Source organism: Molothrus aeneus, chromosome 25 (genome assembly GCF_037042795.1).
Source record: "Molothrus aeneus isolate 106 chromosome 25, BPBGC_Maene_1.0, whole genome shotgun sequence".
In the NCBI taxonomy this organism is placed as follows: domain Eukaryota; kingdom Metazoa; phylum Chordata; class Aves; order Passeriformes; family Icteridae; genus Molothrus; species Molothrus aeneus.
The window spans coordinates 795,908-918,907 of record NC_089670.1 but is presented as its reverse complement, the minus strand read 5'-3'; the positions used below and the strand labels follow the sequence as shown (position 1 = coordinate 918,907).

General features: G+C 54.7%; 2 protein-coding genes across 2 annotated transcripts; one reads left to right on the top strand and one right to left on the bottom strand.

Annotated features, from left to right (window-relative positions):
- Positions 1 to 31,635: 31,635 nt before the first annotated feature.
- Positions 31,636 to 36,656, bottom strand: LOC136566537 (TBC1 domain family member 24-like). The gene is made up of 7 exons (XM_066565718.1): positions 36,554 to 36,656; positions 34,341 to 35,376; positions 33,622 to 33,780; positions 33,216 to 33,279; positions 32,862 to 32,957; positions 32,453 to 32,723; positions 31,636 to 31,781 (listed from the first exon to the last, which is right to left on the bottom strand). Exons 1-7 carry the CDS (start codon positions 36,654 to 36,656, stop codon positions 31,636 to 31,638), a joined length of 1,875 nt encoding a protein of 624 aa, XP_066421815.1.
- A 1,589-nt stretch (positions 36,657 to 38,245) lies between these two features.
- On the top strand, positions 38,246 to 120,930 carry STX8 (syntaxin 8). Its single transcript, XM_066565587.1, has 8 exons — positions 38,246 to 38,316; positions 39,174 to 39,273; positions 44,189 to 44,283; positions 45,184 to 45,294; positions 51,212 to 51,336; positions 52,635 to 52,727; positions 91,164 to 91,265; positions 119,623 to 120,930. Exons 1-8 carry the CDS (start codon positions 38,300 to 38,302, stop codon positions 119,688 to 119,690), a joined length of 711 nt encoding a protein of 236 aa, XP_066421684.1. The 5' UTR covers positions 38,246 to 38,299; the 3' UTR covers positions 119,691 to 120,930.
- The last annotated feature ends 2,070 nt before the right edge of the window (positions 120,931 to 123,000 follow it).

Here is a 123,000-nt window from a genome sequence, read left to right as displayed (position 1 = left end):
GGCACAGGGCTGGGGATCACTGGCTCACCCCAAAGGAGGCAGCCAGGTGAAGGTGGGGTGCCAGGCTCACCCCAGCCCATCACTGCACACAGATCAGCCCTGCACAGCTCCTGGCGCCCGGGTTTCTCTGAAAGCCTCCCTGGTAATTACCATTGCAGTGGGAGGTCTTGCACGTCCTGTTTCTCCGAAAATTCAGGGTGTTGACTCGCAGGCAGATGAAAGCCCAAAGGCTCAACTGGTTCCTCCCCTGGTTAGGCTGTGCAAGGGCTGTGCCACTCCCGGGCAGCCCAGCTCCAGCTCCAGCTCGGTGGCCACTGCCCCGAGCAGCCCCAGGCACCGAGTGAGGCAACCCCACGTGGATTTGGGTTGCCTAAATACGGGCATGTCCCAGGATCTCCACGTTTCCCTGGCTCAGCCATCAGGTCTCCGTGAGATGAGGCACTCAGGCAGTGCTCACAGAGCAACAGCCGCTCCCTGGCAGTGCCAGAACTTGCCAATGGAGAAGCCTGATGAGTTCTGTGCTCCTTTTGGAAAGATCACGGGCACCAGGAGCAGCACCTGGAGCAGCACCATCACCTGTGCTCACCCCTCAAGGCAGCTAAGGCCTGGGCATGGAGCAGCATCCAAACCCCGACACCCTCACCGCCCAGGGCAGCACCTCCACATCTCCCTGCTTCCAGAAAACTTCCATTTTTACACATTCAGCACCATTTAAAAGAGAAATAGAAACACGACCCAGAAAACATTAATCTAGGCACAAGCTGTTTGAGGAGTTTAGTTTCTTCTAGGAAATTATTTCCATGGAAAATCCTTGAGGATCCTGTAGATGCCATGTGGAGCGTGTCAGTGTATAGCATTGGGTTATTATTTTTATCACACAATTATTTTTATCCAAGCTCCTGTTAGGAAGGAATTCTCCAAATCCACTCAATGCCTTTAACCCATGGAGGGAAAGATAATATTTCTGTCCAACCCAGGAGATTGGAAAGAGGAGAGGCTGGAGAAAGCAGAGAGAAACATCTTCCATACAGGATTTTTATTTAAATAGAAACTCAGCTGGTCATTAATCCTAAAATTGGCCCTGTACCTTTACACAGAAGTCTCTTGCTACTGTGGCTACCAGGGCAAGCTTGAGGCCAAGCCTGTCCCAGGGGTGTTCCAGAGCTGGGACCAGGTGGGTCAATAAGAACCACGTGAGCCTGAAGCAGCACCTGGTATGTTTGAAACAACACAGAGAATTTGAGCAAAAAATGCTCCATTTGTTCCTAATGTGGAGCTCTTGCTGCTGGTGGCATGTCCTGTGCAGCTCCTTTCCTCACTGGGTGATGTTCCCCTCCCTCCCCAGGCCCCCTGGGACAGCACCAGGCAGGACAAACCTCTGCAAGGGACAGACACCCCGGCACCCCAGCGCTGCTTGTGCTGCCCCATGTCCCTGCAGCGTCCACAAATAAGCCAAAAACTCTCCTTCCTTGGCTGCTTGGCACTTTTGGTGCCTCCCTTTCTGTCTGTGGGAGATTTCGGGTGTATCTCCAAGAGTTACAGACCTGGGTCTGGCCCCCAGGAGCCCCTGCAGAGCAGAACTCCTCAGGATTTCTGGGTCACATTTGTCCCCCATAACTCCAAGCCCTGAGCAATTCTGAGCCAGGGTTTAGATTATTTAAATGCAGGGGTCTCATGCACAGAATGAGGTTCGAGCCTAGTGGTGACAAGTGGACACCTAGATAAAATCCATTTGAATTCATTTCCCAGTTCAAATCCTGAGCTGCTGTGACTTTGGGTGGCCACAGGGAAGAGATGTCACCGTGCCCATGGCAGAGCTGAGGTCACACCTGAGGCACACAGCGCTGAGATCCTTCAAAGGAAGGTGGAGGAAAAGGCAGAACTGCTCCTGTACAAACTGCCTGCTTTGTTGTGTGGGATCAAAACAGAGAGGCGTAGGGATAAAAGATAAATTATTCCACAAGAAAATTGCTTTATAATAAACGTTTCTATGTGAGAGGCATGAAAGGAATGGGAAATTCAAGCCTCATGCTTGATGCTTGAGTTTCAAAGCTTTCTGAGCTGTACTAAATGGCAGTCAGATGAGGTTAACATCTATTTCTTGCAGCAGACTGTCCTCCAGGGCCACACCACTTATTTCACCTCGTGTGTCAATAGGAAACGTTCCCAAACAGGAGGGATCAGCACCAAACACCAGCTCCATTGTCTCACCCAGCATATATTTCAGTCCTGGAGAGTTTTAAAAGTTCTCTAAATCAGGAATGGAAAGTGTGCTCCTTGCTCTCCAGAGGGGATTGCACAAGGGCTGGCTGGCCAGGCTGCAGTGCCCCTGATGTCACAGCAGCAGAAATAGCCCCTCTGCAGGCTGAGAGGGGTGGATTTGGGGTTTGCATTGCTCCCAGCACACCTGGCAGCCAAGGCATTCCATGGAGTACCCTGAGCCTCCTGGAGCTGGAAGGGCTGGAGCTGAGGACAGGCTGAGACCCATCCCACACACACAGTCACACAACCACAGAATCACAGAATCACAGAATTCACAGAATCACAGAATCACAGTATTCACAGGATCACAGAATCACTGGGTTGGAATAGACCTTCAAGACCATCAAGTCCAGCCCAGCCCCAACACCTGAACTTAACCCTGGCCCCCAGTGCCACATCCAGGCTTTGTTAAACACACCCAGGCATGGGGACTCCACCACCTCCCCGGGCAGCCATTCCAGAACTTTATCACCCTTTCTGTAAAACACTTTTCCCTGCTATCCAACCTGTATTTCCCTTGGTGCAGCTCGAGGCTGTGTGCTCTGGTTGTGTCAGTGCTGCTGGAGAAAGAGCCCAGCCCCAGCTGAGCACAGGCACCTTTCAGGAGCTGTGAGAGTGATGGGGGCAGCCCTGAGTCTCCTTTGCTCCAGGCTGAGCACCCCCAGCTCCCTCAGTGGCTCCTCACAGGGTTTGTGCCCCCAGCCCCTCTCCAGCCTCGTTGCCTCCTCTGGATGTGCTCCAGCCCCTCCATCCCAAACTGAGGGCCCAGAGCTGGGCACAGCACTCGGGCTGTGCCCTCACCAGTGCCGAGCACAGGGGAGGAATCCCTGCCCTGCTCCTGCTGCCACAGCAGCCCTGACCCAGGCCAGCAGCACCAGGATCCCAGACCATGCTGGATCAACCTCTGGGTGTGCAGGGGGACCTGTGCTCAGCTGCTCCTGGCTTCCTCCTCTCCACCCATCACTGGCAAGGAGTGGAAGCTGGGAAGGCAGAGCAGGATTTTCACAGCCTGCCTTCCACTCTCAGCATGAGGGTTTGGCATGCAGGGCTCTTCCCTCAAGGAAAAGGAGGGATCACTCTCAAATCTCAGCTTAAACCCTTGCAGAAATCTGAACCTCCCTTCTCCCCTCGGAGCAGGAATTTGTCAGATCTGCCCTCCCTGCCCTGCTCACCACGCCCTGGGATGGGAAATGTCCCGGGAAAACCACGTGTGCAGGTTTGGGAAGCTGTCCTGGTACCTGTGTCTGACTGAGGGCCTTCAATTCTCACCCCAAGTACACCAGCCTGCGCTGCTGAAGCACTCCTCCCTTGCAATGCTGTTTTTAAGGGAAATTATTTACTTATGACACAGTGGAAAGGCCAGAAGGAAGGTTCATTTGGCATCTTAGAATCAGAGGGTGAATCAAGCTGGAATGAACATCACAAGATCACCTAGTTCAAGCTAGCTAGAGTTTTGCAGACTTAGATAAAGAAAATGGTGGAAGTGTCCCATGGACCCACTTGCAAAGGGCACATTTCCCCAGGGATCCCAGCCTTGCCCAGAGCTGGCCTTTACTCAGCACAACTGCAGGATTAGGTGTGTGGATGCCAGCAGCACGAGCCTGTCATGCAGAATTCTCCAATGGGAAAGATTCCCTTCCTCACATTGTGCCTGTGGGGTTTGTTTGTATTTTCATTTGCCACAGACAGGGCTCAGTCCTGGTCCAGCACCCCCCACCCTGGCTGGGAGCCCCATCTATCCCCTGTCCCTCTGCCCACACTGCTGGGGGAGCTAAATGCTCCATGAAATGGGGAAATAGTGCCCCATCCAATGGGGAAATAATGCCCCATCCAATGGGGAAATAGTGCCCCATCCAATGGGGAAATAATGCTCCATGAAATGGGGAAATAGTGCCCCATCCAATGGGGAAATAGTGCCCCATCCAATGGGGAAATAATGCTCCATGAAATGGGGAAATAGTGCCCCATCCAATGGGGAAATAATGCCCCATCCAATGGGGAAATAATGCCCCATCCAATGGGGAAATAATGCCCCATTTGTACCCAAGCAATCCCAGCAGGATTCTCTGACATTTGTCACACAAAAACACCAAAGTGGTGCCAAGGCACACGAGCCCCCTGCACGGCCCTTGGGCTGCCCTGGTGGAACAGGATGGGACCTCTCTGCCAACCAAGCCTCTCCTGTACATCCCAGCTGCTCTTCCAGTGCCCACCTGTGCCAAAAAGGAGAAAAAGCCTTCAGAGCCCCCTCTGAGGAGCAGACAGCCAAGAACTGATGAGGACAGCATCCAAAAGAGGAGAACCTTCCAGCAGGAGTAGAGATCTGATGGCTGCTGGGTTGCCTTGGGAGCCTGGGCCCCATTCCTAAAGACAAATAATGCATTTGGGATGTCTCCTGGCCTCGTGAGAAGGTGTGAGCTCCTCAGGGCCCCCCTGAGAAGGCAAGGACATTGCCCAGAGCACCAGCAGCAGTGTCCAGGGCCAGCAGCAACCTCAGCTCCTCCTGACCTGAGACCTGACCACAAGAGCTTGTGTCTGCCTAAAAATCCCCAGAGGAGCATTCCCAAGCCCTGCCTCGTGTTTGGGCAGGGGCACAGGTGCTGCCAGCTGCCCTGACCCTGCACAACCCTCTCACACTTCAAAGTGTGTGTTTGCCCTGCCAGGCTCCAGCCCCGCACCCCTGGCCAGCCCCAGTGCCCTGCAAGGGGCAAGTGATGGCGTGCAGGGTTTGCCCAGGCAATTCCAGTGTGCTGGGGGTTTTCCCAGCTCCCGTTAGGCTCTGCACTCTTTAATTGGAGCTGATTTACGGCATTTTTATTGCTGCAGACAGCCAGCAGTTGGCACAGCAGGCAGCTTTAATATTACTTCTGCATTTTGTTATTGAATCGCCAGCTTGGAAGGCAACAGTGGGGCTTTTTATAGCTGCAGCCTGGCAGCACAGCTCCTGCCTGGCTCTGGAGAGCTCAGGGTGCCCCTGGGGGCCAGCAGGAGCACAGCCAGCTGACCACAGCACACCCGCGCCCCAGTTTGTGCGAGCAGCTCAGGGACACAGCCCTGCTCCAGCTCCTGCTCCTGCTCCACGGCACTGCCCAGCCCCTCCCTGGGGCTCATCGTGCCTTTACTGGCCCGCAGGGCTGGCCTCGAGGTTCTTACCTGGAGATTTGCTCCCTCCCAGAGTGCAAAACACAGCCTCTGCTGTGGAACACGGGGTACGGGCCAGGCTGCACCTCGAGCAGCTCAGGACAGGAGGCAGAGCAGCTGCTGCCACCCTCCTGTGTGCAGCAGAGGCTGTGACAGGCACGGTGGCCTTGGAGTGTGGCTTTTGCTGCAGCTCACGCTCTCCATCCAGGGAATCACTGCCTTTCAGTCTCACAGGTGTGCAGGATCTGTGTCCTGGTCCAGCTCCCCTCTGTGAGGCGTGTGATAAAGTGTGCCTGGAAGGGATCAAGGTGGTCTCTGTTATCAATCCATCACACACAGTTTGTTTCAGCATGTTCTGGAGGAGCCCATTCACTTTCACAAGTCTCCTCTGTGGTTATTCATCTTGGGCTTGAAAGCAGCAGGGTCCAAGCTGCACACACAGGTTAATGCCAGCTGGGGAAGCCCTGTCCCCCAGAGCCCAGCAGCTGAGGGCAATGCCTGCGAGCTGGAGATCAGTTCTGCCTGGGGAATGTCCCTACAGGGGAGTGTCCCTGCAGTCCCGTTTCTGCTCCCAGCCTGTGGCAGCACCCGGCTCTGTGTGGAGCAGGGAGCTCCCTTGGCAGCCCGCAGGCACCGTCTCATTCAGTCTCACTCAATGGGATTTAATGATTGACTGAACCCTGCCGGTTAATTACCCAGCCAATACTCAGCTATCAGCCTCGGTGAGTTTGTAACTCATACACCCAGCCCTGGCCGGGCTGGGCCATCGATCCCAGCAGATCCCAGTTTATCCCAGCAGAGAGATGCCCTGGGGCAGTGAGGATGAGCAGGGTGAGGAGCACTTAACCCTGGCACAGCCCACACAGCCCATGGCCCACAGCTCACAGGGGAAAGGCTCATGGCACTGCACAGCCGGCCCTGTGCCAAGGGGAAGAGGAGCTGGCACATCCCTGTGGGGGTGAGGCCGTGTCCCTGTTGTGCCCTGAGCACTGGGTCCTGCTGGCAGTGTCTGTCCTCTCCACACCCCGGGAATGTGCTCTGCAGCTTTTCCCTGTCCCCAGGCACAGCCCTCAAAGGATCTCAGCATCATCAGGGCTGGAAGGGACCCCTGGAGAGCCCCCAGTCCAGGCCCTGCCAGGCAGGGTCCCCCTGGGCAGGTGGCACAGGAACTCACCCAGGTGAGGCTCCAGTGCCTTTGCTGGTGCAGTGAGCTGTGCCCAGCCGGCAGAAGGGGACCTGCAGCAGCTGCCTGGGCTGGCTGGGCAAAGCCTCAGCCTCCCCTTCACACAGTCCAGCCCTGGCAAAGGGCTGCAGCAGAGCACCCCCTCACCAACCCTAGCAGGGACAGCTCAGCCACAGGAGGACTTCTCGAGTATTTTCAGTGCTTCCTCCCACCCTGAAAATGGCACTGTTGGTGGAAAATGCAGATGCTACCATGGGAGGAGTGGGAGAAAACCACAGCCCAGAGCCCGGAGCTGTTGGGTAGCACAGAGGGGAGTGCAGAAATGCAGAGTGCAGCTCCTGCAGCGTGGCATTGGGGTGAAAGGGCAGAGCACAGGAACCAGAGCACAGCATGGGCATCCCACCCCTCTCACCAGCAGAACCTGATCCCCATGGTCATTCCCCAGCTCCTCTGGGAACATTTTCATGTCCCTGTCCCTGTCCCTGTGAGCATCTCCCCATTCCACGAGCACTGCCCTGCTCCCACGCAGGCAGCATTCCCAAATTCCACCCTGGCATGGGCACAGCCTGTGCCAGCAGCATGGAGAAGCTCACATGCTGCTCAATAACTGCTCCAGACAGAGGAGGGCAGAGCACCACAGAGGCCATGCTCAGCTGAGCTTCAGGATGACAAGACAAAGGTGATTTGCAAATGATTAAATGATCGAGTTTTCAATTGGACTCGTGCCTTTCCTCACCTGTTTAAGATGGATGAGATGGGTCTGAGCCTCTGGAAGGGCTGTTTGTAAAACAAACAACCAGGCTGTGAATTATCCTGGATGTTCGCCTTGGCTGGAGGGCACTGCAGGAGGGTCTGCTGCCCCTCAGGGATGAGCCATGCTGGGTTCAGGTGCTGCTCCTGGCGCTGGGATTTGTGTATCAGCACAGCAGAGGCTGCTCCCAGCTCTGTGCAAGCCCTCCAGAGCCCAGTGGCACCAGTCTGATGAGCCTGTCAGGCACAGGATCTGAAGGGCATCTGCAGATGGAGCCATGGGACCTCCCCTACCTCTGCTGAAGGATCCTGGGGCTGCATTTTTAACAGACTCCCTTCCTGTGCGTGCATTTACACCCCGGGGTTTAAAGAGGCTGAAATGAATGTGTCTTTGGTAGCTCAGCTCTTTGTCATGGTTTATTTATTAATTATTTCTTAGCTGTCATTTTATATGTGTGCTGTTACTCAATCACCAGCAGGGTGGAAGCTAAACCTGACTCTAGAGAGAATAAAATGCCCTTTTCCTGTGTTGTTTTCTACTGGAACAGCCTCTGCAGGTGCTGCTGTGCCTGAAGGGCAGAGAGTCAAGGGATTTTTCAGTGTTAAATCATGTGGAAATCAGCATAGAGGGGGAGTGTTCATACAGGGGCTGTGCTTGAGTAGTGCTGAGCAATGATGGGTTTGCTTGGTGCAAAGAACACCAAAGGAGATGAAACAGCACAGGAGGAACCAGCAGAGCTTTGAGGTGAAGGAATCCCTAATTCCAGCCCTGCAGCAAAGCAGGGAGGAACCACTGACAGAAACCACTGGGCCACTGCACCCAGGGGCCACTCTCAGCTCTGGGGGCATGGAAATACCCGGGGGGAGCAAAGCCACTGGTTCAGGGTGTGTAAAGGGGTAACTGTGGCACATCCAGGCAACTCCTGAGCATTTCAAAGGAGGGCAGCCCATGCTGGGGGAGCAGAGCTCGTGACTCACAGCAGGACACGCAGCCAGTGGGGGTTTCATATACACATCCTTGTCAGGAATTTCATTTTCCATAGGGCTCTTTCCCCTCCATCCTCCCGTTTCAATTTAAATTCCCTGTCAGGGTCCCAAAAGAGGCCAATCTTCACCCCCAGCTGAACGTCTGCAGGACCTGTAATGAGTTAGGGCTGAACTGCTGCCAGCCCTTCTGGTAACGTTTAGAGAGGCCCTGGCTCCCGGCCAGACCCAGCGCTGGAGGAGAGAAAGGCAGAGCTTGACAGGAGTGAAGACATTGCAGGATGTCTGGGAGACAATCCCAGCCCCTCAGGATCAGAGCCCCTGCAGCCCCTTTCCCATCCTGGGCAGGATCAGAGCCCCTGCAGCCCCTTTCCCATCCCACCTGGGCAGGATCAGAGCCCCTGCAGCCCCTTTCCCATCCCACCCTGGGTAGGATCAGAGCCCCTGCAGCCCCTTTCCCATCCTGGGCAGGATCAGAGCCCCTGCAGCCCCTTTCCCATCCCACCTGGGTAGGATCAGAGCCCCTGCAGCCCCTTTCCCATCCCACCTGGATAGGATCACAGCCCCTGCAGCCCCTTTCCCATCCCACCTGGATAGGATCAGAGCCCCTGCAGCCCCTTTCCCATCCCGGGCAGGATCAGAGCCCCTGCAGCCCCTTTCCCATCCCAGGCAGGATCAGAGCCCCTGCAGCCCCTTTCCCATCCCGGGCAGGATCAGAGCCCCTGCAGCCCCTTTCCCATCCCACCTGGGTAGGATCAGAGCCCCTGCAGCCCCTTTCCCATCCTGGGCAAGATCAGAGCCCCTGCAGCCCCTTTCCCAGCATCTGCAGCCTGGCCCTGCAGGCACAGCGTGCCTGGGGCTGGTCCAACCCCATCCCTGTGGCTTTTCCTGTGCCCCATCCGAGGTGTTCCCTCGGGACCTGCTCCTCCCGGGCTCTGGGGACAGCAGGAGGTCCTGTGGCAGCACCTGGTGTGTCCCAGCTCCTCCTCAGCCTGTCCTGGCAGGAATGCAGCAGCTGGCAGCTGCCCCAAGCAGTTTTACCCTGCTGTAGTGCCCGCTCTCACTCCTCCTTCCCTGCTGGAGAACCTGGCGACAATGTGGGAAGATAAAGGGCCGCTGCCAGAGAGGGGATAAATATTTGTGATTTTCCGTCAGCCTGGAAGAGGCACCCAGAATCACGGGCGGGCCGCAATTAAAGCGGAATGCGATGTGATCAACGCCGGCTCTGCCGAGCTCAGCCACGCGCGGAGCCGCGGCTGCGGAGGGGTTAACGGTGCTGTCACCGGGGATCCCTGCGGCTGCGGAGGGGTTAACGGTGCTGTCACCGCGGTTAACGGTGCCGTCACCGGGGATCCCCGCGGCTGCGGAGGGGTTAACGGTGCTGTCACCGCGGTTAACGGTGCTGTCACCGGGGATCCCTGCGGCTGCGGAGGGGTTAACGGTGCTGTCACCGCGGTTAACGGTGCCGTCACCGGGGATCCCCGCGGCTGCGGAGGGGTTAACGGTGCTGTCACCGGGGTTAACGGTGCTGTCACCGGGGATCCCCGCGGCTGCGGAGGGGTTAACGGTGCTGTCACCGGGGTTAACGGTGCCGTCACCGGGGATCCCCGGGGATCCCCGCGGTCCCCTCCCCAGGCAGGGAGCTGTCCCCGCTGTCACCGCTGTCACCGGGGATCCCCGCGGTCCCCGGGGCTGCTCGCGGTGCTCCGCCGCCGGCAGGGCTGGCTGCAGACCGCGGGTGACACAGGAGGTGGGGACGTGGCTGTCCCCAGCCCCAGGGCTGGGCTCCAGGGAAGTCTGTCCAAGGTTTTCTTCTCCTTCTCGTTATCCTGCTGTGATTTTGCCAGCAATAAATTCATTTGATAGCTGCAGTTTGAGCCTGGTTTGCCCGTGGTGGTATCTGCTGAGGATCTCTCCCGGTCCTTATCTCAAGTCCACCACAGCCCCTCACTTTCCATGCACTCATCCCCCTGGGGAGCTTGTCCCATGTCCCTGGAGCTGCCTGGCTGCAGCTCCCCGTGCCCCTCAGCACCAGGGCTGTGGCTGCAGCTCCCGCTCCCAGGCAGCCCCAGCAGTGTCCCCAACACAGTGCTGTCCCCTGTCCCCACTGCCTGTCCCTGGGCCAGTCCCCGCTCTGCTGCTGTGTCCCTGCAGCACAGACATTTGTCCCCCGGTGGGCACACCCCTGCCTGCCATGGGAAAGGGCACAGACGGAGCCAGGCTGGTCCCTGCAGGGCTCTTCCTTTGGCACTGCAGCAGCCCAGGGCTCAGAGCACCCATCCCTAGCTCTCCAGTTCACACTGCTTGTTCACATTTTCAGCCTTCCCTTCATAGGCACAAAAATTAACTTTTTTCCTCTTTTTCAGTCCCTTGACTGTCTGGTTTCCTAAAACATCCTTGCTGCTGCTCGGGAATAACCAAAAGCTGGATGTGTAGGGGGAGGAACGTGTGCAGGCAGGCTGGACCACACACAGCCCGGGCCAGGAGCTGGGAGAAAATGGATTTGTTCATTCCAAATTGCATCCCCCCCTTTTCCTGGGCTTTGCTGGAGGTGCTGTCCCTGCTCCACAGGGACAGGGGAATGATGTGGCTGGATTAGGTGGAACCCACTTTTACAGGGCTGCCTCATTTCTCCCCTCCCTGGTTCTACTACAGGTGTTTGGTGCCTGATCTCTGCATTCCTGGCACGCCTGGAATTCCCTGATGCTTAACCTCAGATCCGAATTTCCTGGATTTGTAACATTTGGGTTTAATTGAGTAGCAATGACCTTGTACAATTACCCACCCAAACTTCTGCTGTTTGAGCCCCTCCATAACCCCAGCTTGACACCATTTTTGAACGTAACTTCTAAATTTGTTTGATGCCAAATCAGCCTCCAGAGCCTCGGCTCTGTCCTTCTGTTCAAACCCATCTGATATCCCAGATCTGGTGTTGAAAGGAGTGGCTCCAGACAGAAATCTCTCCCTGTCTCACACTCAGGTGTTGTGCAGCTTGGTGGGATGCAGACCCAGAGCACTCCAACCTCCCATCCCACAGGGATTGCTGACAGCTCCAGGGAGCTCTGGCTCGCTCCCAGCCATCAGCTTTTTCTCTCTCAGCCCTGAAAAGGTCCCTTCAGTATTTCCAAGCTGCTGAGCTGTGGTGCAGAGCTCTTTGGCTCCCCAGGAGCCACAGGGTGTGAGGCAGCTCCGGAGGCTGCTCAGGACCTGGCTGCGTTGTGCCTGGTTTTATCTGGCTTCTGATGCTTGTAGAAGTTGTGTTTGTTTGCTGGGAATAACTGCAGGGCAGGTGGGTGAAGGGTGGACACCTGAAAGCCCTTGAAGGCAAATATCCACAGTGGAAATGTGTGCAATTCTTCTCAGGGAGAATTTCTTCACAGAAAGGGTGGCCAAGCATGGGAAGGGCTCCTCAGGGACATGGTGGGGTCCCTGGAGTGTCCGAGAAACACCTGGGGGTGGCAAGGTGGGGATCGGGCTCAGGTTGGACTCCGTGGTGTTGGAAGAGTTTTTATCTTGATGGTTCTGGTGGTCCTGTGTGTTTTACACTGTGTTTTACACCGTGTTTTACACCACGTTTTACACCATGTTTTACACCACGTTTTACACCACGTTTTACACCGTGTTTTACACCGTGTTTTACACCACGTTTTACACCGTGTTTTACACCATGTTTTACACCACGTTTTACACCGTGTTTTACACCGTGTTTTACACCACGTTTTACACCGTGTTTTACACCGTGTTTTACACCGTGTTTTACACCATGTTTTACACCACGTTTTACACCACGTTTTACACCGTGTTTTACACCGTGTTTTACACCACGTTTTACACCACGTTTTACACCGTGTTTTACACCGTGTTTTACACCGTGTTTTACACCACGTTTTACACCACGTTTTACACCGTGTTTTACACCGTGTTTTACACCACGTTTTACACCACGTTTTACACCGTGTTTTACACCGTGTTTTACACCGTGTTTTACACCACGTTTTACACCGTGTTTTACACCGTGTTTTACACCACGTTTTACACCATGTTTTACACCGTGTTTTACACCATGTTTTACACCACGTTTTACACCATGTTTTACACCACATTTTACACCACGTTTTACACCATGTTTTACACCATGTTTTACAGCGTGGATCAGCTCCCACCCCGCTCCGGCAGGGCAAGGCCCTGTGCCCCGGGGATGGAGGATGCTGAGGGCCGCGGGCTGTGCTGGGCTGGACAGGCTGCACAAAACCTGATTTCATCCCTGCCGTGCTCCTGCCCTTCCTCCTCGGCAGCAGGAATTGCCCCTCCGGGCTGCCTGGGTGGAAAATCAGCAGGATCGGGGCCAGGGCTGAGTCACAGCGGCGCGGCCCCGGCCCTGCTCGCTCAGCGCCTTCCTATCGGCCGGAATCGCTTCCCATCGCCTGGAACCGCTCCTCATCGCCCAGAATCGCTTCCTCGGAGGAGCCTCTGCCGGGGAATGGCACCCAGCAAGTCTGAGCAGCCCCCACGCCCTGCTGCAGCTCAGCCTCCCCCGACCTGCTCAGCCGGGGAGGGGCTGCAGAGGAGGAGGAGGAGGAGGAGGAGGAGGTGATGGTGGTGATGGTGGTGTTGATCCAGGACCCATCCCGGGAGCTGCTGCCCCACACCTCACTGTCACTGTAGGACACGAAAGGACACCAGCACACACCGCTGCTCTCAAGGTGAAGGAAAAAGGGAAGTTTATTATCTGACTCCAACATTTACAGTTCTCCAACAGTGACAGTGGATTGGAGGGTGGCAGTGCCACCTCTCCAATGACACTGCACAAATCAACAGCCCATCAGCTCTCTCCTCCTCCATAAAAGAATGCAAAACAATGAGTTATTTACAGAAAGTGTGCGAGAAAGTTCGTTACAAGAATGTCGACATCAGAAGGCTTAGAAAATCTTAAAAACTCAGGGCAACACCTCACCATTGCCACTGTCACCTGTGGGCAGCGCTGCCAGGGGCCCTGCAGTGCCCTTTGGCGAGACCCTGGCAGACGGCTCAGCTCCGATCCCCTCTGAGCCCAGCCCAGGTTCCCTGAGCCCAGCCCAGGTCCCTGCAGTGCCCAGCCCAGGTCCCCTCTGTGCCCAGCCCAGGTTCTCTGTGCCCAGCCCAGGTCCCTGCAGTGCCCAGCCCAGGTCCCCTCTGTGCCCAGCCAGGTTCTCTGTGCCCAGCCCAGGTCCCCTGTCCCCAGCCCAGGTTCTCTGTGCCCAGTCCAGGTCCCCTGTCCCCAGCCCAGGTTCTCTGTGCCCAGCCCAGGTTCTCTGTGCCCAGCCCAGGTCCCCTCTGAGCCCAGCCCAGGTTCTCTGAGCCCAGTCCAAGTTCCCTGTGCCCAGCCCAGGTCCCTGCAGTGCCCAGCCCAGGTTCTCTGAGCCCAGCCCAGGTCCCCTGTGCCCAGCCAGGTTCTCTGAGCCCAGCCCAGGTTCTCTGAGCCCAGCCCAGGTCCCCTGTGCCCAGCCAGGTTCTCTGAGCCCAGCCCAGGTTCTCTGTGCCCAGCCCAGGTCCCCTGTGCCCAGCAGTCCCCCGGTGCTGTCAGTGACTCTCTGTCCCTGGTGCCACCCCCCTGCTCCATCCCGTGGCCCTGCCCTCCCTGCCCTGGTTCACAGCCCCCAGGTCTCCTCTCTGTCCAGCTCCCAGCCAAGGCTGGGGTGTGAATCACTCTCAGGAGAGCCATAGCTGATGCTCAGGGCTGGTTTATCTGAACCAGCTCCCCAGGAGTGGGGCTGTGCAGGGAGGGGATGCAGAGGAGCCTGCTTCCCTCCAGCATCCCCAGCCCAGCTCTGGAGCTGCCCCCGTTTACTGACCTGGGGGACATGGACATGGGAAGATCCCTGGGGGTGAATATTTTCACCTGGATGTGGGTATTTTCACCTTCTCACTTTGCCCTGTTGCTCCCCTCTCCAGTTGTGCCATATCTCCAATTTCCAGAGCAGAGCAGAAGCTTTGCCATTGTAGTTTTGTCCCCAACAAAACTATATTTTTCCTTTGTTAATTTTTTTTTTTAACAGAAAATGTTCTGGGTTTCAGATTTTTGTAAAAAACTCACCAAGAAGTGAAATAACCCCTGAAGCAGAGCCACTGCTGAGCCAGCTGGCTCCCAGCTCATGTCACCCAGTTAAAGTGGTTTGATCTTTTGACTTCTCTCTTTGTCATTCCCCATAATCCCATCATTTTCTCTTTCTGGAAACCACCTTTGGTGGGGAGAGGAAGATTTAATGGCTGATAGAGGGAGGAATGAGAAATCCAATGGGAACAGTGGGCAGAAGTGACCAGGGAAGAGTCAGATTGGTATCACCAGGTACAAGTTGTCCCCTGGATACTTCCCCACCCTCCAGCTTCTTTTGTTGTGCAAGATTTTCCGAGCCTGGTGTGGTTTGTTGGTTTAGCAAATCTCCACAGATCTCCTTCTCAAGCACTTTTTCAGTGCCTCCTGGAATCCTGAACCTCCTGCAGACACAACCCCGGCAGGGAGTTCCCTGACCCACCCCCTTCCCAGCATGAGCACACCTTTCTTTGGGCTGCCTTTGGCTCCTGGGCCCCTCAGCAGTGCAGTGGAGGGGTGATGAGGGGTAACTCATCCCCATTCTTAGGGGTAACTCTGTTCTCAAACAGAGTTGGGCCATCTCCATCCCGGCTGGGCAGCTCCAGGGGCATTGCTGCTATTGCAGAATTCAGCCCTGGGGAGCTGAGGGAGCAACAACCAGAGAAAATCACCATCCCAAATGGTTCCTGTCCATTCCTGGGCGTCACTGGATGGGGAACGAAATGGAAAGAGTCTCCCAGCCCAGTGCAGCAGGAGCAGAGCAGTGAGTGAGGGGCTCTGCTCACCCATCTCCACCCAGGCAGGGCGTGCAGGTGTCCCTCAGTCCTGTCCCACTCACAGGATGCTCCTGCAGTCCCAGTCAGGCTGTGCAGGTGTCCCTCAGTCCTGTCCCACTCACAGGGGTTCTGCTGTCCCATCCCAGCTGTGCAGGTGTCCCTCAGTCCTGTCCCACTCACAGGGGTTCTGCTGTCCCATCCCAGCTGTGCAGGTGTCCCTCAGTCCTGTCCCACTCACAGGATGCTCCTGCAGTCCCAGCCTGGCTGTGCAGGTGTCCCTCAGTCCTGTCCCACTCACAGGATGCTCCTGCAGTCCCATCCCAGCTGTGCAGGTGTCCCTCAGTCCTGTCCCACTCACAGGGGTTCTGCTGTCCCAGCCTGGCTGTGCAGGTGTCCCTCAGTCCTGTCCCACTCACAGGATGCTCCTGCAGTCCCAGCCTGGCTGTGCCCTCTCTCTGAGCCCCTGCAGTGCCCAGGGCAGGCGCAGCTCCCAGGGCACAGGACACTCTCTGTGTCTGCAGGAGCAGGGGCTGGCACTGTCCCCGTGCCCAGGGCTGTGCTCACAGAGCCTGGAGAAGGAGCCTGGTGAGTGTTTCCTAAATCTGCCCTGTGCCTCGCTCCCAGCCCAGCCTAACTGGGCTGAGCAGGGCTGCCTGACTGGTTTCTATCCAGCTGGGCTAGTTTGGTGTTGCCTCGCTGCTTGCTGGCGAGACAAGTGTATTTTCTGGTTCTGCTGGCAGCAGCTTTCATGTGGGATGAGCTGCTCTGCTCCCCTGAGCTGCAGCTGGGACTGGGGCAGCTCCTGAGCGCACACAGCTCTGGGCTGGTGCCACCAGCACCTCCTCACCAGGGACATCCACTGGGATGTCCCAGCCCACACTGTCCCCCTGGGCAGCCCTGGAAGGCCTCGCTGGCTCAGCTCTGCTCTGCTGCCCAGGGCTCACGTGGGATGCTCACCCAAAGGGCTCTGTGCTGGGTGGCCAAACCCTGTCTGTCCCAATCATCCCTGAGGAGGGAGATCTGTCAGCCCTGGAGGTGCTCAGGAAGTGACAGGATGGGCACCCAGGGCCTGCTCTGGGTGTGAGGTGGTGATGGGTCACAGGCTGGACTCGGTGATCTCAGGGGTCTCTTCCATCCTAATGATGATGTGATTCTCTGATCACCCCAAACGTGGAAAAGCTGCTGGAGGGTTTGGGTTGAAGGAGGCTCCTTACTTGACCCAGAGCATGTGCAGCAAAGCCAGGAGCCGGATGCAGATCTCCTAAATCTCCTTGGAATCTCCTCCGCCAGGCCTGGCTTCTTCTGCCAAGTCATGTCCAGGGTCAGTGACAGAGGTGAGAGCAAAGAACCCAACCCAAGTGTCCCAGCTCCTCCTCCCCTCTGTTTGTTTCCACCAGGCTGACTCTCCACAAATAAAGGATTAATTGAGGCTGTTACAGTTAACTTGAAAGGGCCCTGCAGCATGAATTCGGGATCCTAAACACAACCAGTTTCAGGTCAGTAATTAGTGCACTTCACTCGTTGCAGGCGCACCCTGGGAGCTCTGAAACAAGTACAGGATCAGCAAGAAAAATATCTGGAAGCAATGGCAGTGATTTCAGAGAGCTCTCTGCCTTGAACACCAACTGCACTGCTGCCTGCCTCATTAGGGCTGCTCCGTTACTGGAAGGCCTTTGGGCATTGGGGCAAAATCCTGACATTTCATCTCCAGCCTACAGGGAGGGGGCACCCCATAATTGCAGGTCTGCCTGGACCTCACCAGGGTGAGCATGGACAGGTCACTTCAGCCTCCTGGGGCTCATTTTCTTCTTCTCTGAAGGAGTTTGTGTGCATTGGAGGGTGATGGGTGTCTGCACGGAGCTGGAGGAAGGGTGAAGGGATAAAATCCCTCTCAGGGCTCTGGTTCTGCCCCTCAGGGCAGCCACCACGGAGCTCTTGGAGCATTGCTGGGGACCAGCACCCAGCACAGCACAGCAGGAACGGGATAAATCCCAGATCCTGCTGAATCACCCCACAGGCAAACCCTGCTGCTTTGTCCAAGCTTGTTGAGTTTAATTCACTACGAGGGAGCCGACTCCTTTCTTCCCGGAGCTGAGACTGCTCCTGAACAAAGAGCCATTGTGGGATGTGATGGGCCCTCCTGGGCAGTGGGTGGCCTTTGTGCAAAGCTGGGGGCTGGAGGCTGTGCCAGGATGAGATTAGCAACCCTGGGCAGGGAAAGGGAGCTCCTGCAAGTGTTCTTATGGCTGGGCTTTGCACAGTGCTGTCCTTGTCCCTCTGCTCTCACCTCCCCAGCATCCTGCTCATCCAGCCCTGGAGATGGACACTGGGCTTTGGGGGCTTTGCTGTTCCAGCCCAGCATCCTGTGGTGCTGCTGTGCCCGTGGCTCAGGCTGCAGGGCTGGGCAGAATAAATCACCCATGATGGAAATGCTGTGCCTGAGTGGGCAGCTGGTGCAGGGAGGGCTGGAAGGACAGGGTCTGGCAGCAGCCCCTGTGATGCCAGCAGGGCTGGGTGTCCCCACTGTGGCTGCTCAGTGCCACAGCAGCCAGCTCAGCCTGCCCACAAAGGGCACTGGGCATCTCCTCCCAGGAGACAAGATCAGGAGCTCCCAAGGAACAGGGGAGGGGACACCACAGAGGGGCCACAGAGACCTCCTGTGTGCCAGCCTGTGCGAGCTGGGACCCCCTTTCACTCTGCAGTGGGAATTTCCCCATGGACACCTCCCTTGTGTTCTCCTGCACAGGGCAGCAAATGTCCCAGGAGCTGGTGGTCATTGAGAGCCAGGACAGTGATATCCATGGATGAGGAAATGCTCCAGGAGCTGATGGTCAGTGAGAGCCTGGACAGTGATACCCATGGATGAGGAAATGCCCCAGGAGCTGGTGGTCAGTGAGAGCCAGGACAGTGAAATCCATGGATGAGGAAATGCCCCTGGAGCTGGTGGTCAGTGAGAGCTAGGACAGTGATATCCATGGATGAGGAAATGTCCCAGGAGCTGATGGTCAGTGAGAGCCAGGACAGTGATATCCATGGGTGAGGAAATGTCCCAGGAGCTGGTGGTCAGTGAGAGCCAGGACAGTGATATCCATGGATGAGGAAATGTCCCAGGAGCTGATGGTCAGTGAGAGCCAGGACAGTGATACCCATGGCTGAGGAAATGTCCCTGGAGCTGGTGGTCAGTGAAAGCCAGGACAGTGATATCCATGGCTGAGGAAATGCCCCTGGAGCTGGTGGTCAGTGAAAGCCAGGACAGTGATATCCATGGGTGAGGAAATGTCCCAGGAGCTGGTGGTCAGTGAGAGCCAGGACAGTGAAATCCATGGATGAGGAAATGTCCCTGGAGCTGGTGGTCAGTGAGAGCCAGGACAGTGAAATCCATGGCCTGGATGAGGAAATGCTCCTGGGTCTGGTGGTCAGTGAGAGCCAGGACAGTGCCCAAAGGTCCTGCTTGCCACAGCCTGTGCTGGAGCACAGACATCCCCAGGGAAGGAGAATGCAGCAGAATGTTTCATGTCTTTATTCACAGAGAGCCAATATCAGTGAAACCTGCTTGACAAACTGCCCCCTGAGGACTGCAGAAATACCTTTTCCATCTGCAAATGGGCTGTTAATAGGAGAAGATTTAGAGGCTCCAAATGCACTCCTGGAGCATTGGATAAATGTGTGGGAGCGAGGTTCAGAGGCTGAGCTAATGCTGCTCTGCTGGATCAGAAACCCTGTCTGGGCTCGGGCAGGATGCATGGAGTGCAGAGCTACTGCTGGGGAGCCCAGGGAGCACTGCTGCCTCTGCACTGGGGCTCTTGCCACCCTCTGCATAAAGCTTGGTCATTCATAAGACAAAAGCATGGTCTAGAGGAGAGATGGTGTTGCTTCAGCGCTGGAAAATCTAAGATGAAGGCCAGAAATGTTTTAAACTGAACTCCAGCGAGTGCAGAGATAGGGAAGGACATTAGGGCTCCTTGCATGTGCCAAAAATAGAGCACATCAAGGAAAACAGCCTGGAACAATGGAGCAGGAAAAGCTTATCTCCAGGAGCAAAGTAGCACAGGTTTCTTTATAGTGCCTGAAAAACCCCAACAAAACAAAACAACACAAAACAAAGCAAAACAAAGCAAAACAAAAGGATGGCCTTGTTCTAGATGCTGATTCTCAGCTTTCCCGAACTCTCTCCCAGCTCTGAAGTGATGTGGTGTTGCTCTGTATGGGTTGAAGCCCTCTGAAATTGCATGGTGGCACTCTGGGTATTGTGGCTGTCTCAGCTGTGCCATGTGCTGTGACACCCCTGGGCACCAGGGCTGCAGAGACCAGTCAGGATCAGGCTGGGCTGATGCTCCAGGGGCACCTGCTGCAATCAGTTCACCACAAAAACCCTGCTGAGTGCACTATCGTGAGGATTGTGTAAATATTTTGATTAACTTCACCTTGAATCTCCACGAAGGGCAGATTTTTATCACATTTACTGACAAAACAGCTTTTTTTTTTTTTTTTTTTTTTTTTTTTTTTTTTTTTTTCCAGGAGGGAGGAGGAGGATGAGTAAGTGCTAGAGGAGAATTCCTGCAGTGATTTCACAGCAGATGAAAGCAGCCAGATAGGAGCTGCTGCTGCCCGGAGCAAGGGGCCAGCCACCCCCAGAGCACAGAGGAGTCACCATTCCTGGGCATGGGACTCGTTTGGTATTTCTGTCTGTCTGACAGGAGCAGGGGGCAGCACAGGGAGAGTGCCCAGCCCCAGGGGCAGCACGGGGAGTGTGCCCAGCCCCAGGGGCAGCACAGGGAGTGTGCCCAGCCCCATGGAGTGTGCCCAGCCCCATGGGCAGCACGGGGAGTGTGCCCAGCCCCAGGGGCAGCACAGGGAGTGTGCCCAGTCCCAAGGGGCAGCACAGGGAGTGTGCCCAGACCCAGGGCAGCACAGGGAGTGTGCCCAGACCCATGGAGTCTGCCCAGCCCCAGAGGCAGCACAGGGAGTGTGCCCAGCCCCAGGGGCAGCACAGGGAGTGTGCCCAGCCCCAGGGGCAGCTCCAGGCTCTGGCTGCCTCCTCCAGCAGGCAGTGCCCTGTTGGCAGGACCCTGCTGATTGTCACACGTGGGACCCCCCCGCCCTCACCTCAAGGCTCCCTGACCCCACCCTGCACAGGTGATGTGCTCTGGGGGGCACAAACAGCACCCCAGGAGTGCGCAGACAAATCCAGGCCCGGCTGTGCTGCAGCCCTCAGAGCCTGGCTGCTCCCCCAGTTCTGCTGCACAGCAACTCCCAGATCCCTGCCCTGCTCCCAGAGCATCCCTCACTCTGTCCCGTGGCTGCCCCTGCACCCCAAGGAAAGAATGCAAAAGCAAGGCAGGAACAAAGCAGAAAAAGAGCAGTTTGGTATTATTTTCTTTTCTGGGCCATTTTGAATTAATTAAGGAATGTGATCTAAACTATAAATACCCTCCTTCACGTATGATTTATGGCCTGTTTGTTCTGGATTGGTATGTGCTTAATCTCTAATTGTGAGCCCACCATCTGTTTTTATTGATCTGCTTGCCAGGAGAGTTATTGCTCTCCTTGGCCTTATATGGGAAAATTAGGTATGAGCTGAGGGAGCCAGAGCCAGGGCTGTCCTGACGTCAGCCTTGGAGCTGCTCACTCAGGGCTGTGCTTCCCAACTTTGCTCCAGCCTCCTGCTCCTGCCAGGCTCCCTCCCCGTGTGAAACTGCAGCTCAGGGCCCCCAGAGCCCCCTTATCTGCAGCTCAGAGCCCCCTTATCTGCACAGCCCCCCCTGCCCATCCCATGGGCATCCATCCCTTCGCTGCCCACACTGGGTTTGCTCTTCAGGGGGAAAAAATGGTGAGAAGAAGAGGCTGGCGTGGCTTTGGTGTTTTTGGCTGTAAATCAGGGTTCTGCCAGCCCAGCCTGAGTGCTTTCAATGGTGGGAGTGTCTCCATGAGAAAACAGGGATTATTCATGGGACCTGGAGGGCCCGGGTGTGTTATTAAGTGGAGAGATAATAGAGCCTGAGCCCAGCCCGTGTGCTCTGCATGGCCAGGGCAGGGAGGGGAGGACAAGAGCTCCTAGGAAGGTTTTGAGGCTTAAATGAACACTTTGGGGCTTAAATGAACACTTTGGGGCTTAAAGGAACACTTTGGGGCTTAAAGGAACACTTTGGGGCTTAAAGGAAGCCCGTGGATTTGAAGGAAGAGGTGCCATTCATCTGCAAAGCTGGGAAGCAGAGAAAGGCAGTGCCAGTGCCACAGAGAGCTGCCCCAAAGGGAAGGGGTCCCTGTCCCCCACCCACTGTCCCCGCAGGGCCAGGGGATCCCTCTGGCTCCCAGACCTGCCTGGCCTGTGGTGGGAGCCCTGTGAGGGGTGGGATGAGGCTCCCTGGGGCACTGCAGGCACCCAGAGCTGCTGTGGCACGGCTGCTGGGGATGTGGTGATGCCCAGGAGCCCCTGCCCCTGCCTGGGGTCTGTGGGGACATCCAGGAGATTCAGGGACAGAATGGGGACCCTTCCTCCCCATCCCCTGGCTTGTGTGGGTGAGACCCTTCCCTCCTGAGGAACCCCAGGGATGGGGTCACACTGAGCCCCTGGCTCTGCATTTGTGTATCCACCACAAAATGCCTCAAATGCATTTGCAGTCAGGAAGGAGCTGCTGTAATTTGCTCAGTCTCCCACATCCTCCTGTGGTTATTATTTTAAGCCATTTCCCTGATTTCAGGGCCTGGTCTGGAGATCCCCATTCCCAGACTGACTGATGCCTGTGATGACAGCATTTCTGCTCTTGGGCAAATTAATTTCCCATGGGATTGTGGCCTAATATATAAATATAAAACTGACACATTTTTACTGGGTTGAAAGGAAAATAGCTCCAGCTCGCATGAGATAAGGCTTGCAGGAGATAAGGCAGCAGTTGGAGTGTGAATTGCCATGAGGATCCCACTTTTCCCACAGATCCCTGCTGATGTTTGCTGGCCTGGCTGAGCAAGCCCTTGATAAACGTCAGCAGCGTTAATGCAACCTTTGCTTCTGCTCCATCTCACCCTCACCTGCCTTCTGCTGGGCACAGCAAAGGGCTGCAGGGTGGGAAGGGGGAGCTCTGTGGCTCTGGATGATCAGAATTCACCAGGGGATCTGCCTGGAGCTGGGGTGGCGCTGGGGATGAGGGGCAGCCCCAGCCCTGGAAGGGCAGGGAGCCCCTTCCCACAGCCAGGGCATGGACAAACAGCCAAGGTCCAGCTGCAGGGGAGGGATGGGGATCTCCTGTGCCCTCCTCCAGGGCTGGGGCTGCCCCTCATCCCCAGCTGCCCCGTGTGCTGCAGGGAGCCTTGCTGAAAGCACCTGGGCAGTGCAATTCCCGTGGCTCTGGGCAGGTCTGTGCTCCAGGCACTGAGAGCTGCTCTGAGCCAGCTCTGTCTGCCGTGTGCAGGAGCAGCAGGAGCAGAACCCGGGCTGGGGGTGGCTCCTGGGGACCAGGGACCAGGGACCAGGGACCAGGCTGTGGGACCAGGCTGTGGGACCAGGGACCAGGGACCAGGCCGTGGGACCAGGGACCAGGCTGTGGGACCAGGGACCAGGCTGTGGGACCAGGCTGTGGGACCAGGGACCAGGGACCAGGCTGTGGGACCAGGGACCAGGCTGTGGGACCAGGGACCAGGTTGTATGTCCAGGCTGTATGTCCAGGCTGTATGTCCAGGCTGTAGGACCAGGCTGTGGGATCAGGCTGTAGGACCAGGCTGGATGTCCAGGCTGTATTTGGAGGTTGATCTCAGAGCCCTGGAGCCGTTTGCTCACGCAGCAGAGCTGAGGGTGTTTGATCCTGACCTCAGCCCTTATAAATAACCCAACTGGGGCCATGCAGGCACCCAAAACAATTTGTTCCTCTCCTCTCCTCTCCTCTCCTCTCCTCTCCTCTCCTCTCCTCTCCTCTCCTCTCCTCTCCTCTCCTCTCCTCTCCTCTCCTCTCCTCTCCTCTCCTCTCCTCTCCTCTCCTCTCCTCTCCTCTCCTCTCCTCTCCTCTCCTCTCCTCTCCTCTCCTCTCCTCTCCTCTCCTCTCCTCTCCTCTCCTCTCCTCCCTGGCTGCCCTGGGAATGTCCCCTCAGCCCCAGGATGATTAAATCCTGAGGAATGTGCAGGGAGCTCTGCTGGGGCACACACACACACACACACACACACACACACACACACACGGTGTGGGGGGCTGGAATAAGCAGGAGGATTTACCTGCCCTCTGTAATCCAGGCATGGCCAGAGCCCTTGGCCCGTTCCTGTGCCCTGGCAGAGCCATCCCCTCTGTGCCATGGATGGAATGTGCTGGGAAGTGAAGGGCAAGCAGCTCCTGAAGAGCAGATCTGAGCAGAAAATGCCAGACCTGGAAGGATTTGTGCTTTTCCTGCCTGCCAAGCACGAGCAATACTTAGAAAGATCTCTGGGGTGGATTGCAAAACCTACCCCGTTTGGAGGGGGTTTGAGCACTTCAATCCCTCTTTAATGACACTGCCCAGGAAATGACAAAGCTTTGGGAAAACAGCCGGGGTGGGTTCTGGATTTTGCCTTGGGACATTTCAAATCCTTGCACACATTTTTTTTGTGCGGCTCAGCAAAACCCTACAACATCCTGCCCCAGCTTTCCTTGTTTCCCTGACACTTCTGGCACAAAAATTGGACACTGCAGCACATTCCAAGGCCAGTCCCGTCCAGGTTTGCCCTGTGCTGCTTTGGATGAGTCTGCTTTCAGGTTTGTGGGTGACAGCTCCGTGGGGATTTCAGAAAGGAGCTCCCCCTGACATTTGGTGTTTTCTCCCCTGCTGCCCCTGCGGTGGTGCCTGTGGATGGGCACTGCCAGGGATGCTGCAGTGGGAAAAGATTTGCCCAAATCCCACAGCCACGTGCAGGGGCACTGCCCAGGGAATGCCTGGCAGGAATTTCTGTGTGCCCAGTGTTCCACAGGGACCATCCCAGCTGTGAGCAGGGAACTCTCAGAGCTGAGCACACTGCACTGGGAAAAGGAAATAAAATAAAACACTGGTGTTCTTCCAGTGGTTAATGGGTAAATATTAAGCTGTTTTGAGGTTTTGTTGCAGGAGATGTTTATGGGGTTATAGCTCTTAAAACAGAACATTGAGAGCCTTTGTGCTGAGTCCAGGTCATTCACAAGAGGAGGCTACACTTGAAAAAATCCACATTAGATTTAATAGTGTTTGCTTGAGGCCACAGCAAGAAGGGAGACCCAGGGAGAGAATCAGAGGCATCTCTAGAGATCACTTTGGTCCAACCAAAGTGGAACAGTGCAAGCAGCAAAATGCCAGCTTTGGGCTCGGGTAGGGCTTTTGTCACCCACAGTTTGGGGTCATTGGGATGGGGCTGTGGCCCAGCCTCAATGGCAGTGGGCAATGCAGGAACACAGTTCTCTACCACATACATGTGGGTAAAGAACAAGAAGAGCAGACAGCTGCAGCCTTCTGAAGTGATGTAATGTTACTCTGTCTATCTGGAATTGCACGGTGACACTCTGTGTGTTGTGGCCATCTCGACTGTGACATTTCCTGTGGCAATGCAGCTCAGCCTGAGAGCAGCTGGGGAGGGCAGGGTCCTGCTTTGAGCCAGCCCAGCCCAGCCCAGGCCTCACTGCCCTGCCCTGGGCACTTCCCTGGGATGTCACAGCTGGGGCAGGGTTTGGGTGCTGCCCCTCTGCACAGGGAGCTGCTGCACATCCCCACACCTGGCTGCAGCTCCACACAATTCCTTTGCAATTTCCCTGTGGATTTCACCCAAAAATGCTGCCATGCTTTGTCCCCCCCACCACCTGATGGAAAATCACTGTCATTCCTTCTCCCTGGCAATCAGTGGTGCAGCAGCAGAGCTTTGGGCTCAGGAGCCTTGAGTGGGCTTAGAAACCTGTGTGCAGAAAACTGGGGGCACAAATGTGGGAATTCCTCCCTGGGAAGCAGTGGGAAGGGGCTGCCAGTTCCTATCAGCCATCAGCTGTCAGGGCCATGAGCAGCAGATTCTGATTTCCTCCAGGACCTTCAGACATCAGCCTGAGTGAAGCAGCTCATTAAGAGCAGCTAATTGCTGCAGTCATTTGTGAAATGAATTTTTCAAGGTTAATTTAGTTTAGCACTGAGAGGCCTCCATTTAGCTCTGGAGAGGGTGAGCTGCATGTGCCACACATCCCTCCCTCCTCTGTGGACAGGGGACCCAGGCTGGGAGCTCAGATCTGGGGCATGCTCAGGGCAGGATGGGATGGGATGGGATGGGATGGGATGGGATGGGATGGGATGGGATGGGATGGGATGGGATGGGATGGGATGGGATGGGATGGGATGGGATGGGATGGGATGGGATGCAAACACTGGTCCCAGCATGGTGAGGTGAGCAGCAGGGCAGCTTGGCCTGTGCTTGGTGCAGACATCAGCTGTGCTTTGTCAGGAGATGAGCAGCCCCTTCAGAAGCTCTTTTAACCATTGCAGGGGTCCTGGGAGAGCAGAGCCTGAAATGTGATGAGTTCAGTCAAGCTTTGCTATTCACCTCCCTGATCCCATTTCCCCTTTGCCATGGGGTTCCACAAGCAAACCTCCCTGTCTGAGGGGCTCCCAGATGGCTTTAAAGACAGAGGGACAGCCTGTGGGGACAAAAGGGACATTTGCTGCATGGCATGGTGCCTGCTGTGGAATCATTTTCTGCTCCTTGCTGAATGAAAGCAAGTCCATGGAAGAAACAAGAGCAGAGCTTCTTGGGATGCACCATTGCAGGTCCAGGGGCTGTTCCAGCCTTTGCTGTCTCAGTGTGGCCCAAAGCAGCCTGGGCAGGGCTCCCAGTGCTGTGGGACACCAGCCATGGGGTCTCTGCCCACACAGGAGCACTGGGGACCTCTGTCCATCCCTCCACTCCCCTGCATCGTCACCCACAGCCCCGTGGAAGGAAATCAGTGCAGAGCCCAGACTGCCCAGAGCTGCTCCAGAGCTGGTGGGGCTGGGGAGGAGCTGGAGCAGAGCTGGTGAAACTGGAGAGGAGCTGGAGCAACTGGAGTAGAGCTGATAGAGCTGGTGGGGCTGGGGAGGAGCTGATGGAGCTGGAGAGGAGCTGATGGAGCTGGTGGGGCTGGGGAGGAGCTGATGGAGCTGGAGAGGAGCTGATGGAGCTGGTGGGGCTGGGGAGGAGCTGGAGCAGCTGGAGCAGAGCTGATGGAGCTGGTGGGGCTGGGGAGGAGCTGGAGCAGCTGGAGCAGAGCTGATGGAGCTGGTGGGGCTGGGGAGGAGCTGGAGCAGCTGGAGCAGAGCTGATGGAGCTGGTGGGGCTGGGGAGGAGCTGGAGCAGCTGGAGCAGAGCTGATGGAGCTGGTGGGGCTGGGGAGGAGCTGGAGCAGCTGGAGCAGAGCTGATGGAGCTGGTGGGGCTGGGGAGGAGCTGATGGAGCCAGAGAGGAGCTGAAGCAGAGCTGATGGAGTTGGAGCAGTTGGAGAGGAGCTGGAGCAGCTGCAGCAGAGCTGATGAGCTGGAGAAGGACCAGTGCAGCTGGAGCAGAGCTGGTGGGGCTGCACGGCTCCCACCTGAGCACAGCCCCTCTCAGCACCGGCCTGGGGAAATGGGCTGTTTAAGGGACGCATCCTGTGTTTGCAGAGCACCTGCCAGCTGTGACAATACAGATGTTTCCTGTCTCCCTGGAGCTGCTGGGAGCCTTTTCCCAGCTGGGAGCAGTTCCTGCCTTCGGGCAGGGTCTGGGGGATCACACAGCCCTGGCCTCGGGCAGTGGGATGGGCCTGGGCAGTGCCCGTGCCCGCTCAGCCCCGGCTGGAGGCAGCTCCAGGAGCCGAGCCCAGCTCCAAGGGCAGTGCAGAGGCTGCCTCAGCCCTCCTGGAGAGTGTGAGCGGCCCCGAGCAGGACGTGGGGCCTGCGGGTGGGCAGGAAGATCCCCCGTGTGAGCAGCATGGAGGATGTGACTCTGCTGACCGTCCTCCCTTGTTGAGTCTCTGTCTTTTCCTGGTCTGGACCCCCATAGCCGAGTCTCGCCACATCCTGGGGCTCAGGACTGCATTTGGGAAGCAGATGAAGCCAGGTTCACCCCCTTTTCTGCTGATGAAGCCAGGTTCACCCCCTTTTCTGCTGGGGCAGAGCACAACTGGTGCAGCCCTCACAGGCAGCTTCTGCTTTCCAGAGGGGCAGCTGGACCAGCCTCCCTCTGCTCCCTGCACAGCTTTGGGGATGCCTGGAGCCTCCCTCTGCTCCCTGCACAGCTTTTGGGGCTCCATGGCTGTACCAGCCTCCCTCTGCTCCCTGCACAGCTTTGGGGACAGCTGGACCAGCCTCTCTCTGCTCCCTGCACAGCTTTTGGGGCTCCATGGCTGTACCAGCCTGCCTCTGCTCCCTGCACAGCTTTTGGGGCTCCATGGCTGTACCAGCCTGCCTCTGCTCCCTGCACAGCTTTTGGGGCTCCATGGCTGTACCAGCCTGCCTCTGCTCCCTGCACAGCTTTGGGGATGCCTGGAGCCTCCCTCTGCTCCCTGCACAGCTTTTGGGGATGCCTGGAGCCTCCCTCTGCTCCCTGCACAGCTTTTGGGGATGCCTGGAGCCTCCCTCTGCTCCCTGCACAGCTTTTGGGGCTCCACGGCAGGGAATGAGCTGAGCTGAGGGGGTTTAGCCCCGAGTTTTCCCCCGGAGCTGCAGTGAGCCCTGTCCTGACTCCCTGGTTTCCCTCCCGAGCCCTGGAGCCGGCAGTGCCTGGACATGACCCGGCCTCACCCGGGCTGACCTGGGCGCTGTTCCTGCCGCACTGAGGCAGCAGTGAATGTTCCCCGGCTGTCTCATGTCTCAGAGCTGCGGCGGGCCCTGGGTGAGGATGCCACCCTCGGTGAGGATTTCTACCTGCGCTGTTCCCGATGCATTCCCTTCCTCCCCGTCAGCCGCGCATGGAGCAGGGATGCTCCCTGTCGGAGCAGCCAGGCCAGGCTGCCCGGGCACGGGGACAGCCCCATTGGCACCGGTGTCACCTCAGACAGCCCCTCCGCTCCTCTTTGCCCGCTTCCTGCAGCCCCGGGGGAGGCACGGGCGGTGCCTGGGGACGGGTTCGAGCTGTGCCTGAGCTCAGAGGGGCTCCTTGTCCTTGCAGGCACGCAGGACCCTGGACAGGGATGCAGCAGCACGGGCTGCTCGGTGGCCTGCGGTAACCCAGCCCCGGGCTCCTGCCCGCCGGGCGGCTCCGGGACAGCTGCGGAGCATCTGCGGCTGTGCAGCCGCAAACTCTGCCTGGATGCGGTACGGAGGGAGCGGGAATTGTGCCCCAAACCATTCCCTGTCCTGCCGAGCTGTGGGGCAGCCTCGGTGACCTGCAGCCCTCCCTGCCTGCCCCCCATCCTCCGGAGCAGCGCTGGGGGCAGAGCCCCTCACCCTGCCCGGGGCTGGAGGGTTCCCAAATGCCTCCAAACCACAGGAGGTGAAAACCCCGCGGGAATTGCAGCCAAAACGGGACAATTCCACCGCTGTTCCTGGAAATGCCACGTCAGAGGCAGAGCACTCAGCACCCACCTGCATTTCCCAGCCTCGGCGTGCAGTCCATGGGATGTGCAATCCCTCCCACACAATGCAATCCTGGGATGTGCAATCCTGGGATGTGCAGTCCCGGGATGTGCAGTCCATGGGATGTGCAGTCCATGGGATTTGAAATCCCGGGATGTGCAATCTCGGGATTTGCAATCCTGGGATGTGCAGTCCATGGGATGTGCAGTCCATGGGATTTGCAGTCCATGGGATGTGCAATCCCGGGATATGCAGTCCATGGGATTTGAAATCCCGGGATGTGCAACCTCGGGATTTGCAATCCCGGCATGTGCAGTCCATGGGATGTGCAGTCCATGGGATGTGCAATCCTGAGATGTGCAGTCCATGGGATTTGCAATCCCGGCATGTGCAGTCCATGGGATGTGCAGTCCATGGGATTTGCAGTCCATGGGATGTGCAGTCCATGGGATTTGCAATCTCGGGATTTGCAATCCTGGGATGTGCAGTCCATGGGATTTGCAATCCCGGGATTTGCAGTCCATGGGATGTGCAGTCCATGGGATTTGCAATCTCGGGATTTGCAATCCTGGGATGTGCAGTCCATGGGATTTGCAATCCCGGGATTTGCAATCCCGGCGTGTGCAGTCCATCCCGCCCAGGGACAGGAGCCGTGCAGAGCGGGCTCTGCGAGGGCGCTGCTGAGGCACTCCTGACCAAACCGGGCTGAATTCCCGGCGAAGGGAATTCACGGGGAAGCAAAGGGGAGAGGAGGAACGGGACACAAAAGCACAAGAGCAGCGCCTCGGTCTGGCAGCCGCAGTGCCGTGCTGGGGAATTCCTGGGTTTACTGCAAGAGTTCTGGCAGACGAGGAGAGAAGGGAGCAGAGTTTCCAACAAGGGACAGCCCTCTGAGCCTTGGGCAGCGTTTGCCTGCCCAGCCCGGGGCTCCTGCAGCTGCGGTAGCGGCTCCTGGGCACTGAGCGTTTGCCTGCCCATCCCGGCAGCTCTGCCCAGGCTTTTCCACCCGAGCTGTTACTGGATTTCCACCCCAGGAAGCCGTGCTGGGCTGTATGAGAGCAGCCGCCGTGTGTAAATCCCAGCGGGAACTGGTGTCCGGCAGGGAGTTCCCACGAGGATCCGGATGGGAGGCCTGGGGAAGGCGCTGAGTGCCCTCAGCTCCATCCCGTGCCCTGCTGTGGGTGGCACAGCCCTGCCAGGGCAGTGCCCGCCTGCCCTCCGCCCTCTCTGGGCAAACCCGCTGCTGTTTCTCCCGGCGCCTGGGGATGGCATCAGCTCCTCACTGTTCGGGATGCCAGGTGAGGAGCCGCAGGCTTTCCCCATCCCCTGCGCCCTGCAGGGCGTGCGTGAGGCTGGCTTGGGTGGAAAACAGAGAAGATGCCACATTAAAGCCGAGCTCTTCACGCAGTTCCACCCTCAGGTCCCCGGAGCTGCTGTCCCCAGGGCCGTGTCCTGGTGCCACCCGGCTGCCGCAGGGACACGGGCAGGGCTGGCCCGGCCCCGGCTCGTTCCCGGTGGGCAGCGGCAGCTCCCGCCCGAGCCCAGCCATTCCTGCGGGTATTTCTTTGAGCAGGAGCTGGGGATTCCACAAAAAGCTCCCTGATCACCACAGCTTGGCTCTATTTACACATTTTAACAAACGAGGACATCAGCTTCCACTAATTGCCGATCACATCGCTTTATTAATGTTTGCTTTTTATTAATTGGCATCCCAGCCCTGTTTGCTGGGTGTTTCCTGATCAGTCACAGGAGCAGCTCTCCCCTCCTTTGGAGCCAGCTCAGCTCTATTTGAGTGGGTGGTAAATGAGTCAGTGGTCACCCTTCTCATTGCTGGAATTCCCTTCCCCTGGGCATTTCTCATTCCTGCTGATTCCCCTCCTGGTGGCTCTGGCCCAGACACCCCATTCCTGCTGTGCCTGGGTACCCCATGGAGGCTCAGAGCCATTCCTGCTGTGCCTGGGTACCCTGTGGAGGCTCTGAGCCATTCCTGCTGTGCCTGGGTACCCTGTGGAGGCTCAGAGCCATTCCTGCTGTGCCTGGGTACCCCGTGGAGGCTCCCAGCCATTCCTGCTGTGCCTGGGTACCCTGTGGAGGCTCAGAGCCATTCCTGCTGTCCCTGGGTACCCTGTGGAGGCTCAGAGCCATTCCTGCTATGCCTGGGTACCCTGTGGAGGCTCCCAGCCATTCCTGGTGTGCCCCACCCGGCCCCCTGGGAGCTCTGCCATAGCTGCTCCTGCTGTGCCCTCCTGCCAGTGCTGGCACAGCCCCAGGGCAGCCACAGCTCCTGCCCCGAGTGGCTGCAGGGCTGGTATGGGTGGGAGGTGACCCCATCCAGGAAAGTGTGTTTGGGGTGGGAGAGGTTCTCCTGCTGCAGCCAGAGGGTTCCCTGTGGCCTCCAACCCTCCCGTGTCTGACAGAGAACACCAAACCTTCCCATTCCACGTTAAAATGGCCCATCCTGGTGATCCCACTGGGGAATCTCCTCCATGTCCAGCCCTGCAGCCCCATCCCAGCCCTGGGCTGGGGACAGAGCAGAGGGCTCAGCCCCAAACGTGGGGTCCCCCCAGAGCTGTCACTGCACCCACAAACTGTGGCAGGGCTTTGCCATCTGATCCGGTCCAGTCTGATCCACTCTGCTCTGATTTGCTCTGCTCTGACCCAGTCTGTTCTGATCCAGTCTGATCTGGTCCAGTCTGATCCATTCTGCTCTGATCCGGTCTGGCTGATCCGGTCTGGCTGATCCATTCTGCTCTGCTCTGCTCAATTCTGCTCTGCTCTGCTCCATTCTGCTCTGCTCTGCTCCACTCCGTTCTGCTCCGCTCTGCTCCGTTCTGCTCCGCTCCGTTCTGGCCGTGGAGGGGCCCGTGGGTTCCGCAGCAGCCGCCCAGGTGGCCCCAGCCCGGCCGGGGGTGCCAGCGCGGGGAGGGTCCCCGTGCCCGTGCCCGCGGGTGGCGCTCGGGGTGTCCCCAGGGCCCCTAGGCGCTTTGGAAGCCCCACACCTCCAGGAGCTGCACCTGGAAGTTCTCCCGGCAGAGCGGGGGGTTGTCGAAGGTCTCGCAGCGCTCCGTGTGTCCCCGCAGCAGGCTGGCGTCCAGGGACAGCGCTTGGCCTCCCCCTCCGCCTGCGAGGGCAGCGCGGGCTGGGCTCGGGCCGGCCCTGCCGGGCCGGGGCCACCCTCGCAGCGAGGGAAGGGCTGGGCAGGGCCGCTCCGGGCCCGGGCAGCGAACCCCGGCAGGCTCTGGGCTCTGGGGTCCCCCTGGGGCTCTCGGGAGCAGCTCCCGGGCTGGGGAAGGGGAGCTGCCCTCGCCTGCCCGGACTTTAACCCGATATCCCCAACCGGAGCTCCTGGGAGCTGATAGAGATCCCCCTTTATCGATAGGGATCCCCCTTTATTGATAGGGATCCCCCTTTATTGATAGGGATCCTCCCTCACTGATAGGGATCCCCCCTTATCGGTAGGGATCCTCTTTTATTGATAGGGATCCCCCTTTATCGATAGGGATCCCCCTTTATTGATAGGGATCCCCCTTTATTGATAGGGATCCCCCCATATCGATAGGGATCCCCCCTTATCGATAGGGATCCCCCCCAAATGATAGGGATCCCCCCGTACTGATAAGGATCCTCCCCTTATCGATATCAATCCCCCCTTACTGACAGGGATCCTCCCTTATGGATAGGGATCCCCCCTTACCGATATTGACCCCCCTTACCGATACCGACCCCCCCTCACCGATACCGACCCCCCCTTACCGATACCGACCCCCCTTACCGATATCGATCCCCCCTTACCGATGACGATGCCGTCCCGGGAGCCGGCCATGAACATGGAGGCAGTTTTGGAGGGCAGCAGGAAGTGCCTGATGGCCAGGAACGGGGACAGGCGGCCTCTGCCCTGCGCCGAGGGCACGGCCAGGTGCTTGGGGCTGGGGCTGTCCCGGGAGGAGCCGGGCGGGGACTCGGGAGCGGGGGAAGGCGAGCGCTGCCGGGAGCGCGGCACGGCCTTGGCCAGCTCCGGCCTCTGGATGAGCACCCACTCGTACCTCTCTGCCTCGGGGCGCACCTGGGCACGGGACACACCTGCTGAGCCTGGGGGAAGGCACTGCTGCTGCCCCGGCTCTGGGCCTGGCGCAGGGAAGGGACGGCGTGGCCTGGCAGGACAGCAGTGAGGGGACAGAGGCAGACACAAACCGTGACTCACAGTGAACACGAAGCACTCCCCGGTCCCAAAAAAGCCCGATGTGGCTCCGCTCTTCTTCCTTTCGGCCCAGTCCGAGGAGAGAAAGGCCCCACACACCTGGGAGAGAGCACGGGGAGCTCAGGGCGTGGATCAGCCTCACTCGTGGCCTCTCTCCCCTCGCCCTCTCCTCCTGGCTCCCCAGCACCCCGGCTGAGGTGTGTCCTGGTGGCCAAGGTGCAGTTTGTTCTGCCCTGGCAGCTGGGACGGACCCGGGCCGGGGCAGGACAGGGAGCACAGCCCGTGGGTGCTCCAGCAGTGCCAGGGGGGTCACCCAGCCCTGGGTCCCCTTGCCCAGCCCTGCCTGGCAACGCTCACCTCCCCCTCGGTGGTTTTGATGAGCAGCACCGTGGGTTCGTAGCCTTCACAGCACGTGTAGAACCTGCAGGCATGGACAAGGCTGGGCTGGGGAGCTGGAGCCCTGGGCAGGGTGTGCTGGCTGTCCCTGGCCACTCACAGTGTGCTGGCACAGGGTGGCACAGGGGACATCCCTGCCTGGCACAGCCACAGGGCTCCCTGTGCCCCGGGTGGTGCCCAGGTGCCGGTGCCCACCTGGGCCAGGCTCTGCCCTCTGCCCTCAGCCACCCTCAGGACCCCGAGCTGAGCCCAGGAGGGTCCCCAGCAGCCCCAGGGGTGCCCAGGTCACTTGTGCTGCTCCTCCCTCCAGCACCAAGCCCTGCCCAGGTTCCCCCGTGCCCCGGCCCCGGGGCAGGTGAGGCTTCACCTCTGCAGGCTGCAGCCGTCCTGGCAGGTGGAGAAGAGCAGCAGCGGGGGGAAGAGCGAGAAGCGCTCGGGGAGCCAGGACCAGACGAGGCGCATCTCCTGTGCCGTGACCGTGCTGGAGCTGAACTTCTGCATGTCCACGGCCAGGTGGAAGGACGGCCTGGGGGGGACGGACACCAGGACGGGCTGGGGCCCTGTGCTTTATGGGGCACAGCCCCTGCAGCAGGTTCTGCCCTGCCCTGAGCACCGTGAGCTCCCTGCCAACTCCCCCAGCTCTGCTGTGCCGTGTCCCCTGACAGGGTCCCTGACTCTGGCTGTGCCATGTCCCCTGACAGGGTCCCTGACTCTGGCTGTGCCGTGTCCCCTGACAGGGTCCCTGACTGTGGCCGTGCCATGTCCCCTGACAGGATCCCTGACTCTGGCTGTGCCATGTCCCCTGACAGGGTCCCCAGCTCTGTCTGGGCCGTGTCCCCTGACAGGGTCCCCAGCTCTGGCTGTGCCGTGTCCCCTGACAGGGTCCCTGACTGTGGCTGTGCCGTGTCCCCTGACAGGGTCCCCAGCTCTGGCTGTGCCGTGTCCCCTGACAGGGTCCCCCAGGGGCTGCGAGGGCCCAGCACAGCCACAGCTGTGGGAGGTTCCTGCAGCTCCCCCAGAGTTCTCCACAGGAGCTCCCATTTTGCCAGCTCGGCCCCAGAGCTGGGAGCGCAGAACCCTCCTCACCTCCTCTGCACCACGGTGATGCCCCTCTCCACCAAGGCCTTCCTGTTGGCCATGTGCAGCAGCCAGATCTCCTTGCGGGAGAAGAGGCGGATGCCGAAGGCTCTCTCCAGGAGTTTGTCCACGGTGACGTGCTGGGCGATGTTCCTGGCGAAAGCCTGCAGCTCGGCCTTGACGTCGGAGCCCTGCGGCCCGGCCGGGGCCGCCGAGAGCCTGAACTGCTTCAGCAGGGCCAGGGCGATGCGGTACAGGACCTTCTGGCCCTCCAGCAGGAACACGTCCAGCACGCGCACGGCGTAGGCCAAGGGCAGCCCGGGGAAGAGCCACGAGAGCCACTCCGAGTAGACCTCGAGCACGTTGTCGGCGGCGCCGGCGATGAGCTTGTGAGCCGCGGGGCAGTGCTTGCTGGCCAGGTCCCCGAAGGTCATGCAGGAGGCCTGGTGGGCCAGGAAGGACTGGTCGATGTAGGCGGCGTGGGGAGCGTTGCTGGCGATGAGGCGCGAGAGGCTCTCGAAGCACTGGGCCTCGTCCTCGCTGTAGTGCAGCAGCAGCGCCGCCAGCGCCGGCAGCAGCGGGCTGTGCGTGATGTCGGGGAACAGGGCGCCCACGCAGATGAGGATCTTCTTCAGGGCCGCGACGCCGTGCGGGCTGAGGCAGTAGGTGGGCACGGGGCAGCCCTCCAGGAACTCGGGCAGCGGGTGCGAGCTCACGCTGCGCTTCCCGAAGAGCCGGCCGGCCACGTCCCGGTACACGAGCGCGTCGGGGGTGACGAGGCGGCAGGAGACGCGCTGGATGAGGCGGGGGTAGAGCCGGGCCCGGCCCGCGTGGCTCCCGGCCCAGCAGCCTTCCCTCGCCAGCCGCTTCAGCTCCTTCGGGGGCCGGCCCAGCACGTCCCGCGGGATCCGCGCCGGCCCCTGCGCCTCCGGCATCTTGGCCCAGTCCACGAAGGGCCCGCAGCCCCGGCCCGGGGAGGTGTCGATGTCCCAGGTGTCGGCCTCGGACGTGACCACGATGGTGACCGGGGATGAGCCCAGCCCCTCTGCGGGACAAAGAGCTTTTATTGAGCGCCTCTCCCGGCCCCAGCAGCGGCGTTCCACCCCGGCTCAGGGCGCTCTGAAGTCCCACAGCCGCGTCCTGCGTTTCTTTGCTCTCCCCCGCGAAGGGAAGCGTTTCAGGCTTTGCCCTCTCCCGCTCCCATCAGCTCCGGGCCCCGGAGAAGCGTGGGGCCAGGTCCCAGCTGGGTGTCGGGGCTGCTTCTCACACCGTGAGGGGCTTTTCCCCGCTCCCAAAGCTCCCGGCCCCGATCAGGGCTCGGGCAGCCCCCGCCCGGCGCTGGGCAGAGCAGGCTCCGAGCTCCGCCTGGACAGACGGACGGGAGCGGCATTTCCCCGGGGCTCGGGAGAGCTGAGCCGAGCCCCGCCGGGGCTGGGAGCTGTCCCCGCGTGGGTGAGCTCTGCTGGGCGCTCATCGACGGCCGGGGACACCGCAATTAGCGCACTCATTAACCCTCGGGTGTTTGCACTGTGCCTGTGCTCGGCTGCTGGGGGTCAGGGATGGATTCGCACCGAGCCGAGGGGACACGGGGACAGCCCGTGGTGGCACATCGGGAGGCTCCCGGGCCGGGTCCGGCTCTGGCTCTCGCTCTCCAGCTCAGTTTGGCGCCTGCCCAAGGCCAGCGGGAGCAGCGGGTCGGGCTCAGCCTGGTTCAGGGCAGGAGCTGCTGGATCCGGAGCCGCTCGGGCCGGCTCCTGTCCCGGACACAGCCTGACCCCGGCACAGTCCCGGGGGCTCCTGGCCACAGAAACCAGGCCGAGACAACACCGGGGGGCGATCAGGGGCTGCTTGCAGCCCAAATTCACCCCAAATTCCTCTCTCAGGGCGCTGCCCTGCCCGGGTACTGGGAAACATCGGCCCGAGCCCAGCCGACCGCCGGTGCCCCGGGTGCTGAACGGAGGCTGCGGCTGTGCCCGGCCCGGGACGAGCCGGGGGCTCGGGGCAGGACCCGGCTGTGCCCCAGCCCCTGCGCTCCCGCTCGGTCCCGCACTCACCCGGCCCCGTGCCCGGCACGGGCGGGTCCCGCTCGGTCCCGCACTCACCCCCCGGCCCCGGTCCCGCACTCACCCGGCCCCGGTCCCGCACTCACCCCCCGGCCCCGGTCCCGCACTCACCCGGCCCCGGTCCCGGCACGGGCGGGTCCCGCTCGGCCCCGCACTCACCCGGGCCCGGTCCCGGCTCCTCGCCCGCCGCCGGCTCGGCCATGGGGAAGGCGGCGGCCGCGCCCCCGGGGCAGCGGGGCAGGCTGAGCCCCAGCTGCAGCATCTGCCAGCTCGGCCACCCCTGCCGGGTCCCCTCTGCCCCGCACCTGCCCGCGCTTTTAAGGTGCGGGCCGGCCCCGGCCCCGCCGTTTATTTGGGGTAAACACAGCGAGGGGTGGAGCGGCTCCGCGCCCGCATCGCCCCTTCCTGCCCCAATTCCGCGCCGGGCCCGGCCGGGGGCTGTAAACACCCCGTGGGCCGAGATAGCATCAAACAGCAACACGGCCAGTAAATGAAGCCTTGATTTTCCCGAGGATAACCTTCGTGCTCCCGCTCGGGCTGCGGCTGCTGCGGCCCGGCCCTGGGGCTCCGGCGTTCCCGGTGTGCCCCCGGGAAATGCTCGGGACCGATCGGTTCCAGCCTCAGAACGCGCTGCAGAGCTGCAGAATGAGCGCTGTGCTCACCGACAGAAGGGCTGGGCTGGAGGAAAAGCGGCCTCGAGCAGCTGGAGAGGCTCCCGGGGCACCGCCCCGGTCCCACAGCGCTGCTCTCAGCTCGGGCTGCACTTAGCGGGCACTTTTATAGGCATCCTAACCTTTAAAGGATCTTTATTTGCCTTTAAAATCGGATTGTTTCTGCTGTGGTAAGAACGGGGGAGCGGAGCGGGGATCAGCCCCGGGAATGACGAGATGCGCTGGTTCTCGTTATCAATACCGTTATCAGCATTGTTGTGATTGTCATTATCGCTGCCGTCATCGCTGCCGTTATCAGCAGGCCCAGCGGCCCCGTCACGAGGGCTATAAAGCCTCGCTGACAGCGCCCCGAAGCTGCTCCTCAGGTTTGTGCCCGATTTGCGTCACCGATCGCATCCAAAAACACAGGGAGAGGCCAAATGCCGGCGGATCAGGGATGGGAAGGGCTTGGAGCGAGGGGCTGCGCCCACCGCAGCCAAAACAGCGACAGTGCCAGCAGCGCCAGTGTCACCGGGAGCGGGGCGGGGACAGGGAGGGCAGCGATGTCACTGCGGATGGGCAGGGACAGGGTCAGAGCTGGGGGTTTGGAGAAGGGAACCGGTGCCATCGCTCAGTGTTGGGTTTATGGCAGCAGGGAGGAATGGGGACAGCTCTGGTTCTGTTCTGTGCACATCTGCACACATCTGCACCTCGTACTGTGCACCTCTACACCCCGGACACCTGCACCTCTGCCCCTGGTACTGCAAAGCTCCGTGCCCGCCCTCTGGGCACTGAACCTCTGCCCCTCTGTCCCGTAAATCCCGAACATTTCATCTGTCCCTGTAAACCCCGAACATTGCATCTGTCCCTGATCCCCGCACATCTGTCCCTGTAAACCCCGAACATTGTATCTGTCCCTCTGTCCCGAACACCTGATCCTGCCCCTCTGCCCCAAAACACCCGATCCTTCTTCCTCTCTGTCCCGAACACCTGATGCTGCCCCTCTTCCCCCAACACCCGTCTCTCCCCTCTGCCCCGCACAGCAGAGCCCCTAGGGCCGGCTGCGCTCCCCCGGCCCGTACCCCGGTACCTCTCTCCATCTCTATCTCTCCCCTCTCTCCCCTCCATCTCTCCCCTCTCTCCTCTCTCCCCGTTCCCTTTCCCATTTCCCTTTCCGCTCCGTCCCCTCCCGGCGCCTGCGCGCGGCGCGTCCGGGCGGATCCGGCGGAAGCGCCGCGAAGGTTCCGGGGCCGCGATGGCTCCGGACCCCTGGTGAGCGCCGGGCCGGGCCGGGGGGTGCGGGTCGGGACCGGGCCAGCACCGGGCCGGGACCGGCCCTGCCGGGGCCGCGGAGCCTGCGGAGCCTGCGGGGCCCGGCACGAGCGGGAGCGGGGCCGGGCGGGCCGGGCTGTGCGGGGTGTGCCTTCCCAAAGCCGGTGTGCGTGTGTCTGTTCGGGGGTGCTGTGTGTTCGGGGGTGCTGTGTGTTCGAGGTGCTGTGTGTTCGGGGTGCTCTGTGTTCGGGGGTGCTGTGTGTTTGGGGGTGCTGTGTGTTCGGGGTGCTGTGTGTTCGGGGTGCTGTGTGTTTGGGGGTGCTATGTGTTCGAGGTGCTGTGTGTTCGGGGTGCTGTGTGTTCGGGGTGCTCTGTGTTCGGGGGTGCTGTGTGTTTGGGGGTGCTGTGTGTTCGGGGTGCTGTGTGTTCGGGGTGCTGTGTGTTTGGGGGTGCTATGTGTTCGAGGTGCTGTGTGTTCGGGGTGCTGTGTGTTCGGGGTGCTGTGTGTTCGGGGTGCTGTGTGTTTGGGGGTGCTGTGTGTTCGGGGTGCTCTGTGTTCGGGGGTGCTGTGTGTTTGGGGGTGGTGTGCCTTTCCTTCCAGGGTCCTTTCCCAAAACCCATCCCAGGCTTTTTGTGTGTGTTTTGGGGCTATTGTGCCTTGCCCTCCCGAGGCTTACACCGCCGGGTCCCATCGGATCCCATCGGATCCCATCCCACCCCATCACCATCCCCATCCCCATCCCATCCCATCCCATCCCATCCCATCCCATCCCATCCCATCCCATCCCATCCCATCCCATCCCATCCCATCCCATCCCATCCCTCGGCCCCGGGCTCAGCCGCTGGGGTCCCCACAGGCTCCCGCTGCTCGCCGCCGCCCGCCAGCTCGCCCAGGACATCGCCGAGAAGCTGCAGGAGCGGAGCCGCTGCCAGCGGAGCGGGGAGAGCTCGGCCAAGGTGCCCGGCAGGGACGGGCGAGGCGGGGCTGGGGCCGGTGCGGTGTGCCAGGAGGGCGGGATTGCCGGGATATGGGGCGGCATTGCCGGGATATGGGGCGGGATTGCCGGGATATGGGGCGGGATTGCCGGGATATGGGGCGGCATTGCCGGGATATGGGGCCGGATTCCGGGGTGCGGGGCGGGATTCCCGGGATGCGGGACGGAATTCCCGGGGAACGGGGAAGAATTCCCGGTATAGGAAGCGGAATTGCCGGGATGCGGAATTGCCGGGATGCGGGGCAGAGGGAGGAGCGGGTCGGGGCTGGGGCTGTGTCGCTGCCGGCACCCGCAGGGAAGGCTGTGTTCCAGCGCCTCTGTCTGTCCCTGTAAGGGGAACGAGAAGGCAGTTTGGGGATGAACAGCGGCTCCCCGGTGGTTTGGGGTCAGCCCCGGTGAATGTGTGTGCAGCAGCGCTGGTTCAGGGAGGAGCCGTGGCCGTGCTGGGCACGCCCCGCTGCCTGCTCCGGGCTGTTCCCGAGGGATGGAGCCGGTCCAGAGAGTCAGGGATGCTGGGATAGAGCTGGTCCAGAGAGTCAGGGATGCTGGGATGGAGCCGGTCCAGAGAGTCAGGGATGCTGGGAGGGAGCCAGTCCAGAGAGTCAGGGATGCTGGGATGGAGCTGTCCCAGAGGCTGGGATTCTCAGGGGTGCTGGGATGGAGCTGGTCCAGAGAGTCAGGGATGCTGGGAGGGAGCCAGTCCAGAGAGTCAGGGATGCTGGGATGGAGCCAGTCCAGAGAGTCAGGGATGCTGGGATGGAGCTGTCCCAGAGGCTGGGATTCTCAGGGGTGCTGGGATGGAGCTGTTCCAGGGGCTCAGGGGTGCTGGGATGGAGCTGTCCCAGAGGCTGGCATTCTCAGGGGTGCTGGGATGGAGCTGTCCCAGAGGCTGGCATTCTCAGGGGTGCTGGGATGGAGCTGTCCCAGAGGCTGGCATTCTCAGGGGTGCTCAGCAGATGCTCTGTTCCCTCTCTCTCTGAACAGGGATGTTCCTCACCCAGGGCTGGCTCCTGTCTTTTGCAGTGGCTGCAGATCAGAGGGAGTATCAATCTTGCAGCCTTCTTTTAGCTGCATTTCTATCAAAATGCAAGCCCAGAGTTAAACAGGAACGAGAAACAGCAGTTGGAGCTCACCCAGGAATGTTGTGTTCTCCATGTTTTTCCACTTTCTGTGAAATAAAGAAACAGAAAGAAGAAATAAGAAAGAATAAATAAGTAAGAAATAAAATAAGGTTTTCAGGAGGCTGCTTTCCCTGTGGCTCCAAGCCTTGTCCCTTCCTTCAGGAGCAGCTTTGAGTCATTACCTGCTCCCTTGGCTGTGTTCAGATGAAAATTGCTGTAAGCCCTGACTTGGTCATTTATAACAATTGGCATAATTAAAGCCCCAGTGCTTTTTCTCCCCCTCTCTGTATCAGGGCTGTAATGCAGTGCCTGATCACTGGGTCTGCTGGGCCACTCACTTTGATCAGAGCTCTTCAAATCAAATGCCATTTTTGAAATGTTTCATTGGAAGAAGTTCTGAGGAAGGGTGTGTAGGCTGTGCACAATAATCAGTGCTGCTGAATGGCAGCCTCACTCCAGCAGGAGTTGAGAAGGGGTCTCAGAAACCCCAAATAAGTGGGATTTGAGCAGTATTTTCTCTGCCTTTGGAGAGTTTGGAGGTGCAGATTAAATTCCTGCTTTCAGCATGGTGAAGTATCAGAATTGCACAGATACACCTCAACATCAGCAGACCAATAAAAAGGTTGCTGCTCAATGTGTCTGTATTTATAGAGGGCAAAGTTCTCTCCTGCCATCAGGGCCACCCTGAGGAGCCCAAAGCCCAGGGGAACGTGGGGCTGGTGCTGTTTGGAGCCTTTGTGGGGCTGGAACTCTCCGGGCTTGTGTTTTATGGAAACATTGCAGGGGTGGCTGACTTCTCCATAAAATCATTTGTCCCGTGCCCTGTGTTTTCCAGCTTCCTTTAATCCATTAACAGGTAAAGGGGAATATTTGGCAGCGTTTGATTCTACTCTAAACAAGGTTCCCACAAGGAGAGAGGTGTTTCCATAACAGAAATGCCTGTTGAGAAACCCACGGCTGAGCAGTCGCGTGTCCTGTGCCTCCTGAGTGCTGAAATGCAGGGAAATGTCTTTGTACAGCACTGGCCTTTTAGGGAGAATGTAAACAGGGGTTTATTTTTGTAGTACTTTGCAATTAGCACGGCTGACAAACTTCTTGCTTGTTGCTGAGCCAAAAATAGAGCACAAAATCTAAAATGGAAAAATAAACTGTGAGGAAGGATTTTAATACAGCACTTATCTGTGAACTCTGCTCTGTTCAGCTGGTTACAAAACTTCCACTGGTTTATTTGTTTCTACTTTTCTTCTACCTTAGTTTTGTGTACAGGAGAGGAAATCTTTTGTTCTCTCAATGCAGTTCCTGGCCAGGCTGCTGCATTTGCTGACTTTTTTGGCTGTGTCACCTTTGTGCTCTGTTGCTGTTCTGGGTCAGTCAAATGCAGCATTCTCCACCTGGAGCTGAGAACAAACGAAATTAATAACCTTTAATTACCTGACTGCAGAGCTGGAGGCCCCACAGAGGCTTCAGCACTCCCCAGATCTCTGATCCCCTGTGCTGGTTTGGATCTGGTGCTGTGGGGGTGTTGGGTGCTTTGGTCCAGAGGTGCATTTTGGCTGCCCCAGCCTGGCTGCATCTGCTCTCTGCTGTGTCTGGTGGTGTTTGAGGGCAAGCCCCAGCCAGTCAGGCAGGTTCCATCTCCTGAGGCTCTCCTGCTCCATCCCAGGCAGGTTCCATCTCTCAGGCTCTCCTGCTCCATCCCAGGCAGGTTCCATCTCCTGAGGTTCTCCTGCTCCATCCCAGGCAGGTTCAGTCTCTCAGGCTCTCCTGCTCCATCCCTGACAGGTTCCATCTCCTGAGGTTCTCCTGCTCCATCCCAGGCAGGTTCAGTGTCTCAGGCTCTCCTGCTCCATCCCAGGCAGGTTCAGTCTCTCAGGCTCTCCTGCTCCATCCCTGACAGGTTCCATCTCCTGAGGCTCTCCTGCTCCATCCCTGACAGGTTCCATCTCCTGAGGCTCTCCTGCTCCATCCCTGACAGGTTCCATCTCCTGAGGTTCTCCTGCTCCATCCCAGGCAGGTTCAGTGTCTCAGGCTCTCCTGCTCCATCCCAAGCAGGTTCCATCTCTCAGGCTCTCCTGCTCCATCCCAAGCAGGTTCCATCTCTCAGGCTCTCCTGCTCCATCCCAGGCAGGTTCCATCTCCTGAGGCTCTCCTGCTCCATCCCTGACAGGTTCCATCTCTCAGGCTCTCCTGCTCCATCCCAAGCAGGTTCAGTCTCTCAGGCTCTCCTGCTCCATCCCTGAGCACTCAGGCAGGGTCTGGCAGCCCTGCCCTGCTGCTGCTGCTGGCTCTGGGGCTCCAGGAGGGCAGGGCTGAGAGTGAGAGCAGATTTTCCTCTCTCGTCCCAGTTCCCCATGCAGAAGCTGGGGTTGCTGCTCCTTATCAGCCACAGGTTGTAAACAAGAGGCACAGCAAGTCTTAATTAGGACGACCTGCATTGTTAATTGCAGTTTGAGTGGTTTTTTTCTGCATAACTGGAATGAAAAGAAATAGCATCCTAGGAGGAAAAACTCAGGATAATGTGAGTTTGAGTTGGGAAGGGGTGGGGGGAAAGCAGGAGGGCTCCTGCCAGCCTGGGGTTTGCTTGCAGCAGGCAAGAATGGCTGAATTACATTTTACTGAGAGCACACACATCTGGGGCTTGGGCTGCTCAGTGGTGAGAGAGGACTGGGGAGCTGGGTGCTGCTGAGAAGGGAAATGGAACAATCTGGATTTCTTTGGGGTCCTGGGTTTCAAGTCTGGAGGAGTGCAGTGCAGGGAATGTGTGAACCTGTAGCAGCCTCCTCTCTGATCCTGGTAGCTGGGGAAGAAACCCAGTGGCAAAAGAAGCTGGTGCCTGTATTTTTACTGAAGATCAGAGGAAAGAGCTGGAAATTTATCTGGAAAATATTAAAATGTGCTGAAATGTTTTGCCCATATAAAGAAGTGTGTTTGTAAAGATTTGAAAGACAGCTTTCCATATTCATCAGCATTAATGCCTCAGAGTTGTGTTTGTGAAACTGTTCCATTGTTTTGCAAGCAGTGACTCCTGGCTCTGAACAGGCTCTCTGGGCTTGCAGTGGAGCCCTTCACACCTGTGCAGTAAAAGTTAAATATTTATGTCACATCCCAGGACATTGCTCTGGCTGCCCTGGAGGACTCGAGACCCTGACGGGGGCTCAGAGACCTTGGCACAGAGTCAGAAACACCTGTGGGTTTGATTTTAACCCATGGAAACAATTCCCAACTTTGTGTGAAGAGTTACAAGCCACAAGAGTTTGAGCAGAGTGATAGTGAATTTGTCACAGGGTGAAAAAGAATTTTGGGGGTTCAGGAGGCAAGATGGAGGAATCTGGGAGTGTCCTGTCCTTCTTCTTGTCCTCCATTCTCTGCTGGGATGGTGACACTTCAGGATTGGTTTAGAGTAGAGACAGACTGTGTAACATAGGTGATAGGTATTGGGAAATTATTGTAAATAAAGCACAGGTAGCTCTTAGTATAAAAAGCCAACACCACCCCAAGGGTGGTCAGTGTGCCACAACCCAACCTGCTGGACAGACCTCAGCAGGTCAGAGAAAGAATGGAATAGATCAGAAAAAATAAACAACCTTGAAAAGCAGAACTGACAAATCTCGACTCCTTCTTCTGTCACGGGGCTGGGAAAAAAAAACCTTTTTAATACCTTGGGAGCCATTTCAGCAACAAACCCGAGATATGTCTACATGAGATGTGGTGCAGATCTGCCAGAGCAGGCCAGTGACAATGTCTGTGTTCCCCCAGGTCAACGTGGCCATCAGGTCCTCACTGCAGAGCCTCAGGGAGAAGATCGAGCAGCTGAGGGAGCAGCTGCTGCGGGCGGTGTCCACTCGGCAGATGCATCTGTGCCAGCTGCTGCCCACGGGCTGGGGCACCTGCAGAGTGCAGAGTGGGAAAATGTGCTGGGCAAAGGGGGAAAATGTGCCCTGCAAAGTGGAAAAATGTGCCCTGCAAAGTGGGAAAATGTGGTGTGCAAAGTGGGAAAATGTGCCCTGCAAAGTGGGAAAGTGTGGTGTGCAAAGTGGGAAAATGTGCAGTGCAAAGTGTGTGCAGAGTGTGCTGTGCAAAGTGTGGTGTGCAGAACGTGCTGGGCAGAATGTGCTGTGCAGAATGTGCCGTGCAAAATGTGTGCAGAGTGTGTGTGCAGGATGTGCTGTGCAGAATGTGATGTGCAGAATGTGATGTGCAAAATGTGATGTGCAAAATGTGATGTGCAGAGCGTGTGTGCAGGATGTGCTGTGCAGAATGTGATGTGTAAAATGTGATGTGCAAAGTGTGTGTGCAGGATGTGCTGTGCAGAATGCGCAGTGTAAAATGTGATGTGCAGAGTGTGTGTGCAGGATGTGCTGTGCAGAATGTGATGTGTAAAATGTGTGTGCAGGATGTGCTGTGCAGAATGCGCAGTGTAAAATGTGATGTGCAGAGTGTGTGTGCAGGATGTGCTGTGCAGAATGTGCAGTGTAAAATGTGATGTGCAGAGCGTGTGTGCAGGATGTGCTGTCCCCCCTGCCACACGCTCTGGCTTTCCCCTGGTTCCCTCTGCAGGACACCTGGCCACAGAGGGGTCTCTGTGCTGCTGTTGTCACTGTCAGGGCAGGAAGGGCTGGGCACCTCTGGGCTGCTGGGACAGAGCCTGCCTCTGGTCACTCTGTGTCCCCATCCTTGACTGGATGGGCTGAGAGGAGCTTGAGGAGAGCTCTGAGGCCATGTGAGTTTGGTCCTTAACCCAGAGCCACCAGCACCCAGCTGGAGGGGGACAGGAGGCAGAACTTGGTGGACGAGCTCGTGACACGGCACAGGCAGCTGGAGGCATCCTACAGGAATGAAGGCCCCGAGCCAGACATGAGCAGGTATGGCCCTGTCCCCTGAAATCCCAGGGGATCTGAGCTCTGGGGGCACCTGGGTGACAGCTGAGCTCATCTGCCCCTGCAGGTACCAAAGGGAGGCATTTGCTCAGAAATGAGGGGGTTTTGTCAGTGACAGCACATTCCTGGCAGCTCTCCTGATGCCTGGAGAGGCTCCTGGAACAGAGGCTGGACAGTGTTAAAGGAATAAAGTGGGGATTTATTTAAGAAAACCTTCAAAGGATGCACCTTGGGCAGTGCAAGAGCCCAGGCAGGGCTGCACCCAAGGTGGGCCCAGGATGGACTCAGAGTCAGGAGTTTTCACCCTTTGATGAGTTCTGCTCCATTTCCACGCTGGGGTTCAGTGCCCAATCCCAGCTCCAGGTGATGCAGTCCCACCCTCCCAGGTTGCTCTCCTCCATTCCCTGCTGTTTGCACTTTTTGGGGCTGAGGCTGCAGCGGTGTCCTTGGTTCTGGGGCTGGGAAAGGATTGTTCTGTGTGCCTGAGCTGGGAGGAGACCTTGCTGACACTTTCTGTGCAGTTCAGAGTTATTTACCAGTGCAGTGCAGAGCCTGGGAAATAGGAAAGGTAAAACTGAAGGCAAACAGGAGGAAAATGCCAAAATCCCTTGATAATTTCAAGCCCCATTAGAAACGATCAGGGAATCCAGTATTTTCCAGCAGAAGATAACATCAGAGAGTATTTATTTGCTAGTGCTGCAAGGCTTGATGTTTTATAGTTCTCTTTTAATTTCTTTTATTAAAAATGGATAAAACTATGCCAAATATTCCATCTGGTGAATTCCCACCCCTTCCATAGTCTGGTTTTCAGGGGTACAGGCAGAGAGACCTCAGGGCCTGGATCTTGTGCCAGGAAATCCAACTTTGCTCTCTTGCCTGAGCCTGGCTGGGAGTGGGTCTGTAGGGAAGGGGCTTGGAGAGAGCTTGGAAGGAATTTGGAAGGAGCTTGGGGGGATCTCAGGAGGATCTTGGGGGGATCTCAGGAGGATCTTGGAGGGATCTTGGGGGGATCTCAGGAGGATCTTGGAGGGAGCTTGGGGGATCTCAGGAGGATCTTGGAGGGATCTTGGGGGGATCTCAGGAGGATCTTGGAGGGAGCTTGGGGGATCTCAGGAGGATCTTGGAGGGAGCCTGGGGGGATCTCAGGAGGATCCTGGCAGGTCCTGGCAGGAGCTGGTGCCAGGCACGGAGCCCCAGGCTCTGCAGGGCTCAGCTGCCGTTCCCAGCTCGGGGTCCCCCTGCAGTGCTGGCAGATCCTGGCCCAGCTTTGGGAGCCTGGAGGTGGCAGAGCCCCCCTGGAATGTGCCTGGGGCTGACTCTCGGCTTTGCCCTGCATTAGAACAATCAGCACCTGGGCTTTGATGGAGCTGAGCACTGACACTTGCCTGGCTGGTGCTGCTTTTCCAGATCTAATCCAGGCCTGATGTGACAGCCCACGGTGCCCAGGCCCTGCTCTTGCCAGCAGCCCTTCCTTTCATTAACCTTCCTGCACCACTGATCACATGTTTGCTGTCCAGGGCCTGGGGCTGGGAGCTTTGCCCTGGAATTAAGCTGCTTTGCTCTGCTCAGCACTCAGTGAGCTCCACATCCTGTGAAAGCTGCTCTGAAGCTGTTTCTGGGCTGCAGGGCTGGGCTTTAATGCTCCCAGGGCTGATCCCAAGTGACAACTGCTGCAGGACTCTCCCTGGCTGGGGACAGCATTCCTGCCCCTTCCAGCCCTAATTAAGGAGCCCCTGGAATTCCCAGGGCAAGGCTGGGCTGTTTGTGTGCCCCCCTCGAGCAGGGCCAGCTCCATTTCCTTCAGTGGGGATTTCCTGACAATTCCAGTCTCTTCTGGCCCTGTTCCTCCTCGGGAGGATCTGTGCAGGCTGTTGGAGCAGGGGCTGAGCAGGGCAGAATCCCCAGGGTGTCACTGCATTCCCAAGGCAGGAGGGGGGAAAGCAGCCAGGAATGGGGACTCTCTGGGTGCCACAGGTGAGACTTTTAGAACATTTAAACATCTGTGGAGACAGAAGGATGGGAATAGTCCCATTTCTGCCTGGCCAGGTCTCAGGCTGGAGGAGTCCATGTCAGCCACCAGAGGATCAATGAATTCCTGCCCTTCCTTGGTGTCTCTTGGAACTCCTCAGAAATAGAGACAAATTCTGGTGCCTGTGGGACACAAAGCCCCTTCAGCAAGAGGTACCCCAGGTACTTTTTAGAAGAGTCCATAATCCTTTTTCTCCTCAGTCACCATTTTCCTGGTTGAAGCCTTTCCTCACAGATGGAAGGGATTCCAGCCTGGACCCAAACAGGAATTTTACCTGATGCCAAACAGGCTCCAATCCATGAATGCCCAGCTTCAGGTGTCAAACACCTTTGGGAATCTGGCTGCTGTTTGTGGGGGGCAAATAAGAAAAGAAGGAAATAAGGAAATGAGATCAGCAGGAGTTGTTGAGGTGCCTCTGAAAGCCCTTCCTGGTGTCCTCCCTCCCTCCCAGTTGTGCTGGAGCCTCCTGGCTGCAGCATCCAGGGATGGGGATGGCTCAGGTGGATGGTCCTGGAGGGGATTTGGAGCTGCCTGTGCTCGTGTGGCCTCTCATGGGTTTTTGGAGAGATAGAGAGGGTTTCTATTTCATAAAATTTCTATTTCAGAAAATTAACTTTTATTGGAAAATTGTTACATAGAAAATTTGTATGGATTTTTTTTTTTTTTTACAAATTCCTATACTTGTATAGAAATTTGTTTTATTTATTAGCTTGGAGCTTCCTAAAAATACAGAGTGAGCACTGTAAGAGAGAGAATGCCCCAGTCCTGCAGCTCCCCTGTGGAGAGTGACCTGTGAAGCCAGGCTGGGGTGCCCTGGGTGCTTCAAAGAGCCCCTCTGCAGTTCAGGGAATGTTCAAGTGATCATCCACCCAACTGTCAGATGACCCAGGTTTTGTTTAAGACTCAGTCTTGCAAAGCCCTAAGCCTCGATGTGTGGCCTGAAGTAAGTGCTGGTTGAGTAATCTAAGTTACTTGGGAGGTGTTCTCAGAATGACCAGTGAAACAAAAGACAAGCCCTCCCTTGTTAGGCAGTGACAGAGCTCCCTGATTTTAAACCCCATCACCTTTTATGCTCGGGCACATCGCTGAGCCCTGTAATTAGTTAAATCTGCTCCCCTCATCAAAAGCCATCCCCACACTGCCGTGCTCTGTGAGGCTCCCCAGATTTGCCTGATTAACTTGTGGAGGCAGTGGGTGGCTAATTGGATAAGCTTTAATCTTCACACCAGGCAGGGCAGGAGGAAGTGGGGCTGTGTGCAGGGGAAGGCGGTTACCAAACATGTCACACAGATTATTGTGAGCAGCACAGCCTGGCCATGACCCAGCCCCAGCAGTGGGGCAGGCGCTGCTGGGAGGGACAGAGGCACAGCCACAAATTGTTCCAGATTTGCTTGCCTTGGCTGTTTTTGGGGCAGGCAGGAATAGCTGTGCTGGTTTTAGCAAGCAGAGGGTTTCTGTTCCCTTTGCTTTGGTTAAACAGCTCTGGCAGATGTGGTTACCTGGGGTTTGTGTCCCTCTAATTGAGGGGAATTGGGAGAGCTGCAGTGCTGGTTCCACCTTTAGCAGAGCAAGGCTTCTGCCGTGGTCACAAACTGGTGCCACTGGTGGCACTGGGAGATCAAGGAGCCCATTTAATCCCCCAGAGCAGGGAGGGAAGCTGGGCACTGTGGAAAGCTGCCCTCCAGGTGTGTCAGTTTGTCTGATCCAGCCTGACTGCCAGCCCTGAGAAATGCATGGGAATTTAATGGAGGGGCAGGGCTGGGATACAGAACAATCCCAGCTCCTCTCCCTGGACACCCAGCTGGTCATGGCACAGCAGGGCTGGCTCTGCTTTGGGCTTCAGCATCACTGGGTGGTTGAGGGAGATGCTGAGATTTAGAAAAAGTGCTTTTGAGCCTCTTGCATTAAAAGTGAGTTTTCCATATTTTTTCCTATATTTATTTTTTCCTATATTTATTTTTTCCTGTATTTGTTTTTTCTTCTATATTTGTTTTTTCTATATTTTTTTTATATTTGGTTTTTTCCCTATATTTTTTCCCTATTTTTTTTTATGTTTGTTTTTTCTATTTTTTTCTATATTTGGTTTTCTCCCTATATTTTTTTCTCTTTATTTTTTTCTCTTTATTTTTTTCCTATTTTTTCTTCTTCCTTCGCCTGGAGCCGGAGCGCCGTGCCCGCGCTGCCGCGGCCAGGCAGAGGAGCTGCGGGCTCTGCTCGGGGGATTCTCCAGCAGCGCTGCTCCATCCCACGGCCAGGAGATGTCCCCAGCTGCCCGGGATTGCTGCAGGAGCCTGGGCTGGGCTGGGCTGGGCTCGGAGCCTTCAGTGCCAGCAGGGCCCGGAGCCCCCAGTGCCCCCCCCCCCAGTGTCCCCCCCCCCAGTGTCCCCCCCCCCCAGTGTCCCCCCCAGTGCCCCCCCCCAGTGCCCCCCCCAGTGTCCCCCAGTGTCCCCCCCAGTGCCCCCCCAGTGCCCCCCCCAGTGCCCCCCCAGTGTCCCCCAGTGCCCCCCCCAGTGCCCCCCCCAGTGTCCCCCCAGTGCCCCCCCCAGTGTCCCCCCCAGTGCCCCCCCCAGTGTCCCCCAGTGCCCCCCCAGTGCCCCCCTGCCCCGGGCGTGGCCACAGAGGGGTGCCCAGCACCGGGGGGCACTGGGCAGATCAGAGCAGCTCCATAAGAACCCAGTTAAAAACACCAAAACAACGGCAGCGTTCTCGTTTAGGTCTGGGTGTATAACTAAAATAACTAATTATTTTAAGCTAAGCTCCAATAATTGGGAACTTGAGAGATCCTAAAAGCCCTCCCTGTTCTTGGGTTGTTTGTGGAAGTGCTTTGGGAAAGAGCAGGGAGGAGGTACAATGGGGATGAAATACAGAGTTGAAAGGAAGGAAAGCAGAAAGCAAAGCTCCAACTTGTGAATTGCTCCAGCTTCCTCCAGTTTGAGGGAAGCAGCCTCACCATGCCTCCCCCAAAGCTGAGCTGCACTTCTGGGGTCAGGGGACTCCAGTCTGCTCTGAGGTTTGTCCTGTAGGGAAACCCGTGAAGGGCTGGAAGGCAGAAAGCAGAAATCTGGTACTGAGGAAATATTTCAGTGGGGTTTCATTTTACTGCTTGGATTTATGTGCCCTGGACATGGAAATCTTGTTTTCTGTGGTCACCAGGGAGGTGTCTGTAATGTGAACAATCTCAAGTCATAATTCTTTGAAAAGAAAACCCATTATTTAATTACTCCTTCATTTAGGAGTGTGTGCTCCTGGCTTCTCGTTCGGGCTGGTGCCAGACTAGGAAATGCAGGGAGGGAGCTGTGTCCATCTCAGGTCCCAAAACCCAGGAATGTTCCTGCTTGGGTCTGGTCAGCATTGCAGGGAATTAAGTCTCATCTGATTTGCATCTCTGTTAACAAGTGGATCCTTTTGCTGTTTGAGGCTGTAGCAGTATTTTATGTGCTTTGATCAGGTAGCAAACCCAGGAATAATTTGTATTCCCAGGAATGCTGTGTGCTCTACATGCAAACAGCATTTTATATGGATTTATTTTTACATATATATATATATACATACATATATATACACATATATATATATACATACATATATATATACACATACATATATATATACACATACATATATATATACATGTATTTATTTATACAATAAATACATACATACATATTTATTTATTTATACAACCTGTGGATTTCTTATACAGTCTGTTTATCCCTGTAGGATGAATTCTGTCCTTCCTTACCACTTCCAGCCTGTGGGGTGGGTTTGTTCCTGGGGGTTGTTTTGGCTGATCCCTGCTGGGCTGCACAGAGGGCTCAGCCCTGGGTGCTGCTCCCTGCCAGGGGTGGGAATCACTCACTGGGCTCTTTTCAGGTCCAGCCTCATGGCAGGAGGGGCCAAACGAGGCGTCACCAACCCCTGGCTCTTGGAAGAATCGGAGGAGACCAGAGGACTTGGCTTTGACGAGCTCAGGCAGCAGCAGAGAAGGATCATTGAAGGTACAAGAGCCTTTCTGGTTGTTTTGAGCAGCTCTGGGACTCTGAGAGGAGCTTTGGTTTGAACCTCAGTACTCCAGCCTGGGCTGAAGTTTTATTCTTTACAGATGTCAAACACAGCAGCTCCAGGCAGCTGCTTTCTGTGTTTGCAGGGGCAGCATTGTGCTTGCAATGTTCTTATCTGGATGCAGCCTCTTAAATTAAATTTCAGAGGTCCTGATTTTGCCCATATTCATGGTTTTGTGTGCAGTGTGATCACATAACTGCCCTGGCTGTAGGGGCCTTGCTGGGTGCATTCAAGGTCTTGTTGAATTGGGACAAGGTAAGAATTAACTCCAAATTAATTAATCCCAATTAATTAATCCAAAAAGGGTCTTCAGATTTTGGCCCTCTGCACCCATGAGGAGTCTCTGGCTTTGGGAGTGTTGGGAAAGCTCAGCCTGGGGAGGTCAGGTGGCAGATGAGGTCATTCCCAGGCAATTCCAGTCCTGGAAGTGATGCAATGAAATCAGTCTCCAGGAAAAGCCTGCTTCACTCTGCCTGGGAACCACTGCTGTGCAGCTCAGGAGGCTGTCTGATGGGCCAGGAGGGGCTCAGCTGCGTTTTTAATTACATTGTAGGCAATTAAACCGGGGCTGCAGGAGGCTGCTGGAGTGGAGGTGTCCTGGGCAGCCCATTTGGGCATCACTGCTGTGCCCTGGGCACTGCCCCTCTGCAGCTCCTGCTGTGCCACCCTGGCAGCTCTGGGCAGGGGGAGCTGCACATTTGGGCTGAGGGGCTCCCTGCAGGGCCCAGGGGATGTGGTTCTTCCCCCAGCACCTCACACTGTCCCTGCCCTCATCCCCTCAGCTCTCCCCACCCTCTGTGTCCTCTCGCAGCTTTCAAAATCTCTTGGAATTCTTTGGCGTTTGCATCACCTGTTTTCTTTTATTCATGTTAAAAGTTGCTTGGAAAATTTAAAAAGGCTAATCTGGAGCTCACTGTGCGTGCCAGAAAATCCCCTGCATTTATGATTGAGTAACAGCTAAATGTTAAATTCTTGGATTTTTTTTTTTTTTTTTTGGATCCTCAGCAAAATGTCCCAGCCAGAGCAGAGAAATTATTTACCCATCATTCACATTATTTCAAGAGCACTGTTGCCATAAGGATTAATTTTCATGTTGTGTTCATGTGTTTTTCTTAATACATTTTAGCCCTTTAAACACAGAGTCGGTTTTTTTTTTCCTTCACTTCTACCTATTTTATGTAGCCTGGCATTTCAGCAACTCTTGGAAGTAATTTAATATATTTTCCTGGTGCAGAACAAGATGCTGGGCTCGATGCTCTTTCTTCAATCATATCCAGACAGAAACAAATGGGGCAGGAGATTGGCAATGAGCTGGACGAGCAGAACGGTAAGGACAAGGTCTTGCCTCGCTTTTCTGTAAACCTGGGGTTTGGTTTCTTCTCTCCTCACACAAGTGCTCCTCCTGCCCACAGAACAAGCAGCTGGCACTGAAGGTTTGTGTCCAAGCGTTGCAGAGTGTGCCCACTCACACCTGGTTTACCTGTGCCCCTCTCCATCCCCCGTGGGCTGTGCCCATGAAGAGCACTTGGGGTGTTTCCCCCAGCCTGACTTCTGAACAGAGGCATTGCTGGTTGCTGCTCCAGAGCACAGAATGGATCTTGTGCTCCATCCTCTGCCTTTTTCCATTTTATGACAGCTTTTATGTGTGGCAGGGCTTCACTTGAGCATTGTCATTCTGTGTTTCCTGATTAGCTGAAGGGAGAAGTCTTGAGGCAGCGATTGAAGGAGCAGCACTGCACTGTTTGCTGCCAGAGATTGGGCTGGGGAGGGTTTGTGGCAGCGAGATAGCTCAAATGCAGTGTCACATTGAACCAGGAGAGCACCTTGCAGAGGAGCCAGGGCCCAGTGGAGTTGCTCTCCAGGTGTGGGGCAGATCAGTCAATCAGGAGAGGCTGCAGCTGCCCAGAGGATTTAGGAGCAGCCTGGCTCTCCAGGTGTGGGGCAGCTCAGTCAATCAGGAGAGGCTGCAGCTGCCCAGGGGATTTGGGAGCAGATCCCCTGACCCTCCAGGTGTGAAGATCACTCAGCACTTCCTCCATCCCTGCCAGGCCAGTGGAGCTCCCCTGTTTCCTCTGGCTCGATGCAATCCCTTTTTCTGGGTTTTTTTGGCGGATATGGGGGGATAGGGTCTGACATTTTGTTGCCACTGGCACCCTGGAGGAGCTGAAGCCCTTAGCAATATTTTCCAGGGGCTCTTTTCCCTGTGCACATCTCACTTCATGCCCTGTGCTTAACCATGAGCAGACTTTGCTCAGGCTCTGTGCCAAGCCCTGTCAGTGCTGCTGGCCCAGGCTGATGAGGATAACTGCCCTGCAATTTCCCCTTCCCTGGAATCCCTTTCCTTCCTGGTGCTGAGTGATAATGGCATCGTCTGCCTTGTGGGGAGGCAGGGGAAGTTCATCTTCATTAAGTGCTGCTTCAACATTTCTCTTTCCTGCACTCAGACTTTCCATCAGAGCCCCTTTCTGTGGGAAGCTTCACTTCCCCTTCCCTGGCTGCTGGGGATGTTCCCACCTTCTGCAGCTTCTCCTGCTGTTAAAATAAAGCCTGGCTTCATTCAGGAGCAGCTGATAATGTGCATTAATTAATGAATTAGCCTTTGGGGAGCTGGGTACCGATTTTCCAGGCTCCACAACTAGATTTTTAATTTCAATTTCAGCAGCATATTAATGTTGAACTGGAGCTGGGAGAAAGAATTGGCCATGCTGACTGCAATAGTGGCTGTCCTCAGCCTATATCTTCTTTGTTTTCCATGGTTATCCCTGTCACACTGGGCAAGGACAATGTAAGGATCATGTATGTCTGTGGAGCTGAGTAGCTCATGGGGCAGGATAGATACAAGATATTCATTCAGCTAAATTCAATGCATGGGGCTGTGGAGAGTATTGAACCTTGATCACTCTTAGTAGTGACTGACTCATCTGCCATCGTGTGGGGACAGATGAACGACCCCTCTCACCCTAGTGACCACACACACACTGCCATCCCACTGCAAAGAACCTCTTTTGCTGACCCGAAATGAAATATATTCATATTTACATACGAATATATAAATGAAATACTCAGCTCCTCAGCACTGCTTTTCCCATTGCAAGGCAGCCCCGGCTCTCCGGGTGCCCAGAGGCATCTGGGCATTGTCCCCTGGTGCCAGCTGGGGTAGCTGTGCCCTTGCAGATGCCTCAGCACCAGGGATTCGTTATGCAAAGTTTACTCCTCACGTGTGAATTGCCTTGTGTCTGTTAAATGACTGCAGAGTGGTTAAACCCCTTTGGGAAGGAGGTGCCTGGCGGTGCTGAGGGGCAGGGCAGGGCTGGAGCTCTGTCCCGGGGCAGCCCTGGGCTCTGGGGCAGCTGTGCCATGCACAGTCCTGTCCCTGCACCCAGGTGGCAGCAGGTGACACCAGCCTGCCTGAGCCCCACAGCTCTGCAGGCACCTCTGCAGGCAGCAGGGGCTGCTCAGGTGGGATCCCTGCATCACAGAATGTTCTGGAACAGCCCATTCCCCCCGGGGACAGCTGGGGTGGCTGTGGCTGTGCTGAGCCCCATCCTTGGCTCTCACATCCCCATTTTAGTGGGGGCCTCAGTGGTTCTGTGCTCAGGTTTTCACTGCAGCCTGCCCTGCAGGTTTTATGGCTCTGCTCAAAGCTGGTTTTGGGCCTGTGCAAGCCTCCTGAGCCCGGCATTTTGCACTGATGAGCAAAAGAGAAGCAGGGTACCAGGAGACATTGTTTTTCTCCAGCCTCAGGAGTCTGCTAGCAGTGGGGATTAGCAAAAGAATTTTCCCATCATTAGCTCCAAATTTGGCCCCAGAAAACTTTCTGTAATCCTTTCATCTGTTCCATAAAAAAAATAAAAAAGAAAGAAAATAGTGTAAATGGCCTCTGGCCCTGGTGATGAGGCAATCTAATCTAGTGCAATAATTGTGGAAGAATGCTTTCAGAAATTGTGAATGCTGTTTGTTTTACCCTTATAGAGATGTTGTTTTCTCATTGTGACATGCTTGCATGAGAATGGAGTACTCTGGGATGGATGGTAAATATTGGGAGCTTGCAAAACTCGCCCTGTTTGGCATCTTTCCCTGCCAGGGTCATTTCTTTGCTCTGCTCAGGAGGGGCTCTTTTGCTTCCGGCTCCTCTGAACTTCACAGCAGAGCATGAATTAGTTCATGGGTAGATAAGCTGCAAAATCAGACCCTTCATGTCCTTCTCCTGGCCAGGGGAGTGCTGTGCCCAGTCAGGATGTTCCTCCCCAGAAAGGATCATTTTAAGTAACCCATCTCTCATCATAATCCTTTAATTATATGGTTTTGTAACGCTTTCAATTTCTTGTCAAAATCAAGTTTCTGGAACCGACCAGAAATTGTGGCATGATGTTTTTGTTTGCAATAGCTCTGCAGAGCAAGGTTGCAGTGTCACCTCTGGTCACAGTGGGTGGCACAGGATCCTGCAGGGGGACCCAGCTCAGCCTGGGGGAGATTTTGGTTACCCTGATGGAAGTGGGAGCCTGGAGCCTGTTCTGCCTGCTCTGAACACACCTGGAGAGTTGTCCTGGCCCCATCAGTAAAGGATGAAAACATCCCTGGTGCTGCCAGGCCTTACTGGAGGCAGCAGCAGAGCGAGATTCCCTGTGCAGGGCAGTGCTCAGCTCCTGCTGCAGCAGCCCAGGCAGGACATGGGCAGTGAAGGGCTCCTCCTAAAGGGTATTTACGTGGCTAGGGCAAAATGCTGAAGTTGTTCCACATTTCTGTTTATTGGGAACATTTTTGCTGTGATGCAGATTAATCAGCCCTGTGTATGGGTGTGCTGGAGTGCTGAGCCTCAGAGCAGGGGCTGGGGATGCGCTGCATCATTGTTAGGATTAGTTTGTAAATCAGAAATGATTCAAGACTGAAGTTTCAGAAATGTTCATCACCTTGTCTAAACAATATCTGTTTCCATGCTGTGGAGTGGCAGCCCTGGCTGCTGGGACCCTTGGAGGTGTTCAGCATTCCCTGGAAAGGCTGAGCACCAGCAGGTTCAGCTTTGCTGGAAGCCTCCATGGGGGACCATGTGTTTCTAATACTCAGATTTAAAATAACCATCCCTAGCCCCAGTGACCTCAGACCGTGCAGACAGATTTTAATTTTGCTTCCTGAGATTATTGTATGGAGTAGAAACAAGTTCAGTGTTACTGGGGCACGGCTGTCTTTATTGCACATTGTTTAAGTGGATTTAACCCTTCCTAGGGGAAAAGTTAACTTTGCTTTTTGTCTAGAGTGGTCTCAGTGGTGCAATACTTAGGCTGAGAAGCTGGGAGCTGGCAAACCTGGGCTTCCATGGCACTTCTTGGGTGTATTTTTAGTCCTTCAGCCCTTGCCCTCTGTTTTCTGCAGGTCTTGCCTCATTTTCTGCACAGGATTCAATCTCTCCTGGGGCTGAGCTGTGCATCTGTGGTGACAAGAGCTGTCTGTAAGGTCCCTGCCAGGTGTGGGACAGCGTGTAGGGCGTGGGGCCAGGCTTGTGAGGGTTTGTGGCAGCAGCAGCAGCAGATGAATGTGGCCTCAGAGCACAAACCTGTCCGTGCTGCTGCCCAGGGGCTGGGGTTTAGCCCATCCTGAGCTCTCCAGGAGTGCTCCCCTCTGGGTGCCTGGCTTGGCAGGGAATGCCTGGGCTGGGAAGGAGCTCTGGGGATCACCTGGGCCGCCCCCAGCAGGGATTGGGGATGTGGAACCATTTCCTGCTGAAAGACCTTTAACATCACTGGGTGCAGCTGTAAACCCGGCACTGCTGAGTGCACCATGAAATCATGGCCCTGAAACACATCAAAATAGATTAGAAATACAGATTTGGTTTGCTTATGGTTTTAAAAAAGAGAGCTTCAAACTCTCGTTGAGTGAACATCCAGACTAAGCCTTCACTATAGAACAAACCTTCACTTGGTTTTCCTGTTTTCCATCTGACTTGCAGTAGTGGTGTTTCATGTCCCAGGGAAGCTGTGAGAGACAGAGCACACCCAGAGCTGCTGTCAGGAGGGCCATGCAGGGAGGGTCTGTGGGGCAGCTTTAGCTCCAGAGCAGAGCTGGAGTTGTGTGCAGTCCATCAGGAATGCAGCCTCGTGCTGGGTGATGAGGATAAAACAGATTTGCTGTCTGTCAAGGAAGTAACCCTGCCTGTGCTGCCTGCTGGGTGATGGAAACCAAGGTTACACTGAATTTGCATTGCTTTGAGAAAGGTAGCTACACCAAAAAAAAGTATTTACAGTGTTTCCTAACCTTTAAAGTACGAGACTTTGCTGCTTCAGTATTTCCAGTGTTTATTTATCTGTGAAATTTCCTGGTATTCTTAAAAGGAAGGTGGAAAAAGCAAGGAAGGCACTGCAGAATGGATGTGTCTGCAGCCAGATGGGAACTGCACAGGGAGCTCTGGAGCTCAGGCTCAGGGCAATTTCAGCAGTGTTGGATGATTGGAGCAGCAGGAGGAGGTGTGAGGTGTCCTGGCCATGGCTTCACAGAGGGCTGCTGACAGCACGGGGAGGAACAGGGAGCAGTGATCCCTGTGCAGCCTGTCAGGCTCTGCTGGGCTGGGTTTGCATCCCTGTGCAGCCTGTCAGGCTCTGCTGGGCTGGGTTTGTATCCCTGTGCAGCCTGTCAGGCTCTGCTGGGCTGGGTTTGTATCCCTGTGTAGCCTGTCAGGCTCTGCTGGGCTGGGTTTGCATCCCTGTGCAGCCTGTCAGGCTTTGCTAGACTGGGTTTGTATCCCTGTGCAGCCTGTCAGGCTCTGCTGGGCTGGGTTTCCATCCCTTACAGCCTGTCAGGCTCTGCTGGGCTGGGTTTCCATCCCTTACAGCCTGTCAGGCTTTGCTGGGCTGGGTTTCCATCCCTGTGCAGCCTGTCAGGCTCTGCTGGGCTGGGTTTGTATCCCTGTGCAGCCTGTCAGGCTCTGCTGGGCTGGGTTTGCATCCCTTACAGCCTGTCAGGCTTTGCTGGGCTGGGTTTCCACCCCTGTGCAGCCTGTCAGGCTTTGCTGGGCTGGGTTTCCACCCCTGTGCAGCCTGTCAGGCTTTGCTAGGCTGGGTTTGCATCCCTTACAGCCTGTCAGGCTTTGCTGGGCTGGGTTTCCATCCCTTACAGCCTGTCAGGCTCTGCTGGGCTGGGTTAGCCATGCAGTCCCATCCTTTTTGGTTTTCTCTCCTCAATCCACATTTATCTCTTGTGCCTGTCACCTGGCCTTGGTGCCCAGCTGGAGCTGCAATTGTTTTGTCTCCCTGCAGGGCTCACATCCCCTGATAGGAAGCTCAGACCCACACTCTAAAGCAGCACAGAATCTGAAAATAGAAAAGCTAAACCTGAAGGCATCGCTTTAAGTGACTGGAAATAGAGCAGGGGGGGCAGCCAGGGGCTCAGCAGGGCTGGTGCTGCTGGCTGGGTGTTGCTGCTGGGTGCAGGGGAGATGCAGGGATGCTGCTGCTGCTGCTCCCAGGGCTGGTTTTGCTGCTCCCAGGGCTGGTTTTAGTTGCTGCTGCTCCCAGGGGTGTTTATTTGCTGCTGCTCCCAGGGCTGGTTTTAGTTGCTGCTCCCAGGGGTGGTTTTGTTGCTCCCAGGGGAGTTTGCAGAGGATGCTGTTCCCAGGGCTGTTTATTTGTTGTTCCAGGGGTGTTTATTTGCTGCTGCTCCCAGGGGTGTTTGCAGAGGTTATTGCTCCCGGGGGTGTTTATTTGTTTCTCCCAGGGGTGTTTTTAGCTGTTCCCCATGGGGTGTTTATTTGCTGCTGTTCCCCTTGGGGTGTTTATTTATTGCTCCCAGGGGTGTTTGCAGAGGTTATTGCTCCCAGGGGTGTTTTTAGCTGCTCCCAGGGTGTTTATTTGCTCCTCCCAGGGCTGTTTTTGCTGCTCCCAAGGGTGTTTATTTGCTGCTGTTCCCCTTGGGGTGTTTATTTGTTGCTCCCAGGGGTGATTTTGCTGCTCCCAGGGCAGTTTGCAGAGGATGCTGCTCCCAGGGGTGTTTTTTGTTGCTCCCAGGGTAGTTTGCAGAGGTTATTGCTCCCAGGGGTGTTTATTTATTGCTCCCAGGGTGTTTATTTGCTGCTCCCAGGGGTGATTTTGCTGCTCCCAGGGCAGTTTGCAGAGGATGCTGCTCCCAGAGGTGTTTATTTATTGCTCCCAGGGGTGTTTATTTATTGCTCCCAGGGGTGTTTATTTATTGCTCCCAGGGGTGTTTATTTGCTGCTCCCAGGGCAGTTTGCAGCCCTGGGGCTGCACCTGGCAGGGATGAAAGCCCCGCTGCTGCCCGGGGCTGCTCACACACAATGGGCCTGGCTGGCCCCTTGGCACGGGCAGCCTTTTTCCTTCAATAGTTCAGGCTGTAAAATAACTGTTCAACATTTGTCTTCTCAATTATGTGGATTTTTCCACAGTTAGTCAATCCCTACCTCGCCCAGGCCGTGCTGGGGAGGGGGAAGCTGTCTCCCTCCATCTGTCTGTCCAGGGACCAGAGCTGCTGGGGAAATGAGCTTCCAATGCTTTTAAGCCTTTCAGGATTTTTTGATAAGAATTACGATCTCAAACATCTTCTTTGCTAATCCTTGTCTTTTGTCTCCTAATGGAGAGCTCTGGTAGAAGCCTCAACTTTTAGCACATGAGAGTTTCCCATCTGCTTCTTCAGGCATTTGATTTAAACTGTTTGAAAAGAAAACAAAACCTAACTGTAATTGTAGATATTTCAAAACGCTGATGATTTTTTTCCATGTTCGTTTTTCTTTTCCTCCGTTCAAGAAAATCTCAAGTTGGGACTGTGGAAGGGGCTTTATTTTCCCAGGCTGCTTTCTCAGGATGTCTGTCATGTGTCAGAAAGGAGCAGGGAGGGCCAAGCCTGGTCTGTTCTCCTTTCCAGCCCCTTTTTGCTCAATCCCCACCTGTCTGGGAGCAGCTGGAGTTCCATATCCCATCCAGCTATATTCTATTTCCATCCTGCTTGTGGCAAAGAAGGGCAGGGGATGGAGTGCCCTGTGCAGAGCAGCCTTTGCTAGGGGAGCTGGGAAACTGCTGTGTGAGTTATATTGTATAAATAAATTGTATTTATTTTGCCCTTGTGGATACGCCCAGGTGTTGCAGCTGACCCATTCTCCTCTGGTTTTTGGCTGAGTTAGGAAGGTTTGGCTGAATCAGGGAGGGTTTGAAGGTCTGAGCCAGGATCCCAAATGGTTTCTGTGTGCCCTGAGCTCAGTGAGCAGGACAGGGCTGCTTCAGCGTTTCCTCGTGGTGACATTTCCCTGTCTCTGGGCAATGTTTTATTCTCCAGTCCTTAAGCACCACTTAGGCTAAAAATAACGTTTTATTTTTAAATATTTGCTATTTGTGGCAGTGAAATACAGCTTGATGGTTTCTACTTCAGTGTGTACATGGAAGGCTCTGACTCCAGTGCTTCCTCTGTGCCTTGCCCTTCTCAGAGGGTTTTTTGAGGGTTTATGGGGGAGGTTTTAGGGTGTCCCTGGCTGTGGGGCATGCACAGGAGGAGCTGCTGTGGCAGCCCTGCTGGAGGGGAGGTGATCCCCAGCCTCTGGAGGGGCAGCAGATGCTCCTGGGTCGTGGTGATCTCACTCAGGGCTGCTGGGCACTGCATGGGCTCTTAATGGATTTCCCAGAAAGCCTGCAGGGCTGGAGGCTGCACAGTTCCAGCTCAGGAGAGGAGCACAAAACCACGTTCCTGGGCACGCTGTGCTCCTGAGGCATTGCTGGAATCTGAGGAGTGCTTTGAACTGGGCTGCCTCAGCCCGAGCTGCTCAGGGCTCTCCAGCACATCCTCCTGCTTTTCCCATCACCTCCAGGGGCTCATCCCCTCTCCCATCTCCTCTGCCATCTCCTCTCCTCCCCTCCTGAGCACCATTTATTGCTTCTCTGCCTTTGTGTGCAGTCCCTGGCGGTGCTGCCCTGGCTTTTGGGGTGCCTGGGTGGGGCTGTTCCAGCTGGGGCTGCTGCCCAGCCCAGCCCAGCCCAGTCCAGTCCCAGTTTGTCCCTCCCAGGAGCTGGGGCTGAGGCAGCAGAGCCCACCCGTGCTGCAGCTCTGGGGGGGATTTGCCATTCATTTCGAGGTTAAGGAAGTTTGAAGGTTGGTGGGAGCTGATTTTTCACAGAGGGGTTTTGGCCTGTGCTGTGTCAGGTTTTTCTGTTTAATGCCAGGGTAGCTTGATGGAGGCAGAGGGAAAGCTGGGGCAGGTGCTTCCTCAGAGCTGTGTTTCTGTCAGAAACAAAATAATGTAACATAAAGGTGGCATTCTGCTGAAATGGTGAAGTTATTATCTTAGAGCATCCCTCTATCGCTTAAAAACTGATAAAATCACGATGCTGGAACAATTAAAGCTCTAGATTACTATAAAATAACTTCCCTGCCAGCTTGGGTGTAACGTTTTTGTCTGAATTGCTGAGGAATGAAATGTGTTTCATGCCTGTGCATCCCCAAGCAGGTTGGTGTGGGTGTTGCCCTGTTTGTGCCATGTATTGTGAGAAACTCTGTCCTGCTGCCTGAGCCAGGCCTTTGCTGCGAGCCCAGGAGCTCTGACAGGGAGGGGGTCACTGGTTGTTCCCACTGAACTGCTCTTTCCAGCCACCAGTGACTGGAATAATCCTGCAGCACAACGGTGGAGCAGCTCTTGGATGTGGAAGCAGACAAAATTCCACTTTCCTTTCTCCCAGCACTTTTACAAGGAACACTTCAGCATGAGGGGAATAAATCACACACGAGGTACATGAGGTCCCATGCCATGAGGTGTCTGGCATCAGAGTGCAGGGGCACAATCAAATCTGGCTTTTGGCTCCTGGATCACTGTGCTGAAACAGCTCCAGGGCTGTTTGATCTCAGAATTTTGTTGGAAATTCTCTTACAGGACCAAGTTTGCTGAAAAATGCTGGTTTGGGGCCAGTCTTTAGTGTGAAACGTGTGCCTGACAGCCTTTTTCCAGGCTCAGGGTAGGGATTCAAGTGATACCTTTGTGATAAAAAGTGATGGGTGGGGCTCTGAGGCACCGAGGCCACAGGTCCCAGTTTGGGGCCGGACAGAATGCCCAGGAACCTTCTCTGCCCTCCAGGTGCATGCACAGAGTGCCCAGGAACCTTCTCTGCTCTCCAGGCCCATGCACAGAGTGCCCAGGAACCTTCTCTGCCCTCCAGGCCCATGCACAGAGTGCCCAGGAACCTTCTCTGCCCTCCAGGTGCATGCACAGAGTGCCCAGGAACCTTCTCTGCCCTCCAGGCCCATGCACAGAATGCCCAGGAGCTCTCTCTGCTCTCCAGGCCCATGCACAGAGTGCCCAGGAACCTTCTCTGCTCTCCAGGTGCATGCACAGAGTGCCCAGGAGCTCTCTCTGCCCTCCAGGCCCATGCACAGAGTGCCCAGGAACCTTCTCTGCCCTCCAGGCCCATGCACAGAATGCCCAGGAGCTCTCTCTGCCCTCCAGGCCCATGCACAGAGTGCCCAGGAACCTTCTCTGCTCTCCAGGTGCATGCACAGAGTGCCCAGGAGCTCTCTCTGCCCTCCAGGCCCATGCACAGAGTGCCCAGGAACCTTCTCTGCTCTCCAGGCTCATGCACAGAATGCCCAGGAACCTTCTCTGCTCTCCAGGCCCATGCACAGAGTGCCCAGGAGCTTTCTCTGCCCTCCAGGCCCATGCACAGAGTGCCCAGGAGCTTTCTCTGCTCTCCAGGCCCATGCACAGAATGCCCAGGAACCTTCTCTGCCCTCCAGGCCCATGCACAGAATGCCCAGGAGCTCTCTCTGCCCTCCAGGCCCATGCACAGAGTGCCCAGGAGCTCTCTCTGCTCTCCAGGCCCATGCACAGAGTGCCCAGGAACCTTCTCTGCCCTCCAGGCCCATGCACAGAGTGCCCAGGAACCTTCTCTGCCCTCCAGGCCCATGCACAGAGTGCCCAGGAGCTCTCTCTGCTCTCCAGGCCCATGCACAGAGTGCCCAGGAGCTCTCTCTGCTCTCCAGGCCCATGCACAGAGTGCCCAGGAGCTTTCTCTGCCCTCCAGGCGCATGCACAGAGTGCCCAGGAGCTTTCTCTGCTCTCCAGGCCCATGCACAGAGTGCCCAGGAGCTCTCTCTGCCCTCCAGGCCCATGCACAGAGTGCCCAGGAGCTCTCTCTGCTCTCCAGGCCCATGCACAGAGTGCCCAGGAGCTTTCTCTGCCCTCCAGGCCCATGCACAGAGTGCCCAGGAGCTTTCTCTGCTCTCCAGGCCCATGCACAGAGTGCCCAGGAGCTCTCTCTGCCCTCCAGGTCCTGCTGGACCCCTGATACCATCACACTCCTGGTGAGGAGGACCCTAATTAGCAGATCTCCATCAGTGTTTGCTGGAAGGTGCTGGGCTCTCCTGCAGGCCCTGGGGGCTGCAGCTCTGTCAGAGCTCCTCAGGAGGCCCTGTTGGGGTGAGGGCAGAGGGAAATGGGATGGGATTTTGGGGTTTCTGCCGCCTGACTGCCCCTCCAGCTCATTACCATCACCCACACTGTGAGATGGTGGCAGCTGAGCAGTTTATCCCCTGAAGGTAGCAGGAAGATTAAGGAAAACTCTCATTTCAGAGTTGCCAGGAGCCTTTACAAGGGATGTGTTTCAAACAAGCCTCCCAGTAGTGTTTAAAGAAATTGGAAGGGGAAAACCAGTTTTAACAGGGATTAAATAGAGCAGCTGGGCATTAAAGGCAGCAGATGTTGTCTGCCTAAAATCATCCAAAAGTACGGACACTGCCAAGCACAAACACAGCCAAACCCCATCCTTCAGCTCGGGATAAAAACATCTCATAAACGGGCTGGCACTGCTGCCTCAGAGAGAGGTTTGGGTTTTGGAAGGGGGAGGCTCTCCAGAAGTTCTCACTAGCAGGGATTGTGTGAAAATCAGCCACAGGCACAGCTCCATCCTGCCCCGGTGGCCTGGGCTGGCCAGGGCTGCTCCACTGAAGCTCCCTCACATCCTCTGGTGTCTCTGCATCAAAGCAATGGTGATAAACACGGAATTCTCCAAATCGAGCTGTGCTCAGGAGATCCTGGGTAAAATGTGTCATTGCTGGCAGCAGCTCTCCCTGCCCAAAGCTGTGAGTGAGGAGCCAAAGCTGTCCCCAGGGTGCAGGGCCAGTGGCTCTGTGCTCCCTCCTGCAGAGGATGCTCCTCCTCTGTGCCCGTGTGCACTGGGGTCTGAGGGTGAGGGAGGAGATGAGGATCTGACTCCATGCTTCACAAGGCTGATTTATTATTTTATCATATATATTACATTAAAGCTATACTAAAAGAGTAGAAGAAAGGATTTCCTCAGAAGGCTGGCTAAGAATAGAATAGGAAGGAATGATAACAAAGGTTTGTGGCTCAGCTCTCTGTCTGAGCCAGCTGGGCTGTGATTGGCCATTAATTAGAAACAACCACATGAGCCCAATCCCAGCTGCACCTGTTGCATTCCACAGCAGCAGATAACCATTGGGTACATTTTGCTCCTGAGGCCTCTCAGCTTCCTAAGGAAAATCCCAAGGAAAGGATTTTCCATAAAAGATGTCTGTGGCATTCCTGTTGCTGCCCCAAGGCAGAAATGGTTTTAGCACCAGCTGAGGTGGGAGTGGAGCTGGTGGTGGCTGCTGTGAGAGTGAGGTGGCTCCTGTGTGCTGCTCAGAGGGTTTGGTCCATGGTTTGGTGGTGCTGTTCCCATGCACTCTGCTCTTCTGGGCTGTCCTAGGGGTTGGAAAGCTCCCTTCTCTGGGAAAAAAGGGGGAGGAGTGGGGGGATGAGAAATTCAGCAATTTAATCTGTTCCAATGTTCCTGCGTGTCCTTCCCCACATCCTAAACATGAAAAATATCAGTGAGTTTCCCTTTGGCCCTGGGGGAAGAAAAAGGAGGCTCCAGCTGGAATTCATGAAGGGCTGCTGCAGGAGGGAGCTTGGGGTGATCCCACAAGTGCTGAGCTGGAGTGAACAGCCGGCTCATGCACACTTAAACTGTCCTCAGCACCACCTCCCCAGCATTGCTTCATCCCTTCCACGTAGGAGAGAAGCACAGGGGGAAAAAAACCCCACAGAACATTGAAAAAGGAGAGTTAGAAACCCAAAGGTACATTGTGTCCTTTGTAAAGAGAGGGCACTGCTTTTCTTGCTTTAACACTGCCTGAAATAATGGCTGTGTTTTATTTTCAAGGTGCTTTTTAAGCATGGGGTCAGCAGCAAGGCCGGATGATCCTGCAGCCCTGGGCCTGGCAGTGATGCTGTTTCACAGGAATGTGTTTTTCCCCTCTTAGGCTTCTGCAGACAATTGCCCAACTGTTGGAAGACAAGGTAGTGCTGCTGAGGGGAGGAGGAGGAGGAGGAGGAGGAGGAGGAGGAGGAGGAGGAGGAAGAAGTGCTGCTGCCCAGCCCTGGTGCTGCACGCCAGGGGAGCCTCAGCAGCTCCAGCAGCCCCAGCTCCTCAGGGAGGGTCTCTGCTCCTGTCCTGGGGCTGCTGAGCCCTGGCCTGGCTGGAAGTGATGCCTCAAGTCTGAGCTTTCATTTTCCAGCCTCTCTGCTGCCTTAGTGGGTGACTCTGAACTGCACAGAAAGTGTCAGCAAGGTCTCCTCCCAGCTCAGGCACACAGAACAATCCTTTCCCAGCCCCAGAACCAAGGACACCGCTGCAGCCTCAGCCCCAAAAAGTGCAAACAGCAGGGAATGGAGGAGAGCAACCTGGGAGGGTGGGACTGCATCACCTGGAGCTGGGATTGGGCACTGAACCCCAGCGTGGAAATGGAGCAGAACTCATCAAAGGGTGAAAACTCCTGACTCTGAGTCCATCCTGGGCCCACCTTGGGTGCAGCCCTGCCTGGGCTCTTGCACTGCCCAAGGTGCATCCTTTGAGGCCTTTTAATAAATCTCTTCATTGAATTTTATCCCTTTAACACTGTCCAGCCTCTGCTCCAGGAGCCTCTCCAGGCAGCAGCAGCGGTGAACTCCTCTCTGAGGGCTCTGCTGTGCTCAGGAAGGGAGGCTGCCCTGGGCCAGTGCATTCCTGCAGCTGCTCCCCAAGGGCCTGCTGGGATGATGGATATCTCAGCATCTTTGTTCTTTGTTTTCCCTCTAACACTGGCAGAGCTTAAATCAGGCAGAGAGGGCCTGACAGGTCTCCAGTTACACAAACAAGGGCTGCAGGGACAGGAGTGTGCCGGGTGCTGCTCCTCCAGGGTCTCTCTGGGAGTCAGGGCTGTGAGCCCTGCAGAATTGGGGATGTGGCTGCAGGGCTGGGATGCTGTCCAGGAACAGCCTCACCAGGAGCTTGTCACTGTGTGCCTTTGGGATGGATCCTGACACATATACTGTGTGTTGTCAGACACTTCACTCAAAGAAAATAGAAGCTGTTGGCTTCCCTTTGTGCTTCTGCTGCTGCTCTCTCTTAAAATAATAATTCTCAGGGCAATATTAATTTGTTCCAGCTTCCATGGAGCAATCCCCTGTCTCCCCAAACCTCAACAAGAATAAATACGACTGCGTAGGTGCAGCTTCAGCAGAGGAGCAGATCTCAGGTTGCACATTAATGCACATTCATGTCAGTTCTCAGCAGCAGCTTGGGAGTGCACAGGAATCCAGGCTGTGATATCCAAGGTGCTCTCTCCTGTATGTGGGAATCCACAAAATCACAGGGGTTTGGGAAAGCTGCAAAAGGCAGCCTCAGAGACAGCAGAACTGGGATTGGAGCTAAGCAGCAGCCGTGAGATTGGGCAGCAGAAAAATGATGTAAAAAGTAGAAAAGGACAAATAGAACAATGGTCTGTGTATTAATGCTTGTCTAGAATAACTCCCTGAGCTGCAGAAAAGTTTATCCAGTGAGATATTGGGGAGTTCTAAGCTCAATAATGGAGCTCTGTGTGTTGTGTTTGAAGGCTCACAAGCAGGTATTGTATTTGAAATAAGCAGGCATTGTTTAACCAAAGGTACCTGTGCTTACAGTGGTTGGATAGAACTACTGTCAATGTGCTTTTGCTTTGTGGGATTGGTCACAAAACTCATAAAGTGAGTTGTGACATTGAGTTCTGTGTCTGCTGCCTGGGATGTGAGCTGCTGGCATCTTCCCATTGTCATAGCCATGGAATGAGGCTGATGCTGGAAAATCCAACAGCTCCAGGCACGTTCCCAGCAGCCCTGTCCTGTTCATGATTTGTACAGAGACCCCAGACAGACACTGCACACCCAGTGGCAGCTCTGCTCTGCTCTGCTGCCCATTCCTGGCTTGCCCAGGGACTCCTGGGTGGCTTTGGGCAGGGTTTTCACCTTGCCCTTTGTTTCTGGGCCCCCCAAAAAGGGCATTTCCCCTGGATGGTGCTGGTGAGCCTGAGCTGCTCCTCTCTGAAGCTGATTTGCTGGCAGCTGTGGATCCTGGGTGTGCCATGAGGTTCCTCTTGGCAGATCCTTCCTGTTTTCTTCAGGTGGTTCAGGTGATGGTGTGATGAGGGTGGAGGGATGAAATGCTGTGAGGATCAAGCTTTGAGTTTGCTCGTGATCCACTGAGCTGCAGCAATGGCCTGAGCTCATCCCAAACCCAACCTGGCCTTTTCTGGTTTGATGGGGAGAGAAAATGCGGTGGAGCAGGTGGCACACAAACCACTGCACCTGGACACAGCTTTGGGAAAAATGCTCTCTGAGCCTTCTGCTGCTTGTTTGAGAAGGATAAATTGGAGGAGAAGGAGGTGCAGAGGAGAAGTGGGGCTGTGGAGGTCAGTGGGAAAGCACAGAGAGGGCTCTGATGTCTGGGCTGTGCAGTCTGGCCAGCTGGGGATGGCTTGCAGATAATGGTTTGCTTTCTGTTCGTGTTTTGGCAGTAAAATATTGGGGAGGGAAAAAACTAGTGAAGCTGAGGGAGGATATTGGTTCAAGAAAAAATGGGAATGAATCGACCATAAATAGTACAGATGAGAAAATTACTTTTCTTTTTTTCTTCTTTTAACTGAGAGATGAAAAATTCCAAAGGAGCTTCCAGAAAAAAAATGGGCAAAAATGATCAGTTTTTAAAGTGGAGTTCAGATCAGTAAAAAGTTTGTGACTTGATAGGGAGGAAACTGGCCTGGATCTGCAGGTCTTTCTGGGGTTTCTATCTGTGAATATGTGCTGCTATTTCAGAGTAATAAACCCAGCTAAACCATGCTTGAAACTGATTGTTTAATGTATAATACACCAACAATCAAAAACCAGCTGTATTTTGAATCTAGAGAGTGGCAAACCCAAGTACCAATTATTTTCATTCTTTCATTCTATGGAAAGATCCTATTGTCAAAAAATCATCAGAAAATCTCGGTGTATTCTGAGCAAGGGCACAAAGATGCTTGAGGGAAGGAACCTGCAGTCCAGGAGAAGGAAGAAATCTGCCCAGGCTGGTCAGCAGCACTGGGGGAGTGGGGGAGATCACCATTAATAATTTCTAACCTTTGTGAGCATACATTGTGCTGCTAATTTTTTCCTGCTGCTGAATTCCTGTCAATGTTGAAAGTATAAACAATCCCCTGAATAAAATTGTGTTTGGTTTGCCTTGTCCCACGGATTAACAAATCTGATTACTGCATTTAAATTTAATGCCCCAAAAATTCCCTAAATGGATGATTCAATGTGGGGCCATGAGCAGATGTAATTATCTATGAAAACTAATGAATCATGTCGTTAGGAGAGCTCTCCCTGCAGCTGTCTCCAATTAATGTGTCCGTCAGTGCTGGAGTAAGGAGGCTGTAACCAGGGCAAGGTGCTGCCTCTGCCACGCTGGGCAGGAGCAATCTGCCCTCACTTCTGGCTGGATTTTTGGGAAATGCAAAGCCCTGAGCGTGTGTTCTGCCAGTCCTCTGTGGTGGGGTGGATTTAACTGCATCCCTTTCATCGTTCCCTGAACAGGGAGGCGTTGCACAAGTGATTTTTGGGGAGGATTCGAGGCTTTTCCCTGCTGATTTTGTCTGGCAGTGTTGTGAGCTGGGGTCAGGGTGTGCACATGGGGGTTTCTGCTGGGCAGCCCCTTTTTCTGAGTGAGGCAAGTCCCAGTTTGCTCAGGAGCTACAGGAGTGGATCCAGGAGCTTCTCCCCTCTCCAGGTGAGTGGCAGAGGATGTTGAGGTTAACAAAAGCTCAAATGTCCTGGAAACAGCTGAGTGAAAAGAGTTTATATCAAAGGAGGGACTTCCTCCTGCCCAAGTTTCAGTGTTTGGTGCCCTGTGGCAGCTGGTCCGTGCCTCTCCACAGGTCAATATGCTCAGTAATAATGCCTGTGCTCATTATTTTGTCTGTCAATAGCTGAAGTTTTCCCAGGCTGGGGTGACCTAAGGAGAGGGCTCCCTGCCAGCTGTAGGTGTGGAGCAGTGGCCAGTCAGTGTCCCAGGTTCCTGGGCTGGGCACAGCAAACCAAGGGATGCCCAACAATGCTGGAAATGTGTGTGAGTTTAACTGTGTGCCTGCTGGGCACAGCAAACCAAGGGATCCCCACAATGCTGGAAATGTGTGTGAGTTTAACTGTGTGCCTGCTGGGCACCTGAGAACTGCTGGAAATGGTGTGAAAAGAAATCCCTTGGTAGTTTACCCTTGATAGTTTGCAGAATAAGGATTTTGGAGGGAAGAAAGAGCAAATCCCTCACCTGGAAGGAGGGGATGTGGCTCAGCTTTACAGGGTCACTGGGGACAGAGGCCATGGCTGCAAGAAGTCTTTTCCTACAGGGTGTGGGACATGGAGAGCTGGATGGAGGAGTGTGGGGTGAAGATCTGTGCAGGGGGAGAGGGAAGGGGGCTCTGTGGGGGCTGTGCAGGGACACAGCCAGGGCAGGTTTGCTGTGCAGGGACACAGCCAGGGCAGGTTTGCTGTGCAGGGACACAGCCAGGGCAGGTTTGCTGTGCAGGGACACAGCCAGGGCAGGTTTGCTGTGCAGGGACACAGCCAGGGCAGGTTTGCTGTGCAGGGACACAGCCAGGGCAGGTTTGCTGTGCAGGGACACAGCCCGGGCAGGTTTGCTGTGCAGGGACACAGCCAGGGCAGGTTTGCTGTGCAGGGACACAGCCCAGGCAGGTTTGCTGTGCAGGGACACAGCCAGGGCAGGTTTGCTCTGCAGGGACACAGCCAGGGCAGGTTTGCTGTGCAGGGACACAGCCAGGGCAGGTTTGCTGTGCAGGGACACAGCCAGGGCAGGTTTGCTGTGCAGGGACACAGCCAGGGCAGGTTTGCTGTGCAGGGACACAGCCCAGGCAGGTTTGCTGTGCAGGGACACAGCCAGGGCAGGTTTGCTGTGCAGGGAGCCTGGCTCATTGGAAGTGGTTCCCCTGCCTGGGCAGCCCTGGCTGCTCCTTGTACAAACCCAGCAGGAGCTGCTCCACCTCAGGCTCTCCATGACCTTGGGGATGCACTGCTGAGATCTCCTGCGAGCACAGCCTTGCTTAAAAGCAGGATTAGGAGGGAAAGTGAGCAGATTATGGGGTATTGACCTGTTGGCATTGCTGGGGTGGTGGGGAGGGACAGGAGTGGGGCTGCTGTGGTTCCTGGGGAGCAGGGTTTGCTCACAGGGTTTGCTTTGTGCTGCTGTGGTTCCTGGGGAGCAGGGTTTGTTTTTTGCTGTTGTGGTTCCTGGGGAGCAGGGTTTGCCTTGTGCTGCTGTGGTTCCTGGGGAGCAGGGTTTGCCTTGTGCTGCTGTGATTTCTGGGGAGCAGGGTTTGCCTTGTGCTGCTGTGGTTCCTGGGGAGCAGGGTTTGCCTTGTGCTGCTGTGGTTCCTGGGGAGCAGGGTTTGCTCACAGGGTTTGCCTTGTGCTGTTGTGGTTCCTGGGGAGCAGGGTTTGCTTTGTGCTGCTGTGATTTCTGGGGAGCAGGGTTTGCTTTGTGCTGCTGTGATTTCTGGGGAGCAGGGTTTGCCTTGTGCTGCTGTGATTTCTGGGGAGCAGGGTTTGCCTTGTGCTGTTGTGGTTCCTGGGGAGCAGGGTTTGCTTTGTGCTGCTGGGCGCGCACGGTCCCAGCACGGCGCTGCCATTTCAGACATGAGATCTGTCAGCCTTTGGGACACCTGTAATTGCAATTAGCAGCCAGGAAACACAAAGGCACCGTGCTGGAGGAAGGGGGAGAGCTGGAGGGGATGTTCTGGACTGGGGAGGTGGCTGTGAGCAGCGTGGCCTCTCCTCAGCACAGCGGCAGCCTTGTCCAAACAGCCCAGCGCTCTCAGCCTGTCCTGCTGATCAAAGCCAGGCAAAAGGGGATTTTCCTCCTCACTTCGGGGCACTTCCTATCAAAGGGCTGCCTGAGGTTTGTTTGTGAAGGTGCAAACGTGGGCAGCTGCAGGGAGCAGGAGCTGACAGAGGGAAGCAATCCTGGCTTTTCCCAGTGCGAGTGCGCTCGCGGATCCACGCTCGGCGTGACCCCAAACAACTGCAGTGACTGTGCAGGGAGAGGAGCTGCTGTGCTCTACCACCTGTACTGCACCGTGCTCTCCCAGCTATTTTAATAGCTAATTAATCTTGATTTGCTCGGATTTAAGGGGTTTCTTTTCTCTTTTGGCACATATGTGCAACCTATTATGCCATAAATCCCCCACGTTTCAGCAAATGTCATCCTGATTGTTCCCTCCAGCACAGCATCCTACTAGGGAAACATTCAGGGTCAGGAACTCGGATTCTTTAACCACTGTATTCGAGGAAGCCGATTTATTGTTCTTTCCCAGCAGAACAGGGTGATTTCTTTTGGACCTCTATCACACTGGCAGCCAACCTGGAGAGGTCACAATTGCCTTAACGCTGGAGGGTCTGTGGGCACGTTACTCTGTCTTCATAAATTAACTGGCGCACCCCACAGATGCCAGCACAGGGCACCTCTGAGTGTTTAGTGCTTTTCTGTTCCTCTAGAAGCAGGAATTATTTTTGTGCACTCGGTGTTTGACCCGTGTCTCATATCCTAAAATCGATACAAATGCTCCTTGTCCTTTTTCCTTGTGTCTTTTAATGGGTTTGAAGGAGTTTGGTTGGGGCTGGAGGAAGTGACCTTCATATCAAATAATCCTGACGTGGCGAGTTGGGGCTTTGGGTGGCTTTCTTGTGGCTATTTGTGCTGTGAAAGCTGAATAAAAAATTTGCAACTGAAAGTCTTAAAAGTGAATTAGGGAAGTGTTGACTCGGAAGGGCCATTAGCGTGTCCTCAGCGTGGGATGTGCCTTGTTTTTCCTTGCTGCTTAATGTAGAGCTGTGCCTGACCTTTCCCCCGGGTTGTTTTGGTGGGCCTGTGAAGGAGATGTCAGAAGGAAAATGTGAATTAAAACATCTTGTGTAAGGAAATGACTTTCCTGCTCTTCTCCAAAAGGGAAAAACCCCTGAAAATAAAAGAAGAGGGCGAGTCCTCTCTTAGTTTGCCATCTCTAACACTTTTAGTTCCTGTTTCCCCTTGCTCTGGTGGCAGTATTTGAATGTTTTCAGTGTGTCTGTGTGTCCTGCAGGAGCTCTGGGGGTGCTGTCACTGCCCAGCTGCCCTGAGCACCATCACACCAGGGCTGGGTCCTTTGTAAAACTCCTTTGTAAAACTCCTTTGTAAAACTCCTGCAGCTGAATGTTCCCTGAGGTGGGGTTCCCTTCCCAGGTAGAACACAGCTTATTTCACACTTTTGGTAAAGTTTAAGTAGCTAAACCAAACTTTGTAGACATTCCAGCTCTCAAATCTCCCTGTGGCTGGAGCTCAGAAGCATTTTATTTTCTTCTTCAGGAATCTTTGAGTGTTCTTCCTTCCTGCTGCTCTGTATCAGGTTTATTGAGGGCACAGTGCTGCTCAATGGTTTCCTGCCCGGCACTGCTGGGTCTGGGGCTCCTGACAAGCTCCTGGCTTGAGGCTCTCACAGCTCAGCCCTTTCACAACCACACTGGGCTTGTGGTCATGTTGACAGCTTGACACTGCCACGGCAGTGATTTGTTAAAGCTCCCTCCTGTGTTAGAACAGCCCTGTGAGCAGGGCAGACAAAGGGGAGGCATGGGCAGCACCTCCCGGAACGAATTGGGGTCTGAGGGAGGCTGGGCTGGGGGGTCCCTGGGGCTCTGGGGCTGAGGGAGGCGTGTTTGGCACAGCCCCTGGCCTTGTGCAACAGGGACCTGCATTCAGCTCAGTTTGTGCTGCAAAACAAACCTTGGAGCGCTTGGTTTGTGTCCTGGAGCAAGCTGGTTAATGTTCCCCTTGGGGTGAGCTGTGCTCTGCTGGGGCAGTCAGTGCTCTTGGGGCTCTCCCCTGGTTAATGTTCCCTTTGGGGTTCTGTGTTCTGCTGGGGCAGTCAGTGCTCTCGGGGCTCTCCCCTGGTTAATGTTCCCTTTGGGGTGAGCTGTGCTCTGCTGGGGCAGTCAGTGCTCTCGGGGCTCTCCCCTGGTTAATGTTCCCTTTGGGGTTCTGTGTTCTGCTGGGGCAGTCAGTGCTCTCGGGGCTCTCTCCTGGTTAACTGTTCCCCTTGCAGGACAGAAGCTTTGGGGTTCTGTGCTCTGCTGGGGCAGTCAGTGCTCTTGGGGCTCTCCCCTGGTTAATGTTCCCTTTGGGGTTCTGTGCTCTGCTGGGGCAGTCAGTGCTCTCGGGGCTCTCCCCTGGTTAATGTTCCCTTTGGGGGACAGAAGCTTTGGGGTTCTGTGCTCTGCTGGGGCAGTCAGTGCTCTCGGGGCTCTCTCCTGGTTAATGTTCCCTTTGGGGTGAGCTGTGCTCTGCTGGGGCAGTCAGTGCTCTTGGGGCTCTCCCCTGGTTAATTGTTCCCTTTGGGGTTCTGTGTTCTGCTGGGGCAGTCAGTGCTCTCGGGGCTCTCCCCTGGTTAATGTTCCCCTTGCAGGACAGAAGCTTTGGGGTGAGCTGATTGCAGTTTTCCAGTGCCTGAAGGGAGCCCACAGGAAGGATGGGGAGTGGCTGTGCCTGAGAGATGGAGGGACAGGACCAGGGAATGGTTCAGTGACACAGGGCAGGGCTGGATGGGTTATTGGGAATTGGGAATTGTCCCTGGCAGGGTGGGCAGGCCCTGGCACAGCTGGGGCTGCCCCTGGATCCCTGGCAGTGCCCAAGGCCAGGCTGGACACTGGGGCTGGGAGCACCTGGGACAGTGGGAGGTGTCCCTGGGACAGTGGGAGGTGTCCCTGCCATGGCAGGGGTGGCACTGGAAGAGCTTTGAGGTCCCCTTTCCAACCCAAACCATGTTGGGATTCTCCTTCCAATCAAACTGCCCACCCTGTGCTTTCTGCTGCTCCCCAAAGTGAGCACACCAGGATCTCTCCCATCCCTGGTTTCAATCAGGAAGAGAGGCAGAGAGCGCCTGAGGAATAAATTCTACCTCAGATGAAACTTAATCTGTTTTTAAAGAACTCCCTCCCACTGAAATAGAGGGTTTTTTTTCCTTGCTTTTTAACAGTCCTCCCCTGAACAGCCTCTCTTGGGGTGTCTCTCATCCTCACTCAATGATGTTGAGGTTTTTTCCTTTTTTATTCTGAGTTTCTGGAAGCTCTGTGGCTTTCCCTGTTACACGTTTTTAATTCAGAATGCCTCAGTGAGCCTTTCCTGTTCTGAATCTCCAGAGTACTCCATGGGGGAAAATTTAAAAAATAACATGTAAGCTTTACATAATTTACTATGAGAGTAATTGGGTTTATACAGCAGTTCATAAACCTTTAGCTGGTAAAAATCAAAGTACCTTAATCTCAAAAGCAGATGGGGGGATGTCACGGTGAAGGCTTAGAGAGTTTTCAAAGACAAATTGTTTAATTCCATCACTGCTAGGAAAATAAATAGTTCTGCTGCTGGATTGAAAACAGAAACATCCCAGAAATGAGACTTTCCTCGCTTTCAAGCATTGTTAGCTTGACAACAAAGAAATCCAAGGAGCTCGAGAGATGTGCTGGGGTCCCAGTTTATGAGAAATGAAAGGCAAGAGCCTCTAAACCTCATTTTATCATTCTTGGGGAATTCTCAAGTGCCTTTCCTGGCTGCTCCCAGGCCCTGCCCCGTGTCCCAGGCTGTGTTTGGTGGGAATCAGGCAGGCATGTGATGTCTGCAGGTCATTTCCTTCTATCCTGGGAGGTGGCAGGGCTGGCCCTGCTCCGTGCCTGGGCTGGGAGCTGCTCCCAAATCCACTTTTCAATGTGTTTGCAGGGCTGGATTGAAAGCTGGGAGCCATGCCTTGCCTGTGTAATGAAGGCTGCATTTGTAGCCCCACAGAAATGCTGCTCACAGGCCAATCAGGGCTATCTGGCCATCACATCCCCTCCCAAGTGATGGTCTTGCTTTAGTCCTAATGGCCTGATGAGATCACCTCTAATTTGTGTATCAAGCTGGTTTGTATCACATCGTTCAGAAAAAAAAAGAAAGGGGGTAAAAAACCCCACACAAACCCAACAAAACCCTCTTTATTTTATTTTTTTTCTTGCTGGACTTCAAAGGGTTGCATTGTAGCCAGTGTGCAGTGCCCTGTGAAAGCTCAGAGCCATTACCTCAGCCCACAGCCAGCAGAAAATGAGCTCCCTTTTGGTGGGGGCTCTGCCCCAGGATGGTGGCAGCCCAGGAGGAGATGCTGGGGATGCTGCTCTGGTGGCTCCCTGGGCTTGGCTCAGGCTGGCCCTGATTCCAGCAGCATCTCCTCCTGTGGCCAAGGGAATGGAGGAGCCTTGGAGAGAGAAGCACCAGAAGCTGGTGGTGAGAGCAGAAAGACTCAGAAAGAGCAGAGGAAGGTGCAGAGGGGGCTCAGGATGCTGACAGCAGCGTGGGGGATCACAGGGTGCTCCCACACGGAGATTTGGCTGTCCAGGTGCACACACACACCCTGTCAGCCTGAGAAAGCCTTGCTGTGCTTTCCTCCCTGTTCAGGGAGCAGCCAGCAGGGACTGGGTGAGGATGGAGTGACCCTGTGCCTGCAGGCTGGGGCAGGGGTGCCTGTGCCCAGGTGAGGGGGTCTCCTGCAGCAGCAGAGGGTTCTGGTGGTGCTGTTAGCAGAGCTGATTGTGGGGAGTGTTTGTGCAGTTGGATCTCCTGCAGCAGCAGAGGGTTCTGGTTTTGTGCTGTAAGCTCAGCAGAGCTGATTGTGGGGAATGTTTGTGCAGTTGGATCTCCTGCAGCAGCAGAGGGTTCTGGTGGTGCCGTAAGCTCAGCAGAGCTGATTATGAGGAGCGTTGCTGCAGTTGGATCTCCTGCAGCAGCAGAGGGTTCTGGTTTTGTGCTGTTAGCTCAGCAGAGCTGATTATGAGGAGTGTTTGTGCAGTTGGATCTCCTGCAGCAGCAGAGGGTTCTGGTTTTGTGCTGTAAGCTCAGCAGAGCTGATTATGAGGAGTGTTGCTGCAGTTTGGGAAGGGAGGACTCAGCTGTGGTGCTCAGCAGTGATGGATCCATTCCTGGGGGGCTGAGGCACAGGGAGCCAGAGCTGGAGGAACCCAAAAATCCTGAGAGCACAGCACACAGAGCCCTGCATTGTGTGTTTGGGAGGAAGGGAGGTTTCATCAAGTGCTTTGGTATATAAAGTATGAGAAGTAATGGAGTTGGGCTGTGGGATATCTGGGAAGTGAGTGCTGACAGGGCACTGAACCAAGCACAGCCTGGTGCTCAGCATCTTCTGTGCATCAGCCAGGCCTTTCTTCCAGGTTGTTCCAGAGCTGAATTAACCTCAGGTTGTCTTTTTCCAAAACTGCTCACCCTCTAAAGGAAACAAATTATTGGCAGAAATTGATTTCTTCTTAGCAGCTAACTTTTAAGTCTAAAAACTTAACAAATATATGCTGCAATGATCAAAAAATGTTACATTAACACTTTTTTATGGCCTTAGCTGAGACACTTGGTAACATGCTGTTGTCCTGGGTGACTTTGATACTTTTATTTTTTGGTTTTTTTACTGTTCTGCACCTTTTTGTCTCTGAATCAGTTCTGCATATTGCAGCGCTGGCACTTGGATTTCTCTTGAAATCTGGCTGGAGGAATTGAAACCTTTGGAGCTCAACTTGTTGCTTTCTGCCTCCCTGCTCGTGTCCCCACACGGGTACACAGCAGAGTGGAGCCCAGGGGAGCTGACAGCACTGAGCACTCGGCTCTCATGGTTGGAAACTGCATTTTGCTAATGAAATCAGGTGCTGGCTGTAGAAAATGGGGCCAAATTCAGCTGTGTGAGCTGCCCTCAGTGGGCTCTGGGTGTCAGCTTGGGATCAGACCCGGGTGGGTGATGCTGCTCCACTCTGAGGTGTTAGCTGAGGTTGGTTTGCTCTCTCAGGATTCATTTCCAGGCTTGTCTTGGGGCTGCCTGCATTGTTTTGGCTTTTTGTGTTGGCTTTCTCACCGAGCTGGGCCCAAGCGAATGCTGAGGTTCGATTTCCATGACAAGGTCTCTGCTGGGAGATTTACAGCTCAGCTGCTTTGGTTTGCCAGGCTAATGCTCTGGAATGCAGGTTGACAGTCCAGATGTGAAACCTTTCTCCTCGGAAAGAAAACAAAGGATTAAATGCGTTTTAAGAGGGTTTGAAAAAAATAATTTAAGGCTGAGGCCCCGAACCCAACATCTGAAATACTTGAAATACTGCTGGGGATGTGAAACTTCAAAATCAGGACACTTGGGAGAGTGGCCGGGCTGTGAGTTCCCTGTGGCTTTTGGAGCACCTGGCACTGCCTGTACTGGGGCTTCCCAAGGTTTTACAGGATGTCAGTAACCAAATTCTGCATTTCCATGCCAGCAGCGCAGGGTAAAGGGTGGTTTGGGTCTTGCTCCTGCTGAAACCTGGGGAGTGTGGGGACAGCTGCAGGCCCTCCCTTGGAGGTGACCACATTTCCCTGATTTTCACAGCTGAGGATGGTGGCTCCTGTTTTCTGAGCTGACAAACTGGCAGTTGGCCTGATTGTGGAATTATCCCAGGTTCCAGGGGCTGGAGGAAGGCCCAGGTGGTGCAGGTTTGTTCACCAGCATCCCCACTGCAGGGGAAAGGTCTGAGCAGGCTACAAGGTCCTGACTGGACTGGAGAAGGGTTTCATGGTGGTGTTTAATGTCCAAACCATCATTTTAACGAGAGAAACACAATGGCCTCAGCCAAGCCATTGAATGTGATCCTTTGTGCTGGCGAGGATTTGTACAATGCATCTGCCCCTGAATGCCCATTTGGGTTTCAGAATTATTTGGGCTGGAAACAATGCAGCAAGAGTTCATTGTCCTCTCAGAGAAATGATGAAAACATCCAGAACTTTCTCCCTGCCCATATGGGAAGGGCAAACATGAGGAGTCTGTACTACCAGATGTCTTAAAATTGAGACCATAGCCTCAAAGGTAGAGAGGGCAGACCTTGCAGGGCAGGTCATTCTCAAGCTGCCTGAGGAAATACCAGGGGGTTTATTGGCATTTATTAAAACTGGGCTTGTAAAAAGCCTGTGGCTCTTTATTTGGGACTGCTGATCCTGTTGGTGTCCTGTTCTGATGGGGCTCAGGAAGCCTCTGCAGAGCAGTGACTTTGCTGGAGCTCAGGCATGTTCTGGACACTCAGATATTTGGAACTTGTTCTGTTCAGAAAGGTCTCTGCCTTTATTCCAGGCTGTGGAAAAACAGATGAGTACAAGTGTGCTAAAAAAGCAGGTTTAGCAAATGACCAAAATGGCTTATGTCTTTCCTAGATAAAAATCAGGAAAAAAATGAAAACCCTGGGCTAAAACTGCCTTTTGTAGTATCAGTGTATCTTTTTTTTAAAGCAGGATGCCCTAAACTGAGTCATCAGAAAAAAACAACTTTGAGATTACACCCACAGAACGAGGAGTTGATTTTTTGCCATGTATATATTCACTTTAAAACTAATTTCTCACTGGAAGCAATGTATTTTGTCCAATAAGGTGTTGTTTGGTGTTGAATCAGGTCCTGTTCTCCCTCGTTCCCATGCACTGAGAGCCATGGAGGCAGCAGCCCTGCTCACGCTGGCAGGGGAGGCACAAGGAGCCCCAGCAATCTCTGCGTTTGATAAACCCCATGTTTGTGCAGTTTGATAAAGGGAGCTTTCCTTCCTGCCCTGGGCTTTGTCACACTGCAGCTCAGGAGCCCAGCGTGGAGATCAGGGCAGGGCTCAGCACTCAGGTGTCCCCAGCCCCTCCGCTGGGTGAATTCACCCTCAGCAGTGAATCCCTTGTGGTCCTTCCCCTGTGCCCAGGGGAAAATCACAGGGCAGGGCTCCCTCTGTGCTGCAGCCCCTCCTGCTCTGCAGAGCCCACGGGCACACAGCCACCCCAAACACCCAGAGTTCAGCCACATCTGCAGAAAATCCATGGCAGGGCATGTGGAAAGTTGGCCCAGCTCTTGGTGGAAGGAAGTGGGAAGAAAGAAAATCATGGGCTGAGGCTGCTGGGGATGCGTGGACTCGAGGTCATGTTATCTGTGGAAGTTCTCCTTGCACCCTTTCTGTTGTTTTAACCACTTCTCCCAGTACTCAGGACTTGTTCCATGCCTGCAGGCTGGGAGTGGAATATTTTTGAGCTGTATTGTTGGGCTCTGGAGATGTCTCTCTGCTTTTGGCCTGCCGGTCTCCTGGGCAGGTGGCTGGGCAGGCAGGACACTGATGGCAGCGAGATCCAGGGAGTGCCATCCCTGCAGGGCACGCAGCTCCTGCTGTGTGCCCAGCTCTGAGCGTGTGTTAGGGGATGTATTCCTCTTGCTAATTTACTCAATTTATCACTGATTCCAGCAGAGCTTGATGAGGGGTGTCAGCTGGAGATTAGTCCCAGATGCCTGGGCTGACCTTAGCTTTATCAGCTGCTTTCAATACTGTAACCATGAAGCACTTGCAAGTTTGCTGGTTCCTCCCATGATTGATAGCCCAATTCTGAAGTGGCTTTCCTCCTCCTTTGTGATCCAAGAGGATAATGCCCTGCAGCTGTCCACAGCGTGAAGCTCTTGTGCTGAGCACTCTGCTGCTCTGCTGGCTGCTGCCCAAGGCCAGTGTTTATTAAAATGGCACTCGAGTTCTGCAGGCCTGACCTCCCCCTGCTCCAGGGCTCTGCCTTTCCTCTGCTCACATCTCCTGAGCAGAGTGCAGCAGTCCCTCAGTGCCCAGGTGAGGCTGAGGTGCTTTAGGAGAGGTTTAGCTGTGGGTGTGCAGAGATGATGGGCAGAGCTGCAGGATCTGGGGCAATCAGCTTTCAGCACTTGGCAGAGCTGTTGGGGCATTCTGAGCCTGGTTTTGGGGAACTTTCCTGGAGCTCCTGTCAGTGCAAGGGTTGGGCTGGTGGGGAAGATCTCTCCTGCTGGCCTGGGGACCTCTTCTGCTGTGCTTGTCACTGGTTTGCCACATGTGGGAAGGGGCTGCAGGGTGGCATCTCCCCTGCCTGTACACTGAGGGTGTTCAGAAGGTTGTGTGCACTCCCAGCACTGCAGGAGCTGTGTGGGTTCTGGGGCTGGTGGCATCCTTCCCGTGATCAGAGCCAGGACTGGGCCTGGGAATGTTTTACCCTGAATTTTGCATCTCTCCTGCCTGCTGTTGGGGTTCTGCAGAGGGTAGTGGGGGGCTCACTGTGGCTGGGTCACTTTTCCAGACACAGTTTGTAGGGTCAGGCTGGGCTGGCTGGGGGACGTGCCCCTTGGATCTCTAAAGTGCATTTTCATTTCAAAAAAAGGGAGAAGGAAAAGAAACACCAAGCCCCCTCTTCCTTTGAAGGGTGAGGGTAGAAGGGCACGAGCTCTGTCCTGGCTTGGCCACCTCAGGAGCCCTCTGGATGTGATGGCTGCTGGTCCTGGTGTGTGTGCCAGGGGACAGGGGCACTGCCTGCTCTGCAGGTGAGTGAGGCTGGCAGGGAGGGGGGCACACTTCACTCTGAGCCCCTGGAATCAGCATCACCCCTGCTCCTCACCCTGAGCCCCTGCACTCAGCATCACCCCTGCTCCTCACCCTGATCCCTGCACTCAGCATCACCCCTGCTCCTCACCCTGAGCCCCTGGAATCAGCATCACCCCTGCTCCTCACCCTGAGCCCCTGGAATCAGCATCACCCCTGCTCCTCACTCTGTGCCCTGCACTCAGCATCACCCCTGCTCCTCACTCTGAGCCCCTGCACTCAGCATCACCCCTGCTCCTCACTCTGATCCCTGCACTCAGCATCACCCCTGCTCCTCACCCTGAGCCCCTGGAATCAGCATCACCCCTGCTCCTCACCCTGAGCCCCTGGAATCAGCATCACCCCTGCTCCTCACCCTGAGCCCCTGGAATCAGCATCACCCCTGCTCCTCACTCTGAGCCCCTGGAATCAGCATCACCCCTGCTCCTCACCCTGAGCCCCTGGAATCAGCATCACCCCTGCTCCTCACCCTGAGCCCCTGCACTCAGCATCACCCCTGCTCCTCACTCTGATCCCTGCACTCAGCATCACCCCTGCTCCTCACTCCGAGCCTGGGGTCAGCATCACCCCTGCTCCTCACCCTGAGCCCCTGGAATCAGCATCACCCCTGCTCCTCACTCTGATCCCTGCACTCAGCATCACCCCTGCTCCTCACCCTGAGCCTGGGGTCAGCATCACCCCTGTCCTGCTCCTCTGCTCAGCATTGCTGCTCATTTTTGCCAATCTCCTTTAATCTGCACTGAGACCAAGAGCACTCATCCTGCAGTTGTTGGATAATTCCCCATTGCAGGGGCTGTGGCAGCAGTGAACTTTCCCTGCTTTGGAGCTCCTAAATGTGAAAAATGTGGGGCATTTTTGTGGGCATGGCCATGCAATGAGCACTGGGGATGGTGTGGTGCTGCTCTTTGGGTTGAGTTTTCCTTCATTTCAGCAGGGATGAGTTAAAATCCTGCTCAGCCTGCTGGACACCCCAGCAATGCCAGAGTGCCTTTCTTTGGGGTTCTGGCCCCGAGCCAGCCGGTGAGAATTGGTTTAATTGGTTTTTATCTGGTGGAGAGCTGGCTGGAGGTGACCAGGGTGGGTCAGGAGCTCTGCCCACTGCTGCATTTTCTGTTTTCCTCCATGAACTAAAGCCTGGCTTGTTGGTACCCACAAGGATTGCGTTATGTTCCTGGGGTGTGTTCACCTTTCATGAAGTGTAGGAGCAGGAATTGCCAAGGAGATCTTAAAAGTGGCAACAGCTCCATGGAGTGTAACACTGGTTTTTAATTTTTTTTAAAATATTTTTGTTTTGGTGTTTTCGTGGGGATTTTGGTTTTCTTTGCTTTGTGAAATGGACTGGAAACCTCAGCTTAGGGTGTTTAGTAGCCAAATAGTGTTTTATGGGGTATAACATAGCTCTTTTGGACATTTCTTTTGTGGTTTTGTTGTGGTATTGGTTGTTTTGGTTGTTGGTTTTTTCCTTTGTGTTTTTGTTGTGGTGTTGGTTGTTGGTTTTTCCTTTTTGTCTTTTTGTTTCGCTGTTGGTTGTTTTGGTTGTAGATATTTTGGTATTTTTGTGGGTGTTTGTTGGTTTCTTTCTCTGTGAAATGGACTGGAAACCTCAGCTTGAGGTGTTCAGCAGCCAAAACTGTGTTTTATGGGGATTTGCTAAACCACCTTAGGAAATTGTGGCAACTGATGTGTATTTGTAATGAAAGCTGTTGATACCTATGGAAAAGGGCTGCAATGGTGTAAAAACTTGGGGAAAATGAGACTTGCTAGAGGAAAGCTGGGGTGAGTGCTACCAACAGTTTCTGAAGGCAGTGTTTTAACAAATCCTGCTTAGATTTTGGATAAAGGGAAAACAAACAAATGTGGAGTCTGAAGCAGCTTCTGTGCTTTCATTTTCTGCTGTAAGTTTGCAGAGCACAAACAGATTGAAGCAGGAGAAGTGTTTGGCTTGGCAGGGATTTATTTGTTAGAGCCATGGCAGTGGCCTTGCAGCCTCCCAGTGCTCCAGGCTTTCCCAGACATGCAGATTTTATGGCTATTTTATCTATTAGCAGGATTTCCTTGCTTTTTCCCAGAGCCATGTCTGTAGGAAAATAATTTGGTGGCATTGTCCCTATAACTTGAAGATTGTGCTGGAAGTTTGGGTTGTGCTGGGGCACTTGGATTTGGGGTTTGAATAGAAATAAATGTTAATGACAAGTGCAGACAGCCCAGTGAGTGCTGTGGGATTGGAGAGCCCAGAACAGAGCCCTGGTGTGTGGCACTGGGGACTTCAGCCACTGCTGTGAACTGGAGGCATTTATTTATATTTATTTTTATTTATTTATATTTACTTATATTTACTTATATTTATTTATATTTACTTATATTTATATTTATTTATATTTCTTTTTATTTATTTATATTTACTTATATTTATTTATAATGTTTATAGTTCCTTATTTAAATATAAATAAATATAAATATTTATTTCTATTTATTTATAATGTTTATAGTTCCTTTATTTATCATACAGGAACTATATGAACTATAGTTCATATAGTTCATATAGTTCCTGTATGATAAATAAAGGAATATATTTATTTATGATTCTTACAGGAACATTTTTGTTCTGAAGCTCTGTTTGATCTCAGGTGACTGCACTGCCTTAAACACACTGAGGGAAAGGAGGGGTCACTGGCTGGGGGCAAAGGGGAGGAACAAATGGCTTCACACTCGAACACTTGCATGGAAGGAGGCTTTTATCTCCTGGCAGATAACGGGGGGAGGAAGGCAGTGCCATATCATGTGAGTATGGTTCTTGCCTGCCTTGTATCACTGCGAGTTCTCAACACATCTGGGCTGAGAGCAGTTCCAGTAACATCCAAAAGTGCTGTTTTGGTTGGCACACTGGGGCTGTGCTAGATGCCAATTGGTAATGGCTCTTGGAAAGAGCCTGCCTTGAAACTGTCCCTGAGCTGTTCCCCAGAGAAATTATTCAATTAAGTACAGCTAAAATTAATGGCCATGGGTTTTGTTCGAATCAAACAAAATAAGCAGCTGGAGAAGGGGAAACTTCTCAGTGCGTGCTTTTAAAATAACAACTCTTAACTAATAGCTGTGTGAGCTGGGATTGATAGCAGGGTTTGTTTCCCCGGTGCTGCTCGGGATGAGCCGCTGAGGCTGCCACAGCTGACACCCTTGGATGGTTCTGGGTCACCTCCAGGCATTCCCCAGGCACCATCTGCTGCTCCTGGACCTGCCTGGGAGAGGGTGGAGTGTCCTGGGCTGCCTGGGGGTGACAAAGTGTGACCCAGATACGCTCAGGTATTGTAGGAGGGGGGAATGCAGCGTGGAAGGGGGCGCGGGGCGGAACCAGTGGGCCCGGAGGTGTCCTTGGAGCAGGTGCCAAGGTTCCCTGTGGCAGAACAAACAGGTTCCTCTTGTTTTGGCAGGTGTTAGCCCTGAGGGCTTGCTTGGGGAAGGTGTGGGCTGCTCCTGGTTCTGAGCTGGGTCTATTCTATTCTATTCTATTCTATTCTATTCTATTCTATTCTATTCTATTCTATTCTATTCTATTCTATTCTATTCTATTCTATTCCATTCCATTCCATTCCATTCCATTCCATTCCATTCCTACACTAAAGAATAGAAGAAAGGATTTCATCAGAAGGCTAGCAAGGAAAGGAATGAATAATAAAATCTTGTGACTGGCCAGAGTCCCAACACAGCTGGGCTGTGATTGGTCTTCAAGCAGAAACAACCACATGAGCCCAATCCCAGATGCACCTGCCACATTTCACAGCAGCAGATAACCGTTGTTTGCATTTCGTTCCTGAGGCCTCTCAGCTCCTCAGGAGAGAAAAACCCTGGCAAAAGGAGTTTTCATAAAAGATGTCAGTGACAGAACCCCCTGTGCAGCCGTGCCCCTCTGCCAGCAGGGCAGGGACAGGGAGGGTGGGACATGTCCTGGGGCCACCTGGAGCCGGAGGCTCTGCAGGTGAGATCCCCTCTGCTGTGTTCTCCTTTGTAACAGGAAAATTCCTGTAGGAACTACAAAATTCCCAACAGAAATTGTAACAGGAAAATTCCTGTAGGAACTACAAAATTCCCAACAGAAATTGTAACAGGAAAATTCCTGTAGGAACTACAAAATTCCCAACAGAAATTGCAGCAGGAATATTCCTGTAGGAACTACAAAATTCCTAACAGAAATTGTAACAGGAAAATTCCTGCAGCAATTAGAAAAAGCTGCCTCCAGTTCACATCCTGACACTTTCCCAGCAGGAGCCCAAGCAGAGCCTCTGGACCCTCCAGGGCCATCAGGATCCTTGTTCATTGAGAGAGGCAAAGAGTGAGACAGCTGGAACACAGAGGAGCAAGTTGGTGTGACCCCTTTGGAGCAGTTTGTGTTTTTGGGGTTTTTAATGCTTACAGGAAGTTCTGCCAAAGAGGAGATCAAATGTCCTCAGTTAAATTTGGGATGGCGCAGGGAGGGATCTTGGTGTTTGCCTGAGATGCAGGGAGGGATCTTGGTGTTTGCCTGAGATGCAGAGCCCATCAGAGCAGGCAGTGTGGTGTCCCAGCCCTGTGGAGCAGGCAGTGTGGTGTCCCAGCCCTGTGGAGCAGGCAGTGTGGTGTCCCAGCCCATCAGAGCAGGCAGTGCTGGTGTCCCAGCCCTGTGGAGCAGGCAGTGCTGGTGTCCCAGCCCATCAGAGCAGGCAGTGTGGTGTCCCAGCCCATCAGAGCAGGCAGTGTGGTGTCTCAGCCCTGTGGAGCAGGCAGTGTGGTGTCCCAGCCCATCAGAGCAGGCAGTGCTGGTGTCCCAGCCCATCAGAGCAGGCAGTGTGGTGTCCCAGCCCTGTGGAGCAGGCAGTGTGGTGTCCCAGCCCTGTGGAGCAGGCAGTGCTGGTGTCCCAGCCCATCAGAGCAGGCAGTGTGGTGTCTCAGCCCTGTGGAGCAGGCAGTGTGGTGTCCCAGCCCATCAGAGCAGGCAGTGCTGGTGTCCCAGCCCTGAGGAGCAGGCAGTGTGGTGTCCCAGCCCATCAGAGCAGGGAGCCCAGGGGATTGGGGTGCAGCTGAAGGAGGAGAAGCCCAGGAGGGCACTCCTGTGTTGCCTTTGGCACAGGGAGCTGCACACCTCAGAGGGGCTGTGAAAACCTGCCATGGCTGCAGCCAGGAGACAAATTAGGATTCCTGGCTTTGTGTTTTTTACTGCATTTTTCCCCTCTTCACTCTGCCTTGACATTACAGCTGGCACACGGTGCTGAGGTTCTTCAGGTTTCTGATGTGCTTACATCAGTTGCAATCTTCATTTCATAGCCCTGGCACTTGGAACAATGCTTTGCTTTCTTATTACCGTGCAGTTATGGGGTTTGGACATATAGGGGCTGGCATTCCCTCTGTGATTCATTTCTTTGGTATCCAGCTCTTCTCCTGAGGCACCAGGGACCTGAGGGAGGGAGGGAAAGCCTGCCTGGCCTCTCCTCTGGACTCCAGCCTCACTGTAATTGGGTTTGTGTTGGGATTTCAGCTCTCTGTGTTCTCCTAAGGCTGGCTGGAGTCTCTGTCACTCAGTGGGACAGGCCTGCAGGTGCATTGCTCATCAATAAATGCCATTGAGTGATCCATCAGTTTCCATCCACGGAAAATCCCAACAATTCTAGGGAAACCTTTGGTCAGCAGCACCACTCTGTGAACTGATCAAACCCCAGGTCTGCTTCTCTCCTCCAGTGCTGAATTTCACGTGGCCTCCTCTGTTTGGCTTTTGGGTTTCTCACTCCACAGACAGAATGAGTGCAGGTCACAGATGGAATTGCCAAAACCAAATGTGACTTTTTATGCATTTTAAAGAAAACCAGCAGAAAAAAACAACCCCCACAATCAATGATTTTATAATTAGTGTAAAGTCATGTATGCAGAACTCCAAAACCTGTTCCACTGCATGGGAGGAGATGGTCACCCTTCCCAAGGGATTCCTGAGCTAAGGAGAGGGATTTAAAAAAGAAAAAGCCATGGCCTGGCAGAGGGAGGAAAGGAGACCTGGAAGTGCCTCTGCCTTCCTGCAGCAGGGACTGACCACTTCCCATGGGGAGTGTGAGCTCCTGCTGGGCTCCAGCACCTCCTGCCTGGCTGGTGGCTGGCCCTGTGCACAGGGACACGTGGGCAGGGCTGGGGACAGCTGTGACAGTGGCCTTGGGCACTGCAGGACACGTGGGCAGGGCTGGGGACAGCTGTGACCGTGGCTTTGGGCACTGCAGCACAGGGACAGGGCTGGGGACAGCTGTGACAGTGGCTTTGGGCACTGCAGGACAGGGACACACTGGGGACAGCTGTGACAGTGGCTTTGGGCTGATGGAGCAGCTCCTGGCCCAGCTCTCCTCCAGCACTGACCTCCAAACCTCTCCCACCTGGGCTGTGCTTAAGGGACTCTGAGTTCAGGGCGTGGGCCCTGGGTTTTATCTTGTGCTTCGAGATCCTGCTGCCCTGAAGGGAGAAGATCCTGCTGCCCTGAAAGGAGAAGATCCTGCTGCCCTGAAAGGAGAAGATCCTGCTTCCCTGAAGGGAGAAGATCCTGCTGCCCTGAAAGGAGAAGATCCTGCTTCCCTGAAGGGAGAAGATCCTGCTGCCCTGAAAGGAGAAGATCCTGCTGCCCTGAAGGGAGAAGATCCTGCTGCCCTGAAGGGAGAAGATCCTGCTGCCCTGAAAGGAGAAGATCCTGCTTCCCTGAAGGGAGAAGATCCTGCTGCCCTGAAAGGAGAAGATCCTGCTGCCCTGAAGGGAGAAGATCCTGCTGCCCTGAAGGGAGAAGATCCTGCTGCCCTGAAGGGAGAAGATCCTGCTTCCCTGAAGGGAGGCCTGCCTGAGTGGTGGCTGCAGGGCTGTGCTACAGGAGTGTCCTTTGGAAGGTCACCAGCAGCCAGCCTGCCTTCCCCGTCTGCTCCCTCCCTCTGCCAGCTCTCTCTCCATCCTTTTTTAGCCTGCTCCTTGCATAGCCAGCTGAATGGGAGGTGATAGAATGTGGAATTGCCAGCTTGAAGGGCAGGGGGGGCTGCAGATGGGTCAGGAAAGGAACCTGAGGAGGGTCAGTGCTCTGAGAAATTCCTTAGCCACGGATTCCTCAGTGCTCACCTTAGAAATCCAGGGCTAATTTTCAACTCTGCCTTTCCCAACATGGATTTCCTTTGGAGTGGGGAGAAATATTGAATTTGCAGGGAGGTTGGGCACTGCCCTGTGCCTGGGTGTCACAACAACAGGGGATGGATGGATGGATGGATGGATGGATGGATGGATGGATGGATGGATGGATGGATGGATGGATGGATGGATGGATGGATGGATGGATGGATGGATGGATGGATGGATGGATGGATGGATGGATGGATGGATGGATGGATGGATGGATGGATGGATGGATGGATGGATGGATGGATGGATGGATGTTTCTCTTCTGGGCTGGATTTCTGGTTCAGCTGGGAGTGGGGTCAGAACCTCCTTGTGCTTCCTCCCCATTCCAGCTGCTCAGACCTCCAGGTGCTGCCATGAGCCCTCCAGAATTCTCCAGGTCCCAGCTGAGACATCGAAGGGCTGGGTGCTTGTTGAGCTGTGGGTGAAGTGCCCTGCTCCCCTGGAAGCTGACTGTATCACAGAACATGGTTTTTATGTACCTGTATCTGGAGAAATGCTTCTTCCAGGATGGCCAGGGCAGCCCTTTGGTTCAGCAGTGGGTCCTGGCAGGGGGATGGGAAAGGAGAGGCTCCACACAGAGTCCCAACTGCAGTGCCTTGGGCTTTGAAATGATGACAGAAAATTTTCCTGCTCACATTTGTTCTCATTTAGCTACAGCTTGTTCACCAGGATGTTTTTCAAGGAGGGTCTGGTCCGTGCTGGCAGAGGAAAGTCTCCAATTTCCCAAAGCTTATCACTTTGTCCTTGACAACGATGGGAACTTGCAGCACTTCTTTTGGTGGAGAGGCAAACATGAGCAGTCCTGCCCTTGCAGGCAGCATTGTCCTGCTCTTCCTGTATGCTGAATCACGCAGGACAGATAAAGTTTCCCCAAAATATTGTTGGCTTTGCAGATGTCAGACCTGGGAAAGTTGGGTGGAAGGGGGAGGAGAGTGAATATCTGAACTGCAAACTGAGCAAAGCTTGGAGCTCAAACAGAATGCCTCCCATCCCTTGGGAAAATGTGTGTTGGTGTAGGATGGACAATACTGAGCGCCGTAATATTGATGAACAATAATTTTAAACATTGCAAACAACTTCTGAAATAAGGAGGGTTTGTGTCTGGCATAGAGCAGTGTTGGGGGGGTGCATGGTCAGATGCAGAGGGTGAAACACAGGGGAGTGGTTGGTGTTTGGTGAAACACAGGGGAGTGGTTGGTGTTTGGTAAAACACGAGGTGGTTGATGTTTGGTAAAACACAGGGGAGTGGTTGGTGTTTGGTAAAACACGAGGTGGTTGATATTTGCTAAACACAGGGGGTGGTTGATATTTGGTAAAACACGGGGGAATGGTTGATATTTGCTAAACACAGGGGGTGGTTGATATTTGGTAAAACACGGGGGAATGGTTGATATTTGGTAAAACACAGGGGAGTGGTTGGTGTTTGGTAAAACACAGGGGAGTGGTTGGTGTTTGGTAAAACACAAGGGAGTGGTTGGTGTTTGGTAAAACACAAGGGAGTGGTTGGTGTTTGGTAAAACACGAGGTGGTTGATATTTGGTAAAACACAGGGGAGTGGTTGGTGTTTGGTAAAACGCAGGGGAATGGTTGGTGTTTGGTAAAACACAGGGGAGTGGTTGGTGTTTGGTACAACACAGGGGAGTGGTTGGTGTTTGGTAAAACACAGGGGAGTGGTTGGTGTTTGGTAAAACACAGGGGAGTGGTTGGTGTTTGGTAAAACACAGGGGAATGGTTGGTGTTTGGTAAAACACAGGGGAGTGGTTGGTGTTTGGTGAAACACAGGGAGGTGGTTGATGTTTGGTAAAACGCAGGGGAATGGTTGATGTTTGGTAAAACACAGGGGAGTGGTTGGTGTTTGGTAAAATGCAGGGGAATGGTTGATGTTTGGTAAAACACAGGGGAGTGGTTGGTGTTTGGTAAAACACAGGGGAGTGGTTGGTGTTTGGTACAACACAGGGGGTGGTTGATATTTGGTAAAACGCAGGGGAATGGTTGATGTTTGGTAAAACACAAGGGAGTGGTTGGTGTTTGGTAAAACACGAGGTGGTTGATGTTTGCTAAACACAGGGGGGTGGTTGATGTTTGGTGAAACACGGGGGTGGTTGATGTTTGCCCCCTGCCCTCCCTTTGTGGGGATTCAGGGATGGTTTGGGCTGCAGGGCAGCAATCAGGAGCTCAGGCTTTAGGAAAGCTGTGTGTTTTCAAAGCCCAGGGTCTTTTAGATGCTGATATCGTTTTACATGGGCATTCACTGGAGATGACAGAGTGCTGGTGGAGCAGATGGGATCATGCACTGCAAGGATGGTGCTCAAATGTCTCAGCTCTCTGGGAGAGCAAAACCTCCGTGCTCTGTGTGCCTTGGACATTTCCTTTGTGCTGCAGAACTTTGATAATTTTATGTGGTTTTTGCTATCTCTGTGTACAATCAGCCTGGTTTTATCTCTATGTGATACAGTGCTTGTTCCCTGATAAGACTGAGGACATAAACACCCTCCACAATGAACATCTGGGACCTGAGGGAACAGCTGCAGCTGTGTCAGGAGAGGTTTGGGTTCCCCTCAGCCCTGTGGCTGCCACCATCCTGTCCTCCCCGACCTCCTAGACTGGTGCTGCTGTTTCAGGCTGTATTTTTTCCTCCACTTCAGGCTGTACTGTCTCCTCCACTCTAGCACTGGGGCACTGCCCTGGATCTGCAGTTTCTGTGTGCTGTCTCCCAGGATTTGGACCTTTCCGTGAAGGGAGCCCTGGTGTGTCCCTCTGGGGGATGCAGCTGGTTCCATTCAGGGGCTGTCAGCAGGAGGGAGGCTGGGCAGGGGTGCTGTGGGCTCAGATTTGACGTTCCTGTTCCTCTCTCCCCAGAGATCATCGATGACCTGACGAGCCTGGTGGAGAGCACGGACGGGCGGCTGCGCAGCCAGACACGGCACGTGCAGGCAGTGGAGAGGAAATCCACGTCCTGTGGTAGGAGAGGCTGCAGGACAGACAGCCAGGGGCGCAGGACAGACACCATGGGGCGCAGGACAGACAGCCAGGGCTGCAGGACAGACAGCCAGGGGTGCAGGACAGACAGCCAGGGGCGCAGGACAGACACCATGGGGTGCAGGACAGACAGCCAGGGGCGCAGGACAGACACCATGGGGTGCAGGACAGACACCATGGGGTGCAGGACAGACACCATGGGGCACAGGACAGACACCATGGGGTGGGCGCAGGACAGACACCATGGGGTGCAGGACAGACACCATGGGGTGCAGGACAGACAGCCAGGGGCGCAGGACAGACAGCCAGGGGTGCAGGACAGACAGCCAGGGGTGCAGGACAGACAGCCAGGGGCGCAGGACAGACACCATGGGGCGCAGGACAGACACCATGGGGCACAGGACAGACACCATGGGGCGCAGGACAGACACCATGGGGCACAGGACAGACACCATGGGGCACAGGACAGACACCATGGGGCGCAGGACAGACAGCCAGGGGTGCAGGACAGACAGCCAGGGGTGCAGGACAGACAGCCAGGGGCGCAGGACAGACAGCCAGGGGTGCAGGACAGACACCATGGGGCGCAGGACAGACAGCCAGGGGTGCAGGACAGACAGCCAGGGGTGCAGGACAGACAGCCAGGGGCGCAGGACAGACAGCCAGGGGCGCAGGACAGACACCATGGGGCGCAGGACAGACAGCCAGGGCTGCAGGACAGACAGCCAGGGGTGCAGGACAGACACCATGGGGCGCAGGACAGACAGCCAGGGGTGCAGGACAGACAGCCAGGGGTGCAGGACAGACAGCCAGGGGCGCAGGACAGACAGCCAGGGGCGCAGGACAGACACCATGGGGCGCAGGACAGACAGCCAGGGGTGCAGGACAGACAGCCAGGGGCGCAGGACAGACACCCAGCCAGGGCTGCCCTGGGGGGCTGAGCTGGAGCAGAGGCTGGGCAGAGTCCCAGAATAAAGCAGGGATTTATTCAAAGCATCTCCTCCATGGATCCACCTTGGGCAGCACAAGAGCCCAGCCAGGGCTGCACCCAAGGTGAACCAAAATGGTCCCAAAATGAACCCAAGATGAACCAAAATGGTCCCAAAATGCACGGCCGGGCACGGGGTCTCTCCCTGGGATCAGTTCTGCTCCATTTGCATCTTGCAGTTCATTGTCCCATTCCAGCTTTAGCCCATCCAGTCCCATCCCTGTTTTTCTCTCTCCAGCCCATGGTGTTTGTGCTCCTGGGCTGAGATTTGGATCATTTGTCCTTGGTGCCCAGCTGGAGCAGGAATTGTTTTGTGTCCCTGCTCTGTGCACAGAGCTCAGCATCCCTTACCATGAACTCAGAACTGCACACCTAGCCAGCACAGAGTCTGAAAAATATAAAAGCTCAAACCTGAGGCCTCCCCAGGGCAGTTGTTCACTGAGGATGTGCAGTTATTAACTGTTGCTAATTGCTGTGCAATGCTCCCCCCTGAGGCACAAGCCCCAGCAGCTCTGACTGGCTGTGCTGAAGTGCTGGTGCAGTTAATTTCCTTCAGCCATTTGACTCCAGCCTTGCACAATGTCCTGATTGTAAGAAATGGTTTGAAATTAGAGCAGTGCATGTTAATTAGCTGTACACAAACTTGCTACCAGCTCTCACAAAGCTGGCACAGCAGGGAGTGGGGCTGCAGGGGCTTTCCTGGGGTGTCCTGCAGGAATGAGCTCCTAACCCAGCAGCACTCAGAGCCTGCCAGGCATGAAATCCTTCCTGGTGACCCCTGCAGTGATGTGCAAGCTGCTGAACTAAACTGGCCTCCCTCTGCAGAGAGCCAAGGACAGGGGTATCTGCAGGCAGGTTTGGATGGAGAGCTGAGGGCTGGAGCTCTGACCAGGACAGGGTGCTGTGGGTGGTGGAGGAAGTGTCTTTGTGTGGGGAGAGTGAGTGACTGGGGGATGAAGTCCCTGGGGAGGTGGTGCCAGTTCAGGTCAGGATCAGCATGTCTGGGTCTGGTTTTTGGTTTTTATCGTGCCAGAAGACTCACAGTGCTCTATAGAATTTTAACTCACAGTCAGAAGTGGCTGAAATCGGGTTTATGTGGCTCAGTAAAGAGAAAGCCAAGGCTGAGGTGGTCCCAGCCTGGCTGTGGCTGGTGGCAGATTTCCCTCTGTGCAGCGAGGCTCTGCCTGCAGAGCTCCCCAGCTCACACTGGCAGTGAAGCATCTTTCCTGCACCGACAATTCCAGGGATTTATCTGGCTCTCCATCCCTGATAAGGTTTTGAAAGCTTGCTTGATGGAGGCTGATGGAAACCTGTGGCTTCTTCTGGAGGTTAAAGTTGACTTGTCAGAGTCATTTGTCTCCGAGTTCTCCCGTACCAACTGCAGCTGGAATTAGAGGCGTGACTGCAGAGTTCATGACTGACTCTTTTATTTTAGATCTTGGAAGTTGATGCAAGATGGATTTAATTTAAAAGTGAGTGCACTTGAATGATGCTGAGTAGCCCTGTGTGCCTTTGGAGTCTCCCCTTAATTCCTGTGGCTTCGTTTTGCTCACGAGTCCAGGGCAGCCCAGCTTGGCGTGGGGGTGGGCAGGGATCAGTCCCACGGGCTCCAGGGGGGATTTCTCCCCATTTTCAGGTTCCTCCTGCAAGTGCAGCCCCAGGCATGTTGCCTGATGATGAGGCTGTCTCTTTAACTCAGAAAGCCCATCCTGGCTGCCTGGGGAATTTCAGAGGAGGAGGAGGAGGATGGGAGAAGGAAGGCTGGGAGGATCCTGGCCTGGATTCCTTGGGGGTGACCTCTCTCACCCTTTGCACATTGAAAAACATTTGGCTTTGGTGAGAAGTGCAGCCTCTGGTGCCTGTTCCCTCTGCTCCCATAGGTCTTCCTGTGTTTGCATAACAATTTGGGCATAAGCAAACACCAAATTGCCTCAGCTGGCTGCTTCCTCCTGCCCTGGCCTGAGCTGTGGAGCAGCAATGCTGAGCACACAGGCTTCAGCAGCATTCCTCCCATCCCCTTCCACCCTTGTCCTGGCACTGGGGTGAACTGGTGCACTGGGATCAGAAATACCCTTCCTGTACATGGGATTGCCCCTGGAATGAGGCCAAGCAGCAGGAAACTGGCACCTGCCAGGGGGCCCTGCCAGAGTGCCTGTTTATCATTTAAATGGATCAAATTCAATTGATCAAATTCAGTAACTCCCTGGGTTTGGTGCCTTACTTTGGATTTGAAGCAGGGTGAGTGCTCAGCCCTCGCCCTTGCTCCCCCAGAGCGATCTCCCCTCTGCTCCAGCTGTGGCTGGTAATGTGTTTTTCCCTCCTTTTTGAAATGGTGATGTCTTTTTATTCTGCTGCTGAGTGCCTGTGCTGGAGCCAGGGGCTGTGGATACAAGCAGAGCACCCTGGCTGCAATAATGGAATAATCCCTGTTTTACGAGCAGGAATGTCATGCATTAATGGGTGTGTCTTTGTTAGCAGCCAGTATCATCAGAAAATCAAAGGATTGCTGGTGAAGCCCAGCTTTAATCAATATTTCAACATCTGCCTCTCATGCAAACCCCGTTTCCAGCTGTGGGGCTGTTCCCAGTGCCCTCTGGTGAGCCCCGGGCTGCCCTTGGGGCTGTGCCCTGGGCATTCCCTCAGCCTGGCACAGCCCTCAGCTTGTCCTGGGGGGGTTGTTCCATTCACAGCTGATTTTCAGAGCCATTTTTCCGGCTGTCCCTGAGCTGCTGACAGTGCCAGCCCCCGTGCCGTGCCCAGGGAAGGCTGTGCTGTGTCCCAGTGGCCTCAGGCAGCCCCACACTGGTGGCACTGGGCACTCCCAGGATTGCAGTGCAGGGATAACCACGGGATGGACTCCAGCCTCCTCCGCATTTATGAAATTATTGTTGAAAATCATCAGTCATCCACAGGCAAATGTTTGCACAGTGCCTGGCATTGTTTTCCCCCTTCCCAGCGAGTGCTGGGCGTTAGCAGGGGTGCTGGGACATATAAGTTTCTTGGATTTCAGAAATCTGCATTGAGCTTTCAGCAGAGTGTTCACACAGCTCATCAGTCAAGTGCCAGGCTGGCTGTACCAGCTTTGCTCCAGGAAAGGCTGTGTGTGCACAGTCCTGCCTGCTCAGCCTCACCACGGCTGCTCTTGGGCTGCTCTGGCCTCTCTCTGCCAGCCTGGGCACCTTTAGGGCTTTCTGCAGAGTGACACCCACTGACCATTTCTCAAGAAATGGTTTTATTAGAAACTTTAACCCTTAGAACGTCCTCTTAAGAACTGCATTTAAAAATTTGCAAATAAATTGAAGTGTAATTAATGTGGAGATGCTGGGGGAAACAGGGCTTTGGTGCTTTTGGGGTAACTTTCCCCCATCTTTGAGTTTTACAGTGGGATTTTTTGTTTGGTTCCTTCCCTAAAGACCATGGGTAGAGAGGATGGTTAAGCCAGGCTTTGGCTGTGATAGAACATCCTCAAGTGTTTGTGTCTGGAGCAGCCAAGGGGGCTTTGGGTGCTCAGGCCACAGATGTGACCTGTACAGAGGTGGCTGCACCTCAGCTGTGCCATGTGTGGGGTCAGAAATGCTTCAGCTCCTGCTGAAGGGTGAATTTTGGGGAGGGGAGCTGGGCACTCCTGGTCCCAGCCCCGTCCCTCTCTGGTGTTCTCCTGCTGCTCTTGTTTCCTGGGGAAGCAGCACAGAAAACCCTGACTTTGTCCCAGTACAAACAAGCAGAAAAACAAAAGGGGGAGCTTTTATTTGTGATGGATGAGTCCGTGTCCATCCCCTTCCCAGCAGCCTGAGGGCAGCAGACCTCGTTCTCCTCTGTGCCCTCGCAGATAAATGGGAATGAGGAGCAGGCACAGCAGATCCCTCCTGGCCAGGAGCTGTGGCCTGGAGAGCTCAGAGCAGTTTGTCCCTGGTTTCCCCCTGTTCCAGCAGATGGCAATGCAATCCCAGCACCTCCTCGGCCCCAGGTGAGGGCTCAGCTCCCCCTCCTGCCCAGGGATGCCGAGGGCAGGCTGGAAACTCCAGCAGATTATTCTGCACCAGGTGGGATACTGGTTTTAACCTTGCCAAAACACCTGAATGAAAACCAGAGCTTTGCTGAGCCCTTTCATTGGAGTTTTTGGAAGGTTTGGTTTGTTTTAAAACAGGGTAGCTTGGATTATATAAGGTTTCCTCTAGAAAATAATGATTCATGCAGGCTGGGGCCTTTTCCTGCCAGGTTCTGTGATCTCTCTCTTCTAAGTTTTGCTTATTTTTGCCATGGATTTAATTTGTTTTATAAATTACGATGGCAGCTGCTCAGGTTTGTTCCTCTGACGTTTCCTGTGTGTTCAGATGAGCAAGTCCCCATCCATTTGTTTTTTGCTCAGTGGGGAGGAGGAGCTGGTTGTGTTGCCATGAAATCAGCCTTTCCTGCAATCTGACTCTTGCAGAAGTTACTCTGCTGTTCCTCCCAGAGCTGCCCTGCTCTGAGTCACCTGTCCAGCCTCTGATGGGATCACAACTCTTGGCCTGGCAGCTGGGATGTTTTCCTGTGCTGGTGGCAGTGTCCCAGCCTGGTGCCCATGTCCCAGCCTGGTGCCCATTCCTGCAGTGTCCCAGCCTGGTGCCCGTGTCCCAGCCTGGTGGCAGTGTCCCAGCCTGGTGCCCACTCCTGCAGTGTCCTCAACCTGGTGGCAGTGTCCCAGCCTGGTGCCCATGTCCCAGCCTGGTGCCCATGTCCCAGCCTGGTGGCAGTGTCCCCAGCCTGGTGCCCATGTCCCAGCCTGGTGCCCGTGTCCCAGCCTGGTGCCCGTGTCCCAGCCTGGTGGCAGTGTCCCAGCCTGGTGGCAGTGTCCCAGCCTGGTGGCAGTGTCCTCAACCTGGTGGCAGTGTCCCAGCCTGGTGCCCACTCCTGCAGTGCCCTTGTGCCCTCCAGCCAGCTCCTGGCCTTGCTCTGCCTCCTCCTCCTCCTCCTCACACTCACTGTATGCACTTCTCAAATATTTGCTGGTGTGAGGCGTTGCAATGGATTCAGCTGATGAAAGAGGATGGACCTAAGCAGCCATAAACAGGGTTTTTTGTGAGAAAAAGGTGGTTTGGATTCGCTCTATGAGTCCCAGGTGGAAGCACAGCATGTCCTGGTGCTGTCAGCTCTGTGTGTGTTGAGCAGGAAAAGATGGGACCTTCTGGGTCAGAGGATCCCTTCAGGATCAGTTTCTGAGAACAAGCTTGTTTTTTCCCCCCCATTACTCCTATTGCAAGGCTGAAATGGTCATGAACTTATTTCCAGCCTGGACCTGTCAGGGATACTTCATGATGCCCACGTGCAGCCCTTGTTCTGCTGTCCTGAATAGTTCTTTCCTCTTTTTCATTTTTCCCCTCAAATGTGTGTGTCCAGGAGATCGCTCAGTGTGCCCTCCCAGCTTTGTTTGAACAAATGTCTTTACATTTTCATCTCCTAAACTAATTTGGTTTCTGCCAAGTCTTTTTTTTTACACTCCTTCCTACTTAAACCTTCTGGATGTTTAAGCACAGGAACCAAGTGCAGCATCCCTGGGCTGCTCTGGGTTTCTGTAAACCCTGTAACCTGGCTTGTCCAGCAGCCCCAGCTCTTCTCTGGCTGTTGGAAATACTGCAAGTCCAGCACGTTGGTGCCTCAGTCATTTTGGTTTTGAGCTGCTTGCTTGGGCCTTTCTTACTCTTGAACATTTTCCACTCGAGTTCATTTTCTTTCCAACCCCCAGCAAAAACCATTGTTTGTCCCCAGAGCGTGGCTTCCTCTCCCCTCCCATGGAATTTCACCCTTTCTCCATTCATCTTCACAGTTTCCCATTTTTTCCCCCGTCCAGTCCCAGCTTTCCTGTGTGCTGCTGCTGCTTTCCAGCTTTGTGTCAGCAGCAGATGTCATTAGCACACTCACTTCTCGTGCCAAGGTCATTAATAAAAATACTTAATAAGCTCAGCCTGCTGACCATCCCTGGAGGAGCTCTGCCAGTGACCTCCATCCATTCTGGTCCTTCTTTCAACGCCACTTCCCCTCTCACCAGTTTCCTGCCCCTCCAGCTCTGCTAATCCCCAGGTTTTCATTCCAGGCTTTCCCATCTGGGGCTGCATCACTTTGCTGAAGTCTGTGTGGGTAGGACCTGTCACTTCCTTTGTCCAAGAATTTCATGACTGACCAGCTAACCTGGTTAGCTCTGCGTGATCTGATTTCCTCTCAGTGTTTTCTCCCCTCTTTCATTTTTGGTTTCCTGTTCTAATTAGCCTTGGTTTGCTCTGGAGCCTCCATCCTGCCCAGGCTGGTCAGGCCTGGGCATGCTCAGAGCTGTTTCTTCCCTACATTTTGTGGGTGCTGCAGTTCCCCTCTGGCTCTGGCTCTGATTTTGGGGTACCTGTCCTGGCTCAGGTGAGGTGAAGGGCCTGGTCCATCAGTCCTGCCTTCATTCCTGGCTTTAAGGACACCCCAGAGTGGCGTTTCTGGGCCTGGGCTGTGAGGTGTCAGGCAGGCAGAGGCTGCAGCCTGGAGCAGGGAAATGCCATCCCTCCCCATCAGGAGGCAGGGAGAGGGGGAGCAAAAGGCAATCGAGATCTTCTTAATTACATTTGCATATGCAGCTGTTCAAACAGACTGAACTTCATCAGAGCCTGCTCATACCTAGCAGGAGATTTAGAGCAGCTGTTGTCAGCCCACGTAGTGGGATCCTGCAAATCTGGTGCTGAACTAAGCCCCTGGGCACCCTGCTCACCCAAGCTGCCCATCACTGCAAAAGGCCAAGCAATTAATTGGGTTTCAATATTGAGAAAATGGAATTGTGTGAAACATGCGGGCGCGACTGCTTACAGCTCGGTTTCCAAGGATACGTGTTGCAGAATTAAATCATTAATTTATATTTCTGAAAACAGTGATGAAATGTGTTAATTTGTACATTACCAAAGAGGCTCAAACTTGCCTCCTTCTGCCTTTTCTTTCCTAATATGCTCAATGACAAAATAATTGCTCTCCCTGATCTGGAGCTGAAATCCAACAGTGCTCAGGCTCGGGGATTTCGTGCCACGTTCAAACCCAAATTAGGGGGGAAATCATCTGGGTTTAAGGCTTGTAGTGATTCCTGCAGACTGAAATTCTGCCTTCATCTTTGGCTCCTGAATGCTGAGCCTTTTGCAGCCTCCCTTGAGGGTGTTACCCTGGATCCCCCGAGCCCGAGCTGTGCTGGGCACACAGTGCCCAGGCAGGGCATTCCAGCATCTGGAATTTTGTGTTTGCCAAGGCCAGGGCAGGGAGAGGGGCAGCATCTGGAATTTTGTGTTTGCCAAGGCCAGGGCAGGGAGAGGGGCAGCATCTGGAATTCTGTGCTTGGCCAGCCCCGGGCACTGCAGGGCCACAACAATGCACGGAGGATGTGGTCAGGGGGAAATGAGGCTGCTAGGGACAAGTGGTTGTGTTGTCTCTTCAGGGCTTTCTGAGATGTGTGGAGGATGCTGATCCCAGCAGAACCCGGGGATATAAATCAGCAGGGGCTGGGATCTCAAATGCTTCTTGTTTTGCAGAAGTGCAGTGGGACTCCTGCCATCGTGCCAGTGGCTGGAGGAGCAGTGTCCTCGTGGGGAGAGCAGTAGGAAAGCCCTGCCCTTGTGGGGGATTGGTCAGCTCTGCTGTTGCTTTAGGAAATGTCCTGACTTGAGGTGAAAATCGAGATTTTTGTGCAGCCCTGGGGAAGATCCTTCAATGTCACTGTCACTGTCACCTGGGCTGCTCGCCCAGGCTCCAGGCGGGCTCTGCACCCCTTGCTCAGTGTCACACGGAGGGGACGGGGGCTGGATGTCACACAGGGTGACAGGGCTCACGCTGAAGCTGCTGTGCCATCCTGGAGCTGCTGTTTGCAGTGACCTTGCTGGGGGAAGCAGAGCAGTGACCCTGGAATGTCGCAGCTATTTGTGAGCCCAGCCGGGTGCTGGTGGCAGGAACCAGATCTGGGCTGAATGTGCAGCCTGGCTGCTTCAGAAACTTCTGCTGCAGGATGCTCAGCCTTGCTGTGACATTCTGGGGGCCTTGCTGTGACATTCTGGGGGTTCTGGGCTCTGTGGCTCGTGGGGCATGGCTGCACTGAGGCTGTGTTGTACCACAGATGGGCTGTGACGCTCAGTAGCTCCTGTGTAATACTTATTTCCTAAACATTCAAAAATCCTGCACCAGAACATTGCTCTTTTGGCAAGGAAAGCAGTGCCACTGGCTCTGCTTCAGTGGAAGCCTCATTTTGCAAGCCATGCTTTCTGAATCCACCTGGTTATTGCATTTATCTGCGAGGTGCATGGGGAAAACTTGGGAAACTTGGCTCCAGTTTGCAGCAGCTTTTTGAGGGAGGTGCTGTGGGCTTGCACCTCACCCCGGGGTCGTTGTGTGCCTGCTGATGAATTATGATTGTCACTGTGGCTCCTGTGGCTGAGGGAAGCAGGGGATGGTGCAGGGTGTCCCCAGCCTCTCCTTCCCACCCCTCCTCTGTAAACATCTTTCTTTTGTCAGGAGCCTGAAAGAATACACTTCTTTTAAACTGCTATCTGCTTCCACAGAGGGACAGTTTTATAGGATACAGACAGTGCCTGCTGGGATTTTTATGGCCTATAGTGTTCTCAGCAAATGGTTTTGAGCACAAGTTGGCTGGGCTGGAGTGACCTTCTCTTGTTCATTAACTGTCTGTTGAAAAATCTGCGTGTGGTGGTAGCCAGAGAGCCCTGATTGGGGTTGTTTTAGGTGGTGCAGGGAGGTCTGGGCCTTTCCTTCCCTCCTCATTATCAGGCAGCAGAGGCTGCTTAGGGCCTGGTTTATTTACCTAATAAACTGCTTCTTTATCGTCTAGGAAATGCTCACATTTTTCAGCCAAGAAATCCTAGTAACAGGCAAACAGAGGTCTAGCAGTCAGGTCTGGGGAAACAACAAGATGAAGGTCAGCTAATATTGCTGTTATTCTCTTTCCTGGTGGCCATGACAGCAGGGGGGTTTATTTGAAGATCCCAGACTCGGAGTCATTGTTGGTCCCCTGAGCACGGGGGGCTGTGCCAACACTTGGGATATTAATGCATTCTCCAGATCAGTGAATGAGGAATTCCTCCACACTCCTTTCTTTGCAGAAAAAGGGAAAAAATCCCCTTCTCCCCCCTTCCCCCTTCTCCCCACACTTTGTTTGCCATGGCTTTGTCTGCAGGGTGTTGCTGGGCATCCCTAATGAGGCTGGCAGGGATGGGAATGGGGATGGGGATGGGATGGGGAAGGGGATGGGATGGGGAAGGGGATGGGATGGGGATGGGGATGGGATGGGGATGGGATGGGAATGGGATGGGATGGGGAAGGGGATGGGATGGGGATGGGATGGGGAAGGGGATGGGGATGGGATGGGGATGGGATGGGGAAGGGGATGGGGATGGGGATGGGGATGGGATGGGGATGGGAATGGGATGGGGATGGGATGGGGAAGGGGATGGGGATGGGATGGGGATGGGATGGGGAAGGGGATGGGATGGGGAAGGGGATGGGATGGGGAAGGGGATGGGATGGGGAAGGGGATGGGATGGGATGGGATGGGGATGGGGATGCCAGGGTTCAGGGAAAGGCATCTGGGCAGGTTTTTCTATATTCCTTTTCCATAGCAGGAATTGTACTTAGATATTTTTAATATATTCTTTGATCCCTGATGGAAATGTTAATGAGTCAAAAACTCCTAAGGAGCTCTCCAGACACTCTCCTGCTTTGGAGCAGGGTGGAGTGAAGCACAGCCCCTGCAAGGGCTCCTGACTCACAAGCAGCCCCTTTGCTCCCTCCCTTCTGTCCCAGAGACAGCCTGGAAGTGCAGAGAAAGGAAAGGGGCTGGAGAGGCTGAAAGTGCAGGGAAAGGAGAGGGAGCTGGGGAGGATTTGGGTGTTGAATCGCCTGCAGGTTGAGGTGGCAGCTGCCAGGAGGGAGTGGTGGCTGTAGAGGGCACTCAGGGTTTTATGGGATGTGACTGAGGGGGATTGGCAGCAGACAGGTTCCAGTCTGCTTCCTGCTTGGTTTGGCACCGGCACACAGAGCCCAGCTTGAGCTGAGCCTGGCTTTGGCTGGGCCCTGCTCAGTGCCTGCCTGTGCTTGGGCTGGCTCCCGAGAGCCCCAGATGGGGGGACCCCATCTCCTTTTCATGCCTTCACTCAGCATTAGTCAACAAAGACATGGGGACCAGGGAGGCAGGAAATGTGTGGTTTCTGCTCTTGGGTCTTCAGAGAATCACTGAAGGGTTTGGGTTGGAAAGGGGACCTTAAACTCTTCCAGTGCCACCCCTGCCATGGCAGGGGCACCTTCCCCTGTCCCAGGGACACCTTCCCCTGTCCCAGGTGCTCCAGCCCCAGTGTCCAGCCTGGCCTTGGGCACTGCCAGGGACCCAGGGGCTGCTCTGGGCACCTGTGCCAGGGCTGCCCACCCTGCCAGGGACAATTTGTTCCTAATTTCCCATCTAACCCTGCCCTCCTTCAGGCCATTCCCTGTGTCCTGTCCCTCCAGGCCATGTCCTGGGGGCCCTGGGAGGAGCTCTGGGCTCTCCCTGGAGCCTTCTCCAGGCTGAATAACCTCAGCTCTCCCAGCCTTGTGCTTTCCTTCCAGAGCTGTCCCACCATGCACATGAGCCCCTCTGTCAGGCTGCCCACAGGGGGCTTTGTGCCCTTTGTCCCTTTGGTACCAGGGTGAGACCATCCCTGCTGGAGGAGTCTCTGTTGGTGGAGCTAGGCTGCACCTCAGCAGTCCTGAGCTAACTTCTTGCATAAGAGACTTTCTTTGAGAAGTATTTTTAAAGCCATCTCTGATAAAAATACCCCAGGTAGGAGGGAGAGCTCCTGGCACGCTCACCTCCTCTAGTGTGAGGGGGTTACACCTTTCCTTTCTATAGATCCAGAAAAGGGGGGTTTGTAATGCTTCAGATCATGGGGGCTGCTGAATAATGCTGTGCAATAATAGTGCTGTGCAATAATAGTGCTGAGTAACAATAATCCTGTTAACCTTGGAGTCTTTGTTCCCTGAAGTGTCACCAAGCCCTGTCTGGAACAGCCTCTCCCAGAACCTGTCACTCCTCATGGTGCCATGAGTTGGCAAAAAGTCAGGATTGCTGCCAGCTCTGCAGGCAGGGAATGCCACCCTCAGTGCCTGTGCCAGCTGTGCCAGCAGGGAATGCCACCCTGATTCCCTGTGCCAGCTTCACCAGCAGGGAATGCCACCCTCAGTGCCTGTGCCAGCTCTGCAGGCAGGGAATGCCACCCTCAGTGCCTGTGCCAGCTTCACCAGCAGGGAATGCCACCCTGATTCCCTGTGCCAGCTTCACCAGCAGGGAATGCCACCCTCAGTGCCTGTGCCAGCTGTGCCAGCAGGGAATGCCACCCTCAGTGCCTGTGCCAGCTGTGCCAGCAGGGAATGCCACCCCGATTCCCTGTGCCAGCTCTGCAGGCAGGGAATGCCACCCTGATTGCCTGTGCCAGCTCTGCAGGCAGGGAATGCCACCCTGATTGCCTGTGCCAGCTGTGCAGGCAGGGAATGCCACCCTCAGTGCCTGTGCCAGCTCTGTGCCAGGCACTGCTCTGGGTGTCACTGCTGCTCCCAGCGCAGGAGGCTCTGGGCACTGCTCTGGGCACTGCTCTGGGTGTCACTGCTGCTCCCAGCTCAGGAGGCTCTGGGCACTGCTCTGGGCACTGCTCTGGGCACTGCTCTGGGTGTCACTGTTGGTCCTAGGTGCCAGGGGGCTCTGGGCACTGCTCTGGGTGTCACTGCTGCTCCCAGCTCAGGGGGCTCTGGGCACTGCTCTGGGCACTGCTCTGGGCACTGCTCTGGGTGTCACTGCTGGTCCCAGGTGCCAGGGGGGCTCTGGGCACTGCTCTGGGTGTCACTGCTGCTCCCAGCGCAGGAGGCTCTGGGCACTGCTCTGGGCACTGCTCTGGGTGTCACTGCTGGTCCCAGGTGCCAGGAGGCTCTGGGCACTGCTCTGGGCACTGCTCTGGGTGTCACTGCTGCCCCCAGCCTTGCTCCAAGCGCACTGGTGACAGAGAGCAGCTCTTTCTGAGCAGCTGTTGAACATGAGCTGCTGCAGCCTCTCCCCTCGTACAGTCTTTAGCAGAATCTCCCTTTGAGGCTGGCTGGGGGAAGAGCTGGTGGAGGTTCACCGGGAAGGGAATGTTTGATGCTGCCAGGGCGGTTCCTGACTGAGGAGGATCCTGGAGCTGGGGATCAATGTGCTCTGTCAGGGCCGGGGATTTGGGGTGTGAATTTCCCAGGGTCTAATCGTCTCATAAAGCTGCTGAGTGTGGCTCCTTCCCCAGTAATCTCCTTAACTCAGTCACTTGCGCTGCTCTGGAGAATGCAGCTCCCGGGTTGTTTGCATGACAAGCAGCCCGGGATTGTCTGGGCTCCGGGGAAGGTGCTGGGAGTTAATTGGAGCAGCTGGAGCTGCTGCTTTCCCATGTTCACTGGCAGGCTGGCTGAGGAGCAGAGCTGCTATGGGCAGCTCCAGTCCAGGCTGCACCATGTGTTTTGATAGCTAAAATACTTAAAATAAAAAAAAAAAATTGGTTTGCCTTCCAAAGGGTGTTTTTCTCCACCAAAACTAATCTCGAGGGAAAATGATGTTTGGTAGCTCTGGAATTATTGGATTTGCAGATAGAAACTGCTGTGTTAATGGCAGCTACTGACTGATGACCAAAGCAGCTAACTGGGAGATGTTCTTGGCAGCTGGTCCTGCTAAAAACCTCCCCTCAAAGCCATGAAAACCACAGTGAACAATATCAAAATAACAAATTAAAAAGCTGCTAGTAAGCAGAAACGAACCACTGCATCCACTTCTTCATTATAAAATTAAGGATGCTCCATTAAAAGTGCTCCCTTTTAAATTTTATTAGGATTCCCTCCCACCAGACCTTGATTGTGCTAAAAATAAAAGGGTAAGCATCCCTTCAACTCTGTTTTTAATTTGCCTACTCCTAAAGCCAAACCCTGTGAGTGGAATTCCTGCTGGGAGATGGGCTCTGTGATACGTGGTCAGCCTGTGCTGCCTTGGTGGGAGCAGAGGCAGGAAGAGAGGCTGAACACTGGAGAAACTGTGCAGGTTTTATTTAAATTGCATAGGCATATTTGTTCTGTGACTCAGATAGACATAGCTGGCTTAGGAGTGTAATTTTAGCAGAATTGTATCACTTGGTTGGAGTTAATGCTTTGCAGACAGCAGAGTCCTCAAAACAATGTGAAATCTGGGGGATAAATGGGGATCTTCCCAATCAGAGCCCAGGTGGGAAGCTTTCCTAGGCAGCATTTTGTGTGCACTGCAGATCCCTTTCCATCCTCAGCTCTGGGATAGGAAATGGGCACTGGCAGGAGCAGAACCTTCCTGAAGCTGTGGCTGATCTGTGGCGTCCTCCACATCTGGGGTAGGAAATGGGCACTGGCAGTAGCAGAACCCTCCCACACTGATGGCATCCTCCAGATCTGGGGTAGGAAATGGGCACTGGCAGGAGCAGAACCCTCCCACACTGATGGCATCCTCCAGATCTGGGGTAGGAAATGGGCACTGGCAGGAGCAGAACCTTCCTGAAGCTGTGGCTGATCCGTGGCGTCCTCCACATCTGGGGTAGGAAATGGGCACTGGCAGGAGCAGAACCCTCCCACACTGATGGCATCCTCCAGATCTGGGGTAGGAAATGGGCACTGGCAGGAGCAGAACCCTCCCACACTGATGGCATCCTCCAGATCTGGGGTAGGAAATGGGCACTGGCAGGAGCAGAACCCTCCTGCAGCCGTGGCTGATCCGTGGCACACACGGAGCCTCCATGGGAGCAGGGGCTGGAGGTCAGCTCAGGCCAGTTCCACATCCATGGTGCTGCCAGCCCCAGAGCAGGGCCCTGGGGAAGGGCAGGGCTCCAGGGATTGCTTGGGACCCCAGCAGTGCCCTCCATGCCAGCAGTGCCCTCCATGCCAGCAGTGCCCTCCATCCCAGCAGTGCCCTCCATGCCAGCAGTGCCCTCCATCCTCAGCAGTGCCCTCCATGCCCTCCATGCCCTCAGTGCCCTCCATCCCAGCAGTGCCCAGCAGTGCCCTCCATCCCAGCAGTGCCCTCCATGCCCTCCATGCCAGCAGTGCCCTCCATCCCATCAGTGCCCTCCATGCCATCAGTGCCCTCCATCCCAGCAATGCCCTCCATGCCCTCCATGCCCTCAGTGCCCTCCATCCCAGCAGTTTTGCCCTCACTCCCCACTCCCGTGCTGGGCACTGTGGGGGCTGTGCTGGGTTAAACTTCCCCTTTCTCTGCCAGCCCAGGGGCTGTCCCTGCCTTCATGGTGGGTTCCCTTGGTACATGGGGAGTGTTTGGAGGCCCTGCCCTCAGCAGGTCCAGTCCTGCAGGGTGCCAGGGCTCTGTTCCCCGGCCAGCAGAGCACTCCAGCCTGGCTCTGCAGCACTCAGGAGCCCAGGGACTGCGGGCACTGAGGGCTTGTGCCAGGACCAAATTTCTCCCAATGATCCCAGCTCAAACAGTACCATCCAGGGAAGTGTTCCTTGAATCCTAATGCTGCCCTAAACAGCCAGGGAGACAAAGACTGAGACCAGTGCTTTGGGGAGGTTCTTCTGGGAATAGAGGAAAAGCCATGGTTAAAGGTGATTTTCCCTCTCTCCCCCCTTATTTTCCCTTCTGTTCTGTAGTAGCAGGGGTTTGCTTTAACTGTGGTCATCTTTTAATAAATGGAGAGGAAACTGGAAGAGTTTGGAAAAGTCTGGGCTAAGCAAACACTCCAGAGGGACCTGTAGTGGCAACATGATTAATAAGGGACAGTGCTGGTAATTCTATCAAAACAGAGCTATTTCAAAAGCATCTGGAGCATCCTGGCTTTGGGCAGAGCAGCACTCAGACAAATGGTCCAGGGAGATTTCTGTGCCTCCCTGCTGGGGGGGTTTCTTCTCCCCCTGCAAGTGTGAGGGGAAAAACTCTGTGGATTTTACTGCAGGATTAGACTCCAGGAATAAAAAAAGAAATTAGTAAATCAGGCAGCTAATGGCTCCCAAGTATTTTTATGCTGGTTGTTTGTTTGATACAGGCTCCAGTCCTTACACAGATATTTTTTTCCCCTTAATTTTATATATTTATCTTTCTTTTCTGTCAGCCCCCACACATATCTGGGAATAACCTTAAGGAGCTGAAAAGGGGAAATGTTCTCCGAAAGGAAAACGTGATGCAGAATATTCAGTCCTAGAGTCGTTTGGGTTGGGAAGGACCTTAAAGCCCATCCAGTGCCACCCGTGCCATGGCAGGGACACCTCCCACTGTCCCCTGCCCAGCCTGGCCTGGGCACTGCCAGGGATGGGACACAACAACTCCAGAGGCACCAGAGAAGGTTCCAGCCCGTGCTGCTCTCTGCAGGCTCTGCCAGGGTTCTGCTGGGGGTGCAGAGCTGTGACACAGTGACACAGTGACAGTGACACAGTGACAGCAGTGACACAGCAGTGACACAGTGACACAGCAGGGACACAGTGACACAGTGACACAATGACAGTGACAGTGACACAGCAGTGACACAGTGACACAGCAGGGACACAGTGACAACAGTGACACAGTGACACAGTGACAGTGGCACAGTGACAGCAGTGACACAGCAGGGACACAGTGACACAGCAGGGACACAGTGACACAATGACAGTGACAGTGACACAGCAGTGACACAGTGACACAGTGACAGTGACACAGCAGTGACACAGTGACACAGCAGGGACACAGTGACACAGCAGGGACACAGTGACAACAGTGACACAGTGACACAGTGACAGTGACAGTGACACGGTGACACAGTGACACAGTGACAGCAGTGACACAACAGTGACACAGTGACACAGCAGGGACACAGTGACAGTGACACAGTGACACAATGACACAGTGACAGTGACACAGTGACACAGTGACACAGTGACAGTGACACAGCAGTGACACAGTGACACAGCAGGGACACAGTGACAACAGTGACACAGTGACACAATGACACAGTGACAGTGACACGGTGACACAGTGACACAGTGACAGTGACACAGTGACACAGTGACATGGCAGTGACACAGTGACACAGTGACAGTGACACAATGACACAGAGAAGGTTCCAGCCCGTGCTGCTCTCTGCAGGCTCTGCCAGGGCTCTGCTGGGGGTGCAGAGCTGTGACACAGTGACAGTGACACAGTGACAGTGGCACAGTGACAGCAGTGACACAGCAGTGACACAGTGACACAGTGACAGCAGGGACACAGTGACACAGTGACACAGCAGTGACACCCTGTTCTTGTCACCCCTCCCAGGTGTCCCCAGCACGCTGTTCCCAGGATAGTGACACAGTGACACCCTGTTCCTGTCACCCCTGCCAGGGCTCCCAACAACCGTTCCCAGCAGTGACAGTGACAGTGACACAGCAGTGGCACAGTGACACAGTGACACAGTGACACCCTGTCACCCCTGCCAGGGCTCCCAGCAGCCGTTCCCAGCAGTGACAGTGACACAGCAGTGGCACAGTGACAGTGACACAGTGACACCCTGCCACCCCTGCCAGGGCTCCCAGCAGCCGTTCCCAGCAGTGACAGTGACAGTGACACAGCAGTGGCACAGTGACACAGTGACACAGTGACAATGACACAGTGACAGTGACACAGTGACACCCTGCCACCCCTGCCAGGGCTCCCAGCAGTGATTTCCTCATTTCCTGCGTGCAGCTGCCGGGGCAGTCGGGTCTGTCCTGTGGGGAGGCAAAGCAGGGCCCTGGAGCGAGGAGCCCATCAACTTCTCGGGTTTTAGGAAGGCACAGGCATGAAATGATGCCGTGGTTTTTCCCTCCCCCTCTCTCTTCTCTTTTTATTTTTTGACACAAAATGAGAGGGGACCTCTTGCACTGCACGTGCATAAATTGTGCAGGTTTGGCTCTGCTCGAGGCTGAAATTAAAGAATAAAAGAAAATCAAATAGCCATCCTGACACATGAGACAATGCAGTCGTCCAAAACCAAAATAGTTCTGTGTAGTACTCTGCATATAAGAGTCGGGGATCTGTGTGTGGGCTTTAAAGATGCCTTGCCTTCTTTTTTTGGAGAAGAAACTTCTGTTAACATCTAAATGATGTCAAGAATTCAGCAAGGATTGAATTCCCCACTTCATCGGCACGAAATTTTCGCATTGCTACTGAACTCTGTTATTTTATCAGCCTCCTGCTCTTCTGACTCCATTTTCCAAAAACTTTTAAAGTGATTGTGCAAGTCAAACCTAATTTCTTATCACAATTCTTGTGTATATTGGCTCAGTGGTTTGCAAGGGATTGTTTCACCCACCCTGTTTCCCTTGGCATTTCTAGAAGGTTCTTGGAGTTGTTAGCAGCTGTAAGTGGTATTAATAAGGAGGATTTGGTTGCTGCTTTCTGCAGTTTTCTCTGCTGATTAGGCTGAATTGCCAAAGGTTGAGCAAGTTTCTAAAAGCAGGGCTGTTCTTTGAGTTGTGAAAACACAATTCCCAACAAAACAACAGCTGTATGTGTGTCAAGAATTCTCCAGGCAGGCTGCACCCAGCAGAAACTGGGCTGGAACACTCTGCATCCAAAGGGGTGTTGGTGCTAAAATCAAGGCCGTTTCACCTGAGCGTTTAAAGATCCAGCCAGGAGGACATCAAGACTTTTTTGCCTTTTGTGTTTGAGGTGAAAATCCCTTTCCCACTCCAGGGTTCTGTCCCTGCTGTGCTGGGCTTCCCAAAGCAGCTTCGGTGGGCTGGGAAGAGCCTTTCTGAGAGCAGCTGGGGCTGTGGGGACACCTTTGGGCTCCACCCAGGGAATCCAGGCCGTGGGACCCCTCAGCAGCTCCCTGGCCTTCCCAAGGCTCCCCAAGGCTCAGGACAGTGGGAATCCAGTGGGAATCCAGGGAATCCAGTGGGAATCCAGGGAATCCAGGCCGTGGGACCCCTCAGCAGCTCCCTGGCCTCCCTGGCTCAGGCAGGAGTCTCCTTGCTGTGTACCTGGAATTATCTCTGAGCTTTCTCCAAGCTCTGCAGCAGATGAGCAGAGGGGAGAACAGTTTGGGCTTCCAGTCTGCATGGACTGGAGAAACCCGAGGAGTTCTGGCTGTGTGGAAGCAGCTCAGGCGTGCAGTGCCATTAATCTTCATCTGTGGCTTTAGAAATCAGCAGCAGCCAGAGTGTCCCAGACCTGAAAGCCGTGTTTGTTTGGGTGGAGTGGATGTGCAGGGAGGTTTCTCTGAGTTTCTCACCCCACCAGGGTAGGTTTGTGTCAAGTGGATTGACTGGAGCAGCAGTGCACAGTGTGGCTCTGACCACTGCAGCAGCCCTGGTTTGCAGGGTCAGACCAGTGGTTTCGTGTTTAAAGTTGTCACACATTTAATTCTCGGCTGTTTTGTGCCCATTCTTAATTTCTAAAAAGGAGGAAAAAAAGTCCATGCTGGTTTTGAGCTGGAGTTTCTCATACTTAAGTCTGTGTAAAGATGATTTATGGTGCTAGGAGGGCTCCACTGGAAATGCAAGATCTATTATGAAGTGGATTGAACGGCCCATGCTGAAATGTTTATTGCTGCCTTCAAAACAGAATCCATCAGGGTTGATGGGGCCTGTCCAGGAAAGAGAGAGGCTGCAGTGCAGTGGGGCTAGTGGGGTATTTTTAGTATTTCAATAAGAGACGAGGCTTTTAAAGGAAATCACTTATTGCCATTTTGCAATCAAGAATGCTGGAGTGTTCCAGGGACTGCGAGAAATATGCTTCAAGAATGTGGGAGCCATAAGGAACTAATCATTAAAGATTCTCCCGTTTCCACCCCCGGCCCTGTGCTGAGGAAGCCATTTAGGAGCTTTGCAATTTGTATGGAAATCTCAGCCCTGCCGAGCACTCAGCCAGGCATCCCGGGCACGGGGCAGCCAGCAGAGCCCATTCCCAGCAGTTCCTGCAATTCCTGGGTGAGCAGGGCACTTGGGCAAATCGGAGACACATGGAGCAGCCTTCAGGAGCACTTAATGCACCTTAAATGAGTGACATCAACAGATCTGACCTTTCTGTGTGTAGGTTCTCCTTGCTCAGTGCCTCATTGAGGTTGTCCCTGCAGGGTCAGATGGATCAGTAAAACTTTGAGGTTGTTGCTGTTGCTGTTCCGCTCGTTTGGCCGAGCTGGGGTTGTTTTTATTTCTTGTTTATTTTTTTCATGGGATGCTGGAAACCCGTTGGAAGCATTTTGGTGCTGTAATATGTCCATGTAAGCAGGGAGGGAGCGATCCCAGCCCTCGCCAGGGTGGAAAACAAAGGCAGAGGCAAAAGGGAATCCTTTCCCAAGGGATTGAGGAGCCTGATGGGACAATTTAGCAATGCAGGGCTGGTGGTTGCCTCCTCCTTCTCCCCACGTTCCCACCTTTTTCCCTGTCTGGCCCTGGTGTCCTGGGGAGGCAGTTCAGGCAGCCACAATGGCAGACAAGTGACCCCACCAAAAACAAAGCCAGGGTGTGGGGCTGGTGGCAGATGGACGTGGGCAGATGTCCCTTCTGTGCCAGGCCAGCAGAGCTGCCCTTTCATTTGATTCTTTCTCTTTGCCCATTTGTTTTTACTGGGGTGTGGTGCAGGGACAGCAGTTCCCTGCTGAGATCATCTGTCACAGCTTCTGCCTGTCCCCAGGCTGCTGCAGGTAGCAGGGCTGGGCTTTGACCCTTCCTTTCAGGAAAACCCTTTGGAGTTTGCCAGCTGGGCTGGGCTGCTGCATCCCCTGCTGGAGCTGGGGCTGGGGCTGGGGCTGGGCAGGGAGGCTGAGCTGGGCAAGGTCCATGGAGACAGGGATGTGGGAGAGCCCCAGCCTCAGGACGCTGCCCCAGCTCTGGGATGAGCTTGGCCCAGGCTGCAGCCGAATCTCCAGGCTGGGAGTGCAGTGAGAAATCTCCTCAGTGCTCTGTGGCTGGTGCTGCCCAAGGTCCCACCTGGCTGGGTTTTCCATCAGGAACCTTGGATTTCCTGTTGCCAGGAGAGCTTTCCCTGCCTGTCCTGCACTCCCTGGTCCCAGCTGCTCTCCCCACCACAGCTCCATGGCACAGCTCATGGCAAACCCTGCTGTTCCTCATGGCTCATGGCCTGGGGGATATCTTCTGCTGGAGATGGGGAAATCCCAGTCAAACCTGTGCTTTCTCACCCTTCCTGCTGGTTTTTCCAGAGCAAAAGGGTTCAGGTGACACCTTGGGCTTGGCTGGGCTCGCTGGAGTGAGCTGAGTGACCCTCATATGAAATTAGGGATTTTTAGACCCTTTGTGCTCTTCTCTGAGCTGTTTTGTTTCCTTTCTCCTGGGAGACCTTTGGTGCACATTGAGGTGTGTGGCACTTGCACAGGTCCCATTCCAGGCTGCAGCTCTGCTGCTCAGAAGTGCTGAATATCCCTCAGCTGCTCCTGCTGCTGGCTGTCCCTGATGCAAGGGAAAGGATGCCCAGGAGTCTGGAGGAAGGACAGCTGGAAACTGTGGCTGTGTGCTTGTTTAATTAAAAAAAAGGGGAAGAAAAACAAGCCACATGCAAAGAAATCCAGTGACCACATCTGCCAGTGACCTTTGGGGCTGGAAAGAGTCTGGTGATGGTGTGGGGCCAAGCAAGGAAAGTTGTGGAGTCACTCAGAGGAACAAAAGGAAAATCCATGAGGATGTTTCCAGCTTGGGGCTGGGTGATTGCACAGCTCTGCCCCAGCCCACCCTCAGAACAGGCAGAGGTGGGTTGAGCTTGCCAGTTTTGGGTTGATTTGGGGTTTTTGGGCTGGGGAAGCTGCTGCCTCTCACACCTGCTCCTGATGCAGTGCTGAGCCCGGGCAATGGTTTTATGTCCCAGTGTTTTTGCAGGAGGTGTTCAGGTGTGGATTCCTCTAAAGCTCTCTGGTTCAGCCACTGTGGCTCAGAGGTACCTGAACCATTTCTCCACCATTGTCCTCTCCCAGCTACCTGCTGCTATTTAAAGGAGGTACAAATTTAGCTCCAAGTGTTCCCTTTCCCACAGACTCCTCTGAAAGTTGAAACTTGTGACAGTTCAGTTCTTGCTGTGCTCTTGCCTTGTCTTCAGCTCTGAACAAGTATCTGTCTCTGAGCTTCACTTCTGGTGGCTCAGAAGGGAAAATAATTTAAATTTCCTCATTTCCATGGGAAACTCTCCTGCCTTTGAGCTGCCCTTGCTGAGCTCTGGTTCCCAGGGCAGAGCGGGAATGGCTCAGCAGACACCCAGACACATGGGGCACCCCAAAGCCTCCAAAGGCAGGAGGTGACCTTGCCTTGGGGCAGCTGAAACCTGAGCAGCAGCTGGAGGCTGGGAGCAAAGCCCTGAGCTCGGGGAGAGCTTGGGCTTGTGCCGCTCCTGGGAGGGGTTTGGGATTTCGGGGCAGTTGTGCTTGGAAGCAGTTCAGGGCATCACCTGCCATGGGTCTGTGGCTTGAAAAGCAGATGAACAAAGAAGCAAACGGAAGGGTAACAATAATGGATTAAAGAAACACTTCTCTCACTCGCCTGCCCTCAGCCAGGCTGCACATGGGGCTTGGGACCCAAAGTTTCGGGTTATTTGATTGCTGAAGGCAGAAAGGTTTGGATATGAGCTCACTCCACGCTGCTTCTGGGCTGATCTGATGTGTGATTTCTGGTAGGGATGGTTCTCACCCTGCTGGGTTTTAGCCCCACTTTGTTTGCCCACAGACCCTTCTGTCAGTGACCTGAGGGATCTCCAGGCCCTGAGCAGAGCTGGCGTTAGCACCAAACTCTCTGTGTGCCCCAGAGGGAATCCCAGCTCCAACCTGACGTGACCAAACCCCACAAAAACGCAATTTCTGGCGTGTGAAATAATGTTGACTGAGGAGTTAAAGTGCACAAACAAAGTCTGCACCTTCCCCTCAGATAAATCGGTTTTTTTGGGTTAATCTGGCATAGCATGAACAGCTCCAAATGTGCAATAACTCATAGACCCAGAGCCTTTTCATCTCACATAGGAACGACCTGGGCTGTTCTTTCTTCCAAATAAGGAATTAATAATGCAATATTGTTGTTTCCAAGGAGCTCAGCTTTTTTTGAGGAGTGCCTTCTCCCCCTCCTCTAGACCCAGTGAAACACATGAACATTTGGAGCCTTTAATAACCTGGCGCAGCCTGCTCTTGATTTCTCTGAGACCTGCCAATGATTTTGATGTCAGGGCTGCGAGGTACAATTGTAGTGTTGAATTTCTGCAGGCAGAGCAGTTGAAAGGGAAGGTCAAAAGCAATAAGGGCCAGGTTGCTGGGGCGGGCGGCTGAGGAGCGTTTCCCCGGCCCTCTCGCCCAAGAAAACGTTTGGCTGTCACAAAACTAATAAAGGAAAACCTCCAGAGAGGTGGGCTCAGAGCTGCAGGTGGAGGAACGGGGCTGGAGTTACACACAAGGCAGCTTAATAGCGTGGGATTGCTGCTCAAGTGCTTCTTAATGCAGCACAAATTGAATACCCAGCACGGGGAAAGTGTTGGAGGGAAAGGATTTTATGGCTTTGGGGGGAGAAAGGGCTTGGCTCTTCTGTAGGGAACATAAAGGACAGCAAGATGGATTTCTCGGGGTGCTTGCCATGTGAAAGTAGTGCTTGAGGTATGTGCAGAGGGTTCAGAGCCAGCCTCCAGGCTGGTTCTCTCTGCCTCCCAAAGCAGGGCTTTGAGGGGATTTGGGCAGGGTTTCTGCCATATATCTGGCAACACGGGCTTAAAATTAACTTACTGAAGCAGCAGATAAAGTTTGGGTTCTTTCAAAGTGTGATATTAAATAGAAGTCCTGGAGGAAAGCAGCCAGGCCTCGTGCTGAAGGTCCCATCCTTGCCCTGCCTCTCTGCTGCCCTATAAAACAACAATTATGTGTTTAAAGTTACTGCTCCACGTCCCTTATAAAAGAAGTCTTATTCATAAACTTCTGGATAGACAGTTCTGTGGGAATATAACTTCCTTGGCCTAAACCAAGCTGCCTTTTCCAGATAATGGAATGCTATACAAGCTCTTTAAAGTCTGACCATGCTATTTGTTATTATTTTATCATCTATAAAAGACACCAGTGCTGAACCTGGGAGTGACACTACACTCAGATCATCAGGAAAGACAGGGAAAACCCCAAGGAGAGCTGCTGTTCCCAGAAATACTCACTGACAGGTGCTGGGGGTGCTCAGGGCTTGGTGCAGCGTGCCTGCCCTCAGCTCCTCTCTGCAGGCACAGGGCAGGGCATTGCCATGGGCTCATCTCAGTTTTGGGGTGGGGTTTGCCAGATGCAAGTTGGACATTGCTGAAATGGGCTTGGGTGCAGCCCTGCAGCTTCTGAAGCCAGGGCACAGGAGCTGGCCCCACACACACATGCACGTGCCTCAGAATCCTTTGAATGGGCTGAAACCAGCATTGAATTCAGCACCCAACCACACTGGGCTGTGTTGGCTCTCTGAATGTCCCCAGTGAGGGAATATCAGCAGTGAGGGATCAGCAGTGGGATCAGCAGTGAGGGATCAGCAGTGGGATCAGCAGTGGGATCAGCAGTGGGATCAGCAATGGGATCAGCACTGGGATCAGCAGTGGGATCAGCAATGGGATCAGCAGTGGGATCAGCACTGGGATCAGCAATGGGATCAGCAGTGAGGGATCAGCAGTGAGGGATCAGCACTGGGATCAGCAATGGGATCAGCAGTGGGATCAGCAGTGGGATCAGCAATGGGATCAGCAATGGGATCAGCAGTGAGGGATCAGCACTGGGATCAGCAGTGGGATCAGCAATGGGATCAGCAGTGAGGGATCAGCACTGGGATCAGCAGTGGGATCAGCACTGGGATCAGCACTGGGATCAGCAATGGGATCAGCAGTGGGATCAGCACTGGGATCAGCACTAGGATCAGCAGTGAGGGATCAGCAGTGAGGGATCAGCATTGGGATCAGCAATGGGATCAGCACTGGGATCAGCAGTGAGGGATCAGCAGTGGGATCAGCAATGGGATCAGCACTGGGATCAGCAGTGAGGGATCAGCAGTGGGATCAGCAGTGAGATCAGCAGTGGGATCAGCAGTGAGATCAGCAGTGGGATCAGCAATGGATCAGCAGTGAGGGATCAGCAGTGGATCAGCCCCTGGATCAGCAGTGAGGGATCAGCATTGGGATCAGCCCCTGGATCAGCCCCTGGATCAGCAATGGGATCAGCAGTGGGATCAGCATTGGGATCAGCACTGGGATCAGCAGTGAGATCAGCAGTGAGGGATCAGCACTGGGATCAGCACTGGGATCAGCACTGGGATCAGCAATGGGATCAGCAGTGGGATCAGCACTGGGATCAGCACTAGGATCAGCAGTGAGGGATCAGCAGTGAGGGATCAGCATTGGGATCAGCAATGGGATCAGCACTGGGATCAGCAGTGAGGGATCAGCAGTGGGATCAGCAATGGGATCAGCACTGGGATCAGCAGTGAGGGATCAGCAGTGGGATCAGCAGTGAGATCAGCAGTGGGATCAGCAGTGAGATCAGCAGTGGGATCAGCAATGGATCAGCAGTGAGGGATCAGCAGTGGATCAGCCCCTGGATCAGCAGTGAGGGATCAGCATTGGGATCAGCCCCTGGATCAGCCCCTGGATCAGCAATGGGATCAGCAGTGGGATCAGCATTGGGATCAGCAATGGATCAGCAGTGAGGGACCAGCAGTGGGATCAGCAGTGAGATCAGCAATGGGATCAGCACTGGGATCAGCAGTGAGATCAGCAGTGAGGGATCAGCACTGGGATCAGCACTGGGATCAGCACTGGGATCAGCAATGGGATCAGCAGTGGGATCAGCAGTGGGATCAGCACTGGGATCAGCACTGGGATCAGCAGTGGGATCAGCAGTGAGGGATCAGCACTGGGATCAGCAGTGGGATCAGCAGTGGGATCAGCAATGGGATCAGCAGTGAGATCAGCAGTGAGGGATCAGCATTGGGATCAGCATTGGGATCAGCCCCTGGATCAGCCCCTGGATCAGCATTGGGATCAGCAGCTGGAGCACTGCCCCAGAGCCTGTAACACAGGGATTTTCAGCAGCATGGCATTTTCTGCAGCCTGCCTTGATTACTTGCTCTGTAAATGCACAGAGATTTCTGCTCCCCACCTTTCCCTGGGATGCAGTTGGGATTTGTATTCCTGGAATGTTTCCTTTTGCACGAGAACCTTTCCTTTGTTCTCTTCTGACTCCTGTTGACTTTAAGAATGGCTTTGATTCCTGAACCTCTCTTTGAGGGTTTCTTGTCAGGGGGAATATTTATATTTCATAGCATTTCAGCAAAAAAAAGGCAAAGCAGGCAGGAACCTCAGAATGCAGAATTCCTGTCAGGTCCTATCCACAACTTTAGTGGGGAAAGCATGTGAAACACCCAGGTTTAAAACCTCCAGATCCTTCTAATCTGCTGTTGTGTGGCTCATGGGGGAAATGTGTGCAGCAGCTGCTCTGTGTGGTGTGAGGAGTGCTTGGGGATGTGTGTGAGCCCTGTGCTCCTGGCTCTGTGTGTGTGTGTGTGTGTGTGTGTGTGCAGGGACAGCCCTGTGCTCCTGGCTCTGTGTCCCTGGGCTCGGTAGTTCTGCCTCTCCCACCTCAGCTGGGACAAGGACAGCTCTTGACCTTTTTGGCTTCAGGTTTTTAATTCCAGTCCTTTCCCAGGGATGCACTGAGGTTTATTTCACTTTGCTGTCCCCTCTCTCGGTGCCCTGAGTGTGCCCTGCACTTCCCTCACTCAGCACTGCCCATTAGCAATCCTTTATCAGCCCCCACCTTCCCCTCTTCCTGCTGGGGATAATTTGGGGTTTATGTGCAGTTTTTCTTGGGACTTGTCAGAGAATAATTACACCCCATTAACTCCCCCTGTATCATTAGTAATTCACACCTAGGGAGTATTTTCCAAGCAGCCGATCTCGGTTGTCTCTTAATTGCTGGAGTCCATAAACTCTCCTGCACTGAAACTGTGTGAAGGATTTGCACCCTCTAAAACTTCTCCCTCCAGTGCAAAACATAACAGAGAATGGGAATGTGGCAGCTTTATCAGATCTTACTTCTTCCCTATTTAGGCAAATTATTTGCTTCTGGCTCTGTTGAAAACTCTAAAATGTATGTTAAGGTGTAAAAAATTCGAGACTGAAAGGGTGAGGAAGTTGTGGCTGCTCACCTGGAGAGGAGAAGCTCCAGGGAGAGCTCAGAGCCCTTCCAGGGCCTGGAGGGGCTCCAGGAGAGCTGCAGAGACACTGGGGACAAGGGATGGAGGGACAGGACCCAGGGAATGGCTCCCACTGCCAGAGGGCAGGGCTGGATGGGATCACAAATGGTTTCAGCTGAGCATAAGAGAAAAAAAAATACTGTTGGTGGCAACTCCTATTTCCCTGGAAAAAAAATCCTGGCCCCCTGGCAGAGGAACAGTTTCTGCACAGAAAACATGACACTATTTACAAAAAGCAGTGTCTAATATCCTTTTCCAGCTTGGAAGGAGGAGTTTATTTCAATACATCCTTTTTTAATTGCCATGAGCTGGACTTGTAAATACTGTAAGTGGTTGAGTAATAGTCCTCAGCGAGCAGAGAGAGGAAGGGACAGGTTTTCCACTCTTGGAACCCTCTGCATTCCCTCAGCTCGGGCAGGGAGACTGCACACAGCAGATACTGAGCACAAATAAAAGCCTCTTAATTAAAAGATCATTGAAGCCCAGGGGAGGATGCCCGTGGGTGTGATGCCAGTGCCCAGCACAGGGATCCAGCTGGGTGAGGAGTTTGTTATTGGGGTGCTTTGGGAGGTGGATCCAGGGTGTTCTCACTGAAACATTTCTTCCTTTCCTCTAAAGAATGGGAGAGAAAGGGGCGGGTTCGTGCTGAGAAATGGGGGGTTAGGGAGAGGGGAGGGACCCCACCTTGTACAATCTCATTTGTCATGAAGCTCTGCAGGGATCAGTGGGTTCGGGGCAGGGCACTGTGGGATGATCCCTGTTCCCCCAGGTGGGTCCATGCCTGAGTTCTGTGTGAAAGCAGGAATACTTTGTGTAGGAAACAATTTCCTGCTGCAGCGTGGATTTCCTCCTGAATAATCCTTTGCCCCAGTGGGATGGTACAGAGGGATTCTAGCAAAGCTCAGCTGGCCTTGCTGTGAGTTAAACACATCCCTTGATGTTTCTGTGGCAGATGTTCAGGGAGGAAGGTACCCCACAGGCCCTGCTGGGAAATTCTGATTTGTGGGGTCAGGAAAAGAAGGAACCCCTCTGCCAACGTGGGGTTTGGGTCCAGGTGTCTGCTCAGGTCACCAGTGCAGGCCTGTGGGGGTGAGCAGGGGAGGAGGAGGAATTGAATCACAGAAATCCTGAGCCTTGCTCTCCCTGCAGGGATGCTGGTGGTGATCGTGCTGCTGCTCATCGCCATCGCTGTGGTCGCGCTCTGGCCCACGGGGTAACCCCAACCCTGCCGGGGCAGCTGCTCCAGGGGAGCCCCAGGGCTCGGGCAGGACCTGCTGAGGGCAGGGATGAGCTCCATCCATCGCTGGGAACAAACCCACAGCTGGGAATGAACCCAGCAGATTGAACAAACTGCAGCAGATTGAACAAACCCACAGCTGGGAATGACCCCACTGCAGCAGCCTGGACAAACCCACAGCTGGGAATGACCCCACTGCAGCAGATTGAACAAACCCACAGCTGGGAATGACCCCACTGCAGCAGATTGAACAAACCCACAGCTGGGAATGACCCCACTGCAGCAGCCTGGACAAACCCACAGCTGGGAATGACCCCACTGCAGCAGCCTGAGGCAGCCCCGCTCTCCTTGGCTGAGGAGCTCGGTGGGATCTGCAGGATTTCAGTGGGAAAAGGATTTCATCCCACTAACAGGATTTCATCCCACTGTTCCCACCTTCCTGTGGCACTCAGGCAGCTGCAGCTGTGGGATGGAGCCGCCTCTCCTGCATCTGGGCACAGCTGGTGCTGCTGCCCTGCCTCGGACACTCCAGGGGCCCCAAACACCGAAATCCAGGAGTGCTTTGGAGAACAGCAGCGTTCCCTGCTCTGGGACAATGCTCTGCTCCAGGAATGTCCTGGAATGGCTGCCTCTGGGTTTCCCAGGATGGGAAGGGACAGCCCTGCAGGAGCCCCTGGGCTGCACAGAACCGTGGGACTGGGTCAGTGCTCAGCCCCTGGGGGAGGCTCGGTGGGTTATTGATCCCAGGGATGGTTATTGATCCCCAGGGACAGTTATTGGTGGGTTATTGATCCCCAGGGACGGTTACTGGTGGGTTATTGATCCCCAGGGACGGTTACTGGTGGGTTATTGATCCCCAGGGACGGTTACTGGTGGGTTACTGATCTCAGATGGGACCTGACCAGCAGCAGGACTCAGCCCAGCCTGTGAGAGTGGAGAGCTCTGCCCTCGTGTGCTCCCCAGAGGCTCTGCCAGCCTGGCCCTGGGAGATGCACCACAGTCAATGTCCTCACTGAGCTCTGGCTCTTCCTTTGACAGCTTCTCACACCCTTCTACAGCTGAGAGGAAGGATTACCTATTTCAAAACTAATGAAAAAGAAGTATTAAATGTTTGCTTCTGGCCAAGAGAATAATTATTTTGTTACACATGTCAGTTTGATTTCAGGATTAATAGAGCAAGCAATAAATACTGATTAAAGCTGATCCATTTCTATACAGTTTCTCTGCCTGGGGTTTTATTGTTTGCTCCTATCTTGTGTTGTCTGTGAATGATTTATCCAACGCTGCCATGTCCTAAGAGCTGGTCTGGAGAAGGAAATAAGCAATTTCTGTCAGACTTTGTGTGTATTGTGCCAGATCTGTCACTCTTGCAAGGGCTGGCCCTCATTGGGATCCCAGGGATTCAGAGCTTCTCTTCTTCACCTGCCATGGGTGGTGCTGTGATAGCTGTGGGAGCTGTCCCCTGGATCCAGAGAACATTTCCTGTCTTGGTGCTCCCAGGGAGGGACAGGAGAGAGGAGCTTGGAGAGAAAGGCCCCAAGATGCAGCTGTGCCCCCGCCAGCTTCAGGCAGGGCTCTGTGCCCATCCTCAACACTCAGAGCTGGAGGCTGGAGCAGCTCTGGAGCTGCCCCTGTGCTCTGCTGGGGAAAGCCTTGAAGCCTTTCCACGGGCAGCCCAGGCTGTGCCTGCTCAGTTTTCTTGGAGAGATGCTTCACCTTGGGGCTGTCAGGGAGGGCTGCTTTGCTGTGCTCTGGTTTCCAAGAGGACAGGCAGGGCTTGTGTTATTGCTGATGTCAGATTTGCAATGGAGCTTCAGGCAGGGCTGCTCCAGCAAGGAAAGGTTCCAAACCCCTGCATTCCTGCAGCTCTGTGGACGCTGGGAATGCTCCTGGAGCTGTTCCTCAGCAGCAGCCCCCAGACCTGGAGCAGAATTTCACTGCCTGCTCTGGAGCAGCCCCGTGGGTCTGCACTGACAGCCAGAGAGCAGCGTGGGCTTTGTTCAGAGGAGACCACGGGCCTGGGCTGCTAATTAAAACTGCCACTTCTGGGCTGCTAATTAAAGCTGCCACTTCTGGAGGGAATTATGGCTTTGTTTGAGTTCCCAGGACATGCAGGATGGACATGGAGCTCACCCTGGTCAGAGTTCCACAGCACTTGTTCTGACCCAGGCTTTCAAAGCTTTTCTGACCCACTGGGTCCCCCAGCACATTTTTCCTGTGAGCTCCTGGGAAGGGTGGAAACAGCAGGACTTGCTTGTTGTGGCCAACAAAGGGACTCTCCGCCTTGCCCTTTAGGTAGCATTGAATGTGTGGTGTTGGTGAGGAATTTGATTAAAAAGCAGTGGATTTGGCAGCACTCTGCTGTGTGCAGGGAAGCTTTTCTGTCTCCCTGCCCCACTAAAGAAAAAGCCAAGTTAAAATACGAGAGATGCCGGGGTTTGGCTCCCAGCAGCAGCGGAGGAGCCAACCTGGAGTGGTTTCCCAAGCAAAGATCTTCCTGGAATGTGCCCAGAGACATCCCAGCCTTGGCCTTCCCTGCCACCTCCTCACCTCTCTCCTGGAGGACGTGCTCAGGGAGCTCAGCAGCTTCCACACCAACAATCCCAGTGCTGGGGGCAGGACGTGGATGTCCCAGCGCTGGGAGAAATCCCCGCCTCCTGCAGGAGAGCCGGGATCATCCTGGCATGCTGCTGGGCCTTTTCCCATTCCTGGATCCTGGGCTGAGCTGGGTGTGTGGATGGTTCCTCTCCCACTCTGCTGCTGGGACCAGGCTGGGAAAACCCCCCCGGTCCAGCCCTCCGTGGGAAAGGCCTCCCCCCCTTTCAGAGGCACCGTGTCACCTCTGCACAAGTGGCCACCTGCACCCTGGGAGCCCATTTGCCCCTGGGAGCAGAGGGCTGGCGCTTGGCACCCGTTTGGCCCTGCAATAAAGATCTGACATTTCCGCCCCCGCTGTGGTTTTGGGTTCATAAATTCCCAGCCCTGCTGAAGGCTCGGGTCAGCTGGGCTGACCCCAGCACTTGGCAGCACCTTTTGCCTGGATTTCTGTCCCTGGAAGTGTTTTGGTGCCTCAGTTCCCCCCGCCTCCAGCTCTCTGTGCTGCCAGTGCCACCAGCCCTTGCCTGGCCACCAGCTCTGGCCCCACTGACCCTGGATGGGGCTGGGGGAGCTGAGGGAGCCCTGAGCCCTGCAGGGTGGGCAGGAAGGGCCAGCACTGGATGGGGCTGGGGGAGCTGAGGGAGCCCTGAGCCCTGCAGGGTGGGCAGGAAGGGCCAGCACTGCTCAGCAGC

Bases quoted from the DNA above. Each gene is read 5' to 3' on its own strand.
- STX8 (XM_066565587.1), top strand. The intron at 44,284-45,183 runs GCATCTGTGCCA...CAGAGCCACCAG, and splicing joins GCGGTGTCCACTCGGCAGAT to CACCCAGCTGGAGGGGGACA. The intron at 52,728-91,163 runs GTAAGGACAAGG...CTCTCTCCCCAG, and splicing joins TGAGCTGGACGAGCAGAACG to AGATCATCGATGACCTGACG.
- LOC136566537 (XM_066565718.1), bottom strand. From the start codon at position 36,656: ATGCTGCAGCTGGGGCTCAGCCTGCCCCGCTGCCCCGGGGGCGCGGCC. The intron at 33,781-34,340 runs GTGAGGAGGGTT...CGTCCCCCCCAG, and splicing joins ATCACCGTGGTGCAGAGGAG to GCCGTCCTTCCACCTGGCCG. The intron at 33,280-33,621 runs GTGAAGCCTCAC...CCATGCCTGCAG, and splicing joins GACGGCTGCAGCCTGCAGAG to GTTCTACACGTGCTGTGAAG.